This window comes from Lynx rufus, unplaced genomic scaffold (genome assembly GCF_022079265.1).
Source record: "Lynx rufus isolate CCGP_SWC_20201006 ecotype Redwood Valley unplaced genomic scaffold, mLynRuf1.p SCAF_19, whole genome shotgun sequence".
In the NCBI taxonomy this organism is placed as follows: Eukaryota; Metazoa; Chordata; class Mammalia; order Carnivora; family Felidae; genus Lynx; species Lynx rufus.
The window spans coordinates 24453076-24597254 of record NW_025814833.1 but is presented as its reverse complement, the minus strand read 5'-3'; the positions used below and the strand labels follow the sequence as shown (position 1 = coordinate 24597254).

Below are 144179 nucleotides of genomic sequence, written 5' to 3'. Positions count from 1 at the left end.
AAAAAGTATTTTTAACTGGATGATAAAAGTAATACAAACTATAAATATGTAGGATTCAGGTAATCAGTTTCTATAGGAAGGTTATAGATTGAAGTGAATGCACTGAAATGAAAAGGATTGAATGAACATCAGTAATCTAATCTTCCAGCTAAAAATAGCCAGTAAAAATATCAACCTAAAGAATGTAGAAGACAGAAAATGATAACACAAACAGAGGTCATGTACAATAGAAAAAATTTTTTTCAGCAAAAAAATTATCCCTTAACATAGAATTTATAAAACCATACCAAGACACGTCAAGATTTAAAAGAACACTAATCACTGATAACAAGAATAAAAGGTATATATCTATAGGTTTTATATGCATTAAAATAATAGAGATAATTGTGAAAACTTTATTTTAATGCTTATGATAATTTAGATAAAATGGACAAATTCTTTCAAAACACCACTTAGCAACACTGGCATTAAAAGAAATAAAAAATATGGGTAGTCTTATCTACTGAAGAAAGTGAATCTGTTGTTATAACCTTTCCCACAAAGAAAACTCCAGGCCCAGATGGTTTTACAAATTAAGTATATCAGATGTTAAAAGAAAAAAAATGACACCATTATAAACCATATTCTTTCCAAGATAAAGGAGTAAATAACACTTGCCAATTCATTTTATGAGGTCAGCATTATTCTGATACCAAAACCAAAGATAACACTATAAAATAAAACAATAGGCCATTATTCCCTATAAACATGAATGAAAAAATCCTTAACAAATATTAACAAATTGAATCTAGCAATATATAAAAAGCATAACATATATGACAAAGTGGGTTTTATCGTACAAATTCAAATTTGGTTTAACATTTGAAGATCAATGTAAGTTCTCATATTAATGGGATGAAGAAGAATATATAATAGTCTTAACATTTGCATAAAATGCATTTGATAAAATTCTGCACCCATATCTCATAAAGTAAAAATAGAAGAGAACGTCTTCAACCTTATAAAGGACATCCACACAAAACCTAAATACAGCATCATAGCTAACAGAAGACTGAATATCTTCCCCCTAATATCAGGAACAAGGCAACTGTGCACTCTCACCACTTTTCTTCAACATTGTATTGAAAGACCTAGCTAGCACAATAAGGCAAGAAAATGAAATAAAAGGAATTCAGATTAGAAAGGAAGAGGTCAGAACTGATTATTTGCAGACATGGATAATGCTGAGAAAATTTCAGGGAATCTAATGAAAAAAAATAGCTACAAGAACTAATAAGTGAATTTAGCAAGGTTGCTGGATAAAAGGTCAATATACAAATATTGATTGCATTTTTGTATTGTAGCAATGAAAAAAGAGAAAATGATATTAAGAAAATAATTCCATTTTATTTTTTTATTTTTTTATGTTTTTATTTTACTTTTGAGAGAGACATAGAGCATGAGTAGGGGAAGGTCAGAGAGAGAGGGAGACACAGAATCCGAAGCAGCCTCCAGGCTCTGAGCTGTCAGCACAGACCCTGATGTGGGGCTGGAACCCATGAACCGTGAGATCATGACCTGAGCTGAAATTGGACGCTTAACTGACTGAGCCACCCAGGTGCCCCAATAATTCCATTTTCAATAGCATCAAAATATAAAAACACGTAGGGATAGATTTTACAAAATATTTTCAAGAGCTATACAATGAAAGCTATAAAACACTGCACACAGAAACTAAAAAAGAAATAAATGTAATAATGTGCCAGGTTCATGAATGAAAAGACTCAATATCTTTCTTTCTTTCCTTCCTTCCTTTATCTTTTTCTCTCTCTCTGTTTCTTTCTTTTTTTTGAGAGGAGCAAGCAGAAGGGACAGAGAGAGAATCCCAAGCAGCACAGAAGCCAATGCGGGGCTCAGTGTGGGGCTTGATGCAAGGATGGAACTCACGAACTGTGACATCATGATGTGAGCCAAAGTCAGAGGTTTAACTGACTGAGCCACCCAGATGCCCCAAGAAGACACAATACTGAAAGATTTCAATTCTTCCCGATTTTATATATGCACTTAATATAATAGCATTCCAAATTCCAACAGGTTTTTGGAAATTGACAAGCTGATTTTAAAATGAAAGGTGCACCTGGATGGTTCAGTTGCTTAAGCATCCGACTCTTGATTTCTGCTCAAGTCATGATCTCACGGTGTGTGAGATCAAGCCCCATGCTGGGCTCTTCGCTGACAGTGTGGAACCTGCTTCGGATTCTTTCTCCCTCTCTCTCTGCCCCTCCTCTGCTTGCACTCTTTCTCTCTCTCTCTAAAAATAAATAAATAAACATGAAAAATAAAATAAAAATATATATATGAAAAATCAAACACCATAGAATAGCCAAGGTAATAAAGGAGGAGGAGAAAAAGGAGGTAGAGAGAGAAGGGAAGGAGAAAATCACCGTCTTCTACCACCACCAAGCTGGATTACGCATAGTACTAGATACCAACAATTAATATAATGCTACAGTAACTACACAGTGTGTTATTGTGAAACCATAGGTGAACAGATGAGTGGAAGAGAATAGAGGGCCAAGAAACAGTTCTACAAATGCAGTAAGTTACTTTATGACAGAAGTGTTATTACCACTTAGTGGTGAAATGGTAATGCTGGGCCAAGTGAATATCCATATGGAAAAATTAACCTTGATGTCTACCTTACATTATACACAAACACTAATTCTAGAAAAAGCATAGAAAAAATTTTTATGACATTTACGGAGACAGTTTTTCTTAAACAGGGCACAAAACCCAAAAAAGACAGGTGGATAAATTAGACTTTATTATAGCTAAGAAAATCTTTTAATCAAAAGACAAGATAAAAATAGAGTGATGGGGCGCCTGGGTGGCGCAGTCGGTTAAGCGTCCGACTTCAGCCAGGTCACGATCTCGCGGTCCGTGAGTTCGAGCCCCGCGTCAGGCTCTGGGCTGATGGCTCAGAGCCTGGAGCCTGTTTCCGATTCTGTGTCTCCCTCTCTCTCTGCCCCTCCCCCGTTCATGCTCTGTCTCTCTCTGTCCCAAAAATAAATAAACATTGAAAAAAAAAAAGATAAAAAAAAATAGAGTGAAATGGCCAGCCAGACTGGGAGAAGATATTTATACATTTTGACAAATATCCAAAACATATAAAGAACTCCTACATATCAATAAGAAAAAGATTGACAAATCAATGTTTTTTAATAAACCAAAAGGTTTATTAAAAGTGCTCTCAACATCATTATTCATCAGAGAAACATAAAGCAATAGAGAGACCATCTATACTATCCCCTCCCCAATCAGAATGACTGCAATTAAAAGTACTAATAATAGGGGAGGAGCCAAGATGGTGGAACAGCATGGAAGTGTTTTGTGTCTCACGTCCATGAAATACAGCCAGACCAACACTAAATCATCCTACACACCTAAAAAACTTATTGGAGGATTAACACAATAATCTGCACAACCTGAACCATAGAATTCAGAAGGTATGTGGCACAGAGAGGTGAACTTGGGAAGAGAGAAGCTGGTGGTAGGCAGGGAGCCACTTTTGCAGGTGGAGAGAGGACGGAGATGGCAGGCGGGGGTAGAATACGGGAAAAGCACCCCTCCCCAAAAGCAGCTGGAGAAAAAGTGGAAAATTGGAAACAGCTGCAGGGACTAAACTAAAAAGGCAGAAAGGAGAGGGTTTAAATTCCATTAAGACTTTAAACAAAGGTAGCACAAAGTCTGCAACTCTGCAGCTCCATACCTGGTGGTGCTCTGGTGGGAAGGGTGAATCCCCAGGAACAGAGTGGGGCCGAGAGGTTCTCGGGCCACACAGGAAAAAGCAGTTCTCCTGCTGGAAGGAGATTTGGTGGAGATTGTTGAAGCCACCTGGTCCCAGCAGACCCCAGAAAACAGCCACATTCACTGGTGCTGGAACAAGGTCATTAAGGGTGAAGGCTGGTGCCAGATGTGTGTTGTGATTTTCCATAATCCCTGAAAAGCTGCTGCTACACTATCACGTGAACTTTTTCTGGGGTGGGCTGGCACCTGGTCACAGTCTCGGGGAACCAGCAGCAGCAGGGTCCAGTAGGTGTTCTTGGGTACAGCCTGCACCTGGCCATTGCTCAGTGAGACCCTCCTGCAGAGGGGCAGAATGGGTCAAATCCGCAGTCCTTCTGAAGTAAGGGGCCAGGGAAAATAGCCACATGTGAGACAAAACTCAGGAGAGAGGTACTGCCTGGGGCTTGGTCACGGACAGTGAAGAAGCGGGGAGTGGACAAAAGCTGAAGACAGAGGACGGATGCACGATTGCTGATCTGGGAAAACAGACTGGGTAGCTGGGTGGCGCCATTTTCACTGCTCCCGTGCATTTGCATACGCACCTACCAGGGCCGCAACAATCCACCCCAGTAGGCTAGCAGCACCATCTAGTAGAGAACAAAGCCGTTACACTGAGCACCATCCAATTGGGCCAACCTCGCTCTTCAAGAACACAAGTCTTACTGCCTACTTAGTTTATGGACTATAAAGAGCTACATAGTCTGACTTCTAGGGGAAAATGAAGTCATTTTAGTCCTATTTCAATCTGTTAGCAGGTCCATCTATTCAATTTTCTTTCTTTTTTTCTCTTTTACACTACTTTTCTATTTCTTGAATACAGAAAGAGAAAAAACTAATTTTTATTTTCAATTTTTGTTAAAAATATTTTTCTTTATTTTTTTACTATATTTTTTACTTTTGTGTAAATTTTTTCAAATTCTATCTTACCTCCATCATTTTATTTTAGTCTACTTCAGTGTATTCACCTTTTCAAATTTTCAAATGATTTTTTTTCTCTTTTTTCTGTTTTTCATTTCTTTTCTTTTTCTTGAATGCAGAAAGAGAAAAACTTCGTTTTTATTTTTAATATTTATTAAAAATATTTTTCTTTAATTTTTTTCTACTATATTCTTTACTTTTGTGTAACTTTATTCTTTTTTTTTAAATTTTTATTCAACGTTTATTTATTTTTGAGACAGAGAGAGACAGAGCATGAACGGGGAAGGGTCCGAGAGAGAGGGAGACACAGAATCTGAAACAGGCTCCAGGCTCTGAGCTGTCAGCACAGAGGCCAACATGGGGCTCAAACTCACGGACTACGAAGACATGACCTGAGCCAAAGTTGGACACTTAACTGACTGAGCCACCCAAGTGCCCCTTGCATAAATTTTTTCAAATCCTATTTTACTCCCATCATCTCATTTTAGTCTACTTCAGTGTAGTAATCTTTTCTTTTTTTTTTAATTTTTTTTAACGTTTATTTATTTTTGAGACAGAGAGAGACAGAGCATGAACAGCAGAGGGGCAGAGAGAGAGGAAGACACAGAATCTGAAATGGGCTCCAGGCTCTGAGCTGTCAGCACAGAGCCCAATGCGGGGCTCGAACTCATGGACCGTGAGATCATGACCTGAGCCGAAGTCGGACGCTTAACCGACTGAGCCACCCAGGCGCCCCTGTATTAATCTTTTCAAATTCTCAAACGATTTCCTCCCCCCCCCTTTTTTTCCTCCAATCTGTCAAACGACTTTCAACACCCAGACCAAAACACGCCTAGGATCTAGCATCATTTATTAGATTTGTGTGTGTGTGTGTGTTTAATTTTTTAATTTTAATGTTTTTTATTTTAATTTTTTTATTTTAATTTTTCTACCTCATTAATTCCTTTTCTCCCTTCAAAATGACAAAATGAAGGAATTCACCCCAAAAGAAAGAGCACAAAGAAACAACAGCCAGGGATTTAACCAACACAGATTACAAGCAAGATGTCTGAACCAGAACTTAGAATCATGATAATAAGAATACTAGCTGGAGTCGAAAATAGATCAGAATTCATTTCTGCAGAGATAAAAGAAGTAAAATCTAGTCAGGATGAAATAAAAAATGCTATAACTGAGCTGCGAACATGAATGGATGCCACGACGGCAAAGATGGATGAGGCAGAATAGAGAATCAGCGATACAGAGTACAAACTTATGGAAAATAATGAAGCAGAAGAAAAAATAAGGAGATTAAGGCAAAAGGGTACAATTTAAGAATTAGAGAAATCAGTGACTCATTAAAAAGGAACAACATCAGAATCATAGGGGCCCCAGAAGAAGAAGAGAGAGAAATAGGGGTAGTGGGGTTATGTGAGCAAATCATAGTGGAAAACTTTTCTGATCTGGGGAAAGACACAGACATCAAAATCCTGGAAGCACAGAGGACCCCCATTAGACTCAACAAAAACTGACCATCAACAAGGCATATCAGAGTCAAATTCACAAAATACTCAGGCAAGGAGAGAATCATGAAAGCAGCAAGGGAAAAAGTCCCTAACCTATAAGGGAAGACAGATCAGGTTTGCAGCAGACCTATCCCCAGAAACGCGGCAGGCCAGAAAGGAGTGGCAGGATATATACAATGTGCTAAATCAGAAAAATATGCAGCCAAGCATTCTTTATCCCTCAAGGCTGTCATTCAAAATAGGAGAGATAAAAAGTTTCCCAGACAAACAAAAATTAAAGGAGTTTGTGACCACTAAACCAGTCTTGCAAAAAAATTTTAAGGGGGACTCTCTGAGGGGAGAAAAGATGAAAAAATATATATAAATACCAAAAGCAACAAAGATTAGAAAAGACCAGAGAACACCACCAGAAACTCCAACTCCACAAGCATCATAATGGCAATAAATTCTTATCTTTCAGTATCCACTCTAAACGTCACTGGACTCAATTTTCCAATCAAAAGACATAGGGTAACAGAATGGATAAGAAAACAAGATCCATCGGGGCACCTGGGTGGCTTAGTCAGTTGGGCATCTGACTTCAGATCAGGTCATGATCTCACAGTCCATGAGTTTGAGCCCTGCAACAGGCTCTGTGCTGACAGCTCAGAGCCTGGAGCCTGCTTCAGATTCTGTGTCTCCCTCTCTCTCTGCCCCTCCCTTGCTCATGCTCTGTCTCTCTCTGTCTCAAAAATAAATAAAAACATTTAAAAAATTTTTTTAATAAAAAAAAGAAAACAAGATCCATCTTATATACTTTACAAGAGACACACTTTAGACCTAAAGGCACCTTCAGATTGAAAATAAGAGGATGGAGGGGCGCCTGGGTGGCTCAGTCGGTTAAGCATCCAACTTCGGCTCAGGTCATGATCTCGCAGTTTGTGAGTTCGAGCCCTGTATCAGGCTCTGTGCTGACAGCTCAGAGCCTGGAGCCTGCTTCGGATTCTGTGTTTCCCTCTCTCTCTTCCCCTCCCCTGCTCATGCTCTGTCTCTCTCTGTCTCAAAAATAAAACATTAAAAAATTTTTGAAAATAAGGGGATGGAGAACCATCTATCATGCTAACAGTCAACAAAAGGAAGCCATAGTAGCCATACTTATATCAGACAATCTAGACTTTAAAATAAAGACTTTATCAAGAGATGCAGAAGACATTATATCATAATCAAGGGGTCTATCCACCAAGAAGACCTAACAATTGTAAACATTTATGCACCAAATGTGACGGAACTGAAATATATAAATCAGTTAATCACAAACATAAAGAAACTCATCAATAGTAATTCCATAATAGTAGGAGACTTCAACACCCACTCACAACAATGGACAGATCATCTAATCAAAATCAACAAGGAAACAATGGCTTTGAATGACACACTGGACCCGATGGACTTAACAGATGTATTCAGAACATTTCATACTAAAGCAGCAGAATATACATTCTTCTCCAGTGCACATGGAACGTTCTCCAGAATAGACCACATACTGGGACACAAATAAGCCCTAAGTAAGTACAAAAAGATCGAGATCATACTGTGCATATTTTCAGACCATAATGCTATGAAACTCAAAATCAACCACAAGAAGAAATTTGGAAAGGTAACAAATACTTGAAGACTGAAGAACATCCTACTAAAGAATGATGGGCTAACCAACCAGTTAAAGAGGAAATTAAAAAGTATATGGAAGTCAATGAACATGATAACACCACAACCCCAAAACTCTGGGATGCAGCAAAGGCGGTCATAAGAGGAAAGTATATAGAAATTCAGGCCTTCCTAAAGAAGGAAGAAAGATCTCAGATACACAACCTAACCTTATGCCTTAAGGAGCTGGAAAAAGAACAGCAAATAAAACCCCAAACCAGCAGAAGACAGGAAATAATAAAGATTAGAGCAGAAATCAATGCCATCAAAACCAAAAAAAAAAAAAACAGTAGAACAGATCAATGAAACCAGAAGCTGGTTCTTTGAAGGAATTTACAAAATTGATAAACCACTGGCCAGTTTGATCCAGAAGGAAAAAGAAAGGACCCAAATAAATAACATCAAGAATGAAAGAGAGGAGATCACAACCAAGACAACAGCAATAAAAATAATAATAAGAGAATATTATGAGCAATTTTATGCCAATAAAATGGGTAATCTGGAAGAAATGGACAAATTCCTAAAAACATATACACTACCCAAACTGAAACAGGAAGAAATAGAAAATCTGAACAGACCCATAACCAGTAAAGAAATTGAATTAATAATCAAAAATCTCCCAAAAAACAAGAGTCCAGGGCCAGATGGCTTTCCAGGAGAATTCTACCAAACATTTAAGGAAGAGCTAACACCTATTCTCTTGAAGCTGTTCCAAAAAATAGAAATGGAAGGAAAACTTCAAAACTCTTTCTATGAAGCCAGCATTACCTTGATTCCAAAACCAGACAAAGACCCCACTAAAAAGGAGAACTATAGACCAATTTCCCTGATGAACATGGATGCAAGAATTCTTAACAAGATATTAGCCAACCGGATCCAACAATACATTAATAAAAGTATTCACCACGACCAAGTGGGATTTATACCTGGGATGCAGGGCTGGTTCAATATCCACAAAACAATTAATGTGATTCATCACATCAATAAAAGAAAGGACAAGAACTACATGATCCTCTCAATAGATGCAGAGAAAGCATTTGACAAAATACAGCATCCATTCTTGATAAAAACCCTCAAGAAAGTAGGGATAGAAGGAGCATACCTTGAGATCATAAAAGCCATATATGAATGACCCAATGCTAATATCATCCTCAATGGGGAAAAACTGAGAGTCCCTCTAAGGTCAGGAACAAGACAGGGACGTCCACTCTTGCCACTGTTATTCAACATAGTATTGGAAGTCTTAGCCTCTGCAATCAGACAACACAAAGAAATAAAAGGCATCCAAATCAGCCAGGAGGAGGTCAAGCTTTCACTCTGCACAGATGATATGATACTCTATATGGAAAACCCAAAAGATTCCACCAAAAAACTGCTAGAATTGATTCATGAATTCAGCAAAGTTGCAGGATATAAAATCAATGCACAGAAATCGGTTGCATTCCTATACACCAACAATGAAGCCACAGAAAGAGAAATCAAGGACTTGATCCCATTTACAGTTGCACAAAAAAACATAAAATACCTAGGAATAAATCTAACCAAAGAGGTGAAAAATCTATACACTGAAAACTATAGAAATCTTATGAAAGAAATTGAAGAAGGCACAAAAAAATGGAAAAAGGTTCCATGCTCCTGGATAGGAAGAACAAATATTATTAAAATGTCAATACTACCCAAAGCAATCTACATATTCAATGCAATCCCTATCAAAATAACACCAGCATTCTTCACAGAGCTAGAACAAAGAATCCTAAAATTTGTATTTTACCAGAAAAGACCCTGAATAGCCAAAACAATCTTGAAAAAGAAAACCAAAGCAGGAGGCATCACAATCCCAGACTTCAAGCTATATTACAAAGCTGTAACCATCAGGACAGTATGGTACTGGCACAAGAACAGACACTCAGATCAATGGAACAGAATAGAGAACCCAGAAATGGACCCACAAACGTATGGCAACTAATCTTTGACAAAGCAGGAAAGAATATCCAATGGAATAAGGACAGTCTCTTCAGCAAGTGGTGCTGGTAAAACTGGACAACGACATGCAGAAGAATGAACCTGGACCACTTTCTTACACCAGACACAAAAATAAATTCAAAATGGATGAAAGACCTCAATGTAAGACAGGAAGCCATCAAAATCCTCCAGGAGAAAGCAGGCAAAAACCTCTTTGATCTTGGCCACAGCAACTTCTTACTCAACACGCCTCCGGAGGCAAGGGAAACAAAAGCAAAATGAACTACTGGGACCTCATCAAAATAAAAAGCTTCTGCACAGCGAAGGAAACAATCAGCAAAACTAAAAGGCAACCAACAGAATGTGAGAAGATATTTGCAAACGACATATCAGATAAAGGGTTAGTATCCAAAATCTATAAAGAACTTACCAAACTCAACACCCAAAAAACAAATAATCGAGCAAAGAAATGGGCAAAAGACATGAATAGACACTTCTCCAAAGAAGACATCCAGATGGCCAACCAACACATGAAAAAATGCTCAACATCACTCATCATCAGGGAAACACAAATCAAAACCACAATGAGATACCACCTGACACCTGTCAGAATGGCTAACATTCACAACTCAGGCAACAACAGATGTTGGCGAGGATGCAGAGAAAGAGGATCTCTTTTGTATTGTTGGTGGGAATGCAAGCTGGTGCAGCCACTCTGGAAAACAGTATGGAGGTTCCTCAAAAAACTAAAAATAGAACTACCCTACGGCACAGCAACTGTACTACTAGGCATTTATCCACGAGATACAGATGTGCTGTTTCGAAGGGACACATGCACCCCCATGATTATAGCAGCACTATCAACAATAGCCAAAGTCTGGAAAGAGCCCAAATGTCCATCGATGGATGAATGGATAAAGAAGATGTATATATATATGATGGAATATTAGTCAGCAATCAAAAAGAATGAAATCTTGCCATTTGCAACTACGTGGATGGAACTGGAGGGTATTATGCTAAGTGAAATTAGTCAGAGAAAGACAAATATCATATGACTTCACTCATGAGGAATTTAAGAGACAAAAGAAATGAACATAAGGGAAGGGAAACAAAAATAATATAAAAACAGGGAGGGGGACAAAACAGAAGAGACTCATAAATATGGAGAACAAACAGACGGTTACTAGAGGGGTCGTGGGAGGGGGAATGGGCTAAATGGGTAAGGAGCATTAAGGAATCTACTCATGAAATCATTGTTGCACTATATGCTAACTAATTTGGATGTAAATTTTAAAAAATAAGAAATAAAACAAGTTATAAAAGAAAGTACTATTAATACTGTTAATAAGGATATGAACTAACTTGAACTCTCATATATTACTGGCAGAAGTGTAAATTTTATGGAATATTCTTTGGCTATGCAGATGTATATCTATGATAAACTTAACCCAGGAGGTAAAAGACCTATACTTTGAAAACTATAAAACACTTAAAAAGGAAATTGAAGACAATGCAAACAAATGGAAAGATATCCATGCTCACAACTGGAAGAATTAATATTGTTAAAATGTCCATACTTGCCAAAGCAATTTCAAAGGATTTTGAAATCCTTATCAAAATACCAAGAGCAGTTTTTCACAGAAACAGAATAAAATACTAAAATTTGTATGGAACCACAGAAGATCCCAAATAATCAAAGAAATTTTGAGAAAGAAGAACAAATCTGGAGGCATCACAATCCTAGATTTCCAGATATACTACAAAGCTATAGTAATCAAAACAGCATATTGCTAGCACAAAAACAGACACGTTGATCAGTAGAACAGAATAGAGAGCACAGAAATAAACCCAGGCTTAGATGGTCAATTAATCAATGACAAGGAGGTAGAAATATACAATGGAGAAAGACAGTGTCTCCAATAAATGGCACTGGGAAAACTGGACAGCCACATGCAAAAAAATGAAACTGGACCACTTTCTTACATCATACACAAAAATAAACTCAAATTGCATTAGAGACCTAACTGTGAGATCTGAAACCATAATACTCCTAGAAAAAAACACAGGCAGTCATCTCTTTAACATCAGCCTTAGCAACATATTTATGGGTATGTCTCCTAAGGGAAGGGAAACAAAATGAAAATAAATTATTGGAACTACACCAAAATTAAAATCTTTTGCAAAGTGAAGGTAGCCATAAAAAAAATGAAAAGGCAACCTACTGAATGGGAGAAGATATTTGCAAATGATATATCTAGTAAGAAGTTAATATCCAAAATATATAAAGAATTTATATAATTCAACATCAAAAAACAAATAATCTGCTTAAAAATGGAAAGAGGACCTAAATAGACATTTTTCAAATAAGACATGCAGATGTCCAACAGGCACATGAAAAGATGCTCAACAAAACTAATCATCAGGGAAATGCAAATCAGAACCACAATGATATATTACTTAACACCTGTCACAATGGCTAGTATCAAAAAGATAAGAAATAACAAGTGCTGGCAAGGATGTGCAGAGAAGGGAATCCTTGTGCACTATTGGTAGGAACATAAATCGATGCATCCACTGTGGAAAACAGTATGAAGGTTACTCAAAAAATTAAAAATAGTAATACCATATGATCCAGTAATTCCACTATTAAGTATTTAACCAAAGAGAAGGAAAACACTAATTTGAAAAGATAGGTGCACCCTCGTTTACTGCAGCATTGTTTACAATAGTCAAGATATGGAAGCAACCTAAATGTCCATTGATACATGAATTGATAAAGAAAATGTGGTATATATTAATGGAATATTTACTCAGCCATAAAAAAAAAATGAGATCTTGCCATTTGTGACAACATGGATGGACCTGAAAGGATTATGCTAAGTGAAATAGGTCAGACAGAGAAACACAAATACCTTGTGGTTTCACTTACATGTGGAATCTAAAAAACAAAACAAATGAACAAACAAAAACGCAGAAACAGACCCATAAATACAGAGAAGGAACTGGTGGTTGCCAGAGGGGAGGTAGGGAGGGGGATGGGCAAAATGGGTGAAAGGGAGTGAGTGTTACAGGCTTCCAGTTATGGAATGAATAAATCACAGGGATGAAAGGTAGAGCACAGATGGTAGTTACAGTTGTAGTGAGCATAGCATAATGTGCAGAGTTGTCAATCACTCTGTTGCACCTGAAAGTAGTGTAACATTGTATGTTCACTACACTTCAATTAATTTTAAAAAGACACATTGAAAAATCAAATTAAATTAAATTAATAAATTAATAAATAAGACACATTGAAACACTTCTCCATCTGAGGGCTTTAGAAGACCTAGAGTTGGGGGAGGGGGAAGAAGAAGCAACAAGTAATAGGGGTATGCTGGGACTCCTGGGGGTAAAAATGCCCTTATAGCCCACAAAGCCCTGGATAGAGTAGGTGCCTAAAATGTGCTTACTGGCTGAAGGAGAGGGTGGGGGGCAATCAGCCTTTGTTTGGTTTCCCCACTTTTTTTTAGTATAGTTGACACATAATGTTACATTAGTTTCAGGTGTGCAGCATAGTCATTCAATGAGTTTATACATTATGCTATGTTCGCTACAACTGTAGCTATCATCTGTCACCATACACACTATTACAATATCATTGACTGCATTCCTTATGCTGTGCCTTTTATGTCTGTGACTTTTCATTCCATAACTGGAAGTCCATATTTGAAGGTGCAGATGGTAGAGGTGGTAGGGTGTATGATACTACTCGTACCCTTTCCCCCGCTGGCACCAGAGCCTACCTGACCCAAACTCAGAGTACTTAATGCTCATCCTTGTTCTAATTCCACATCATATAATTACCATTGGAAGTTGCTACAATTTATGACATCATGATTAAAAACATGAACACTGTTTCTGCCACTAACTAGCTCCCTGAGTTACTTAACTTTTCTGAGCCTCACTTTACTTGTCTGCTTCAAAAAATGGCTGTAAGATTAAATTTTAAAACACATGTAAAATTCTTAGGTCAGTCCTGGTATGCGGTAAGCACTCAGTAGTACCTTTTGATGGGTCTGTAGGCCAGGGGCTTTACACATATTATCTCTAACGATCTACACTCCTCGACTCCCTTTCCACCAGCCTCACCATGCATCCAGTTACCCTTAAGGTGCCCTGGACCCCCCACATTGTCTGCCCACCGCACCATTATCCAGTAGTCCTATGTGACTCAATTCCCCTATCTTTCCCTCCAAACTCAACAACCCAACCTCCTATATCTTAGTCATTACCTCTTTTGTCCACAAGGTGGCACCAGAGAATGCGAGGAGCCAATGAGCTGAGCAAAACTTCCGAAGAGGCTTTTGAATTCTAAGAAGCTTCCTGGAGAACCAAATAAGACTTTCTTATGGAAGAAGAGGTTTTGTTTCTTGTTTGAAGCCTGCCCCAAACCATGCTGCATGGACCATCTTAGCCCATAGTCATGTTATAGCCTTGCCCATACTTTTCATTCATGCTTCCCTCACCTTACCTTTCCAGCATTTGGGCCAGGAGGGCTTTCAAGATAAAGTGTGTCTCTGAAACCCTTTAAAAAGGTTCTTTAAATCCTCTCAATCCTGTAGCTGGGAGACAGGTGCTCCACCTGCACTTCTAAGCTCTGTTTCCCCCAAAGTCACTCACTGGTACTTCCTGGAAGATGTCGCCTGGAAGATGTTGGGAAGATGTCCCAATGAGGTGGGGAGTAGCAGAAGGGAAGATAGATATGGCTGGTTCGATTTTCAAGTCACTTTGACTCTGGAATCCTCAAAATTTCTAGACTTTGAGCATTTTATCTTATACACTAGAACATTATTGGAATAAAATTTTATCCAAAGATAAGACAGATCATCAGTGGGGTAAAGGGTGGAGTAAGAGAATCAAGAAAATAGCTCTGAGAAAAAGAGGTGGCTAGATAGTGCTTAATATGATTCAGATTCTACAGCTATAAAACAGTAAATAGAATAGTCACTATCACATAAGGCTATTATAATTAATAAGAGAGTTACTCCCTGTAAAGCACATGTAACAGTACCTGGCATGTAGAAAGTGTTATTTTAATTTATAGAATTGTAGTATACACTTATACGATTATTACCAGTCCTTGATCACGCTGAAGCCCTCCAGACAGGCTGCTTTAGGAGCCTGAACTTTCCCTGGTTCACAGTTACTTCAGTGACTTCAGATTTCTACTCACCCTGAACTCTTTCTGATATACCACAGGATCTATGACATCCTCCTGGAAAATGTCCTTGTCGATTAAACCCCATTTGTAACTAAAATCAATGAGCAGCAATGGGGCTGGTGATGAATGAGCAGAGAGATGTCTCAAAAAGCCAACATATGGCCTATCTGTGGGACTAGCCCACTGTAGATGACAGAGTGAGCCATTTTTAGCACCAGCAAGAGATCTAGAACTTTCTCCCTGATCCCATTTTCCGCATTCCTTCCTTGTAGTAACTCTAGCTCCCCACACTGGCCTGAGCAATTATCCTTCACCCCACCACACCATGTCATCATGTACTGCTTTCTGTGACTCAATTGTTTATTTCTAGGAGGACAAGAAATGTGCAAAGTATGAAGTCATATAGTAAAAACCATTATTTTACAAAAAATGCTACAACCAAGAGCTGGGGGGAGACTTGCTTACAGTCACGATGCTAGTATGTTTGTTTCTTCCAAAAGACTCTAGGCTCCTTAAGAGCAGGGACCGTGATTTCTACTTGATTAGTATTTCTCTCTACATAGCACTTTATACTGTAGAAAGCCAATGAGAGCATAGAAATAGAACTTGTCATCAAGTCAGAAAACTTGGGTTGTGAGCAGACATCACTCACTAACTGCATGTGCTAGGTTAAGTCACCATGCTCCTTACACTTAGGTTCTGCGTTTATAATGTGGGGCTAATCATCCTGACTTCTCTTCTTTACAGAACATGGTCAGGGTGAAGTAGAAGGATGGGCACAGGTGTTACCTATGGTCCATGAAGTGTCAGACAAACTGAGTCATTTAATAGATCTGAGCTAGGCATAAAGAAGCTACAAAATAAATGCTCTCTAAATGAATGGAAAAAGGGCCACTGGCAAAGTGGCCAGGATGTCAGAAGCCAAGGGTACAGGCAAAGTGTCCAGAGACTTGGATAACTGTGTTTCCCTTTACTATCTTGGAAAAGGGATACAAGAGCAACACCCCACCTCCAGTTTGCCTGGGACACAGGTCCATCGTCCCAAACCTACCCTTACTGCCTCTCATGCAGTCTGCAACCTCTTCCACCTTTTCCGCTTTCTGGGTTCTTTAAAACCTTCTCGGGGAGTGAGGTTATAGTCTTCAGCCAAAATTCCCAATCATAGTAGCCCCCCACCTCTTCACAACTTACTATTATACACTAAGCGCAATGCAATGCACAATTCTGGGGTAGGGGGCCAGAGGCTCCATTATCATTGTCATTATCATTGTGGGCTATGTGACTAGCGCCCTCTGGTGCACAACTCCAGGAAAACAATGTGACAGATGCAGCCTGCGCGTCCTCTTTATTCCTGTCTCTATGACCACACACAGGCTATCTCCTCTCCTAGCAATGTCCTATTCCCCTTTTCCCCACCCATTCAAACCCTCCCCATCCACGGAGGTCCTATTCAATGTCTAACACCTCCATGAATCTCTCTCTGATTTCTCTAGCCAAAGTTGACCTCTTGCTTCTATGAATATCTGACATGTCAAAAGTGCCATCCTAATTTATATAATTGTGGCACTACACTTATCTTATTATTAGCAGTTTTTGATCACACTGAAGCCCTCTGGACAAGGTGCTAACCCTTTACTGGCACTCAGTCACTTCAATCTGTCAAGATTCCTATTTACTACTCACTCTTAAAGTCAACATCCCACAATTTAACATGTTTAAATGTTCTCTTAGTTTCTTCATGTGCTTTAGTCTTCTCTCTGTAAGTACTAGAGGGCAGAGACCATGTATGATTCCTCCCGGTGTGGTGATTAACAGAAATAACGTACAGGAATAATAAGAGGTGCTATTTATTGAGCACTTATAATGGGTCAGGCACATCAAATGAGACATGCTTTAAATAAATATATGCCATTCAATTGTCATAGGAACCTCATGTGGCAGGTACTGTGAATCATTTTTCACAGATGAGAAAATTGAGGTTGAGAGAGGCCATTTGACTTGCCGCAGCCTAGAACCACATTCACTAGCAGCCTGGCTCCAGTGGTCATGCTAAATGATTATCCCACTGTTTCTCAAAATGTGGTCTGCATCAACCATCTGCATTAGAATTATTTCCAGTGCATGTAACAAGTAGTTACATGCCCCTTCGAGCTGAGCTGAATCAGAATCTCTGAGGATAGGCTCCAGGAATATTGAAGGTTTTGTCCAGGTAATCGACATTAGACTGACGTTGGAGAACCAATGTACGATACTTAACAGCTACATGCTAGATGACACAGAATCGTGCATGTAAATGCATACCCACGCATGCACATAAATAAATATATACCCATCAACACACCCATTCAGTGAGGGAATATTTCTATGAGGTCTGCTTTTCCAGCCAAATCGTCACATCAAGAAATTCTCATAATAAATTCCACATTCCTGCCTCCATAGGAAAAATGGGTATGAAATTATCTTGGCCTTGCTAGTTCCCCGCAGTGGAGGGTAGCTGGCTGGCTGCCCTGACTCACAGCTCATCCAGCCTCCCTGCCACCCTGCACACTGTCTGTGTAGTCTGTCCATTAAGTTATGCCATAAGCCAATTTCTAAAGATGGTGAAGGTACAAAGGAGACAGACACAATGTGTATCAAAATCTTTCCTTGGCTAATTCTTAGCTGTGTGGACTTGATCTTTCTTGCTTCAGTTTCTTTGTCTGTAAAATTGAGGTTATAACAATAATGGTACCCATTTTACAAGATTGTTATGAAGGTTAAATAAGCCAATACATTTAAAGAGCTTGAATTCTAAGTCTTAGAACAAGAACTTACCAAGTTGTACTCAATGTTAGTAGTACAGTAGCAGTGGTAGTTATCAGGTTTTGAGCTTAGCATCCAGACCCTGCTTCTGGCTGGATTACAAGTGGATCCCTAGATAGAGAACCCTAGTGAGCTTGTCAATATGGTGTGGGAGAATATTACCTTAAATATAAACCTAGGACGGGAGAAAAAAATAAAGTTATTATTTTGCTTAGCACTTCCTCCTGTGTCATACTCATTTAACTTAATATTATTTATTTTATGATATGCAGCTTTACCGCAAAAAAATTCAGTGCTCCCATTCCCTGGCCTTGTGAGATGTTTCCAGGTATGAGATAAAATAAGGAAGGTGGCATTAGAATGAGACAGAAAGGAGAAAGGATGTACATGTCCAAAATGCCTCATGTAGAATCCTTAGAGTCAGATATTTTCTGAAATCAGTAATTTGGCGGTATTTTAGACAGGTTATATGGTGAATATATGGTATGTTACACAACACCCTTGATTGGTGTTACAAACACGTTAGTATTTCATAGTAAAATGCAAAGTCACATAAATAGGTTAAGACTATAAATAGCATCACATAAGTTTAGGTCAAGTTTTGCTGCCTAATGAGTTTTGGTGCCAAAACTTATGAAACTTTTGGTTTTTACAAATTACTGAATTTGGGGATTACATAGTCCATGGTTGGGTAGGTCAAGAATGAGAACAAAGAAAAGTCACTGATATTCAATAACAAGGCCATGCTGAAGGCTCCTTAGTTGTGGATTGGAGGTCCATTTTGCACCTTCTCCAGCCAGAGATTACACACTTCCTCCAGCCTCGAGTCCCCAAAGTGTATACGACTTTGATTGTAGGGTTGTGGATCACTTAAGGCAAAGGTATTCCTACTATACACGCAGAGAACATGATCCTGGGATAGCAGCCCTTCATACACCAGGGCCAAGTGTTGACCATGGGTGGCATCAGGAAGCAAGAACTAGAACAAAGAGCTCTGATTTGCTTTTTTAATGTATTGAGTTCATGCACAAAATTTTATCTGGAGGAAGGATACTGCACTGTAGTCAAAGAATATGTGCAAACCATACTGTTGGAAAGTACATTGAGTTGTATAACTGAAATTTTCTAAGAGAGTAGAACTTAAATGTTCTCATCAAAATAATTAATTAATTAATTAATTAATACAAACATGTTAGGTAGTAAATATGTTAATTACCATGATGAGGGGCATCCTTTCACAATGTATATATATATAAAATCATCACATTGTACACTTGAAATATCTTACAATTTTATTTATCAATTATACCTCCATAAAGCTGAAAAAAAAGAAAAGTGGGCCTCTGAGTTTATTCTATTTTGAGTTCTTGGATGCATAGACTCATGTATTTCATCAAATAAGGAAGTTTTTGGCCTTTATTTCCCCAAATGTTCTTTCTGCTCCTTTCTCTCTCTTTTCTCCTTCTAGGATTACCACTACAATTATGTTGGTGTACTTGATGGTATTCTGTATGTCCAGTGGGAGTTTCCCCTGCCATACTGAAGGCAGAAACATAATCAATCCCTCTTGACCTCAGCATATAAACTTCCTAGGGGAAGATATGGATGCCTGATACAATGTCGATAAGCCAAGTCAAGACTGGACTGTGGAAATTATGGAAAGTTGGCTGTTAATTCCCTTAGAAATACTATTTGTAAGGCTGGTCCTTGGGCTAGACAAAAATGTGAAGGCCTATGTCAGTGATCATCTACCTTTTTTCCATCCGCCTTACCCATCATAGGTACAACACACCATCAGTAACTTTTATTTTACACTCAGGGAGGGATTCTCTCGGAGGGGGTGCCCTGCAGCTACATGTACTCCCATGGAGCTTGTTGTATAGCTCTTTGTGGGTGCTCTCAATTCCTCACAGGTTCAAATCACTGTAATAAATGACAGAATGGAAGCCTAACATATTCCTACCACTAAACCCTTCCCTACATCAGCCTTCACCAAGTCCAAAATGTCCATCCTGGAGGCTAAGGTATTTTGAGGCAGCATGATAAACTAGGAAGGAAAAATCTTCCACTGAGGGTCAGAGGTCAGAGAGGTTCTAATCTCAGCTCTGCTACTCACTAGCTGTGTGACTTTAAGAAAATCACCTAACCTCTCTGAACATGTTTCCTCAAGTGTGACAAGGGGATAATAAGAAGAACCACTTTACAGTTATGAGAATTAAATGAGAGATAGTTTATAAAATCAAGGGGTGAAGATGAAATATAAATCCCACAAGCTTATTACAGGCAAAGCAGTAGCATGTAAACAGAATAGGAGATGGAAATAAGATAAAGCTGGATTCAAAACCTGGCTCTGCATTTACTAGCTGTGTGACACTTTTGAGGTTTTTAAAGTAGCATTAACTGGTTTCCTTGTCTGTATAATGGGAATAAGAACACTCATCACAAAGGACTGCCATGAAGCCTCAATAGGAGAATATAAGTAGAAACAAACATGTGCATACATCCCACCAGTATTTATTGAACATACAGGGAATATGATACAATGAGATCAGTATGGTGTGGGGAAAGAAAGGGGGTGGAGGACTTGAGAAAGGGAGCTCAGGAAAGCCCAATGCTAGCACATAGAACATGATGGAAGAGCATCGCAAATTGGAGTTCCCATTCTTTGTGAAGTTTTCCAACTCACACTACTTCCACCCAGAAAACTTGTAAAAGTTTCTCTCCTTTAAGAAGCACATATCCTGGGATGACTCGGTAGCTCAGTTAAGCGTCTGACTTCAGCTCAGGTCATGATCGCACAGCTCATGGGTTCGAGCCCTGTGTTGGGCTCCGTGCTGACAGCTCAGAGCCTGGAGCCTGCTTTGGATTCTGTGTCTCCCTCTCTCTCTCTGCCTCTCTCTCTCTCTCTCTCTCTCTCTCTCTCTCTCTCTCTCTCTCTCTCATTTATTCATTCAGTGGTGCCTGAGTGGCTCAGTCAGGTAAGCGACTAACTTTGGGTGATGTCATGATCTCACGGTTCATGGTTTCAAGTTCCACATTGGGCTTTGCGCTGACAGTGCAGAGCATACTTAGGATCTTCAGGCTCCTTCTCTCTCTGCCTGTCCCCTGCTCACTCACTCTCTCTCAAAAATAAATAGACATTTAAAAAGTTTTTAAAAATTAAAATTAAAAAAGAAGAAGCACATATCTATTTTCCTGAGGTGCCGACTCCTTATTCACCAGTCCTTTCCTTTCCCTCTCAGTCTCATGTGCTCACCCTGCCCCACCAACATAAAATTCTGAAACACCAATGACACTGTTGGTCTTGATTCAGTAGTCAGCCATTTGCCCTGGTTCCTTCCTTGTATCATGGCTGCTATTTCATTTGTAGGAATCTTCTTTCCTTTTAACCTTTTTTTATGACAACTTTATTCAGATATAATTAACAAACTGCTATTACACCACATCCTAAGCAGCTGGTCTCTTTAAGTCTGGTCAGAGACCAAGCTGCCAACACTGAATGCAGTTTCTGTGTTTAACCCTGGGTACCAACCACACACCTAACTAACCCAAGACATAGCCTGAGTGCCTAACTTTGGACTTGAAGTCTTAACCCTAATTTCACACTAAGCCTTTAGCCCTAGCCCCAAATGGAGACCTTAATTCTACCCATAAACTGAGCCTATTTCTGGCCACACTCCAAGGCCAGAACCCTGATTCAATGGAGTCCTTTAGTCCAGTCACATACTCACTACGTCTGGTCCAAGACTCAGTACCTACAATTGGTGTCTGATGGAGTCTCTAGCCTTGATCTCCTATTGAACCATAACTGTGGCCACTGATAAGCCCTTAATTCATGACACAGAGATGCAACCTATTATGAGACATAGCCTGTCACAAGCTGAGTCTCAAGCCTGATCTATACACAATGTGACCTAATTCTGGGATATACTTAATATCCTACACTGACCACAAAATGAGTGCTCAGCATAGATACTGATGGAGCTCTAGCCCTGATCACAGACTGAGGCTCTAACTCGGTCACAGCCTGAGATTTGATCTTGGAAACCAACCCAGCTACAATTTCCACAGACTTAGCACTAATCAGAAAATGACCCCAACACTGGCAACAGAATGACTACTAAACTTGGCCTCATGCAGAGACAAAAACACGTACAGAGACTGAACTCTAAACTTGGCCAAAGACTGTGCCTTAATCCTGGCCAAGAATTGAAACCAAATCATCTACAAAACTTGAGAATATATTCTGACCACATCATATGCCCTAATCCTGCCCACAGAACCCTGAACATAGCCACAGCCTGAGACTTAACTCTTTTCAAAGTCCCAATTATAAGCCTGGCCAGAGAGTTGGTTCATAAATATGACTACACAATAATCCACTGAACCTGGGACAGACTAAGCTTCATCACTGGCCACTGACTTGGCCCCCATATCTTATAGCCTCTAACTGGTTATAAAAGGAATCTCTGGCCACAGACTGAATTCCTGACTCTTACCACAGACTGACTACCTAAGCCTAACCTCCAATGTGAGTTTTCACCCTGAAAGTGGAACTGGAACTGATCTCCCACAAATGGTTAATGACTGAGCCTGGCTTAATTTGAGCCCCAGAATGAATCCCAGCTCCAACTACAGCTTCAACATTAACCCTAGCCGCAGACAGATTTCCAATACCAGAAACTGAACTGTTTGCTAACCCTGGGCAAGGACTGAACCCAAGGCTTGAAAATGAATTAAGGACAAAACAAAGCAAATATTTTTCATATTCTTTGTGTGAAACATAGCAAGAGATTTGACTTTAACCCTGAGCACATGCAACTCACCATGGCCAAAATCTGAGCCTTATTGCTGGCCACATACTGAGCACCACCCTGGGATAAAGAATGTAAATCTTGCCCACAGTCTGAGACCCAAAGACCGAACCCTATGCCTGTCTAAAGAACAATTCCTAACACTGCATGGTTGAACCAGAACCCTCCTCATATTATTAGACCTAATAACTGATACTGAGTACTACCCTTTGTCACAGACTGAGCCTTAAACCCATAAACAAAGTTCACTATGTTAGTGGCTACAGAGTGTGTCCTAGCACTAGCTTGCAGTTGAGCAATCAGCCTGGCCACAAACCTAATCCTAAATTGGGGAGTGATATACCCGTGACACTGGGCACAGTAGAGGCACTAAAAATTAGCACAGACTGAACTCTACTACTGATATCAGAATGCTTGCTACACTAGTAGCCAGAGTCTAAATCCCAAACTGACAACAGGATATGAACACTCTGAACTCAAAGCCTGGCAACAGCCTGAGACTCTAAACCTGAACACAAGCTGTTGTCTATTCTCACACTAACCTTATTTGTAAATTGGCAGGTAACATCAACAGCCTGAGAAACATGTTTACTCTCTTAGCCCTAAAACCTTCTTCACAGTAAGCCTTAGTCTGGCTATTGGTAACCCCTAAACTTTGGTAAAAGCCTAATCAGATACAAACATCAGCTGCATCTCTATACATTCACCATGAAATCTCTGAAAATAAAATTAAGAAAACATCCCGTGTATAATAGCATCAGAATGATAAAATACATACAAATAAACTTAATCTAGGAGGTTTAAGACTTATACACTGAAAACTATAAAAACTTGATGAAAGAAATTAAAGTAGATCAATAGATACAGAAGCATCCCTGCCTCATGTATTGAACAATTAATATTGTCAAAATGTCCATACTACCCAAAGTGATGTACACATCCGATACAATCCCTATAAAAATCCCAATGGCATTTTAAGCAGAAATTTTATTTTTTTATTTTGTAATATATATTTAATGTTTATTTATTTATTTATTTTGAAAGAGAGAGAGAGCACAAGCAGGGGAGGGGCAGAGAGAGAGGGAGAGAGAGAGAATCCTAAGCAGGCTCGGCACTGTCAGTGCAGAGCCTGATGTGGGCCTTGAAGTCACTAAGCATGAGATCATGACCTGAGCCAAAATTAAGAGTCAGATGCTTAACCGGCTGAGCCACCCAGGTGCCTCTTAAGCAGAAATTGTAAAAACAATCATAAAATGCATAGGTAACTGAGCAGACAGTTCTCCAAATGGTCTTATACAAATGGCCAACAGGTATATGAAAAGATGCACATTGTCACTAATCATCAGGGAAATGCAAATTAAAACCACAGTGAAACGTCACCTCACACCTGTTAGGATGGTTATTATCAAAAAGGCAAGGCACAACAAGTGTTGATGAGGAGGGAGAAATTCGAATTCTTTTTTTTTTTTATTATTATTTATTTATTTTTGGGACAGAGAGAGATAGAGCATGAACGGGGGAGGGACAGAGAGAGAGGGAGACACAGAATCGGAAACAGGCTCCAGGCTCTGAGCCATCAGCCCAGAGCCCGACGCGGGGCTCGAACTCCCGGACCGCGAGATCGTGACCTGGCTGAAGTCGGATGCTTAACCGACTGCGCCACCCAGGCGCCCCGAGAAATTCGAATTCTTATACACTGTTGGTGGGAACATGAAATGGTGCAGCTACTTTGGAAAGCAGTGTGGAGGTTCCTCAAAAAATTAAAAATAGAACTACCACATAATTCAGCAATCTCATCTCTGGATATATATCCAAAGGAAATGCAATCAGTATCTAAAAAGTATATTTATACACCAATGGTCATTGCAGCATTATTCACAATAGCTAAGATATAGAAACAACCTAAATGTCCATCAATAGATGAATGGATAAAGAAAATGTGGTATACAAATACAATGGAATATTATTCAGCTTTTACAGAATAAGGAAATTCTACCATTTGTGACAACACAGATGACTATAGAGGACCCTATGCTAAATAAAAAAGCCAGTCACAGAAGGACAAATACTGCATGATTCCACTTATATGAGAACTCTAAAATAGTCAAACTCAAAGAAGCAGAGAGTAGAATGGTGATTGCCAGGGGTTGGGGGCAGTGAGTATGTTTCAGTTTTGCAAGATGAATAAGTTCTAGATATCTCTTCTATAGCATAGTGTCTATAGTTAAAAGTATAGTGTTGTGTACTTTAAAATATGTTACAAGGATAGATCTCATGCTAAACATTTTTACCACAACACACACACACACACACACACACACACACACACACACACACACACAGAGTTTTGGAGGTGATATGTTAGGGCCTTGATTATGGTGATACCATAGGTATACACATAAGTCCAAGCTCATCAAAATGTATACATTAAATATGTGGAATTTTTTGAGTATCAGTTATATCTCAATATCACTTTTAAAAATTGGATGGGGAATTGCCCATGATTTTTGTTTTTAATCAGGAAAATAAACTTTTCCATAAATCAAACCATATTTCTTTCTGTGCCTCATTGATTTAAAAGAAAACGCCTGATAAAATGTAGCATTAGCTTTGAGAGTCTGTCCTTTGAGGAAGATATGGAAAGGAGATATTTTAAAGGTACTGGGCTAAACAATCAACAGTATTGCCACAGCAAACCAATATCCTTATTAAAGGGCCTATCTAAAAATATTTCATAACTTGTTGCCCCAAACCTCAATCCAGCTACTGATCATTATAAGCCTCCTTAAACTATCTAAATAAGCAAAGACTAAGTGTACTGTGTATGGGATAATATTGCAATTATACAGACCAAAATGTTAATAGACAAATAAAAGCTTAATTAGATAGCACTACTAGCAGCACTCAGTGAGCAGGAACTCTATACAAAGTCAAAATGGGACCACTACCTGCATAATAAACTCTGACACAGGCCAAGTTGAAGTGCTAACACAGGTCACTGACCGAGCCATGCTCTGGCCACAGGATAAGGTACAACACTGGCCACTGGCTTAGCTCCACAGAATATTCCTGATAGGGGCTATCGACAAAGACAGAACACTGAGACTGGCTAAAGCCAGAAATTACACTTTGGGCTTACTCTGGCCAGATATGCTCCCAAATCCTGTTCATATGCTCAGTTGAAATCCCAGCCACAATTGATACTCTCATATTGTCCACAGATGAAATGCTAACGTTGCTCTCAGACAAAACTCTGGGGCACATCATAGGTGATGGTGTAAAATGGCAAAAGACTAAATATTAAATTTAGACACTGTGCCTTAACACTGACCACAGCCAAGAATCCACTCTAACCATGAACACTAATTGTAACTTTACCTGATAAAAGACTGAACATAACTCCTGTTCAAATTCTTGTTTAGCCTTTTCCAAGACAACAAAATCAGCATGAACAGCATCTTCTGGCAGAGCCATAACTGGTCTTTGTTGAATTCCAAGCCTAGAGAAAAAAGCGATTCCAATGCTGACCAAAAAGTGAAAGTCAAACCTTGAGCTGAGCCCTATCCTTGGGTGTCTCTCTGAGGCTGGTCCACAGACAGCACTAACAAGAATAAAACCTCTTCTTACATACAGACTAAATAGTAATACTGGCTAAAATTTGAACCCAAATCTTGTACATTGGCTTCACAATGAGATATAATTCAAGCCACACTGGACTAATGACAGCTTCCGAGTGAACTTTCATACCAAAGACTCTGATCCTTGACACAGATTGAACCATAGCTATACCTCTGGGGACTGATGTTGATGTCAGACTAAGCCCTAAATTTGGTACCAGGGTCCTCTAGCAAGGGATCCACACTGACTTATAAAGATAGCAACAGAATGATTAAGCCTTAATCTAAGCAAAAACTGAAGCCAAACACATTCCACATTCATAAACCTGAACCGTGGCCAAGACTTGAGTTTTACACTATCTGTTGACAAAGCCTTAACCTTGGCCTACTGATTTGATCTATAATTCCAATCACACTAACATACCCTGGGACATTATTTCACAAATTTGTCTTCTTATACTCAATTATTTTTTTCCTAAATGTATTTTCAAGCATACTTTTTACCCACAATAGATCAAAAGTCTCACCTTTGTATGTGTAATACACATATACACACATATCCATTCTAATAAGACTTGTAGAAATATTACTTGTCATAGCTATATATTTTCATTATTAGTCTTGTTAATTCATTTTTTCCCTATTAGAATATGAGCTCCAAAGGGAAGGGATGTTATGTGGTTTTTTCCCCTACTTCTCTGTTCCCAACACCTTGAATTATGCCTGGAATGTTGCAGGTACTGAACGAATATTTGTTGAATGGATGAATGAGTAGTTCCATGTTACTCTTCTGTCCTCTTGTTTGACCTCTCTGTGTTATATTCTAGTAGTTACACTTTATTTTCTCTTGGTTCGCCTATCTGGCCTTCTTCTCAGCCTCCTTTGAAGGCAAGGAGCCTTGACTTCCTCTACCTACTACTTGAATATCGTTGTTTTCTAGGGTTCCATTCTTAATCTTTGTCCTTCTAAAAATTACTATTCTAAACACTCTCCAAGTGAAATTTAATCCATATTTATTTATTTACTTGCCAGCTATATACTGTTGTCTCTCAAATGTTTAGTTCCAACCCTGACCTCTCTCCTATGCTTCAGACCTACACCTCCTAGCAGCCTACTGGGTATCTCCACCCCAATGTTCCATAGACTCCTCAAATTTAAAGTGTCCAAAACTTAATCTCTCCTACCCATCACAAAACTTGCTACTCTTTCAGGCTTCCCTAATTAAATGAGTGGTACTACCACATACTCAGTCTTCCAAATCAGAACTTGAGAGTAACAATAGACCCCTTCCCTTTCCATATCCAAGTTATCACCAAGTCCATCTGATCATACCATGTCCTTGCTTAAAATCCTTTAATGGTTCTCCACTGCTTTCAGGTTAAATTTTGAACTCATTGATATGGCCTCCTATTCCTTCCTGTTCTAGCTCCTGCAACGTGGAACATCTTTTTTGGGGAGTAGGTGTGGGGGGAGAGTGTTCTCTGCACTCTCTCACATTCTTACTCCTCAGTATGAAATATGGTTGATCTCCCTACCCCAAATAGCTTACTAATCCTTCAAGTCTCATCATTCAAGATGGCTTCCTCCAGAAGTGGAATGAGTTCTTCCACTTCTATGGTCCTGTTGAACCGCATGTAGACCTTTTTAGAGCACTTTGCACAATGTATACTCTCTCTCCTGTCCTAGATTGTGAACTACTTATGAGCAAGGGCTGTTTTCCAATTCTGTAGCAACAGTGCCTAGTCCGGAGCCTTGAACAAAGCAGTTTGCTGAGTATAAATTATTCAATCTATTAAGTCCATTTATTCCTTCACTTGTCTTTTAAAATTTTAGGCAATTAATTACCTTAGCAAAATGCAATTCCTCTTTCTTTGCATTCATTCCACTTGTGAGTGAAAAGGTTGTTCTAATGAGTAAAATTGTAGTAACCCAACTGTAATGATCCTTTCGGCTATTAAGGATTCACCTCTAGAAAGGAAAAAAAAAGTCAAAATTTAGGAGTAAAATTAGCCTTAATAAGCCACCATTTTCCTCAACCTTTAAATCACTTGAAAGTGCTAGTGGTCTCCATCTATTTATTTATCCGGCTTATTAACACATCTTTACTAAACAATAGTTTCTTAAAGAAATATACATTTATTGCTTATTCAAGTTGTATTCTCTATCTGTTCTAAATTGTTGCATGACATCAGTGATGTGGCCACTGTTCTTCATGGCAACAATGTGGCTTCATTATGGGTTAAATGGGATTCTTCTGGGCTGGCTTTGATCATATTTATATGCCTATTATGCCCTACTTCAAAAGGAAAAATATGATACTCAATTAGAAACACAGTATACATTTTCTCTAGGACCTTCGAAGTGATTCTAATGCAGATGGTTCACACAGAATACACTTTAACAGTTTTAAAGGACCAGTTACAATTCAAAGGGAAAAATGTGATACCCAACTGGAAACATAATATACATTTTCTCCAGAGCCTCTGAAGTCATTCTAATGCAGATGGTTCACATAGAACATACTCTGACAGTTTTAAAGGACCAGTTACAATTGTAAGCTTATCGGAACATAATATTTTTAAAAAGTCATTCAATCAAAAGTCAATGAGAATTTTAAATCATGATATAAAGTGCCCCCCCCCCCAAACGCGAAGAGCTTAACCAAAAGGTAAAATAAATCTAGAACCTTCATCTAACCCCACAAGCACAACCCCATACCCCAAGAAGGTAGATTCTGTAGGACAGTACACTGCAAACTACAACACCCAGAATACCCTCCTCCATCTGAACTCAGGGGACGATCGGACTGGATGAAGAAACTGTGGGTATACCGAAAGAAGTGCCTCGACTTCATCTCCCACAATCCCCTGCCTTCACCTGAGTCTCTCCGCCAATGCCAATATTGGATACCCCAGGAAGACAGCCTCCAGCGACCTGAAACTACATTTCCCATGAGGACAAGGGCTTGGGCCTCCTGCTGCCCTGGTGACCAGTAACCAATAAGAAATGCTGCAGCGGCCGCGATGTGGGTGAGAGTCCAGCCCTGGGCCCGAGTGCCGGGCCCAAGCCGGCTAGCGAGAGGCGGGGAGTTCAGAAGACAGTTGCGTGGTGTGGGGCGCGGCGAGGGCACTACGCTCTCAGAAGCTGTCACGCCGGCCCGATTTTCCGCGGCAGTATAAGGAGTAGCCCCTTCGGTAGCCGGGGAGCTGGAGGTCAGAGAGGCAGAAAGCCCGAGCGGCTGTGGTTGGGGAGTGTGGGACCGAGGGGCCTAGGGAGGAGGGTGCTTCCGGGCCGTTGTCTTCGGCGCCTGACTCCGCCCAGCTCCGCCTCTGCCGGGGAGGGGGTGTCGGGCCTGGGAGTCGGGGGTGGGCTGCTGAGCCCTCCGCGCCCGTTTCCTGGAGCTTGGAACCTCGGGAGCGCGCGCTCTCTATTTCTCCACCTAGTCTGCAGTCTTTAATCCCCCAAAATGCCATCGTGTATCCTCGCTCCCGTCCTGTGCCTCCTCCGAGATCTGAAGTTAGGGTTCTTGACCAGGGTCTTCCCTAGGCGGCGTCTGGACTCCCCTTACTACTTGGAGGAGTTGGATGATCTCTTTCCTCGCTTCCCTCAATTTACATTTCAGATTTGGGCACACACCCTTTCTAACGTACACACTCCCCAATTTTCTCTGGGGTGTGGGAATTCCTCGCACGCTCAGGGCGTGACTTTTTGTCCAAATTTCACTTTTTGCTTCCTTGCTGGTGATATAAAGATCGTCGCCATCTCTTTATTGGCCCTTCCAACCACCCGCCCCTGCCCTGACCAGATCTTTGGAGTGGAAAGGGTTTCTCCTTACAGTTCAGTGCAGTGTTCTGGTGAGAGTCAAAGGCAAGTTAGACCGATTTTAAAAACCAAGCGCTATCGAGGTTTCTAACACGACTCATAACAGCACTAAGGTTGAAAAAGATTTAGGGGGCACACAGACTGTGGAATAAAGTAGACTGTGCGAAACAGACTGTATTAATTATTTTATTATTACAAACGCGTGCAAAAAGTTTCTAATACTGATGGGCTTGGGGGTTGATATACGTAAGGAAGGTCAAGCTTAACCCTGGAAATGCTGTAGTTTTGAAATTGTCATCTTCCAGACCAATCCGGGTATGCTTTCTGGAGGACTTGAATTTTAATTTTGGCTCTAAAGGAGTAAATGGGATTTGAAATGGGCAAAGAGGAGGGAGAATGTGCTTTCTGGAACTGGCGTTGGAATCTGAGAAGGGTATATAGAAGAGGGAGCATTTTTATGAAGGGTGGGTTTGCCTGACTGCAATAAAAAGGTGTCATGAAAGAGATTGGGGTCATAATAACAGGACACTTTAAAGCATCCACATAATTTGGATATTATTCTGTATCAAATAAAACTAAACACAAAAAATTAAGATTGGGTGATTTTTGTTTTTTTCATCCTAGGGGAACCTGATTTGAGATCATTTCTTGGAGAACACAAAGAAGTGTGGTGGTATGTTCCAGGTGTGAGTTTAATTTAAACCCAAGAAGAACTTTACCTTATAGACCGTTCTGTTTGTGGCTATTCTTAGCTACACTTCTATAGTTGTCATTTTAAAGCCTGGTGACAAATTTATTAAGAAATGTATTTGCTCTCCTTATGCATCGTATTATCTGAATTGTAGTCATTTCATTGGGTAACAATGACTCCTATTTATTGAGCCCATATAATGTTCCAGGTGCTATCATAAGCACTTTGTTGCATTATCTTAAGAGTCTTATGAACTAGGTACTATTTTCCCCATTTTTCTAGAAGAGAAAACTACAACTCAGAGAAGGTTGTTTAACCTACCCAAAGTCACATAGATTGTAAGGAGTTGAGTTGGGATTTTGGTATATAGATTTCTGGCTCCAGAGCCCATGCTCTATCCACCATGGTTTGTTAGTCCCACTGTTCAATTTTCTTCTTGACTTTCTGTTTGTGGTAAGGAAAGATTATTGTCAGGTGTAATTGATCATCCTGGCAGAAACCCAAATGATTCACTTTTAGTCTCTATGTCAGTATGTGTATGCTGTAAAGTGGCTGCCAAAACTGAATTAGCTTCACTGTTATTGCAGCCGTAGCTAATTGTGTCTGCCAAAACTATATGGCTATTTCTGAATCAGGTGATTCTCTTTAAAAAAACGTGCCTTACATGTAAGCTTTTTGGGCCTAGATAGTCCTTTAGGTTTTATTTTATTATAGCTTTTATTTTAAGTGACTTCCTAGATCACTAGGTCTCCTCCATGACCTTTGCTCACAGGGATTATTCAGGATGCAACAGAGTATGAGAGCTTTTCCTGGGTGTAGCTGGGGAGATATATGCCCATAATTCTGAGATAATGTAGCGTGTAATATAACACTAAGAAGTACAAAGTGCTATCAGAAGAATAAAGGAAGCAGTGACTAACTGTAAGGGAGAATCAGGGAGAAGCCTTCTGTGAGGAGGTGACATGACAGGTCTTGAAGGATAATGAGTTCACCAGGCAGAGAACAGTAGAGGGGAGGCATTCCAGATTAGAGAGACAAGTCTGTGAAAGACATTGGGCTGTATAAAAGCAAACCATGTCCCTTCAATATTTTGGAATTCAGCATGACTAGGGTATAGATTGTTTGGGGAAATGAAGGTATAATGGTAAAAGAGTCTGGAAAGATAGATTGGGTCTGATTTGTGAAGTTCCTTGAATGCAATGTTAAGAAATTTGGATGTGCTTCCATAGGCTATTGTTTTTCAAACTGTAGAGCATCTACCACTGGTGGTTATGTTGTACTCCCACAAATATTTTAAATTTCAGTAATTATATATTCTAATGTGTCTCATAAAAGGTAAAGCTGAACTACGTCTTTAAATGTAAGGTTGCATAGGAAATGGCTTAGGAAAAATATAAAGTGAACAAGTTTAAAGTTGATTTAAAGACAAATGTTAAGTAAATAGTAGTACCCATGATGTGTGACTATGATGATACTCAGATGACTCAAATTTGGGAAGTACTGATAGTAGACAATAAAAAACATTAATATATTTTAGAAGACGAGCACCATGATGAGGTTTTTACTTTAGAATGTACTGGAGTGGGCCATGACCAGTTAGGAAGCTAGAGATGATGAGGACCCAAGGTAGCCACATATGAGAAGAGGCAACAGATATGAGAGCCATTTAGGAAGTAGAATTAGTAGGACTTGGCTGACGGGAATATTATTATTCTATCAATGTCATCAGAGTTATTTTTTAAAAGTCTATATGTCACTTGCCTGTTATCCTTTAATTCTAAAATGAGCATATTATTGCTCAAATTGGGCCATGTACATACATGCATTAAGGTAACAGTGGAGGCTGTTTTCACAAATGGGTTTGGATTACACACAAGCATCCTCACTGCCTTACTGAGTGTCCTTAACACCAGTGGCACAAATTTCCAAAGCACTGGTAAGGAATATGAGTATGATCTGTGACCCTTACTCATCTGAGGAACTCCTCCTTCAAGACTCAGCTCAAATATCCACACCTCTTTGAAGCCTTTCCTGCAGCTCTCCCTGCCCTCCCCCACCACACACAAACATATACAAGCATACACAAAACAGTGTTAGGCTCATGGCTTACATAGAACCCTGCAGTTACCTCTGTCCTAGGCTGTACCACACTAGTGTATCAGTCTGTGGATGTGTCTGTCTCTCCCCAAGACTATGAGCTCCTTGAGGGCAGTGGCCAGGTCTCATTCATATCCACACCCATAGCATCCAGAACAGCACTTGGCATGTGGTAGACACCTAACAAATGGTTATTGGATGAAAAACATGCATAAACATGAATATAACTCAGAACTTTGGTACCAAAATGCCGAATGTTACAAAAAGATTAGCTGTTTGCTACATTAGCTACTTTGGCTAAACAAAGCAGTAAACTAAAGTCACCTGAATGCAGAACTTCTCTAGAGGCTTCTTTTCTTTTCATTTAAACTCCCCCCCACCCCGAGTCTCCTATGGTCACCTTACCTTTTTCTTTCTCATCATTTATCCACCCAGCCACCTGTTCCGTAGGCCTGCTCATTGCTTTGCTCCTCTTGACACAGTTCACATTGCTGCCTTCCCAATACTCTGCCAAGGATCTGTCCCTCATTTCCACCTACAATCCAGTTGACTCCATCCTTGAAATCACTCTCAAATGGGTCTCCTACTTACAGATACTGCTAGTGGGACTGTAATTTGATACAGCCCTTCTGGAGAGAAATTATCAATGTGGATTAAAAATATTAAAATTGGACATAGCTTTCAACCTACCACTTCAACTTCTAAGGCTCTATGCTAAGGAAATAAATGTGGTGTTTCCAAAATTTTATTTCTCGGAATGTCTATCCCAGGGTAAAGAAAGAAAATAGCATTTTAAATGTCCGTAATACCAGAGATTTTGATTAAATTAATTATCGTGTATCTGTAACATAGATTACTATACTAAGTAGCCATGTAAGTGGATGTTACTAAAAAATATTTAATGATGTTGAAAGTTGTTTATGATATATTAAGAGAAAATTCACATTATAAAGCTGACAAATCCCAGTTTAAACGCATACACATGTACATGGGCACACACACACACACACACACCCTATGTGTGCATACATAGGAAATCATTATCCTATAATGTTAAACACAGAAAAAAATTCAACAGAGGTTTGCTATAAGTGGTAAGATAACATGAGTCCTATTTTTAACCTTTTGCATATTTTTTAATCATCTGTAATAGTATATTTGTTACTTAAAAACATGTTTTCCACATGTGTTCTATTATTGCCTTAGTTTGGGGTACACCTCTCCCCAGCACACCCTGCAACACACCCACAGCCCCCCCCCACACACACACACCCCTTCTAGACTGGATTACTACTGTCTCCAGCCTGCTTTCCTTCCAATCCATTCTCCACCAGTGCTGACAGAATGTTTTTTCTAAATCACAAATCTGAAGCTATCCAGCTCTGCCCATTGTCCTCAAGATAAAATCCAAACTTCTTAGACTAGCTTATAAAACTTTTGAAAATCAGCTCCCTGCTTTTCTCTCCAGTGTCACTTTTTCCTCCTATGGTTTACTTTTTCTGGTGTCTTAGGCCAGTACCTGGCGTATAATAGGTGTTTACTTAATGCTAGCCAGATGTTGATGCATATTGTATGGGTTAACTATTCTGTGCCAGGATTTCATTTCATTCTCATAGTAAAAATATTAAATACATACAGTAGTTATCCCTATTTTACAGATGAGGAAAATTAGTTAAATACATAAAAGTGGGAAGAAAAATCATTATGATAAATAACATTTTTCAAAGGAAAAATTAAATCCCCCCCTGCTGTATAACACAGCTGTATTTGTTTTTCTGCAGCCCCTGCCAATCTTAGCATGCACACAGACTTTGTTCATTCCCTTGGGCAAGTTATATGTGACCACGGCATAACAAGAACAGTCCAGACTGACATGATCTCACCATGTCACAGTTCACATTGTGCTAATGTACAGAGCTCTTTTCTTTGTGTACATAACACTTCATGGAGGACAGACAGAAGAGCTCCGATTGCTCTGTTTTTCTTTCTGTTTTGAAATTCTATGTCTTTAGGGATGGGGATGTCAGTAGAGAGCTACAGAAAACTGTGATAGAATTGAATGTACAAGAAACAATGTGTCTCATGGGAGCCAATGTCATTGGTTAATTTATTTTTTTAAATGTCATGTAGATGTATTTTCCAGCAATCTCTCCCCAGGGAAGACCTTGGTTGAATCCAACTGTTAATCCTATTTACAGAATGCAGCCCATGCATGCACTATATTCCTGCATTGTTAAGTGATTTTAGACATATGTGGTGGATTACCATAACGACATACAATCAGGTGAATATGGGATATCTGATTTTCTCTACAAAATATATTAGTGTTCATATTGTCATTCAGGATCCTGCAGCGTGGACTTTCCTTCATTTGCCTTACAAATAATTCCCATTGTGCAAAAATGGATGCTTTTAAAGGACAGAAGTCCTAAGCACAAATCATTTGAATAAAATGACTTTACTTTGTAAGGAATTGTCACTGTTAAATACTTCAAGAAAAAGAATCTATACTTCTCTTGTTCCATGAACAAATAAGTTGAACATAGAAATTACAGATAGAGTTTCAATTCATTTGCCGAATTATTGTGGGCTTATTATGTGCAAAGCACTCTGTTAGACACTGCCCTGGATACATATAAATACCTTCTTGTAATGCCTTCCAGACAGAGAGACAGAGACAGAGATTGATCTCGTGTACATACAAGAATGAGTGTGCAAGAGGAAATGAAAGAGAAGATTTTAACAAGCAGGCTTGTCATATAAGTGAAAATCTATGCGGCTGAAAGTTGGGATATGTACCAGTAGGGACTTACTCTTTTTTTTTTTTCTCTTTCCTCTGTGGGACATATGGGCAAAAATAAGCTACCAGATAGCTGATAAGCAAATGATCTACTTCTCTGTTTACAAACAGTTTGAGAGAAGGAACAGTGACTTTCTGTACGTCTAGCCCTGCACAAGCCTGCTAGTGATGTTTTGAGAGTTATGACTATGTCAGCTTCTCCAGGGTTTCTCTCTGCTGCAGAGATTTGGCAGACACCTCAGACAAATTTTATGTCTCTTAAATCTTCCTCAAGCTAGGCTTGGCTCATAGATTTATATGTACAACAAAAAAAGCGAAATGTTTACCAGTTTGACATTTTTGAAGATCGAAACAGACTAAGTTTTTTTTTAATTCCGCATACACCTCAGTTTAGTCTACAGAAGGGGCTAATTGCTTTTGCTATTTGTTTAAAAACAGCTGAAATGTTTACTTTGCAGAAGTGGCAGTGGATCATATGTCTAAAGATTTATACTCCAAGCCTCAGTGTTGCTTCCTCTTTCTTGTGCCTACAGGCGTCAAGTTTTGCCAAAGTCTTCATTTTTTTTTTTTTTGCCTTTACTGATACATAATATAAACCAGTGCAGGATGGGAGGTGCTAGGAAATATATTAGCAATCTAGGAGAAAAATAAAAGATCATTTTTATTAGCTCTGCTCGGCCCCCTTTTTGGCTCTCAGTTTTTCAGTGGTTCCTTACCCACAAAATATTGTTCCTTGGCATAATAATGACAGGTGAGAATGTGAACTGGGGAACTTTCAGTGACTATCCATTAACAAGTCTGGTCCAAATGTATCTGTAGGCAGAGCACAAATGAAAGTTTGGCTGTAATTCAGAAGAATCAAAACACTGTGTGGAGAACGTTATATAAACAACTTTCCTTCAGTGCTGAATTATGAAAGGTAACGATTGGGAAATCCCCACTAAGGGCCCTTCCTGTCCGCTCCAGCTGCCCTTCTTTTTAGTCAGCAACAGCTGCCAGTAAGAGCTTCCTGGGGTAGAAAGGTCCCACAGGAAGACCCCATAACCTGTCCTCCTACCACTTCTGCAGTCAAGTTCTCAGACATACTTCACTGGGATTACTTTGGTCACACAATATTCTAATTTTTACCTTTCAAGAGATGCTGAGTTTGAATTCAAGGAGCACTTGATATTCAAGCTCATTTATTCAATAGACATTTGAGCACATACACAGGACCAAACCCTATGGTAAGTGCTAGGAGTACAGTGATGAACTAGAAGTAGTCCCTGCCTACCCTTAAGGAACTCACAGTTAAGTGGGGGGAGATACACACCTAAATCAATAATTATATTACAGCGGGAATAGTATATTACTCTAGATAAGAAATACCCTGGAAACATGATGGAGGGAAGAATTATTGCTGGAGGTGGAGAAGTCACAGACCAGAGTCTACCTGTTCTGAATCACCAAGGATGAGTGGGCATTGCCTAGAAACGAGGTGAAAAAAGATGTGGTGGGCAAGGGTTCCAAGCAAAGGGACCACCGACACATGTGAAGCAGTCACATGTGTGAGAATGGATACTTTAGGAAAAGGTAAGATACTGTGTGTGAACCACTGGGAGTTGGGTGAGGGGGACAGGATAAGAATCTGGAGACAGGTCTGTGTCCAGTTGGTGAGGGAAGTCTGCCTGCTAAGGAGCTTGGCCTTTATAGGCAGGGGGGAGCCAGCTCAGAGTTTTAAATGTGGGAATCGCATGATTGGATTGGAAGATGGGCTTTATAGGGGGAAAAAAACTAGAGACAAAGTCCACCTTATAGTTTGGCAGTCTTTGAGAGGTCTTACCCTAATCACTTGCTGCTATTCAGCAATACCGTCTCCATTAGGTTTTCTTTCAGTATCCAAAAATCACTTTGAACAACAGTTTCCTTCTACACATATGACATACCTTCCTGTACTCCTTCACATGTTGCTTAGCTGAATATTCATTTTTCCAACTCAAATCAATGATCTCAGTAGTGATTGGGGCTTGATTACCATGAAGGAAAGCAGAGATTCAAAGCTTAGCAACTTAGTTTAAAAAACTATATGAGGCTTATTTATTGCTTACTGAGTCAGCACAGCTAAGCTGAGAGCTGGGCAGTTCCCCTCGGGAGCTGAGGGAGGGAAAGGAACAGAGGCTGAAAAGATGACAAAGTGGCTGTTAAAAAAAAATGGGTAGCATCCAGAATGTTGAAAATCCCTAAAGGCCACATCCAGATGTGGGAAATAGAAGGGTCAGAAGTATATGAATAGAAAACAAATATGTGTTGAAGGTACCTGTGCTCAAACAGATTATTACTGTGTAGCCAATGTGTTTTAGAACATGTTCTTTCCCTGACTCAGATACTGTAAATGGTTTCCCATTATCCATAGGATGAAGTCCAAACTCCTTAGCATGGCCTTCACTACTTTCCGTAGTCTGGCCCCAATCTACCTTTCCAGTCTTCATACTTCTCTTAACAGAATTTCTCTGCTCTAGCCAGCTACCCTTTCAGACGCTGCTTTGGCATTCCCTCACCTGCACTGTGAGTCTCAGGACAGGGATTATGTTTTTTGTCTCTGAATCCCCCAGAATGCCTAGCATAGTGCGTCTTGCGTATAGTAGGCACCCAAGGTAGATCTGTCGGTTGATTATTGCCCCCCACCTTCATTCTTTCCAATTTCTCTACTATTATTGACCCAATATCCACTCTACTAAAAATGGCAAATGAGACATTAGGTAAAAGGGGCCAGTGTTAACAAACTATCTTTTAACTTTCTATTTTAAAATCATTTTAACTATAGAAAAATTTCACAAATCATATAGGACTGTCATCTGCCATCCACTCAGATTCACCAATTTTTTAACATTTTTCCTGATTTCATTATGCTTCTTTATATAAATATGATATTTTGTTCTGAAATATTTGAAGTTGAAAAAGCTATACCCTTTACCCCTCTCCTTTATCCTCAACCTTTTATGATGAAAAAATTTAAATATACAGAAAATGTGAAAGAATTGTACAGTAAATACCCCCTATGCACACCATTTAGATTCTGTAATTAACACTTTGTTCTATTTCTTTTATCACCCATCTCTCCATTTATACAACTTTTTATGCATTTCAAGTAAAGTTGCAAACAACTGTACATTTTTTTCTAAATTCTTCAGTATGTGTGTCATTGACTGGATGAACAAACTACTTTGTGCTCTGAAATCAACCGAATCATCTTGTTTTAGCTGCATTTACTGTATTGCCAAAACTCCAGTCTACCTGTGTATCTTAGATCTATTTGGCCATGGAACACATGTCTCTTCAATTAACTTTTAGATGTCCCTCTACTTTACCTAGTGCAGTGCCAGACACACATTCCATAAATACCACTGGTTGCTCATGAACAGAGACAGAGCTAGAGCCATGAAAAGAATCACAGTAAAACTAGAATAAACCAAGGGCGGACGGGAGTATATGAGAAGTGGGCCACAAGGGAATGGGAGAGAGAGAAGCTAGGGCTTGAAGAATTAGGGGAAGAAAAGGGCCTTAGCCCACTTGGTACTTCCAGCAGTACTTCTATCTGCTACTTTCCAACCCTCTATTTAGAAGGATAGGTTCTAGGGAACTGGAGACAATTGCTGCTCAGCAGACCACATGACAAGTCTTCTTACTACTACTTAGGCACTGCCAATTAGTATATTCATGGAGCCTCATGAATATGCTAATCTACAAGATGCAGCTTAGAGGGTATGGGTGGGCCACTGAAAACTTGATTCACACTAAATCTGTTCTACAGGCCAAGGAGCACTTGAGTTCAATGAATCCTGTTTTTCTTTTTCTTTATAACCTTTCCTTTCTTTCTCTGTTGCTTATGAGTCCGAGGATAGATCTAATATAAGTTTATTGAACAATTTTATGTCAAACACTGTGCTAGCTGCTATCACATCATTAATGCTTTACAACCACTCAGCCAGGCAGGTACTACTTCTTTTCCCATTTGCCAGATGAGAAAACTTGAGACTTATAAGCCAGAATTTTAGCAACTGAGGTTTTTCTTACTCCAGAGCCCAGTGGTCTTAACCACATGTCTGATGAAATTTTTTAAAATTGTCAAGTCAGTATAAAGGCAAGGATTTTTTTTTTTTTGCTGTATTGACTCAGCTGGTAATTTATTCACTGAGCAAGCCCAGTTGAATCACTGAATTAAGAAGGAATTCAGTCATTCAGAATTTAATCATTAGAGTGTTAGTATAGTAATGGATTCAGATTGCTTGAGTTCAGATCCCAGTTTTATCACTTACCAGTTGAGTGAGAGTAAGAAAGTCACTTAACATCAGTAAACCTCAGTTTCCTTACATATAAAATGCAAGATAGTAATATTGAGCACATAGCTATGTTTTGAGAGCTAATTTAAAAAAATAATGTAAAGTATCATGCCACGTCTGGCATACAATAGGTGCTCAGCATATTCTAGATGACTTTCTTTCCTTCCTTTTTCCCTGTTGGGGTCAGACCACTCACCTGTAGCTGTCCTTTGAAGAAAACAAACTGCTCCTGGAATGCTTTTTGAAGAGAAATATTCTGAAGAGGAATATTAGGCTGACTATTCCCAAGGCTAAGCAAGCACAGTTGACTAACTCCTATGTGAGCATGTTTCAAAATAAGCTAGAAACAGAAACCATTAGGAGAGTTGCAGAGGCCCACCTCCATGATTCCTAGAAATTAGGGCCAGATTGTGACAAATGTTTTCTATTTTGTCACGAGAGTAAATGTCACAATTGTCATAGACCATTAGACCTGGGATATTGATAATCACAGCCCAGCTGTTCCAAAGCAAGCAAGCTGAGATTGAATGAGTATAAGTGACTTGACCAAGGTCAAACAGTAGAAAAATCAGGAGAACCCAGTTCTCCCAACTTCTTATCCAGTGTTAATTTTATGGTTCCTTTGTGGGTTCTTAGGCAGGTGAAACCAAGTCTTGATGTGTGTGCTTTGCAGGAATGTGAACTGATTGGACTCTAAGGGTTTGGTACAAGTTTGATCGATTCCCAAAAGTTGAGTTTTTTTTGTCTGCTTGAAGTCAACTCACTAGTTGTTGCTTTCAAACTGTTAGCACTTCTTTTGTTTGGGGTTTAGCAACTTAGTGTTGTTTCTCCCTGTTTTAGGTTCATGGTTTGATTCACATTCTTGGTTCTTTGCAATCTTCCACAGGGGCATTTGTTTTGACAAAAATACTTAGAATCTAACTAAGGTGGTTAGCAATGGGAATTCATTTGAAAAGGGCAGTGAGGCTTGGTGACGGCTGCTGAGAAGGAGCTTGGGTGGATTAGGGAACCATTAGTGCTTACGTTCTGGAGCTTGAAATCAGGATAATGGAAACATTGCAGCGGTTCTTGGTGTATATGTTTATGTGTTTGTTTTTATCAGGATGCTCTGATGCTTTCAATTCCATTCTTGCTAATCTGGGTTGAAACTGCTGCCTCCTACTTTATTACCTTTTGATGTATGCTCTCAGTCATGTTCTTGATGCGATCCTCATCTTTGGACTGTGGGAAGGAAGCTAACAAAAAATTATCTTCCCTGTACTTTTCCCTTTACTTTGAGTGGCCCTTCTGAGGAACTTGTGGAATATGAATTTCAAGCTTATATATATATGTGGAGGAGTTCAGTTGCAATGCCCAAAGACAGAGCTCCTGATTCTGAAATACAACCTTTGTTCCTTTCTTACCAATGTGGTTTTAAAAATCTCAGGCAAGTCTCCTTTGCTGAACCTGAAATGGGGCAACACCTTTGTTAGTGGCCAGCCATACCACAGTCAAGGCTGTGTGTGTGTGTGGGGGGGGGAAGTTTGCAGTGAGGAGGCCTTTCGAGAACTGTACCCCGCCTGCCTGACTTTCCACATGCCAAATGAAAGTGAGTTTTGGTGCTAGGGCTGTCAGTGCTTTTTCAAGCGGTTGACTATTTACTCACGCATTTAGAAGGCTAGGATAGCAGCTGTGGTGGTAAAAAGGCTATTCTCAATACCTCAAAAAGCAAGAATTTTCTAAGAGGTGAGGTTTTGGGTGAGTCCAGCTAGTATTTTTCTGCTTAAAAAAAAAAAAAACTTCTCACTTTAGATTCATTTGCTCTTCTTACCTCCTTTCTCTTCCTGCTTCCTCTCGCCTCCCCCGCAACCCTCCCCTCCTGTTCCCCTTTTAATGCTTCCTCCCTTTTAGCTACCAGTCACCCAACTCTTTGTGAATTATATTATCCATTTGCCCCCTTGATTTAACATAGATTTTGGATACATATTTTACTGGCATTTTCAATATTGGCAATGACATTCAAAGGGGCAATTAGAAAGTTTTCTTTCTTCTCACAGGAAGTGGGCTCAACACTTGTTTGCGAACACAGATGGTATTAGAGGGGGCCAAGGGGAGCTGACATCTGATATTTCTGCTATAGCGCCCACTTTTTTTTTGGCTGCTTCAGATTCAGCCCATGTGGACAGACACACACTTGGGTAACCACCATACAGATGGAAATCAGGACATGTGGGATTTGGCTGAACCAAAGGTCCCCAAACATTGCCTGGATCATTTAGTGCCCCAGGTGTGGCCACCCCAGGACTTCATGTGCTAAAATTGTGTCCCAGCTTAAACCAGCTGGTCACTGTATATATAGTATCAAGGCAGCTTGGAGCCTCATAAAACATGACTTTGGATTTTTACCTTGTGGATTTAGATTTAGCTAATCAACCTGAATCCTTCCACACACCCTGGGCAATGAGGATATACCAAGTTAAAAGAAAGATTTAACAGAAGGTGATGCTCATTGTCCTGTAACTTGCATTCTAGATGGCACATAATATTAGACCATACAAAAACAACTGAATTGACTTTCCAGAAAGGAAAGAAGAAATTAGAGGCTTCAGTTTCTTTAATAAACTTTTGATGTATTATGTATCAGATTTAAATTTTTTTCTTTTAAGACAATTTCCCTTCTGTGGCATTTTAAGAGCAAACAATATTTCCTTCCAACTTTAAAATTGGAAGAATTGAGAATTATTTTCATGAAATTATATTGGGTCTTTCTTTTTACTTATGTGATAGAGGCGCTTGACTTCAGCCATTTAGGCAAGATTTGTTTCAGAGTATAATAATAATAATAATAATAATAATAATAATAATAATCCCATACAATTTTATAACCCTCTATGATTTACAAAAGGGTTTTCATATCTATTATCTCATTAGCTCTTCATAGCAATCCTGTGAAGTAGTCAGGATAGGTACTTAGATATAAGTTATGTCAAACTTATAAATAAGGGAACATAAGCTCAGAGAAGTTAACTGACTTGTCCAAGGTAACACAGCTAGAAAGTTGTAGAACTGAAACCTGAACCTAGGTTTCCTGATACCCAGCCGCAGTATTCCTTCAGTTGTGTCATGTTTCCTTCCTAAGTGACTATCTCCTTTTTGTTTCTACTCATCATTAATCTTGAAGTTGGTCTAAAATATGTGCTTCAGTTTAGGAGATGAGTAAAACTGAAGCGTTTACAGGCAAAGTGCCTTATTAAGGCTGTCTATGGAGAGAGTTGTGCATATAGCTCTTAGCTTTTCATCTTGACTTTAACTATTTTTAGGTATACATAGGTTGTTTTCCAGTGTTTAATATATGTCCCAAAGTTGTGTGATCCAGTGATTATAGGTGTGAAAGCTGCACCTGGGGAATGGGGTTAAGGATGAAAAGTTGGCTTAAAATAATTAGCTTCCTGCCTTTTTGTTAAAAGATGTCATGTTCAATATAATTTAATTTCCTCATACTTCCTTTGCTTCCAGGCTTTTAAGTACAATTCTTTAGGGGAAATTAGCAAATATTCATTTTGAATGTTGATTTCTCGGGAACAAGAGTAGCTAGAGGAAAGAGAAAGCAGAGGGGTGACTTTTCATGCTCTGTAAGTGTGGGGAAGCAGTATTTCGTTTGGAGCTGTGAGCTAAGATTTCTTCTAAGGCATGCAAATCGTAAAGTTCTGATTTGTCAACTGCATGCTGTTTCTTTAGGCACTGATGTATGAAATCCCGAACGAATTCTCCGATGAACATACTGCTAATTGCTTCTCCACCTGCTCTCCAACCTCCTCCTCCCCACCCCCTCCACTCTCAATTCAGCCTATAAGTGTCCGTCATTGGAGATGGATGGTGACACATGCAGTAATAGCAATTCATAAAAGCCAGTTCCAGCCCTTGTCTTCAAGGCTCCTGGATTTTCCACTGCCTGCTTTTGTGTAAGTGAAGTGGATGGAAGTGCTACTGGCATCAGAATCTACCTCCCTATGCTCCGTTGCTAGAGCTCAGTTGCTCGGCTGGAGCTGAGCTAAACAGAAGCATCGGATCTAAGCTGAATTGTAACTAGGTTTTTTTTTCCTCATTGGGGGTGTGGGTTAGGGGTAGTGTGTAGTGGGGTTTGGGGTGCTTTGGCTTTTCTTTTTGTGGAGAGAAGAGGGTAAGGGGAGAATAACTCACGGTAGGATACAACGTGAAACAGTTCCCTGAAGAGTGTCACGATGTTCCTGGTACAATATACAGGTATGGTATGTTTTATTTTATCTGAAATTTCCCTTTTGTTTAAAGTGCACTCCTCTCTTATTTTGCCTCCAATTCAACTGTACTGAAGGACAAATAAGGTTCTAATGAGCTAAGCAAAATAGCTGCATGAAACATGCCTTCCCCTTGGTATAATGTTTATAGCAGATTGCTATGTAAAATCTGGGTTTTCTGTTAAATTGTTAGTCCTGATCCCTTAATTGTGCATGCTTCTCTGCTATATTTTTGTGTTGAATTTCTCAAGTCTCCTGTCTGCAACTGGTAGTATGCGATATAGACTAGAGTGTTTGCACAGAAGACACAGTGCTTTGGAAGCAAAAGGCAATTTTTAAACACTTAGTATGTTGTGTTTCTCTTGAGTGTATTAACTCTTGGGTTTGTTAATTGGTTGTCTAGATTTGGGGTATAGTTAAGAGAAGGGAAACTTCAAACAAGAAGCATTCCAGAACACATTTGTTTTGGTAAACTTATTTTTATTTCATTATTTAACTCAGATTGATGAATATTATATATTATTGTTGTTTGGTCTCTTGGTAGAAAAAAAGTGCTGGAAACAACAAGGCTAAAAATTCCAGCACCAAATCATTTTGTATTGTAAAATATCATTGGACCAAAAGTGTTCCTTAAGTATTCTCTTAAGCTTTCAGAAACATGTTGGTCCATAATAAAGAACTTGAAGACTGATAAGGTATTGGTGAATGTTTGTTTTAAAGGCTTCTTACGCAGCAGTTAGACAGAAAGGATCCTTCCAAATGAAAAAATCTTAAGAAAGTTTCAGTTTCCTGCTGAACAGAACAGAAGCTTAGTTCCTACAACTATGTGTTTTGAGAAGTTTAAATATCATTTATTGTCAAGGATTCTCACCCCCATTCATGCTTTATTGTCCTTAAAATATTGTGCTCCTTTGCTTAAGAGCTAAAAGATCATGTTCTGTTTTGATGCGTGGTTTGACAGTTGATTTCGCTCCTCATTAATTGGACAGCATGCAGATGATGTGGAGAAGTGAGTGAGTGACAGTATTTCAAGGTTACGCTGAAGAGCATACAGTGAACCTTAGTGCCTGGACCAACAGCTGCTGAATTGAATTGTCTGCAATTAAAGCAACAGCAGGTTTGTGTAGTCTCCCTGCAGCCTGTTTATTTGAATTTATAGCTTCAGTTTCTTCTTTGGGTAGCGGTTGGTTTGTTTCACTAAGTGTTGGAGAGTTGTGCTTGTTGGATGTTTTCTCTACCCTGATGCATGCTTGACTCCAGAAGAGCCGTTTCTGTACATTTTTAATGTGAGAAGTTCGTGTGGTTTTTCTCTTTGGATTAAAAACACAGACTATCTTGTTTTCTCTACTACAAAAGCAAATAGATACATTTCATGGAAAATATTGCTTGGTTCAATAAATACAAGTTTCTCATGGACCTGTATTACTGGTTTAAATTTCTGGCAGTGAAAAACGTTGGACTTTGCTATGCTACTGGATTACTATATCTGGGAAGAACTTCTCCATGCTAATAAAAGTGTTTATGTTAAAAAGAAAATGATATTATCTCCTTGCCATCTCTCAATTCCAGGGTGACCTAATGAATGATGTCAAACCCAACTAGATGCCTTTTATGACTGAATTTTATTTGCATGCTAATAATGAATACATGTTTAATTCCCTCATGGTTTTACTCTATTAAAAAATAACTTACAGTATAGTTGTTGGTTATTGACTGATCCTGGATGTGGTGTAAAATATTTACACAGTAATTTCACATATACTGGATCAGTTTATCCTCATAACAACCTGGTGTGAGGGCAGTGGCATTATGATATCCACTTCAGAGGTAGGGAAACTGAGGCTTCAACGATAAGTAACTGGCCTGAGGTCTTACCTCTAACAAGTGGCAGAGGCTGAACTCATAGGTTAGATGATGTGATTCAAGAATCTGCTTTTTCTGCCTCTCAGCTGATGGATCCAGGGTAAATTTGACTTAAGCTACTAGTCAAGAAAACCAAATGTACTCATTTACTAAAAACAAAGAAACAAACAAAAAACAATGTCTTATTTGAGAGCACTCTAGAGATTTTTTTTCCCAAACTATGTTAACAATTTTATTTTAATACGTGGGTGCTTTCCAGATTAATTTTGCAGATGCATGAAAATATTAGTGATTTTTGTTTTTTTAATGTTTTTTATTTTTGAGAGAGAGAGAGGGAGAGAGAAAGGAGGCAGAGAGGGGGACAGAAGGGGACAGAGGATCTGAAGCAGGCTCTGTGCTGACAGCAGCAAGCCCGATGTAGGGCTCAAACTCGTGAACCATGAGATCATGACCTGAGCCAAAGTCAGAGCTCAACCAACTGAGCAACCCAGGCGTGCCAAAAAACATTAGTGTTTTGATTAATTTATACATCAATATGAATGAAAGTAGAACCTTGTAAAATTGGGGAGAGGATTAAAATGTCCAATCAAAAAGGTTAATGTGGAATATTTTCCTTCTAAAGCAAGCTAGTTTGTCTTTAATATTCTGTTCAATAAACATATACAGTTTTCGTAAAAATATGTGTATTTTAAAATATACTGGCCATGAATGTGAGGTGCTATATGTTTTAAAATTTGCATATTTTATCCAGATAAACAGAAAAAATATACAGCTAACTCCATTTCACACTTTTGTTTCTGTGTATCTTATCTATCTACCTATCTAAATAAAATAGACCAGATTTCTCATCTTTCCAAATTTCCAAATAGTTTTTTAATTTTAATTTCATTAGTTTAAAGGGGAAAAACATATTTTCTGTCCCACTGAAGAAGGGAATACTGTTTAAAACTGTGTTATCACTTCATTTGCTGAACCCACATACTTGAGTATCTCATAGTCGTTCTCTGGTAAAAACAATTTTAAAAGCCTCTTCAGGAAACATTCTTGAAGCAGTCGTTCTTAGCTCTGAATTTAATAGAGACTATGCCATATACTGGGGAAATGACTGGATGCTCACACCATAGACAACTCTTCTTTAGTATTTGACAAAGAATATTTGAGAACGTTGCCAAGAACCTGAACCAGAGATTGGGCCAATATTGTTATGACCTATTTATGAGACTTTTGGAAAGATGGCAATGGATATATTGTCTCAGATGCCATGTAATTAGAATTTATCCTTATCTAAGATAGTATCTTTACACTTTAACATATCTTAACTTAAAGCTATTCTTATATTAATCCTTTCTAGCAAAAAAGAAAAAAGGATGATATAAAGCCCTCCTTATCATTCTTTAAACTTAAATGGAATTTGACACTTAAAAAAAATACTGGAGGGAACTTGGGGGAATGGGTCAGGGTTAGAGGGCAGGGAAATGGAAAACTAGGCAGGTGATTGGAAGCTCCAATTTGGTTTCAGGTGGCAAATTTCCTATGCAGTTGAAAGCTCTGGCCAACACCCCCTCACCCCATTCCTCTTTCTGGGAACAAGCACTCTAAATATAAATGAAAAGGAACTTATTAGGACTTTTTAAAAATGTTGACATTTTCTGGTTGGAGAAAGAAAAAGTCTTTCATCTACAAAATAATCATTTTTTCCCCTGTGCTCTTTGAGGCCAAGAGAAATTAGAGAGGGAGTAGATTTGTAGGTTCGGGCTGTTAAGGGAGCTGAAGATGGTTGTCTGATGGATTTTTCCCTTCAGTACATGTCTGAGAATGTTGTAGGGGTGTGAAGCCAGGTCTTATGGATGGGGGTATGAGGGCTATATGCATCAGCCAGTGGTATGCTGGAGCCAGCTTACACTAGCTTACGTAAGGGGATCACTAAGAATGTCTATAAATTTAAAAACTTACTCATATCTGTCCCTTTCCAAAAAAAATTAAGATACTCATTATGTATAATAATTAAGGCATGCTGTCCGTGCAGGACAGTATACTGCAGATGCCCTTTGGTATGCTGAACCATACTGATTGCCATCGCTTAGATATAGCACTAATGCCTTCAAGGGATGTTGAACATAGAACAAGTAAGCGTGTCCCCCACATATACACATAATAATAGCTAACATTTATTGAGTGCCTACTATGGATCAGACCATGTTACAAATGCCTTGTATGTATATAAACTCATCAACTTTCACAGCACTCCTATGAGGTAGGTAGTATATTTCCAATTTTACGGGTAGGAAAAGCGAGACACAGAGTTTAGGTAATCTGTCTACCAGGCCACACAATTACTAAGTAGCAGAATCAGGATTTGAACACAGGAAGTCTGTCTCCAGAACCTATGCCCCCTAGCTACTATGCAGTATGTTGTATATCTTTAAGGGCACTTCACTGAAGAAGCTGTTTGCCACTCATGTGACACCCATGTCCACATATCCCATTGTCCATGCCTTTGGAAGACATAGAAAGTGTAGAGCTGTCTGCTCACTAGACTGTGGGAAATCTTTCTTTTTTCTGACCCTCATTGCTGGTATTCTATTGCCAGAGTCATGGTGGATCATTGCATCTCCAGAATCTTCTAAATACTGCCACTAGAAATGTTCTTTCTTCAAATTTTCAGCTAAAACAAAGTCTCATATTCTGTTGCTTCTCTCTCGATTCCCAGCTTTTTGCAAGAACAAGCATTGCCAACCAGAGGTGCAGTTTTTCTTCCAAATGACCAAATCATAGGACATCCTCCCTGCATCTTCTTTCACTCCATTTTATGCCTAGCTGTTAGAGTGTTCTTCCTAAATGCAGATCTTATCATATGACCTTTTCTCCTCAAACATCTAAAGGATTTGGTGGTGGTGTTTTTTTGTTTTTGTTTCTGTTTTTTCCAAACAGGCATTTAGGACCATTCGTGGTCTGGTCCCTGGCACCCAGAATGCATCTGTCACTTCACAACTTTCCTTAAACCCTGTTCACTAACCACTCTAGATCACTTCTAGATCATGAGGTACACCCCAAATTTTCAAGCTCCTGAGCTTTTCCTCATGCTGTTCTCCAGATTTTAATTGCCTTTCTTCCACATCCCTGATGATCCTAGAGCAGCTCAACATTTAAAGTTCAGCTCAAATGATACCTGCTCCTATATTATAATACTTATTTGTGGTCTGTTTTCCCCCACTAGACTGAACTGTTTGAAGTTAAAAAAACTTATTTTAGTAGTCTCTTAGCACCTAGCCTTTTGCCTTGTATATACTTAACACTTACATGCAGTATTTAGGTCTTCAGAAACTGCACCACCAAAGTTTTTCTCCTCTCCTGCCAGCTCAATATTCAAAGCTGTTCCCAGAGCTTCAGAGTTCCCGAAGCTGAATGGCTAGATAGCTTCTGCCCCATAGATATTATGGAATATTCTGTTCAGAAGATTTTTTCTGTGTCTAATGTGACTATATTCTTGATTTTTTTTCTTCATATTCACCTTTGCTCAAATCTACTATGCCTTGAAAACTCCTTCTTTTGCCTTTGTGGAATATTTTTGCAGTTTTGTAGAGAGACAAGGACTTGCCTGGTACACATATAATCCATACAAGAAAATGAATCAGAATTTGTAAATTGATCGTTGAAAATTGTGTTTAGTGACTACTTGTGTCAGCATTGCCTAGTATATATGTTTAAAATGCAGATTCCTGAATACCCATCCCAGGTCTACTGAATCGTTCTTTGAGTTGTCTGCTTTTAGCAAACACTCCAGATGATTCTTCTGTACAACTAACCTTTGAGAACCACTGTCCATGTCAAAAATAAAGTGTTAAGTCCTAATCTGTATTCTCTGTGGATATGAATATTAATTACATTGTAGAAAAACTATCATTAGAATTGTTTGAACTTTTTGGTCTGACATTTGAATTTTTTGGTCTCTTGGTGTCTAACCCAGAGCCATCCAATAGAACTTTTTGTGATGATGAAATTTCCTGTATCTTCATTGTCCAACACATATGGCTCTTGAGTACTGAAATGTGGCTACTGCAAGTGAGGGACTGAATTTTTAAATTTAATTAAACTGAGATTTAAACAATTACATGTGGCTATTAGATGCACTACTGGAAGTACAAATCCAGAAAGCTTGGCTATCTAGAATGAATAATTTCCTTAGGGGTCTAGTGGCTACAGTGATCATTGTATATAAATAAGAAATCAAACAGGAACATCATTTTCTTTGACATAGAGGACACTGCATTTCTTTTTTTTTTTTTTGAATAGTCTAAAATTTTTAAATGGCCTAAAGTGAATTATCCTCAGTGATTTAACCAATTATGATCTCAATTAAATTTAAATGAGATCTACACTCTGCATTTCTCATCAGTACTATTTTTCTAATCTTATTGGCTTGCTATTGAGAGCTCGCTGATAAGCCCTGATTTCTGAGCTAGGGATAAGAAAGTTGAATTAATCAGAGGAAAGAGCTCTTGGTTCCAATGTTTGGGATGTAGACACTTCCAGACATTTTAGCTCTCATAGACCCTTTAACCATTCTCTTTTGGATTGATCAGCCCCCAAGCCACTCATTACTCATTACTTTTCCACTTCCATTTCTTTCTCTGACAAATTTTCCTTAAACCAGTAGTATATCCCTTTTAGCATGATTTCATTATTTAAATAGCATTAATACTTTGGAAGAATTTGAATCAGAAATGGATTGTAATCTCTACATAAAGACGCATAAATCTTGGCACCTTGCTTTATTGTGTGGAGTTCATCGTGTGTATTAGTAGTACTTGGTGGCTTTCTAAAACTATCTGAGGGTCAGAATCTATGGTTTTGGAAAAAACACGTAGGTAGAATAGTGGACTTGACTATTGCTATCTGTGGAAACTATATGATAAATAATTATGCCTGTCTGACCTGCCTGCTTTTGCCTAGATTCCAGTTCTTTGTAACTCTTTTCAGTTGCTAGAAATTTTAGCACATCCTGAAATTTCTTTTTCTGCCTTCACATTCTTCACTTTCTTTGGTTCTGCTTTCTGTTTTCAGTGGACAGCAGACTCCCCCTACCCCCACTTTTTTTGTACCATTCAGGCTCACTCTCAGAATCTATTGTTGTATCCAGCCTCACTGGACCGCCTAGAGGAGTTCAAACCCGGTGTTTGAAAGTGCCAGTCAGGGCCACCCTTGAGAACTCTGCAAATAGGTTCTTTTGTTTTGAGAACTAAAGAGATAGTACCACGGCTACAGTTTTGAGAAATGCATAAAGACAAAACCCATTTGGAACTAAAGAAATTTTTTAACCCCTTGGCTCTCCCTTCCCCCAGCAACAAATGACATTTATAATTTTCAGTGACATTTCCATTTAGGAAGCCAGATATTTCTGCTTTCAATAAAAAAGTATACTCTGATCAGGACTCTTCATAATTCAAACCAGGGTGGAGAAGGAAGCAAATATATTTTAAAGGTAGATTATAGAACTACACTAGGATCTTTAGATAAGTTATTTCATTTAATCCTCATTAACCCTCTAAATAAATGTTGTCTACCTTACTCAAGACTGTATATACCACTAACTTGTCTACAGCTCTATCCCTAGACTCCAAAGCCTGGATCCCCATTGCTTTTTTACTTATATATGAACTGAGGAATGGTTGTCTTTTCTGTGTGTGCGAGCATGTGTGTGTGTGTGTGTGTGTGTGTGTGTGTGTCAGAGTCAGAGAGAGAGAGAGAGAGAGAGAGAGCACGCGCATGTGAGAGAGAAGGTTCTCAGCACTAGGGTGTTTCCTCACAAAATTCCCAGATCAGTGTAAAGTGAGAGAATGTAAAGAAAACATTCCCTGTGTTAACTTTTTACAAAACAAGAATTGGGATGAATCCAGTTAATGCTTCTGATGAAGAGGTAGTAAAGAAAGCCTTCTTTAAATCCTTTGTACACTCTACCCATTGCCACGCCCATCTGCTATGCTAGACTGCTAACTCTTGCTGCTAAATATGGTTGGCATTTTCCCAAACACTGCCCTTTGGTTTGGAGGTGGGGCTGGAACTACAAAGAACTACAACTCTAGTATGCTTTTCTGAGTCATGGAAATTTGCCCAACTTATTCAGTGGAAGTTGTGCAATCTGAATTCACCTAAACTTTTGATAAGGACTGTGAAGAGTATAAAATAATTGTGACAATCCATATTTAATAAAAATTACATTAATCTGCAAGAACATCAGACTATTTTGAAAAAGCTTTTTGGGTGGCATATTATATTTTTTTCTTGGTTGTGAATATCATACAAAGAGATCATCATCAAAAGTCAATTTGATTCATGATTTTGAAAGTCTACAGGTGATAGGAGATAGTAAACTATATTAAGAGTGTGCAGTATAATCTGGCATTTAAAAAGCCAATGTAATTTTGAGTAACTGACATGGATATGGACTAATAGCTTCTTAGAGCAAAGTAGTGAGAATCCCTTTTTAATTGGTAATAAGACTATGCCCAAGTTTCCATTCTCTGGAATTGAGTTGCTTGAAATGGAAAAGAGCAATGAGTTGCTTGAAATGCTTCAGGGATCCAGGGAGAGTGGTTTACAATGGTGGGATACAAAGTAAATACAATAAAGATAGCTTGAGTAGTTAGTGAATATTGGTACTCATGACTATTTTGAGTGGTGTGAGCAGTAAAGAGCACGAACTGGCAGAAAAAGGGATAAACACAGGCAGAAATATGACCATTGGAGAAATGACCCTGGGATTCCACTAGTATCTTTCCCCCTCCCAAATAGCATTCCCTGAGTGCCCTACCCTTGGGCTGTATGAGGCTTTTAACAGAAGGGAAAGAAATGGTCTGGAGAGAAAAGGTCTCAAGGACTTGAAGTGACAAGGGAATAATTATTTTGTTAAATATTTACAGTTTAAAATGAAAAGAACTTCCACCTAGCAGCAAACTATCCAGAACATTTTCTTTGCTGGCTTCACATCAAGACCAGATGAAGCACAAGCTGGAGAGAAGAACTCACTCTAACATGGAATATGATCTAAGGCAGTGCCCTTCTTGGAACTTATCCATGGAGATTTATTACTGGAAGTAACAGAAGGGCTAAGTAGAACATAGAACACAGTTCCAAGGCATGAACGCCGAGGTTGGGATTTATAGTACGGCTCTGATGTATTAGCTGGACAGTGAGTACAATTTCATTGCAGATGTTTTCCATTTGAGATTTTTGATATAGGGATTTTGTGTATGCCTAAGCTATCAATGAGCCAAGACAAGTCAGTTAGGATTACTTAGATAGTTCTATTTGTGTTGCCTGTACTTCACCAGTCCAATAAGGAGGGTACTTGACTTGAAGCTGTTTAGCCGTTTCTGATCCTCCCGTCACTATTGGTAAGCTGCCCCTCACAGGATGTTAAACTGCCCCTTGCTGTTGTGAAATGGATGGATGGATGGATGGATGGATGGATGGATGGATAAGCAGCCTTTCTCATTGTGTCTGAGCTTTTCTTCTTCAGTATAGCATCATTCTGACTAGTTCTAAAATGTAAAGTGGAGCAGAGGACTGCTACCACATGAGGTTTTAAATCTAGATCATAATGGACCACCCAACAAATGGTTCCACTTTATGATCCCCAGTTAAAGTTATTGACAGAGAGAAAAGCATTGCAGAATGGAGTGCCAGTTTCTTATGGCATTTGTGGATTTAGGCCAAAATATTTGAATCCTTGCATATTCTATACCTGATGAAAGGACAAAAGAGGGTAAAAAGAAAGAAAAGACAGAGTCCAGAATGATTTGTATTCATTAACTTAACTATTATCAGTATTAAGTGCAGTGTAGGATCCTATTCTTATTAATATTTATGAAATGCTACCATTAAAGCTATAGACTACAGAAAGAGTAATCTAGTAGATAGGCCAGTGCTAAATGATTGAGCCAGAGACTGCATATAAATATTAGAAATGGCCTAGACCCCACCATCAAGTTTTATTGTTTCATAAGAAATCACTATTGGGACTTATGAATCTAGTGGGGATATGTAAGTACTCATTTATTCCTAGCTAATAAGGAAATGATTAAGAATGAGAAAAAGATTTACAGATGAAAGTTTGTAATATAGGCATTTTAATAGAATCTTAGGGTTATAGGAAACCTTAAAGGCTATTAAGTCACATCTCCCTCTTCTACCACATATATATATACAATCTGTTACATGAACCCATCTCACTGCATCTTTAAATGGTTACCCAGTTTATGCTTGGATGCTGGCAATAATTTGGCACTTTTCACTATGACGTAGCACATTTGATCTTTGAATAGCACCAGTTATTAAGTGTTTGCATAAGTGAGCCAAAATCTCTCTCCCTTCAACGTCCACCCAAATGCTACTACTCAGGCATAGCACCTTTGACACAAGCTGCAACATGAATTGAACCCTCTGGAATTATATTGTGTGGTGACCCTCATTCTGCTTACCCCTTGGAGCTTACACCAAGCAACCTCACCCTGTTTCCATATGGTAACTCCTCAAATGTTGGAAAACAATTATCATGTGCTTCTCAAGTGACTGATTTTTTTATTAATAGCTTTAGTGGGGTATGATTTACATACCATTCAATTCACTCATTTTAAGTATATAATTTAATGACCTCTAATACATTCAGTGCTATGCAACCATCATCAAAAATTCAATTTTATAACATTTCATTACGCCCCAAATAAATAAACCTTGATCCCCTGAGACATTATCTCTCTAACTTCCCATTTTCCCTAGTGCTAGACAGCTACTACTCGATCTCTCTATGGATTTGCCTATTCTGGACATTCTGTATGAATGGGATCATGTGAAATATGTGTCCCTTTGCATTTGGCTTCTTTCACTTAGCATAATATTTTCAAGGTTCATACATGTTGTAGTACATACCAGCACTTCATTCTTTCTCATACCTATACACTATTTTGTTGTAATGCTATACTACATTTTGTTTATCTACTCATGAGTTAATGTTCATTTGGGTCATTTCCACTCTTCAGCTATTGTAAATAATGCTGCTCTGAGTATTCATGTATGAGTTTTGTGTAGACATAGATGCACATTTATTTTGGGTATATACCCAGCAATACATACTTGAGTCATATGGTACTCTATGTCTAACTTGTTTAGGAGCCATCAAAATTGTTTTTCAAAGTGGTCACATAATTTTATAATTCACCCAAGCAATGAATAAGAGTTCCAGTTTGTCCACAATCTTGTCAACAATTATTATTATCTAATAATACTAAGGAGCCACTCTATTGGTGTGAAGTGGTATCTCATGGTTTTGCAAATATTTTCTACCACTCTTAGACTGTCTTTTCACCTTCAAGATGGTATTATAAACACTTGCAGCACAAAATTTCTTATTCTGATGAAGGCAATTTTATTTTTTCTTTTGTTGCTTATGTTTTGGTGTCATACATAAGAAACCACTACCTAACTCAAGGTTGCAAAGATTTACTCCTATGTTTTCTTTTTTTTTAAGTTTTTTTTTTTGAGAGAGAGAGAGAGAGAGTGGGAGAGAGGCAGAGAGAGAGGGAGAGAATCCCAAGCAGGCCCCATGCTGATAGCACGGCTCAATGTGGGATTCGATCTCATAAACTGTGAGATCATGACCTGAGCCAAAATCCAGAGTCAGGTGCTTAACCAACTGAGCCACACAGGCACCTTCCTATGTTTTCTTCTAAGAGTTTTACATTTTCAGCCCTTATATATAGGTTTCTGATCCAGTTTTAGTTAATTTTTGTGTACGATGTGAGATCAAGATCCAGTTTTATTATTTTGCATGTGGATATCCAATTGTCCCAGCACCACTTGTTGAAAAGAGTATTTCTCCATTGTATGATCTAAGCACTCTTGTCTAAAATCAATTGGTGGCAAATACGAGGGTATATTTTTGGATACTCAATTCTGTTCCATTGTTCTATATTCCTGCCCTTATGACAGTACCACACTGTCTTGATTATTATAGTTTTATGTCATTTTTGAAGTTGGGAAGTGGGACTCTTCCAATTTTGTTCTTTTTTCAAGGTTGTCTTGATTATTCTGGATCTCTTATATTTCCACATGCATTTTGGAATCAGTGTGTCAATTTCTTTATTTTTTTTATTTATTTATTTTTTTGTTTTACATAATAATTTTATTTAAATGATTATAATGGAGACAAACAATTCAACTTAATTATACGGTGACAGTATATAGATTTGCACTCTGAAGAATGTAAAAAAGACTGATGGTGAATTAGTTTGCTAGGGCTGCTATAACAAATAGCACAAATTGAGTGGCTGAAACAATAGCTATTTATTTTCTCATAATTATAAAGACTAGATCCAAGATTAAGGTGTCCATAGGGTTGTTTGTTACAAAGGCCTCTCTTGGCTTGTAGACGGTTATCTTTTTCCAGTGTCTTCACCTGGCCTTTGCGTTTGCTCTCAGTCCTTCTTTTCTCTTATAAGCAGACCAGGCATATTGAATTAGGGCTCATCCATATGACCTCATTTACCTTAATTACCTCTTTATTTTTTTTTTATTTTTTTTTATATATGAAATTTATTGACAAATTGGTTTCCATACAACACCCAGTGCTCATCCCAAAAGGTGCCCTCCTCAATACCCATCACCCACCCTCCCCTCCCTCCCACCCCCCATCAACCCTCAGTTTGTTCTTAGTTTTATAACAGTCTCTTATGCTTTGGCTCTCTCCCACTCTAACCTCTTTTTTTTTTTTTCCCTCCCCTCCCCCATGGGTTCCTGTTAAGTTTCTCAGGATCCACATAAGAGTGAAACCATATGGTATCTGTCTTTCTCTGTATGGCTTATTTCACTTAGCATCACACTCTCCAGTTCCATCCACGTTGCTACAAAAGGCCATATTTCATTTTTTCTCATTGCCACAGTGTATTCCATTGTGTATATATAGCACAATTTCTTTATCCATTCATCAGTTGATGGACATTTAGGCTCTTTCCATAATTTGGCTATTGTTGAGAGTGCTGCTATGAACATTGGGGTACAAGTGCTCCTATGCATCAGTACTCCTGTATCCCTTGGATAAATTCCTAGCAGTGCTATTGCTGGGTCATAGGGTAGGTCTATTTTTAATTTTCTGAGGAACCTCCACACTGCTTTCCAGAGCGGCTGCACCAATTTGCATTCCCACCAACAGTGCAAGAGGGTTCCCGTTTCTCCACATCCTCGCCAGCATCTATAGTCTCCTGATTTGTTCATTTTGGCCACTCTGACTGGCGTGAGGTGATACCTGAGTGTGGTTTTGATTTGTATTTCCCTGATAAGGAGCGACGCTGAACATCTTTTCATGTGCCTGTTGGCCATCTGGATGTCTTCTTTGGAGAAGTGTCTATTCATGTTTTCTGCCCATTTCTTCACTGGGTTATTTGTTTTTCGGGTGTGGAGTTTGGTGAGCTCTTTATAGATTTTAGATACTAGCCCTTTGTCCGATAGGTCATTTGCAAATATCTTTTCCCATTCCGTTGGTTGCCTTTTAGTTTTGTTGGTTGTTTCCTTTGCTGTGCAGAAGCTTTTTATCTTCATAAGGTCCCAGTAATTCACTTTTGCTTTTAATTCCCTTGCCTTTGGGGATGTGTCGAGTAAGAGATTGCTACGGCTGAGGTCAGAGAGGTCTTTTCCTGCTTTCTCCTCTAAGGTTCTGATGGTTTCCTGTCTCACATTTAGGTCCTTTATCCATTTTGAGTTTATTTTTGTAAATGGTGTGAGAAAGTGGTCTAGTTTCAACCTTCTGCATGTTGCTGTCCAGTTCTCCCAGCACCATTTGTTAAAGAGGCTGTCTTTTTTCCATTGGATGTTCTTTCCTGCTTTGTCAAAGATGAGTTGGCCATACGTTTGTGGGTCTAGTTCTGGGGTTTCTATTGTATTCCATTGGTCTGTGTGTCTGTTTTTGTGCCAATACCATGCTGTCTTGATGATTACAGCTTTGTAGTAGAGGCTAAAGTCTGGGATTGTGATGCCTCCTGCTTTGGTCTTCTTCTTCAAAATGACTTTGGCTATTCGGGGCCTTTTGTGGTTCCATATGAATTTTAGGATTGCTTGTTCTAATTTCGAGAAGAATGCTGGTGCAATTTTGATTGGGATTGCATTGAATGTGTAGATAGCTTTGGGTAGTATTGACATTTTGACAATATTTATTTTTCCAATCCATGAGCAGGGGATGTCTTTCCATTTCTTTAAATCTTCTTCAATTACCTTCATAAGCTTTCTATAGTTTTCAGCATACAGATCCTTTACATCTTTGGTTAGATTTATTCCTAGGTATTGTATGCTTCTTGGTGCAATTGTGAATGGGATCAGTTTCTTTATTTGTCTTTCTGTTGCTTCATTGTTAGTGTATAAGAATGCAACTGATTTCTGTACATTGATTTTGTATCCTGCAACTTTGCTGAATTCATGTATCAGTTCTAGCAGACTTTTGGTGGAGTCTATCGGATTTTCCATGTATAATATCATGTCATCTGCAAAAAGCGAAAGCTTGACTTCATCTTTGCCAATTTGGATGCCTTTGATTTCCTTTTGTTGTGTGATTGCTGATGCTAGAACTTCCAGCACTATGTTAAACAACAACGGTGAGAGTGGGCATCCCTGTCGTGTTCCTGATCTCAGGGAAAAAGCTCTCAGTTTTTCCCCGTTGAGGATGATGTTAGCTGTGGGCTTTTCATAAATGGCTTTTATGATCTTTAAGTATGTTCCTTCTATCCCGACTTTCTCAAGGGTTTTTATTAAGAAAGGGTGCTGGATTTTGTCAAAGGCCTTTTCTGCATCGATTGACAGGATCATATGGTTCTTCTCTTTTTTTTTGTTAATGTGATGTATCACGTTGATTGATTTGCGAATGTTGAACCAGCCCTGCATCCCAGGAATGAATCCCACTTGATCATGGTGAATCATTCTTTTTATATGCTGTTGAATTCGATTTGCTAGTATCTTATTGAGAATTTTGGCATCCATATTCATCAGGGATATTGGCCTGTAGTTCTCTTTTTTTACTGGGTCTCTGTCTGGTTTAGGAATCAAAGTAATACTGGCTTCATAGAATGAGTCTGGAAGTTTTCCTTCCCTTTCTATTTCTTGGAATAGCTTGAGAAGGATAGGTATTATCTCTGCTTTAAATGTCTGGTAGAACTCCCCTGGGAAGCCATCTGGTCCTGGACTCTTATTTGTTGGGAGATTTTTGATAACCGATTCAATTTCTTCGCTGGTTATGGGTCTGTTCAAGCTTTCTATTTCCTCCTGATTGAGTTTTGGAAGAGTGTGGGTGTTCAGGAATTTGTCCATTTCTTCCAGGTTGTCCAATTTGTTGGCATATAATTTTTCATAGTATTCCCTGATAATTGTTTGTATCTCTGAGGGATTGGTTGTAATAATTCCATTTTCATTCATGATTTTATCTATTTGGGTCATCTCCCTTTTCTTTTTGAGAAGCCTGGCTAGAGGTTTGTCAATTTTGTTTATTTTTTCAAAAAACCAACTCTTGGTTTCGTTGATCTGCTCTACAGTTTTTTTAGATTCTATATTGTTTATTTCTGCTCTGATCTTTATTATTTCTCTTCTTCTGCTGGGTTTAGGCTGCCTTTGCTGTTCTGCTTCTATTTCCTTTAGGTGTGCTGTTAGATTTTGTATTTGGGATTTTTCTTGTTTCTTGAGATAGGCCTGGATTGCAATATATTTTCCTCTCAGGACTGCCTTCGCTGCGTCCCAAAGCGTTTGGATTGTTGTATTTTCATTTTCGTTTGTTTCCATATATTTTTTGATTTCTTCTCTAATTGCCTGGTTGACCCACTCATTCGTTAGTAGGGTGTTCTTTAACCTCCATGCTTTTGGAGGTTTTCCAGACTTTTTCCTGTGGTTGATTTCAAGCTTCATAGCATTGTGGTCTGAAAGTATGCATGGTATAATTTCAATTCTTGTAAACTTATGAAGGGCTGTTTTGTGACCCAGTATATGATCTATCCTGGAGAATGTTCCATGTGCACTCGAGAAGAAAGTATATTCTGTTGCTTTGGGATGCAGAGTTCTAAATATATCTGTCAAGTCCATCTGATCCAATGTCTCATTCAGGGCCCTTGTTTCTTTATTGACCGTGTGTCTAGATGATCTATCCATTTCTGTAAGTGGGGTGTTAAAGTCCCCAGCAATTATCACATTCTTATCAATAAGGTTGCTTCTGTTTATGAGTAATTGTTTTATATATTTGGGGGCTCCGGTATTCGGCGCATAGACATTTATAATTGTTAGCTCTTCCTGATGGATAGACCCTGTAACTATTATATAATGTCCTTCTTCATCTCTTGTTACAGCCTTTAATTTAAAGTCTAGTTTGTCTGATATAAGTATGGCTACTCCAGCTCTCTTTTGGCTTCCAGTAGCATGATAAATAGTTCTCCATCCCCTCACTCTCAATCTAAAGGTGTCCTCAGGTCTAAAATGAGTCTCTTGTAGACAGCAAATAGATGGGTCTTGTTTTTTTATCCATTCTGATACCCTATGTCTTTTGGTTGGCGCATTTAATCCATTTACATTCAGTGTTATTATAGAAAGATACGGGTTTAGAGTCATTGTGATGTCTGTATGTTTTATGCTTGTAGTGATGTCTCTGGTACTTTGTCTCACAGGGTCCCCCTTAGAATCTCTTGTAGGGCTGGTTTAGTGGTGACAAATTCCTTCAGTTTTTGTTTGTTTGGGAAGACCTTTATCTCTCCTTCTATTCTAAATGACAGACTTGCTGGATAAAGGATTCTCGCCTGCATATTTTTGCTGTCTAGCACCCTGAAAATCTCGTGCCAATTCTTTCTGGCCTGCCAAGTTTCAAAAGAGAGATCAGTCACGAGTCTTATAGGTCTCCCTTTATATGTGAGGGCACGTTTACCCCTTGCTGCTTTCAGAATTTTCTCTTTATGCTTGTATTTTGCCAGTTTCACTATGATATGTCGTGCAGAAGATCGATTCAAGTTACGTCTGAAGGGAGTTCTCTGTGCCTCTTGGATTTCAATGCCTTTTTCCTTCCCCAGTTCAGGGAAGTTCTCAGCTATTATTTCTTCAAGTACCCCTTCAGCACCTTTCCCTCTCTCTTCCTCCTCTGGGATACCAATTATGCGTATATTATTTCTTTTTAGTGTATCACTTAGTTCTCTAATTTTCCCCTCATACTCCTGGATTTTTTTATCTCTCTTTTTCTCAGCTTCCTCTTTTTCCATAACTTTATCTTCTAGTTCACCTATTCTCTCCTCTGCCTCTTCCATCCGAGCCGTGGTGGTTTGCATTTTGTTTTGCATTTCCTTTAAAGCGTTTTTCAGCTCCTCGTGACTGTTCCTTAGTCCCTTGATCTCTGTAGCAAGAGATTCTCTGCTGTCCTGTATACTGTTTTCCAGCCTAGTGATTAATTTTATGACTATTATTCTAAATTCACTTTCTGTTATATTATTTAAATCCTTTTGATCAGCTCATTAGCTGTTGTTATTTCCTGGAGATTCTTCTGAGGGGAATTCTTCCCCTTGGTCATTTTGGATAGTCCCTGGTGTGGTGAGGACCTGCAGGGCACTTCCCCTGTGCTGTGGTGTATAACTGGAGTTGGTGGGCGGGGCCGCAGTCAGTCCTGATGTCTGCCCCCAGCCCCCCGCTGGGGCCACAGTCAGACTGGTGTGTGCCTTCTCTTCCCCTCTCCTAGGGGCGGGATTCACTGTGGGGTGGCGTGGCCCGTCTGGGCTACTTGCACACTGCCAGGCTTGTGATGCTGGGGATCTGGCGTATTAGCTGGGGTGGGAAGGCAAGGTGCACGGCGGCAGGGGGGGCAGGCTTAGCTCGCTTCTCCTTAGGTGATCCACTTCAGGAGGGGCCCTGTGGCAGCTGGAGGGAGTCATATCCGCTGCTGGAGGTTTGGCTCCGCAGAAGCACAGAGTTGGGTGTTTGTGTGGAGCGAGCAATTTCCCTGGCCGGAACCAGTTCCCTTTGGGATTTTGGCTGGGGGATGGGCGGGGGAGATGGCGCTGGGAGCGCCTTTGTTCCCCGCCAAACTGAGCTCTGTCGTCCGGGGGCTCCGCAGCTCACCCTCCCTTTGTCCTCCAGCCTTCCCGCTTTCCGAGCAGAGCTGTTAACTTATGACCTCCCAGACGCTAAGTCGCGCTTGCTGTCGGAACACAGTCCGTCAGGCCCCTCCGCTTTTGCAAGTGGGCTCGGGGACTTTGCTTGGCTGGCGAGCCGCCCCTCCGCCCCGGCTCCCTCCCGCCAGTCCGTGGGGCGCGCACTGCCTCGCCGCCCTTCCTACCCTCTTCCGTGGGCCTCTCGTCTGCACTTGGGTCCGGTGACTCCGTTCTGCTAATCCTCTGGCGGTTTTCTGGTTTATTTAGGCAGGTGTAGGTGGAATCTAAGTGATCAGCAGGACGCGCGGTGAGCCCAGCGTCCTCCTACGCCGCCATCTTCCTGTCGACTCGTGTGTCAATTTCTTTAAAAAGAAGCCAAGTTGGATTGTGAAAGGGATTGTATTGACTCTCTCTATAGAGTGATGTTTTAAAAGGCACAAACATCATTTAGAATGAGACCCCATGAGGAGTGGCTCCATACATAATTTCCATATGCCCTTTCTCACTAGCAGCACCACTTCAGAACTAAAACTTACACCTTTTACAACTAATCTATTATTTGTGAAGTAGCCAGAATCCCCATGGTGTATGTAATATAAGACAACCAAAGTGAAGTGCCCTTTTCAGTGACCAACACATCTCTTGCATTTGACTGGGATTATTCCCAGATAAGTGAAGAATCCAAGAAACAAATCTGGAGAAGAAAATTGATTAATCTGAGATGATTTCTTTTCATTCAGCCCATTCTGGAATGCAGGTGTTGCGTGTGTGTGTGTGTGTGTGTGTGTGTGTGTGTGTTGTTTTTGTGTCTTCTGTTTTGTTTTTGATTGTTAACCCTAGCAATAATGCCTTTGGATAATAAAATAGAGTGTTCCAAATAAGCTTTGTGGCATTTCATCCTTTTAGCTCAGCTGATTGATATTTCAGAGTTACATGTGAATCTGGCTGTGCCACCTGAAAAGGGGGCTTATAATCTGTCTTTTATTTCTCTGTTTTTCTTCCTATACTTTATTTATTACCTTTGCTTTACAGTAATTTCTGCATTTACTTCTTGGTTATTAAGCCATAAGATCTCCATAGTTTTTTTTTAATGTTTATTTATTTTTGAGAGAGAGAGAGAGACAGAGCACAGGCAGGGGAGGGGCAGAGAGAGGGGGAGACACAGAATCGGAAGCAAGCTCCAGGCTCTGAGCTGTCAGCATACAGCCCCATGAGGGGCTTGAACCCACGAACTGTGAGATCATGACCTGAGCCGAAGCTGGGCTCTCAACCGACTGAGCCACCCGGGCGCCCCAAGATCTCCATAGTTTGATCTACCTCCCTGTGCTGTTGTGATCACCTGTGCTGCCAACCTTGTGATACTGGTTTATTGACCTTTATCCTTTCTTCCCACCTCTTACTACCAAGGAGTCAGTCTATAGAGCCTTTCTAATTCCCTCACACTCCATACCTCAGATGGTGCCGAAAGTGCTTCCCAATTACAGATTGAGCGTGTTTCTAGGCCATGACAACAACACTTCTTAGAGTATGGAGTATAGAAGCCAGTCCTTAAGAATGAAAAGAATTCAATTTTTCCAGGGGAAAAATAAACTGTAACTACTGTTATAATTAAGAGAATTCAATTCAATTTGTTTAAAACTCAGTCAACTAGAAAGCTGGTGTTGTATATTTCCTATAGCTTAAAAAAAAAATTCTCCCTGCCTTTCTTCTTTTCTTCTTTTCCTTTCTTTCCTTTTTTTCATTTCTCTTTTTAGCAATGATGATCATGCAAAGTTAAATTGGGAATGAAGGTGGGTAATAGTTGGTAAGTATTATTAAGTCTAGAGCAAGGCTGAAATCAAGTGGAGAGAGAATATGCCATCTTGGGGAAATATCAAAATATCCAAGGCTGGGAGGCATAGTTTGAAAAGATTTGTTGGAGGTTCTGATATGATCTTCAGTGGGTATTACACCAGCCTGGTTGGGGATCACTGAGATAAATAAAAATGACTCCTCTATCATCCATGAGCATTTTACTTTTTATCAGTCTGAAATGACTCTCTGTATCTTCATAAATGCTTTTGCCTTACAAAATAAAACAAACAAAAGAACGCATGCTGAAGACAATAGAAACTTAGAACAACCCCACAGATTGTTCACAGTGTTTGCAATTTGCTCTATCAAGGAACCCAATGAGGTAAAGAAGTTCTTATAAATAAGGGGAAAAGGCATGTCCTACCTGTAGTGATTCTGCATATCTTAAGTTCTAGCGGATTATGTGTGGACGGGAACACCACTGTCTGAAATAGACAAAGAGAAGAAAAATGCTCTGGGGGCCTCTCCTAGCTTCAAAATACCTTTTCCATGTAATTGTACTAATTAGAGATTGTGTATTGGCTGATGATTTTTTTCTTTTAAGATACTTGTGTCTCATGGGAAAGTTAAGCCTCAATCATATTTTAGCATCAATTACTTTAATTAGATATACAGATCAATTCTTATCTGAGGTGTCTGTCTGAGTGGCTTAGAAAGGAAAGTGTAAGAGAGGTAGGTGTATTTCCTTATCTCCTTCTTTACCTATTTGATGGTATTATGGGGAGGGACTTTCAAAACATTTCTGTGGTAAAGAACTCAAGTGCTGGGATAGGATGAAATTACATGATATAGATTAATTTCATATTTAGTTTGTCCTCCTCCTTTACCTTTCCAAATCCTATCTAACTTAGCAAACTCAAATTCTACACATCACGGAAAGCCTCTTCTTTTTCTGCCAGGCTACATTGATTTCCCCATTTTCCAAACTGCAACATTATTTACTATCTGTACCACCCAGTCCAATGTTCAGTTTGGTATTATATCTCCTCCTATTCTTCAGTGAGTTTATATGTGCTAAAATTGTTCTCCTTATACAGGATTAGTGATGTATGCATACTATATGTGACTGTTGGAAGGAAATGGTTATTAAGTTCTTGAAGACAAGGACTGTGTCTTTCTCATTTCCTACTTTATTATTCTTCATGGCATATAGGACAGTATATTTGGATCCAGGGGAAAAAATAAACTGTAACTACTGTTATAATTAAGATTTTGTTTTATGCTGTTATCTAACTTAAAACATACATTTGCAAGTGGATGCTATGATTGATATGCTTCCAGAAATGGCATCATTCACTCTGCCTAAACTGGCCGCGTTCTTTCCCTGCTTTGCACTAGCCTTTGCTCATGGCCCTGGTCATTCCTGATGGCTAAGGTCTTGATACTGGCTCCTTCTCATAACGAATTAGTGAGCAATTAGAAATGCCTATTTCGCTTCATGAAATAGGATAGGACCACTGAAGAAAATATAGTAGTTCTCTCTTATTTCCAAGATTTTCAAAGTGTTAACTAATCTTACTGTGGTAATCATTTCACAATATATACATAAATCATCACATTGTATACATTAAACTTACACAGTGTTCTATGTCAATTATATCTCAGCCTGGGGAAAAAAAGATCTATACCTGATAATCTCAATAGTTGTTTCTTTGTTAAAGTTCTCTCTGTAGAAATAGAGGAAAAAAAGTTTATTTAGACAAACCCATTTTTTTTTACATAGACTCAAGGGGGCAAAAAAAGAATACCCTTCTTTTTTTGAAAGAAAGATAGAGTGGCTTTTAATTCTCCTTAGAAGTTGCTGGAACAGTAAAACACAGTAGCCATTGGCAGAATGTGTGTTAAAGGGATTTATATATTTAATCATTTCCCCTCTGCACGTCCTCACCCTTGTACTTCTTCCTTGTAACTTCAGGTAGAATACAGTGCTGACGATTGCTTCTCTTTCCCCCCAGTTGAAGTTTAAAATTATGAACGCTGTATAATGAAATGGTGATTTTTATTCTGTTCTGGTGGTAAAAAGGGATTTGCTGATGTGTAAAATGAGACAAAGATAAATAACAAACAGATGTTCTCACAAAATGTTCATTAAATCCCTGCCTAGTGAAAGATGCTAGATTACATGTGTTCAAACTCTAAATGTGTTAGAGAATAAGGAGCTTTTATACCTTAATGCTCAATTTACAAAAGACTATATAGCTTTCTCTGTAAAAATCATAGTAATCAGTGACTTATAGTCTCTTCCTCATTTCAGAGTGGCTTGTCATGACTGTTTTAAAACTTTTCTTATTGATTTTGACAGTTCCAATTATGCAAACAGACATCACCTTATTGAGAGATTATGAAGTGAGTTTAAGTCTTCTGGCTTGTAAATCCCCACATAGGCGTTATCCAACGTGTAGAAGTTAAGACTTTTCCTTGGATCATCTCTAAAAAACTGTCTGCTGTGGGGAATATGATAGAGATTGGGGGGTGAGGGGTGAGGTTGGGAAGGAAAAAGCAGGAAAAATACCACCTTTGTCTTGTTCCTCTCATTCTTTCATAAAAAGTAGAAATAATGTTGACATAATGCATTGCTTACAGCAAGGGCTACCTGCTACTGATAAGCCACTGTTCTGTGCTAAGTGCTAAGCAGGTGTTTATTTCTGGTAAGTTATAATATGTAGTTTGTGTTCCAAAGGTGGGAAGGAGTACTCAGCTTTACATGGGGAAGGTGGTAACTAGAGAAGGTAAGTTCAAAGAGATGATATTTGATCTGAATATTGAAATACAGTAGAAGTTCATTAGAAAATAAAACAAAAAACATTTCACTCAGAGAAAATAGCATATTGCAAAGACACAAGATCCTGAAATGACGTGGAAAGCTTTAGATGAACTCCCAATGATTCAGTTTGGCTTTGCACTTCAGTTTCTTCATCTGTAAGTTGGGCTAAATAATGATACCTGTTTTATATGGTTGTGAGGACTAATAAGTTAATATACGTAATTTGGAGCAGTGCCTGTTGCATAAGTAGTGATTAATAAGTCTTAGCTCTTATAATATTAATAGATGGAGTTAGGCATTTGGATAGGAAAGTGGATTTGTACCCACTTTAGCTTTTGCTAAATTGAAGTACTAAGTAGAAGGGGGTAGATTATAGATTAAGACTGTGCTAAGGTATGTATATTTTTTCTTATAGATGATTAGAAACTATTATGGAGTTTTAAGCTGGGGTTTCACATAAGTGACCAAATTTGCATTTTAGATCACTTTGCCTTTTGAAAGATCTGTATGGGGCAGGGAAGGAAAAGTGTTTATGGAAATTGGATCCTTATAGTCAGTTATAAGACTATTGTAATAGTCTATGTAAAAGATGATGGAGGATCTAAATTAGAAAAATGGCAATGGAAGAAGTGGAAAGACAGGTGCAATTTCAGGAGATAATTTCAGAGTTGTCAGGTATCACAGACTTGTGACTAACAAGTATGTTTTTTTTAGCCCATGAAATGTGTTTTGTTTTGTTTTGTTTTTTAATATGAAATTTATTGTCAAATTGGTTTCCATACAACACCCAGTGCTCATCCCAACAGGTGCCCTCTTCAATGCCCATCACCTACCCTACCCTCCCTCCCACCCCCATCAACCCTCAGTTTGTTCTCAGTTTTTAAGAGTCTCTTATGCTTTGGCTCTCTTCCACTCTAACCTCTTTTTTTTTCCTTCCCCTCCCCCATGGTCTTCTGTTAAGTTTCTCAGGATCCACATAAGAGTGAAGACATATGGTATCTGTCTTTCTCTGTATGGCTTATTTCACTTAGCATCACACTCTCCAGTTCCATCCACGTTGCTACAAAAGGCCAGATTTCATTCTTTCTCATTGCCATGTAGTATTCCATTGTGTATATAAACCATAATTTCTTTATCCATTCCTCAGTTGATGGACATTTAGGCTCTTTCCATAATTTGGCTATTGTTGAGAGTGCTGCTATAAACATTGGGGTACAAGTGCCCCTATGCATCAGCCTTCCTATATCCCTTGGGTAAATTCCTAGCAGTGCTACTGCTGGGTCATAGGGTAGATCTATTTTTAATTTTTTGAGGAACCTCCACACTGTTTTCCAGAGCGGCTGCACCAGTTTGCATTCCCACCAATAGTGCAAGAGGGTTCCTGTTTCTCCACATCCTCTCCAGCATCTATAGTCTCCTGATTTGTTCATTTTAGCCACTCTGACTGGTGTGAGGTGTTTGAATTTGAATGCCTTTAGATGAAACATGCATTCTCTAGTTTGACTTAGGCTCTGTTACTCCTTATTGTATCACAAATTGATATTAACTGGCCCTTTATGGGTGAGGGAGAGGTGGGAGTTAAGGATGACTCCTAGATTTCTAGATTGGATGACTCAATGAACAAAGGTACCTTCAGCCTCGATTGGGAATTCAGGGCTTTGAAGAATTTGAGAGAAAACATAAATTATGTTTTGAGTATATTATGTTGGAGGTATTTACAGGATACTAATCAGAAATATATATCTGTGGGTCAGGAGATGTCTGCATTAGAGATATAGATTTGGGGAAATCATTAGTTTATAGGTGGTAGCTGAAACCATTTAGGTGGATGATATCACTCATTGCCTGTATTTAGAATGCTAAAAGAAGAGGACTGTACTCAACAAGAAACCTTTGAAGTGACCAGAGGTAATGCTACAGGAGGAAAGAGCTCCGGGCATAGTGTAGACCTCAAAGTGTACACTCATAGTGTAGATTCAAGTGTAGATTCATAGTATGGAACCACTTTGAGTGGTTCTCAACATGCGGTCCATGGACCCATGGGCTCCCCAAGACTCAGGGTGCCTGAGAGGTCAAAACTGTCTTCACAATAATTCTAAGATGTTATTTGCCTTTTTTTAAATTGACATTTTCACTGCTAGTGCAAGAGTAATGGTGGATAAAACTGCTGGTGTCTTAGCAGAAATCAAGGCAGTGGCACCAAATTATGCTAGTTGGTAATTGTATTCTTTACCACCATATACTCACAGTTAAAAAACAAAGTCATTTTCGCTTATAATTTCCTTGATAAACCAGTAAATATTACTAACTTTATTAAATCTTGACCCTGTGTACATCTATGTATTTATTTAGTGTGTGTTTATTTAAATTTAAGTTAGTTATATACAGTGAAAACACTTTTATTGAGGTATAATTGATATACAGAGAACTACATGTATTTAATGTGCACAGTTTGATGAGTACATATCTTTTTAATCTGTGTGTCAAAATGGAAAGTATGCATAAAGCACTTCTGATATATATTTAAGTATGATAGTGTCTCCAGGTAAAGCACTTGCATGATTGAATTACAAACTGAACTAGCAGCTTTTTACATAGAACTCCAATTTTACTTGAAAGAACAACTAACAAACTATGGTTTTCAGACTTGGGTATTTGGCAGCCATTTTATCAAAAATAAAGCCCATCACTTTAATGGAAATAGCTGACAGCATTTGTTGTCAACAATAAAATTTGACCTTTAAAGTGAAAATTAAAATTTTGGGACAGTTGTATCTGCCACCATAAGCTTGAGAGCTTCCCAATATCATAACTTTCTCTGATGAGATCAGCAGTGACATTACTAATGTGATTTTTAAAAATATTATACAATGAAATGTGTCACCATTTGGAAGATCTGCATAACTCAGTGAAACAACATTTGTCAAATGATCAGTGCATGATGTAAAATCATGCCTGGCTAAAAGATTCATAAAGTATAAGACTGGAATTTAAATAGTGGATTTTAATACAACAAATTCTAAAAAGTTTATTAATATGGATTCAGATTCCTCATTGCATTTATCTTAAGGAAACTACCACTGTCAAATTTTGGTGTAGTACTAGAGAAGGTATCCACATTACCTGAAAAAACTATTCAACTACTCCTCCATTTTCCAATTAAATCTGTACATAAGGCCAGATTTTCTTCATATACTTTAACCAAAAAACATATCACAACAGATTGAATACAGAAGCAGACATAAGAATTTAGCTGTCTTCTACTAAACTCTCTTCTATAAAAAAGATTTGCAAATTTATAAAACAATGCCACTATTCTCATTGTTTATATTTTGTTTTTAGAAATATTATTTTTCACATGTCATTTATGTTAACAAGTATTAGGTTTATTTTTATATTTAAATAATAAAGAATACTTTTTAATACAGTTAATACAGTTACACTTTTTAATACTTTAATACAGTTATAACTTCTAATACAGTAGGTATTAATAGATAAAGCCTATAAAAATCAAAGACTCTTTGAGATTTTCAATGTTTTTAAAAAGTATAAAGGAGTCTCAATACCAAAAATTTTTAGAGCTGCTTTTGTGGACTACTGAAAAAAGTGGTGGGGGCTACAAATGATGACATTTGTCTTACTGTTTAGTAGCCTAGACTCCTACAGGGGACCTGAGATAATGAAAAACATAATATGGAAAAATATGACTAAGTGTCAAATCAAGTGGCATAGACAGTAGGCACTAACCAAGAAAAAGAAGTGTGAACTAAAGTGGTAAGGGATTTGTTGGAAAGGGAAACTGGGGAATAGGTAGGATTTTGTAAAACAAGAGTGGGGACAACTCTTCAGTCTTGACGATCACCATGACAAAGTCCTGGAGACCAAAATAAACATAATATGCTCTAGGAACAGTAAGGAGACCGGATTGCCTGGGGTAAACAATTTGAATTGGTGAATAGCAAGAAGTTAGTTGAATATAATAGACTAGAGCAGATTATGGAGGGCTTTAAATGTCAGGGTGAGGAATTTTGATTTTATGGACAATGGGAAGCTATTAAAGGGTTGTGATTTGGGATGATGACATGATGAAAGTTATATTTCATGAAAATTAATCTAGACATAGAGTAAAAGAGAGACTGGAAATAGACTACAAATCAATTGGGACAATATTATAATCATTCATGCATGAAGTGATGAGGACCTAGTTGTGGGAATAGAGAGTAAATAACGAATACAAGAGATATTGTGAAAGCAAAATGAATGGGACTTGATTGATTAGAAAGAGGAGACTGATTTTGAGACTGGATGATTGAGAGGATAGCGCTGTCATTAATGGAATATACAAAAGCATAGAGAGACCCATTTTAAGTATTTGGTGATGAATAGATTATTAACTTGTTTGTTGAAAGTGTGGGATTATCCTAATGGAAATATGTATGTATAGGGAGTCACAATATAGGAAGTTGGATGAGAAGTATAGAATTGAGAGACTACACTAGAGAGATGATTATTGGGTTTGAGGAAATGAATGAGTTTCCTGAGGAAAAAAAAATTATATAAATCAGAAGCCCAGGAACTAAGATTTCTGATCTAAAGTTATTAGGTTTTGATAGGAGAACCAATGAAGAAGACTGGCAAAACAAATTGAAAACTATTAGGAGAATAGAATAATATCAGATTGTAGAAGCCAAGGGAGGACAGAGTTTCAAGAACAAGATGGAAATCCACCATTTCAGATTCCACAGAGATGGGATGGTTTAATATATAATTTAACCTCTGGGAAAGCAGAGATCTTTGTATCGTATGCTTTACTCAATGATGTTTCCTACATGCCTAGAACTGTGTTTGGCACATAGTATGTGATGAAAAATTAAATGACTACACTTGTGATGACAAAATTAAATGAAAAAGCAATGACTACTGCTGCTAAAAGTTTTGCAAACCTTATAAATAATAAGCACATTGAAGAAAAAAATCAATGAGAAATATCTTTAGATACAAATCTCTGTAGATATATTGATTCTATTTGCTCATCAGGTAGTATTATGGGAAGCTAGCAGAGTGTTGTTAAATGCACAGTGAAAATGGAAGTGGATTGTTTAGCTACTGACTTGCACGTGAGTCAGCCCGAGAGAAGTAGATGATGTATGTCTATTTGCATAACTCCACAAGCCAAAACACATCTGGTAGCCTTATCTTCTATCCTGTTAGGCTGTCCTATTCATCTGTATAGGATATATTCCTTTGCTGGTAATGTCTAATGCGGTAATCCTTCATTGAAATGAATAACCATTTTGGGATTTAAACAGCGAGAATCATACCCATTAAGAAATTTGATTTGATTTTACACTTATTTTGGTATTTGTTTATAAATTTTAGTTGCAAGTCTTTCCAAAGCTTAGTGCTTTGGTTGGATTGAAAAGACTATGTCCAATTTTGGTGGTTAAAGTATTTTCTTTTGTTTCAGTTTTTGCATAAGTTGCCATAATGGATACTGGAGAAATATAGGTGAATTTACTGGAGGAAACAAGTTATTTGATGTTTGTGGATTTCCTCACAAATGAATTATATAGCAATGACTGTGTTTTGAGTTTTGGTTTGGATTTGTGTATTAGTTATCAACTGCTGTGTAACAAAGCATCCCCAAAGTTCGCATATTAAACAGCAAACATTATCTCACAGTTTCTCTGGGTCAGGAATCTAGACATAGTTTCACTACATGCCTCTGGCTCAAGATTTCTCATGAGGCTGCAGTCAAGCTATTGGCTGAGGCTGTGATCTCATCTGAAGGCTTGAATGGATGGAGGGGTCTGCTTTCAAGCTTACTTATATGGTTGTTGGTAGACCTCAGTTTCTTGTCACATGGGCTGCTCCACAGGGCTGCCCCATTACCCAGCAACTGGCTACCCCAGAGAGAGTGATTCAAGAGAGTGAGGAGGAATGCCCAAGACAGAAGCCAGTATCATTTTATAACCGAAAATCAGATATGACATTCCATCACTTCATCCATATTATAATTGTTAGAAGTAAGTCTACATCCAGACCACATTCAAGGGGAGGAAATGACACAAGGGTTTGTGAATACCAGGAGGCTGAGATCATTGATCTCAGGTTAGAGCTGATCATTGATCATAGGTTAGAGCTTCCTAACCACAGGTTTGATGACACCCATTTTACCTTCAAAACACACAGCTGAAATTGTAGAAAGAGAAAAGATACAGAGCTAAAGTCAAGTGTTTAGTGATGAAACCAGGAACACATCCTGTCTCTTGAAGTATGAAAATTTGTATCTTCTATAAAGGATAAAGAATTTCAGAAAAATGCCTAAAGCTTAAATACACATGTATTAAATTATATATAGGGGCACCTGGGTGGCTCAGTTGGTTAAGCATCCATCTCTTGATTTCAGCTCAGGTCATGATCTCACAGTTCATGGGTTCGAGCTCCACATTGAGCTCCATGCTGATGGAGCCTGCTTGGGATTCCCTCTCCCTCTCTCTCTGCCCCTCCACTGCTCAGGCCCTCTCTAAATAAATAAATAAATAAATAAATAAATAAATAAATAAACAAATATTTAAAAATAATAAATTAGGGGTACCTGGGTGGCTCAGTCAGTTGGGCGTTTGACTTCGACTTCGGCTCAGGTCATGATCTCATGGTTCATGAGTTCAAGCCCTGCATTGGGCTCTGGGCTGACAGCTCAGAGCCTGGAGCCTGCTTCAGATTCTGTGTCTCCCTTGCTCTTTGCCCCTCCCCCACTTGTACTCTCTTTCTCTCTGTCTCTCTCAAAAATAAATAAGCAATATTTTAAGATTTAAAATAATAATAATAAATTATATATAATTTTATAAACACATACAATTTTTACAGATATAATGTGTTTACTGAAGCACTGTGAGAAGTAACTGAAAAGTGAGAAAAAAAAGTTAACACAGATAAAACTTATCTTCAAGTGATTCCTACAATTACAAAACCACCCAGAAAGACAGCAGAAAATGTTTGACATTAACAGTAACTCCATTTTAATTTCAATTCTGTTATTCAATTAATGTAAGTTAGTATGAAATAAGATACAGACTACAATTAACTGTAGCCCCCATACTTTTAGTGCCTATTTGAAGGCAGAGGTAGAGAAAGTAGACTAAACCAGTGAGAAATTGAATTATAAAAAGATATTACACATTATCTCATAGTTTATGTCAGAACTATCTCTTCCTCTTACCTTTTCTTTACCTCTATTAGTTTAGTTTAATAACTAAAATTGTAGAAATACATATTTTTATGATAAAATGGTAATTTAGCAGGAAACAGAACAATACTGTCTTGCAGCAGATCTTTAAATTCAATTTTTAACTAAATTAATTTCATGAGGTCTAGGTTCTATCTAAATCCAGAAATTATAGTATTCATTTACATTCATAAACCATATCCCATTTACTCCAAATAAAAGATATAACCCTGTCCTTGTCTGTAGAGACAAAAAAAAGAATAAAGAGAAAAAAGTGCATTATTAATCATAACAAAATCAGATGCCTATTTGAAACTGAGGAAGGAGAAAATATGTATAATATTTAAAAGAAGTGTGTTTATATATGTGTATTTCAAAAGGATTACATTTACAAAGTAGTCATTTGGAAAGACAGACATCTTTGCTTTCAAAAGGGAAAATAAGTAAAAGAGGAAGAGTTTGTATTAGATGGTCTCTAAGGTCTCTCCTAGCTTAACATTCTCTGAGTCCATGTTCAGAGTATACTTTTGAGGTATAAGTCTTGATTATTTGTCTTAAGGAAAATGACAGAACATACATAATCAATATCTGTAGATATCTGTAAACTTCATTTTAGCCTGAACTTTATTAAAGTCAATACCAAATGTGTATGTGTGTGTGTGTGTGTGTGTGTGTGTGTGTGTGTATTTTTCTGTGCATACATGTGCACGCATGTGGTCAGGGCACCTGGGCATGGAGGTTATGGGAGGGAGGCAGTGCTGTGAACCTTGCAATAGGATACTCAGCCTTTCTGTGTCCTACTAAGGAATGTGGATAATTGCTTTACAGACATAAACCACCTTTGTATTTTCTGTAACTCAGGATAAGAAGGAAGCTGTGATTAGCCTTCCTTATGCCCCTTGGAAATTCTCTTCAAATAGGCTTTTCTTCTCAAATTCCCCTATTCTCAAGTTTAACTAAGGTTGTTTCTCCATACTTTCTCATCCCCCATAGGTTCTGTTTCATACTCATTTACTTATTCATTAAAATTTTTGAGTGCTTGGGGCGCCTGGGTGGCTCAGTCAGTTGAGCATCCAACTTCGGCTCAGGTCATGATCTCACAGCTCGTTGAGTTCGAGCCCCACGTCGGGCTCTGTGCTGACAGCTCAGAGCCTGGATCCTGCTTTGGATTCTGTGTCTCCCTCTCTCTCTCTGCCCCTATCCCATTCGCATTCTATCTCTGTGTCTCTCAAAAATAAATAAACATTAAAAAAATTAAAAAAAAATTTTGAGTGCTTGCTATGTGCCAGGCATAGTTCTAGGTGCTGGTAAAACATCTGGTACAAAAAAATCTCTGTCCTATGGTTTAGGTTCTAGGAGGAAGACAGGCAAATGTTACACACACACACACACACACACACACACACACACACATACACACACACAGAGCCTTTAGTGATATATGCATATATATATAAGGTGATAAGTGATTATGTGAATATGTGTGTATTTACATATGTATGTATATACAACACACACACATATATATATAGTCAATGATTATATATATATACACATATGTGTATATATATAGTCAGTCAGTGGTATGGAAAGAAATAGAGCAGAATTAAGGGGATTGAGAGCATTGGTAGGATGCAAATGGCAGTTTTAAATGGGCTATTCAGGGTAAGCTCATTGACAAGGGATATTTAAACAGTTATTTGAAGGAGAGTGACTGTCTGAGGGAAGAACATTCAAGCAGAGGAAATGACCAGCACAAAGACCTTCAGTCAAGATAGTGTCTGGATTATTCAAGGAACTAGCATTCAGGAATCTAGTATGGCTAAGAGCAGAGTGAGCAAGGGGAATGATAAGAGATTAATTTAGAAGAATATAATTGGGGGAGAGGGCAGCTCTTTCAGAGCCTTGTAGCAATTATTAGGCTTTGGCTTTTACTCTGAGTAAAGTAAGAAAACTTTGGAGGGTTTTGAGCCCAGGAGTCTTGTACTCTGACTTTCAAAAGGATCATGTTGGCTGCTAACTTGAGAAGAGATTATAGGGGTGTGGGCAGGGTAGAAGCAGGGAAACCAGCTAGGAAGCTGCTGCAATAATCTAAGCAAGAGATGATGGTGGCTGGGAGCAGTATAGAAAGACTGTTAGCTAGTGACAGTGGATAGATTCAGGGTATTTTATGAGCATGTAATAAACAGGATGTGCTGATATATTCTATATGGGACGTGCAAGGGAAAAGTCAAAGATGAATTGAAAGTTTTTTGGCCTGAGAAAGAAGGGGACGTTTATTGAGTTGGGAATGATTAGGTGGGTTTGACACGCAGGAGTTCAGCTTTGCACATATTAGTTTGTGATGTTTATTAGACATCAAGTCTAATGTCAAGTAGGTAGGTGGGTATGTGAGTCTGTAGTGCAGTGGAAAAGTCTGGGCAAGAACTATACGTTTGGGAGGGAGTCTTGCACATACATCGTATTTATTTTTTAATGTTTACTTTTTAATTTTTTAATAGGAAATTTATTGTCAAATTGGTTTCCATACAACACCCGTGCTCATCCCAACAGGTACCTTCCTCAATGCCCATCACCCACTTTCCCCTCCCTCCCACCCCCCATCAACCCTCAGTTTATCCTATTTAAAGTGAAGGGAGTAAAGACAGAGCAGAGATCCAAGGACTGAGCCCTGAGTCAATCCATTGTTAAAAAGTTGGGGAAAAGAGGAGGAACCAGCAAAGAAAACTGAGAAGGAATGGCCAATGAGAGGTAGAAGGAAAATCAAGAGTATGGCATCTTGAAAGCCAAATTGAGTAAACTGACCATTGATTATAATCTATTTTGTCCTCTCTATTGCTATTGCCCTCCCTAGTTCAACATCACATCATTACTTGTCTAAACTACAACAGTCTCTTAATTGGTCTTCTTTCCTCCCTTCTTATCTCCTGTGATGCATCCCCTACACTACCAGAGTTTCTATTTAAAACACAAATTGGATCCTGTCACTTCTTCGCTTAAAATGCTTAATCTATTTGTAGTTTATTCACACTCTGCTGCTTCTTTTCTCCATGCCTCTGCCTCTGCTCATGTAGTCCATTGTGCCTGAGATCCCCTCTCTACATTTCTCATCATCTAGCTAACTCCTACTCATCTTTCAAGATGCAGTTCAGGTACTATCTCATTTAGAAAGCCTCCCCTGGTCTTTCCTCAGTACTTTAGTTATGCCTATATTTCTATTGTTGCCCTGACCATACTATTTTTTAATCATCTATTTTTTTCCCATTTAGGCTGTTATTTCTTGGGGTGCAAAGATGATATTTTACCCATCTTTAAATGTTTGGCACCAAGCACAGGGTCTTACACATAGTAGGTACTTAAAAATGTTTAATGAATGAATGAATAAATGAGTGGTCAGTTTTTCTTCTTGCTCTGGATATGTCAGTTTCAATTTGGAGGGTTATAAATTTTTCTCTATAACTTTGAATTGTTTCCAATTCCTTGATTTAAAATTCTAATATAATAGTTATGGGACAGAATAACTGATTTGCATCTCAGATGCAGGAGCAGCATCCTGAATAACAATATGCTATGGGTTTGATAGCACTGGAATATTATCTCCTCCAATGTAATCAATATACATCTGAGTTATTGTAATATAGCCAATTCTCATGAGATGGATTTGTTAGGTTACTGCATTTATCTCTCTGGGATATCTTTACATGTAAAATAAGTTCTTATGGGAATACTCAAATTTGTTTGTACCTCTGTAGAGAAAGAACTTATTGCCATCCTGGGCCTTTATCTTTTTATTTGATTTTTTAAAAGTTTATTTATTTATTTTGGGGGAGGGTGCGTGGAGGGAGAGGGAGACAGAGAATCCCAAGCAGACTCCATGCTGTCAGCACAGAGCCCAATGTGGCACTCCATCTCATGAATCATGAGATCATGACCTGAGCCAAAATCAAGACTCAGACACTTAAGCGACCAAGCCACAAAGGCACCCCCATCCTAGACTTTAAAAGGGTACTTAATACTCATTTCTCATAAGCTAAAAGTATAAATCTAGTTTTTTTTCACTGGTTGCCTTTATTTCATAGATAGAAATGCAAAAAATATCCATGATGAGGCATACCTGTCATCCACCTGATCCAGTATTGTTTCCGAGACGGGTTTATTAGAAAATCATCATGTCTGCCTAATACCAATCTCAAAATAGGTAGAAGTGTCCCTGGGAGGAAAAAAAATATTATTTATTTCAATAGTCCATTATAAATCTATTGTCTGTGATTTTACCTAAAATTATTTGAATTTGTTCATTTGTAAAATTTTAAAATTTCACTGTATTTGAGACAAAAGAATTTTCTAGTTACATTTTACTATTTAAGGAAATGCTTTTTAAACATTGAGATAAATTTTACATGAGATGCACAGATATTAATGTACAGTTGGATGATTTTAATGGGGGCATATACCCTGTAATCAACACAAAAATGAATATATAAAACATTTTCATCACACCAGAAAGTTGCCCTATGATCCCTTCCAGCTGATCTCCAACCTAAGCAGGCAACCACTATTATAACTCCTATCATCACAAATTATGTTACTAAACTTCATAGAAATGAGATCCTATACTATGTACTTTCTTGGGTCTGGCTTCTTCCCCTCAGCACTCTTATTTTTTAGATTAATCTATATTGATGGGTGTTATCGGTAGTATGTTACTTTTTATTATTAGGTAATGTTCCATTATATGAATTAACTATGATTGATTTATTCATTCGCCAGTTGATGCATATTTGGGTTGCTTCCAATTTTTGTCGATTTTGACTGTCAGCTATGGACATATAAGCACTTAATGCTGTATATTCCACTCTAAGTACTGCTTTACTTTGTACCACAAATTTTGATTTGGTCAGTTTTTATGTTCATTCAGTTCAAATACTTTTTTCATATCCTATATGCTTTCTTCTTTAATACATGGATTATTTATGTTTTTCAGATATCTGTTACTGATTTCTAACTCAATTCCATTGTGTCAAAAACAAGCTTTATATGACTGAAATAGTTTCAAATTTATCTGAGACTTGCTTTATGGGCTTAAATACAGTCTATCTTGGCAAATGTTCTAGGAACTGTAACCTTAGTTACCTTTGGAACTAGGACCTCTGGACCAGCAGAGCCTAAGGTCATGGAAACAGAAAGCAAAAAATTTGCTACTGGATTACTAGGATTACAGGGATAATAGTGACTTAAACCACTCCCATTTTCACCTCTAATAATTATTCCTGGATCCATAAATCCTGACTATTAGGAAAATAACACCATATATTGGACACTGATTTAGAGCATATACTATATCCTGGAAGGCATTACCACCTAGCTGGTGGTTAATCTTCAAAAGGCCATTTCACAATGTAGCAAACCTGCTGTTTCAGCATGATGAGGAACATGGTAACTAGTGAATCCCATGAGCATGAGCTCATTGCCATTCTTCATCTGCTGTAAATGAGTTTCTTGATCAAAAAGTATTCTATGTGGAATTCGTGATGGTGGATTATACATTCCATATGTTTTTACGAAATTGACAAACTACGTTTTAGAATCGCTGCCATTTTACATCCCCACCAGCAATATGAGTGATCCAGTTTCTCTGCATTCTTGGCACAATTTGGTGGTGTCACTGTTTTTTATTTTAGCTATTTGTATAAATATGAGTGATATCTCATTGTGATCTTAATTTGCATTTCCCTAAAGGCTAGTGATGTTGAATGTCTTTTCATCTGCTTATTTGCCATCTGTGTATCCTCTTTGGTGAAATGTCTCTTCATGTCCTTTGACCTTTTTCTAATTGGATGGTTTGTGTTTTTACTGCTGAGCTTTGAATGTTTTTTATATATTTGTGTACATGAGTACTTTGTCAGATATGTGCTTTGCAAATATTTGTTTTGTTTTATCAATCTGTAGCTTGTTTTTTCATCTGCTTAATAGTCTTTCACCAAGGAAAAGTTTTAATTTTTGATGAAGTATGATTTATCTTTTTTTTCTCCTATGGATTGTGCTTTTGTTTTTATGTCTAAGAAATCTTCACCAAGCCCTAGAACCCAAAGACTTTTCCATAAGTTTTCTTCTAAAAGTTTCACAGTTTCACATTTTCAGAGACTGTGATACAAAATGAATTAACTTTTGCTTAACATGTGAAGTTTACATGAAGGTTCATTTTTTTTGCCTATGCACATCTAATTGCTCTAGCACCATTTGTTGATTACTATATAAACTATATATAAACTATATAAAGTTTACTATATAAACTTTGAAATAGGATAGACTGATTCCTCTCATGTTAATCTTCTTTTTCAAAATTGTTTTTTTTTTTCTATTCTAGTTCCCTCTTCTCTCCATATAAATTTTAGGATGTTTGTCTATATCTAGAAAAAATCTTGCTGAGATTTTGACAAATGCTGCATTTAACCTATATGTCACTTTGAAGGAGAATTGACATCTTTACTATGTTGAGTCTCCCAATCCATGAGCACAGTAGGTGTCTCCATTTATTGATATTTTCTTTTATTTCTTCATCATTTATTGTCATTTTCAGCACATAAGTCAGGTACCCATTTTGTTAGATTTATACCTAAGCATTTCTCTTGTTTTTGAACAGTTATAAATGGTGTTTTATTTTTAATTTTGGGGTTCACATGTGAATTGCTAGTATATACAATTGATTTTTGTATACTGGTATTGTCTCATCTGACTTTGCTGAATTCCAAATTAGTTCAAATTAGGAGAGTTTCTACATAGACCATCATGTCATCTGCAAATAGGGATAGCTTTATTTCTTTGTTTCTTGTTTTTAGGTTTCTTATTTATTTTTCTTGCCTTATTGCACTGGCTGGAACTTCCAGTGTGATATTAAATAAGGGTGGTGATATAATTTATCTTTGCCTTGTTCCTAATAATTGAAGGAAATTATTCAATCTTTCACCTTTAAGTAAGATGTTAAATGTAGGTTTTTTTTGTAAATATTCTATACTAAGTTGAGGAAGTTCCCCCTCCTATTTTCTTAGACTTTTTATCATGAATATGTGTTGCATTTTTCAAATGCTTTTTCTGCATCAATTGGTATAAGTATGTGATTTTTTTCTCTTTAGCATATTTATATGGTGGATTCCATTGACTAATTTTTTAAATACTGAACCAGCCTTGCATCCCTGGAATAAACTCCACTTTGACATGATATATAATTTTGCTTATATACCTGCTATCATTCTAATTGTCTTTCCTTTATTGGTAAAGATGTTCTTTTTCTCTTGCTGATTTCAATATTTTTTCTTTGTCTTAGTTTTCAGTACTTTGATTATGATGTATGTTGATGTGGATTTTTTGTTTGTCCTATTTGGGGTTAGTTCAACTTTTTGATTCTGTAGGTTTATGTCTTTGGCAAAATTTCTGAAAATTTCACCTATTATTTCTTTGAATAGCCACTCTCTCCCTTTTATTCTAGAAATTCAATCATACAAATGTTAGATCTTTTGTTATAATCCTACAGCTCCCTAAGGATCTGTGCAGTTGGTCCAGCCTATTTCTCTTTATTGCTCATATTAAGTATTTCTATTATTCTGACTTCAAGTCCACTGAATGTTTCCTCTGTCATCTCCATTCTACTGTTGAGCCTATTTAGTGAGTTTTTTATTTGGTTATTGTATTTTTCAGTCCTAAAATTTCTGTTTGGTTTTTCTTTACATCTTCTGTTTCTTCACTCTGACACTCTATTTTTTTCATTTGTTTAAAGCATGTTCATAATTGCTTGTTCTAGCATTTTCATGATGGTTGATTTTAAATGTTTGTCAGATAATTCCAACATCTATGTCATCTTGGCATTGGTGTCTGTTCTCCTTTAAGTTGAAATTTTCTGGGTTCTTGTTATGACAAGTGATTTTTTTAATCCTTGGCATTTCAAATATTATGTTATGAGACTCCGGATCTTATTTAAATCTTCCATTTTGGTAGGTCTACTCTTATGTCATGCTGGTAGGTAAGTAGTCACCCCTTCATTACTCCCATATGGAAGTAGAAGTTTAGGTTCTCTATTCAGCCTCCACTGATACTATGAAAAAGTGGATGGGGACCCCATTACTGCTCATTGGTATAAAATTTGAAGCTCCCCTCTAGATTGTTGCTGCCCTCTAGACCTCTGTCACCCTGGCTGATAGAGGGAGTGGCACCTAATTCCTGTTCACCTTGTGGTCTCCACTGACATTGCTGGTTGAGAATGAAAGATCCATTTCGCTTTCTCTGATATACCACCCCAGTAGGCAGATTGGGTCACCTCATTAGAGTCTGGAGAAGGTGGAAGTATAGGTTCCCTACTTAGCCCTTGCCTAAAGGGTGAGGGTAAGGTCCACATTTTCCCTATATTGTTTGTCTGTAGTAGGGTAATTATTATCTAAAAGTTTTCTGGATTGCTGTTTTCCCCTTTCTTGGTCTTTTGTCTAGAGAGCACAGGTTTTCTTGAAATTAGTTTTGTCTATTCCCATTGGCATCTCTGGGTTGGTGGCTTCTCCAGTATCCAGTCTGGGATATATGAAGTAAAAGAATACCCACAGAACTTACTACTTTGTCATTCCTTGGGTTTTGAGGTCTCTAGCCAGCCTTCCTCCTTTTCTCAACATTTTACAGTCTTTGTATAATTGTTTTATATGCAATGGCCAGGTTTTTAGCTGTACTTAGTGGGAAAAATAGGGAAAAGTTTATCACTTTAACTTGTTCTGGAACCAGAAACTCAGATATGCTTTTTATTATTCTAATTTACAATCTGTAAAGTGTTTTCCTAGAATTGCAGGTATCAGCCTACAAAACCCCATTTGTAATGTTCAAAATGGTCATTGAAATTATTTATTTCAACCATGTCTTCTCTCAGCCTTCTTTCATCCCTTGAATCATTTAGTTGACCTTCAGTAGATGATATTTTCAGCTTTATTATGACTTTCTTGAATATCCTGATGATATTTCCCCCAGATTTCTCAACTCTATGTCAGTTCTTACTTCCAACTCCAAACATAGTAATTTTAGTGACCTCCTGGATTTTTTTTTTGATTGAAGAGAAAAGCCAAGACAAGTCTTCACTTGATTCATAGCTATACTCAAATGTCACTTCTTCAAAGTGGCCTTTCATGACCATTCTCTGTACACTTACTCTGCACTTACACCTACTCTGTACACTTATTTTTTCACATTTCTTAACACTATATGATATTTTGTATCTATGTGTTTTCTCATTGTCTCTCCTCCCCAAATATAAACCTTTAAAAGGGCAGGGGCTGCTGTATCCCCAGTGCTTAGAAAAGTCCCTGGCATATACTAGGCTCTAAATAAATATTTTAACTGGTTGAATGAATACATACTTCACAAAGGATTTGGGTAGAAGACTGAAAAGAGAATAGAAAGTCCTTGGCACTTAGTCTAAAGGGAATTCCAACTAGCTTGTATGATACCAAATAGTAACCTCCAGATAGATATATACAGACCAAACTTAGATCAAAATGTGTGAAGGCAAGAAAATAACTTTTTCCTCATGTTATTTTTTTCTCTCATAGATGCCACATTTCTTGTTCTATGAAATACTTTAGCATAGGAACAAAATCTTTCTAGAGATGGCAGTTGTAGTCCTCTGATGGGAAATTACAAATTCAAAAATTTAAGACTCTTGACCAGAGATTTCCACATTTTACTTAGATGATGGAAGTAAGTGACAGTTTGGCCAGCTGCCCCAGGTGCATTAAAACTCATGTGGTCTCTGGAGTAACTGGATTTATTCCAAATGCAAGTCTTCCAAATGAAGCTCAAGACCTTGAATTGAATCCAGTTTTTACAGAAGAGCAGTTAAAATGAATACCATAAGGCAGTGATGTCATCTATTCTCTGCATTCAGGACCTTGCCCTATTTCTCCACTCAGTGTGACTTTTGTTGCAGCTACCTATGAAGCCCCACATAGACTGGGATCTCTTCACTTGTTACAGCAGAGGAAGGGATGCAGCCTTTTCTCTTAAGATGTCACTGCACCTTGGAAGAAGAGGAGAAAGTAATGAGATATTTCTCACTTTATGTTTTAGCTTGATATCTCTCTAAGCAACTCAGATATAAGGCACCATAGATTGGGGGAAAAAAACTGTTTTACACCCCCCCAGGATGTTTATAAAAATATGTCCATTCATAAGACATATTATGAATATGAATAGTGTATAGTATACCATAATAAAATATTAGGGCTATGCTAAAACAGAAATGGAATTTAAATTCACCTTAATGTCCTTTTAAATGTAATAGCCTTCTAGGGAAACACAATTCAGGTTTCGGAACATTCGTTATACACAACACTTGTCCTGGATAACTGATAACACCCGAGCTATAAAAATACAGAGCCACCTGGCCCTTTCCAGGATTTCCCCCAGAAATTATATTGTTCCTTAAATAGGCAAAGCTTTTACTCAAATGAGCTATCTCCAGCAAGCTTTCCATCAAATTCTCTGCCATCGGTGCAGTTGTCTTAATTTTACTTAAGTGCCTGCTGGCTGACTTTGACTCCAAAAAGACAAAGCATATCTTACAGGACAGAATGTAAGCTTGAAAGGAAAAAGAAAAACAACTGCCTTCTTGACCTCTCTGCCTTCTTTCCACTGCTAATGAAGATGAGAAGGAGGAGAACAAGAAAATGGCCCTCATTTCTAACTTGATTTCCCCACTTTAAAGACTTTCTTACTTGCACCACACAAATACCTCCATATTAACAGGCTTGTTGAAAGGCTTCCTACCAAAGCAAAATTTATTCTAATTATGTGCTTCCACAAAATTATGTTTCAAGTAGTTGGGCAGAATTTTGCCTTTATTTGTTCTGCTGACTCAAGCTGGGGGAGTGTGTACTCAATGGTATGTACTTCTTTGCTTTGTTTTTATTCTAATAAAATAATCACTGTAAGTAATTGTAGATAGTAAATAGTAGAAAGAATAATGAAGAAATTTGGTTTCTTTCTTGTAACACTATGTTTGAAAGAAAAAAATTCTCTAAAATATAGAAAGTGCTTTTAACTCAACATATTTTTGGCTGAACTGCAGTGAACATGAGTAGGAGAATAGCCTTATCCATCCATTCAGTATTTATTGAGTACCCACTACTATAGGCATTGATGACACAGCTACAAAAAAAGAAAAGTGGATCTTCTGTTCCATTTAGTGGGCCCTGATGGTATCCTGCTCCTTAAAACCCTCTCTCTTCTGAAGTGCATCCTCATTTTATTTATTTTGCTTTCCACAACAAAAGGGCGAGTTTCTCCAAGGCAGAAATCGTATATTCTTTTTTCTATGATGTTACACATTCAACAAATACTTGTTGGATTAGATTGAACAAAGATTTTTGAAGATGTAGGTGAGGAAAGTTTCAAAGTTAGCCATAGGATGTTAGATCTAGAAGGGCCCTTAAGGTCTTTTAGCCCATAGGTTTTTAAAAGGTATCTATATAGGTACCTTTAGGGAATGGGGGAGGTCCAGGGAATGGGGGAGGTCCAGCAGAGGGATTATAGGACTGTTATAACTTTCACTGTGCTTCAAGCATAACATTTACACTTTCAAGCCTTTTATATGTAGGGCATTCCTATAAGATTTTATTTGAAGAAAGGGTTCGCTGCTTAAAACAACAGAAAACCACTGATTGGTCCAAGACCTCTCTCTTATGGATCTTTTAGATAGGCCTAAGAAAGTTAGGTAATTTTTTCAAGATCACATATTTAATTATTCATATTCTTAAAACTAAAACCTGACTCTTGTAATTTCCAATCTAAGGTTCTTTCTATGATATTCTGTTGTTTATTAGTTTACAACTGTTCCTATTACACCCTTCTTGCTGCATCTCTACAGATGCAAGTTTTTTTTGTCTGAATTCGTAGTTTCAGCTCTTGCTCTGGCACCTTCCCTAGTTTTGTGGGTTTGGCTGGTTCCCCTTTCCTTTGCCTCCCCTGTTGCCTATTTACTCTGTTTTTCAGTTGAATGTCTTCTCCAGTCCAGATTACCAACATTGCTGACAAGGATTTTGAGCTTTCCTCAAGGGGAGGTTACTTAGGATTGCAGTTTTTCACATTTTGAAGACAGAGCCTCTAGGACCAGTTTGGCCTTAATGTTCTCTCTCTGACACAGACAATTAAGACTGTTTTAGGGAGGGTCTGCTGCCACCAGCCACTGCTGCTACTGCTGTTTCCAGTGCAATGGGAAAGAGTGGGTTGGTTTGGTGGCCAATTGGGTTTTCTTTGTTTTTCTAGTTTATTCTTTGTTTTTGAATGCTGTTACCTCTTTCTTACTAGCACCCATAGAGAAAAGCACTGTAACAAAAGTTTAGAATTCAAAGGTAGAACTGCAGTCTCCATTTGGTAAACATAAAATAAAAAATAAATAGGACCTCCACTTTAAAGTTCATGCTAAGTTTTCAGTATTTAATTTAAGGCTATTCTCACAGTTTTCTTTGTTCTCCACTTTTCTTTTTTCTCCTTAGGCATGACTTTGTTATAGTGAATGAGAAGTATATCCTATCCTTGCCCATCATTTTAAAATGGATGGATTCTCATACAGCAGTGTATCTACTGTGGTGTAGAGTTTGATATTATGTATTGAGAGCTTAGAATTCAATCTTTTCAGGGGTTCATTTTTATTTGTTGACATTGATAAATAGAACTATGGCTTTTCTATTCATAAGAACTATAGCAATATAGTTCTTAATTGCAATTATTGTTCAGTGCATTTATCATTTTTAAAGCCTAGAGGTTCAAGAAACCTGGACCATCATCAGTTACAGATAGAGGGTACCAAACTATTTTTAGAAGAGATTTGAAACTGGGATTATTAGATGATTTGAAGGTATGAGTCTATGACTAGGTAAGTTAGAAACTTGGCTGGTTTATCAGACTGAAAGCTGATTTTCTATCCTAGAATCACACTGGAACTAGGATTTACTTAGAGTGAACTTTATCTTAAACACAATAGAATCCTTGAACATTATAAAATGCAAGACATTAGTTTGTATTTATCATAGTCAACAAATATTTATTATCTATGACCCTTTATCTTAGGAGTTAAGGTATTAGTTTCACAATAGTTGGTTAAATGTATTCTATTGCTAATTCATATTTTTATACAGTTAATGTAAAGAGATTATTCTTTATGTATATGAGTTAAACAGAAGAATAGGCAGCTGTCTGGGTTTTAGTCCTGATTTTTCTATGGATCCTCTGTCTTCTGACCTTTTTCTCTTAGAGGCCACCTAATAGATACCACTTTGCTAATGCATCAACTTGACTATTTCTTATAATTGGACTCAAGGAAATATCTATCACAAATGGAATTAATATCTAAGTGATCTATCCATGCAGTACAATAATATGTTTTTACAAACTTGGGGCATTTTTTAAAACACTGTCTTCTGAGAGATGCCACCAGATGCACATACAACCAGAAATTATGCCTATATATTAATATATAGCGACAGTGAAGAACAGATTTAGGATTTCCCCAGAATAATCCTATTTACATTTATTTATTCATAGATCTTAAGTGTATCAGACTAATACTTAGAAATAGTGTAAAAAAAACACCTTTTCCTCCATTACACTAGACCTTAGTGCTACCTCACTCCGGGCTCTTCAGAGATTCATGTTAAAGCCAATGTGAAAACACACTTCTTTCCAAGTATAGACAGTACACTTCCCTTTTCAGGACACTTTTAAGGACCTTCTTACTTCTCATTTATAACATTCTTCTGAATTTAGCCCCAAGCCTTTTAAAATGTTTCAAAAAAGTTTTCTCATCCCCTTTTGTCATGAAACTCTACTTCCTCAATGGGGACAGTAATTGGTTAGACATTATCTCAGTCTCCTGATTTTGCAGTATGGATTTCTTTCCTCTGCCTGCCCACCACAGAATAGATATTCTAAGCTTTATGGAGACCCAATATGCCCATGTTCAAATTTATAAAAAAAAAATCAAAAGCAAGTCCACATGAAGCTTGGTGGTACAGGGATACCTCACTTTATTTTAAAAATGTATTTCTAAGAAACTGAATATATAAATTCCATATCTGTAAAAACAACTCCTACTTAAATGTACATTATTAGTTTTGCATTTTAAAATATTCCTATGTGGACTACTCCCAGCAGTTTCAAATATTACTGTGTGGGAATGTATCCCCACATAGAATTTTTCAAGGAATGGCTCCTTTCTTAGACTCTGATTTCTCAACCTGATCTCCCATGGTTTCTTGTGGTTTCTTCCTACTTTATTATCCCGGTGACTCAGGTGTGCTTTCCCACCCTCTGATGTCTGCTTGGCTATCACATATTAATATATCAAAATGTAATTATATATTTGTATATTTATATGTGAGATATAGTTAGAATTGATATAGGAGCCCTATAAACTATGTATTTACCTATTTACCTAAGTTCCATGGTATCCAAGATCACCAGGCACAGTGGGCATTGCTAGGGTTTGCTCACTTTTTTTCTGTATGTTGCTATTTATTCTAAATATTCTAATTTTTTCCTCTTAGCCTTTACATGACAAACTAACTCTATCCACTTCTGAACTGAAATGGTGTCAACCTAACAGTGTTGAAAATGCTATTGGCTTTCTTTAGAAAGTGGACACTCTTCTTTTTTCTTTGCACTGAAAGAGTTTAACCCATCTCCAGCACTGGCAAGGATAATGTTCTTTTGATTTGTTTTTAAAAGGGTGTGCACTAGTAATCTCATTTTAGCCTTTCATTTTCCTCCTTACTATTCTGCCCCTTGGCTTCATTTGCCTCTTTATGGGGAAGAATGCATCTGAGGCTTTCTGTGCTTCTACTCTTGCCATGATATGTAGACTAGTTTATGGAGAAATACATCAGCTGCCTGCTGTGCATTTAAATTCCCCACTTCCCTGCTATATTTGTGTGCAGCAACTGAAAGACAAATAGATGAATGCAAGGCCATTTTTGTCAGCATAAGTTTTCGGATACATACATTACCAAGCACACATATCATTAAATACGAGTTTAATATCTAGAAGCAAAAGTGGTAGTACATCAACATTGTCCACAGAGGAGAAGAGGGGTCACTGTTTATGAGAACTAAATGGAAGCGTATCCTTCCTTATCAATCAAAGAAATTAAGAGATGAGAATTGGTCTTTTAGGCCATCTGGTTCTTGCCCCAGGGACCAGTAGAGGATTGGTCCTTGCATTATTATATTCTTAGTGCTGGTTATTTTTGTTACATATTCCCATAGCTTTGCAGTAACTTCAAATGCTTCTGTAACCATAGTTCTTCAACTTCTCTTGATCATAGTTCAGGTTGTATCTCATTTCAAAAGAGTTGTCTCCTTTCCTTTTAAACTTTCAGTAAGCCTTATTTACCAAACTGTATCAAGTTACTGGGATTCAACCTTTTAAAAATAACTTATGTCTACTTGGCCTTAACTTTTTCCTTACCTGTTTTTTCTTTGTTTGTTTGTTTCTTTGTTTGTTTTTACTATTCTGAGTGTTATTAAACAATTTTAAGAATTTTGTCACCGTATAGTAAATTAACATTGTCAACATCTTAAAATTAGACCTTTGAGACCAGCTATCATTTCTTACAAAGCATAGAAATGGGAAGGGAGGGATGTCCAAAAACTGCTTCACTATCTTTCATTTCCCTTCCTCTCTACCCTTCACTCCCTCACTTCCATTCTTCCTCTTCTCCTCTTTCATACACACACACACACACACACACACACACACACACACACACACATACTGGCCTTATGTCAAACCAGATTGTCATGGTGCCGTTTGGATGGGGGTGGAGCATGTAGGAAAGAGAATGGAGAGCCTGAAATGGAGTTTCGGCAGAGAATCAGATATGTTAAGGAAGCAGTGAATTAGAGAATTTCCAAGCCCTAAGGGACCATGGAGAATGTTTCCTTAGTTATACAAATGAGGAAAGTGCGGCCTAAGGAGTTAATGCCTAAATTGGCTGACTTCTCTGGAGTTCACTGTTTTATTTCCTACACTAAACTGAAGGCAAAAATTATGAGAATTAACAGTATGGTGTCAACATCCTGGATTTGCCATCTGTCCGTTGATTCATTTAGTAATCATCATATATTTATTGATCAATTATCTTGTGCCAGACACTATGCTAGGTGCTAAGGATGCCATATGATCCCTGACCTCAAGGAGGTTTTAGTTTATTTACAAAACCTTAGTTGGACTTAGAGAAGCTGAGAAATAGGCAATCACATGGAGGATGCTAGCAGAGAATAGAAAAAGCATCACCTAACCCAGCTTTAGGTGGCTGGGGATAGCTTCCTGGCAGAGGTTACCCAGGCCAAAGTGGGGCAGAGTGTTCCAGACTGATGGTGAAGTATATACATTCCCCGAGGCAAGAACTGAAAATAGTTCAGTATGGCTGGGGAATATAGCGTAGTTAAGGGTTGAGAGCATAGGTGGTTAAAGGATTTGGTTAAGGAGGCTATAGTGTATGGATGAGACTCTAGAGATAAGCAGGAGCCAGGTCATAAAGGACCTTATTTGCCACATCAGGGAGTTTGAAGTTCTGCAGTCTAGGAGTGATAAAGTAGTCGCTGAAAAGTTTTTAAGCCAGGAAGTGACATGATCATATTTGTCTTTTGGAAGGATCACTCTGTCTGCAGCTGGAGAGTTGATGGGAGTCAGAAAGAGATGTGAGGAGGTCTTTGCAGTAATCCACCTGAACTGAGATAATGATAATTGGGATGAAAAGAAGGGCTCACGTTTAAGATAGGAGGTAGAGTCCATAGGACTTGGTTACTAGATATGGAGAACAAGGGAAACAAAGAATATGCATAACTTCCAGGTTTCTGTATTGAACAGCTAGGTGGGTTGTATGCTGTTTACTGACATGGAGAACATGGGAGAAAAAGCAGAATTATTGAGTAAAAGTAATGGGTTAAGTTTAAAGTCCCCATGAGATGCCCATACTAAGAACAAACCGGACTGGAGATATAGATACCAGAGTTATCAGCCTATATAGAGATATGATTTGAAATCATGGGATCCCCAGAGCCAGTCTGAGGGTCATTTGCCCTTAGACTCCTTTAGGTATCTGATAACTATAGACCCTCTCCCCATAAAATTTACATATATAATTCTGCATGCAATTTTAGAAGGTTCATAGACCTCTTGAAGCACATCCATGCACCCCTATAATGTCTAGATTAAGAACCTCTGGTTGTGGAATAAGAAGAAAAGAAGCATAAAGTGGAACACTGACATCTCAGAAATGAGTAGAGGGAGAAAAGTCCATGAAGGATGCTGAGAAAGAGAAACTAGAGAGTTAGGAGGTGTCACAGAAAGGCAAGGGAAGAGTTTCAAGAAAGCAGGAATGGCCAGTAGAGTTAAGTGCTGCAGTGAGAAAGAATAAGATGAGGACTAAAAAGTGGTCACTGGCTTTAGCAAGAAAGAGTGTCACTGACATTTGCAAGGGTTGTTTCAGTAAAATGCAGTGATTAAGGAGTGAATAAGAGGAGACGAATTGGGAACAGCAAGTGCAAGCCACATGTTTCCAAGGGGAGGGGGGATGGAGGGGAAGCTTCTCTTTTGTTCGTTTAAGACAGAATTGAGAGTGCAGAGTGTCTTTTAGAATTTTCTTTAAATGTGTCATGCCATTTTCTGATTTCTTTTTTTACCATCAAAAAAGAAAACAAATAAACCAAAGAAATTAGGTCTATGAGAAATGGAGTTTCACAGTTTTCCAGTGCTTCTGTCTGATATTAATAAATGATGAATTGTGGTTTTAAATCCCTCTAGTTCTATATCTCTTCTTTGGTTTTGCTTAAGGTGTCTATCTACCCAGGATCCACAATGCCTCGGGCAATACTAAATTAGCACTATAGGTGTATTCAGGCCTGCCTGGCTGGGAATGAGAGAGGCAATAAGGCTGGTTTCAGACCCTTGATTGAGGAGCCAGCTTCGTAACACCCAGCTTAGTAATTATGGGGGCTTTGTGTTTGCATGCGTGAACCTTAGTTAAGCTTTGTCATAGGTTTTCCAAAACAGCTGGGGCTTTTGGTCTATGAAGACATTAATTTGCGTCTCCAGGGGCTATGCATAAATCAAACTGGGAAAGAGGGAGGAGGAGCGAATTTCTTTGTGTGAATCCCAGCTCCCTGTTAACTGTTTAATTGAGGAGAAGGAAAGAGTCCTATGACAATTACTGAATTAGGGATGCACTATTATCTTCTGCTTGATGTGTTCTTGCTTGGTGTATTTATGCTAAGAAAGGCAGTAAACCCTGTCTCTCCTAAGAAGGCAATGCTTTGTTGACCTTCAATAGAAATGTAGACTCAGATTTCACAGTTTCCCTTGTTTCAAAGGGATGCTTAATGTTGGTAGTGATGGTTGTTAATTTAAACTTTGGTCCTCTTTTCTTACCATCTGCTGTGTCGTGGTGTCTCCGCCATAGTTCAGGGATAACAGCAAGAGTCCCACCTGGGGAAAGCAGAGTAATGACATAGACCTTTGGAAATTCTTCTGTGTCTTCCCCTCTAGCCACAGAGAAGATAACTGGGAGACCACGTCATCATGGAAGGATTTGTCATGTTGGAGTGAATTAACGATGGGAAATGAGCCTGGACCTAAATTCTTCTGACCTTTAGAAATATCAGTATAAATGATGCTGTGGTGAGCCAAGGTTCCCCCTTCCCCGACTATTTTGGATTTATCTTTCAGCCACTGCATGAATCCAACAAGAATGCCAAAATGTTGAAAAATAGAGGTTTTTCATGGTTTTCTTATTTTCATATGTGCTGCCTGATAGAGAAATACGTCCTAGAAAATAGAATATCCTCTGTAAAATACTATAAGAATTCTGCCCCTACCAGCGTGTGTGTTTGTGTGTGTGTATGTTGTGTTGTGTATGTGTGTGTGTGTTTTACTAAACATTCTTAACATTCAAGAGTATGATCATAGAGGGAAGGGATCATGTTCTCCTTTATAACAGCCTTGTGATGCCATTGTCAGAGTTCAAATACCAGAATTCATAGTCCATGACTCAATATGGTATTTCTTGAGTTAGAAGCAAAAAACCATAAATTTTATCAATGTTTTATGGGATGTTTTTTATTAATGAGTATACCAGCAATGTTGATACTTAAGACTTCTATTGGGTAATGTATCTATAGATTTAATAGATTATTTTCTTAGATTGTAAAAAAGAGTATAGCCTATCCAAAAGATTAGCCTACACATTTGAAATCTCTCATAAACCAATTACTTTATATGGACTAGAAGTAAAAAGGCATTGTTCTACAGTAATTTTGGCTACTACCTTAAGATTTAAATTAATAACAAAAATTTTAAACATACTTATAGTATGATCTCTGACACAGCATAATGGGTGATTTATGTACTCAGACATTCTCACAGCATAATACTAAATTGAACTCTGAAGAGTAGAATGTCTACCCAAGGTCAGGTTCCAAGCCATTTCCTATGGTTAATATATTATAAACAGACTTGCTCAATGCAGCTCTCTCTGTTGTACCTCACTTGTAGGTGTTGAATTCTCTACTTCAGCTTGGCTATATAATGATAATCTTTGTAAAACACAGTTTCGTTAACTGCTTTAAAATTACATAAGCAAGAGATTGGGAAAAGAAATGGTCACCTGTTTCAGCTCTCTATTTAAATTACATAAGTTGTTTAAAAACCCCATTTTGTCTGGGATATTCTTCAGTGATAACTGATTAAAAAGGTAAGTATGGTGTGGGAAAATACAAGTTTTTAATTGGCCATAAGGCACAGAATAGAACTATATATTTTTAGATCCAGAAGAGACATTACAGTTTGCTTGATCCAACCCTCTCATTTTACAGATAAGGAAACTATGATCCATATAAGTTTAATGACTTACCCAGGATTGTATACTAAGTTAGTGGCATAGATGGGGCACTGTATCAAGTTCTGTGACTCTTGCTTAGTGGTCTTCTCAGTATTCTATACTGCCTCCAGGAAATTGGAAAGGTGGAAACTGAACTCCACCCTTGTACTTTCAAAGCATACACTCTACCTCTCTCTATGCCTGGAAGTGCTTAATCAGTACTAACCAGTAAGATTAAAATTATTATCTTTTTAATTCAATAAGTTACTTAGGAAAACAACCACATAAAATGGATTGGAAGAGACACTCTGGCAGTAATGCCCGTCAGTATATGTGGCAGGAATTAGATTGGCTGTATTATTATGCATCACAACCTGCTACGAAAGCAGAGTCCCAGGAAAGAGCTACTGGATCTGGCCAATACAACTGCTCTGATTCAATAAGTAACTTGAAGTTTTGATGGAATCGATCACTCATTTGCCTGTGGGCCAGGAAAAAGGAAATCAATGAGCAAAAAGAATCATGATGATAAGAGAATACACCTCAACCCTGCCTTGCCCACATATGCCTGTAGCTGAGCTGTATCTTCCCAAGATTAAAGAAACTTTAAGATTGAAGTCCCACTCTACTCCGCGTGGCACACATGTGTCACACTTCTGGAATAATGCTTTCTATCCCAGGCAGTACATCTTAGAAAAACACTTGACAAACTAGAATAAAACAAAGATGGTCAGGGGCTGGAAAACCTGTCATATTAAGAAAGGTTAGAAACTGGGACATTGTGCCTGGAAAAGAGAAAACTTAGACATGGAGAATAGGAAGGAAATTGACGTATTTTTAAGTACCTACTGTGTGCCAGGCACTTTGTGTACTTCTCCTTTTACTCTTTTTTTTATTTTTTTAAAAAAAATTTTTTTAACATTTATTTATTTTTGAGACAGAGAGAGACAGAGCATGAACGGGGGAGGGGCAGAGAGAGAGGGAGACACAGAATCGGAAGCAGGCTCCAGGCTCTGAGCCATTAGCCCAGAGCCCGACGCGGGGCTCGAACTCACGGACCGCGCGATCGTGACCTGAGCCGAAGTCGGACGCTCAACCGACTGAGCCACCCAGGTGCCCTTCTCCTTTTACTCTTATACAACCCTATGACCATACCTCCTAACACAAAGTTAAGTGTAATAATACATGTTAAGAATGAGATAAACTCAAAGACCCATTTCAACTCTAAAATTATATGAATCTAAGTTGGTACATCTACTGGTTAGGGAGCAACCATGCCCTTTCTGGGCCTTTTGTGGACTTAGCTGGGTACTTAGAGCTCACAGTTGGACAGGCTTTACTTCTGTTACTATGTATATGAGCTATGGGCACAGGTGAAGTATAAATTAATGCCCTGGCCTGTCAAATGGAGAGAAGCTGTTTCAAGGGTTTGTTTCAAGAACAAATTGAGAAATCACTGGGCAAGGTCAAAAGAAATCCATTAATGAAAATTGATTAGCCTCCAGGGTTTCTTTTCTAATTGCAACAGTTTATAATCCAAATGAATTTAGTACCCACTTTCAAATTCCAACTCTTTCACTTTATCTTAATAATTCCTTGCATTAACTTGCCATATGGTTCTTCCCTTTCCAATCTTATGATAATGTCATTTATCTATTCATTCAGACACCTTTGTATTTCTAATATTGGCCAATTACAAAAGCCATCTGTGATTTATATAGCATTCTCACCTAGAGCACAAAGGGTTTCATTTAATTTAAAAATACAAATGTACCATGCCATGAGGAAAATAACCCACAGATAGAGCTAAATAGCTAACCGTTCCTCCCTCTCCCTCAGCCTTCCTTTACCTTTCTTTGGCTACCTTTCTAAAATAAAGCATTTCACAAAAAAAAAAACGAGCTCTTTAGGAATTCCATTACTGTGAGTAGTAGAAGTGAGAAGACACTATCATTAACCTCCTTTGCTCAGTGGCTCTTGCGAGAATTGGAAAGGCAGCTAGGAGTATGGCTTATCACATCCTATGGCAAAGATGACAGTGGGTTGTCACCTGGGAAGGCAATGGGGCAGAGAGAAGCTAGTCAAGAGCTGCTCTAGAGAAATACAAACATAAAAACTTAAGGCTTTTCAATCAGTTGCTCCTCAAACTGGCTGGAATCCCTGTAGAAGGCCAACTGAGTTTTTGAATGTGTCCATTCTTTCTGGAGACTCACTAATCAATTTGGCATTGTGCATTGTAGAAAGGATCAAAAATCAGAATCCATCTATACTGATGGTGATCCAGTGTGTGTTGCCAAAGTTAGGTGAAGTTTTTATAAAATTCCCAAATGCTCAATCCCCTAGAGAAGGGAATTCGCTGACTGTGGTGTAGTTATGTTTCACAGCTAGCCTTCCTCTCAATTTAACTTTACTAAAAGCACCAATGATGTTTCAGAAACAATGTGTGAGGTTTATATTAGAACCATTTTTATTGACCTAACTGAGGCCTTTGATTTAGTCACCCATAAACACTTTCTTCAGAAATTCCATGATTCTGGGCTTAGCGGTGACCCTGTAAAATGGTTTTCTCTCCGTTTAGTTCTTGCCAACTTAGCCTCGACCTGGAGGTCCAAAATACTTGCAGACTGTCATCTTTAGTGAAGATTAACTGAAGCTTCTCTTTGGCTGATGGTGAAGGAGAGTTCAAAGACTATGCAGGCAGCTCCCTTTATGATCACAAAAAAGGTTCTCCTTTTAAAATCATCTCCCTCTTTCTAGCAGATCTGCTTGTGTCAAGGGTACACTTTTTAGCAGAATCTCTTTCTCAAGTTGCTTTCAGTGTATATTATCCCCAAAGGCAAAACATTCATTGTAATACATACAATATAACTTATTGTCAGCAGAATAATAGAATGGCAGAACTAAATGGGATGTTATAGAATCTTTATCTTGATATTCTTGTTTTATAGATGGGGAAACTGAGGCCCAGAGATGTTGAATAACTCATCTGAAGCCATACAGCTACTTAGTGTCAGAGCCTAGAGCAGAACTTAGGTCTCAGGACTCCTGATCAAGTGCTTTTTCTGCTATGTCATGCTGCTTCATGCCTAACTAATTCATTTAGGAGTTACCTGTTATAAATGCTCATATATATTATATATAAGTATATATTATATGGGTATGTCTGTTATATACTCTATGAATGGCAACATAGCCTAACAGTTAAGAGTAGACCTGGGTCTGAATTTTATCTCTTGTATGAATTTACACATCTAACTTAATCTCTGAGCTTTGGCTGACTCATCTGTAAAACTGAAATAATAACACCCACCTGTTAAAATTATGGTGAGAAGGAAATGAGAAACCATATATAAAGGACTTTGGAAAGTGCCCTGCACATAGTAAACTCTCAGTGAAATGCTTACTATTTTTACTTATATATAGCTTTTTTTATGTATAACTCATTCCGCTCCCCCTCCCTACTCCCTAAGATTTCTCTTGGAAATCTTTATTTTATTAAACTAGTATGCAAATGTGTTAAAATGCAGCAACATTTTTTTAAGCTAACCTGAGTCTAGTGTATCAGGTTTTTTTCTAAGCTAATTGCAACCTAATTTGGTTCTGTTCAGTATCACATCTATTTCCACAAACAGGAAATTGTTTTTTCTAGATTTTGATTGGCAGGAATGGTTTTATAAACTTTATTGAATTACATTAGTGTTGCTCTGTGGTGGAGGAGATTCTTTCATTACAAGCCTGTTTCTAGGTGCTTATCTTTTTCATAAAATTACCCTTTGGACTGAAATATTTTCAACTTGTTTTGTATTTCAGATGGGAAGGAAAAAATTGGAGGGCAGGAAAAAAATGGAGAAATTTCGTATAACATTTTATTTGACTACTGAGTAATCACATTTAAAATTTTTCTGTTTGCTCCTGTGGTTTCAAAATGTTAAAACCCCATAAGAACCCAGAAACACACAGCACAATTATTTTAAAGAACAGCTTGCAGAAATTCCACAGGAAGCAACTGTGTATATATGAGATCAGAGTCTTATGAAGACATGGTACCTGGCCCCAGAGGCTTTCTTTTTCAAATTATCTTTGACAATCCAGATTTTTTAAAACAGATTTATTTAAATTGGACTGTGGTGTTTCATATTCCCAACTATCTTTCTTTCTCAACTTGGGTGAGAAATATTTGTCAGGAAAAAATAGAGGTACAAAGTAAATAAAAAGAAGAGATTAGAGAGGAATAAAGGAAAGCAAGGATTTGTAAATGGAGCTGGAAGCTCAACTGAGAGGCTAAGGAATGGCTAATCAGAGATTCCCAAGATGAGAAGCCAGAGCCCAGTGAATGCCCTGGTAATTTTGGTCAAATTGCTGTCACCATGGTGTAAGAAAGATGAGGAACCATTGCAAGAAGAGTTCTGTTCATTAGAGATAATCTCAACTACAGAGGGTGTGACTGAGGACCTGAGAGGGGAGTGGAGGCAGCTGAGCCTTTAGGCTAGACCTCAGAGTGGAAGTGGAGTATAGAAACATCAAAAAGCAGCAAGAACACATAGGTGCAAAGGTTGGGCTCTAGAGTAGAAGCTAAAGAAAGGAGGAACAAGAAGGGACTGTGTAATCACTTGAACCAGTATGAAACTATGTGGTTATTGTAAAATTGACTGTAACTTACCTTAACAACCCCCATTTAAATTGTGAACTCCATCAGAGTAGCACTGATCATCTGTTTACTGCTGTATCCCCAGCACCAAGAGCCATCCTTGGCTCATAGTAGGTGCTCACTAAATATTGGTTGAATGAATGATCTGCATGGAAATTTACTTTAAGCTTTCCTCCCACCAGAGTAAAGATAATTGTATATGTGAACTGCCTGGCTGTGCTGCATTGGAGTAATGGGGAGAAAAAGGTGAAGGAGGATCTTAAACCCAAGATGTGAAGCAGAGACACCTGGGCTTGTGGCAGGGATGGTTTGGATGGCTGCCTTTAGAGTGTTCCATTTACCTTAGTTACTCGGAAAAAAATTGCCTTAATTTTTTTTGACTCTCCTTTCCCTAGTCCTGAGTTATTCTATGCTAGAATTAGGAAGGAAGCAAGGTAGTCCTGAGGAAGAGGCTCCCCATTTGACATCTTACCTGCTATGTACAACCTATGGTTGCTGTTCCATTGCCTGACTACAAACAAAAAAGGAGCAACCTTAGAAATCAGAAACCCTTCTCTCTTGTTACTGTCTTATGCTCATTTGAACCTGTGCAACCCCTCTGTGAGCTTGTTATGCCAGCCTCTAGAACAGTGCCTAGCACCTAACACTCAATAAATACTTATTGAGTATTTATGACCCTGCCTGGTTATGCAGTTTTGAAATACCATCCAGTGTGTTAAGCCCCTTTCCTTCATCCCTTAAAGAATATAGGGCTATATCAGGGTGAGCAATTATGAGGAAATTGGAGAAAAAGAATGGAAAGTAATTATAATTTTATATATTCCCAAATTCTGGTGCACTTTTGGGAATCCCCTAAGTGTCTTAGATGAGTTGCAACTCCAAATCAATGTATAAGGTAGTTATTTTAAATGTACAGTGCTAAGACTCAAGAACATTTAACACCTGTTTTCCTTCTAGGGTGAAAAGGAAATTTTGTGCTCTTCTATATGTGTCATTACACGTGAATACTTACACTTGGAGGTGAAACTGTTAAAACAGTTGTGTCTTTCTTGTGCTTTTCTGGCCCATCAGCTAATGGGTTATACTTAGATATGTAATTCAAGACTTTCTCACTCCTAATCCCAAAGCATTTGAGCATAACCAACGTTTCTCTAGAAGGGGGTGGTATGTGTGGCAGATATGCTTTCTACAGGATGAAAGTTGGAATTTGAATCCCAAAAGGTTTATAGGCAGATTTTGGAGGCTCCCACTCCAGAAGCCAGGAAGCAAAATATCATGGACAACATTTTTAATACTAGGCTAGATGTGTAGGATGTGAAACTAGTACAGGAAATGTAGAACATTTGGCAAGCTTATGCTTCCTGTCTAAAATAACTGTTATGGAACATTAGTGGGAGGTAATGTACTATAGTGAATTCTACTGTTTTCCTTATTAGACTCATTATACTACTGAATTTTCTATATGTTATAGATTTCTTTTATTTTTTCTTGTAAGAAAGGTCACATCCCAACTGTGTATGTATAAGGGGATATCTATATTTAGTTTCTACCTTTAGGTGCATTTGTTTTCCTGAGTTACATCTTCAACAACTGACATGGTGTTGTTCGGGCAAGACATTTATTTTGAGCACTATAAGGTTTCTGATGGGAGTGCTGTAAACTCCAGCTCTAAATTGATGTTGAAGAATCGATAAACTACTTAGCAGAGGAATAAATGACTTGAGGTTAAAATAACTAAGTAAAATGTAACTCTCGCTTTCTGTTCAAGTATGTATAGTGAGAAGGAGCATATTTGACAAAGAAAGCCTTGTATAGTTAACAACCTCAAGATCCTGTTCCTCATCTGGGTAATGTATGCAGATTATTTTTTTAATTTCATTCAGAAAGAGATCATCACGAAGATCAGAATCTGATGACTACAGTTTAGTAAAGGATTTGGAATCATGAAACCAGTTAGATTCTTTTCCTAGAGAAGTCAGAGTTATTTTCCCCTGTTCAGAGTATCTTTATTTGATAGTAATGTGTTAGTGACTATAGAGGACCTAAAGAAGAACTCTTGACTTCTTGACTTCTTCCTTTTTTGGTTTATTCTAAGGACTCTGTCTCTCCCCATTTGATCATTGTTTCAGGTATTTTTCAATAGGATCCAGGGATTAATTAATTCATTCCATAATTCAGCAAAAATTTATTGAGCACCTGCTTGGTGCCAGATACTCCATTAGATATTATAAATACAACAGTAAATGAAAGATATACAAAGGTCCTGCTATCATTGAACTTCAAGGCAGATGAGTGAACAGAAATATATGAATACATACATAGAATTCTTTTTTTAATGTTTATTTTTGAGAGAGAGAGAGGGAGAGAGAGAGAGAGAGAGAGAGAGAGAATGTGAGCAGGGGAGGGGCAGAGAGAGGGAGACACAGAATCCAAAGCAGGCTCCAGGCTCTGAGCTGTCAGCACAAAGCCTGACATGGGGCTTGAACTCAGGAACCATGAGATCATGACCTGAACTGAAGTTGGATGCTTAACTAACTGAGCCACCCAGTTGCCCCTACGTACATAAAATTCTTACTGATGGTGGTTAAGTATGAGGACAGCTATGGAGGAGAAAAAAAATGTCAGGGCCTACTTAGATATCACAGAAGGAAGGTTTCTCTAAAAAAATGCATTTCGGGCTGAGGTGTGATGGAGGAGAAGGCGTCTGATGCACAAATAGCCTAGGAAACAGCAGGCACAGGTTAAAGCAAGAAAGGTTTGGTGTGTTGCAGGAACAGAGGGAAACCCAGCATAGTTGAGGAGAGGGAACATGGCATATATAAATATAAATAAAGTCGGAAGAGGTAAATGGTGCCACATCATACAGAGTTTATAGGCCTCAAGAATTGGGGTTTTAAAATTTGGATTTTATTCTAAAAACAGTGGGAATCCATAGAAAGGTTTTAAGCACAGGAGTAATGTGAACTCTTATATATTTTTTTGTAAAGACTACTTTGGCTGTTTGTGGACAGTGAGTTAAAAGGTGGACAAGAATGGAAGCACAATGGCCAATTAGGTTATTCATTTATTGCAGGAGACTAGGTAAGAGAAAATGCTGACATCGATAAAAGTGATGGTAGCAAAGATGAAGAGAAATGGAGAAATTCAACATGGATTTTGAAGTTATAATCAAAAGGCAGGATCTACTACTGGTTGGGAAGTATGGGATGTTGAAAGAGTAGAAGTCAAGGCTGACTTCCAGTAGAAAGGGAGAAGTGATGATGAAGAAGTAAAGGAATCTAGACAGGAGCAAAGTCTTTGAGCAGGCAAGGGAAGATGGGATTGGGGGATACTCTTTCCATCTCAACAAAGCAGAAGAGAAAGAATAAAGATGTAGGTCACTGTGTAGATTTGGTGGTGGGAAGAGGAGAGAGCTCTTTCTGATGGCTTTTGTTTTCTCCACAAAGTATGAGGCAAGATCATCAGCTAAAGGCAGGAAGTGGGAGAGGAGTGGGAAAGATATAGAAGGATTGCGGAGAGAAGTGAAGATATATCATAGTCAATTTGAAGAATGGGAAATAAGCTTAATGCAGAAGGAACGTTGCGGGGCAAAGATGAGTGCTCAGTTGAGGCTTGTGATTGGAAATACTTTAAATGAAAGTAAAGCCCATCAACTCAGCTATGTGAATTTTCTCCAGCCATGTTCAATAGCTCAGGTCCAGGTCCAGAAAAGGCAGTTTAGCAGAAGTCTACTCCTGTTTTGCCATATGAGTATATCTGGAAGAGCATAGCATGGTAGAATGGGATGGACACTTGACTGGGGTTGAGAAGACCCAGGCTGTAGTGCAGGCTCAAGCTACTTGCAAACCATGTGACTTTAAGTAAGTCGGTTCAACTTGCTCTGCCTCCCTTTTCTCATTGGTAAGATAAGAAGGTTGGACTAAATAATCTTTAAGGTTCTTTCTGGCTCTGAAACTGTGTGATTATTATTTTTTTCCTTGGGAAAATTCCTAATCTCAACCAATTTCTCATTAATATAGTGTTGTGATTAAGCATGTATACTCTGGAGCCAGACTGCTTGGATTTGGATTCTAGCTCCACCCCTTCACAGCTGTGTGACCTTGAGTAAGTCATTTTACCGTTCAGTGCCAGCTTTTTCATCTTTGCAATGGGCATTAAAATGCCACATATATACTTAGTAGGGTATTGTAGTGATTAAATGAGTCAATGCATGTGACACTCTTAGAACAGCACCTATACTATGCCCTCAACAAATGTTAGCCATTACCCCAAATAAGTTCTAGTTCTACATCATCCATTCAGCCGTAAAATGCCTGAAAGCTTGGAATTTCTTCTGCTTGCAAGCACACATACCACCTGACACCATATTTAGAGTACATCATTTTGTTTCAGGTTGGCAGTGTGGCATAGCAAACTGATTTTGGGACCAGATGGGCCTTGTGTCAGATGGGCCTTGGTTTAAATCCTGAGCCTGCCATTTACTTAGCTCTGGGATCTTGGGTAAATAAATTAATGAGCCGGTATTCATGTTCCTCTTCCACAAAATGAGGACAATAGTAATATTTATCTGATAGTCTGTGGGAGAAAATCAAATGAGGTAGTGCGTGTGAAGTACGTGATAGTACAGGGCTCGGCACACAGTCAGGATTTAATGAAAGCAATTATTATGATTATGTTACCATGCCCTAATATTTACTTTGTTACGTCAGTTCTTGAGGTATAGGTAACCTTTGTCCCTGTTACTTGTTATTTTCCTGAAGCACAGAGGAGCAACAAGTAGCCCATTGGAGAGAAAAACCTGAAAGAAAAAGCAGTATCAACCAGTGCATTAGAGACAAGGTGAAGCTAGAAGGACTAGAGTAAAGGAGTGCACACTGTGATTTGTTACAATCAGTATTGTAAACACAGATTTATTTTAACATTGAAATCTTCCTTTAGAATTTGAATATTGTCTTTCAGTGAGAACAGGTTAGTAGAGCCCAAAACAATAGTATGCCTGGTCTCCTCTGCTCTAAGAAGGTCACCATTGCCTTTCATTTCTGGACAAAGGCACCTTCCATGGACCCCTGCTGATCAAGCTCCAGGGAAGTGGCCATTCTTTTGAGGCCCTTGAGCTCCTTGATGGAAAGGCATCATGTGAGGCTGAAAATGTAATAAAATCTCATTCATATCTGACACTCAAAAAACTGCTTTGGAAGCAGCACCTACTTTGCTTCCTACGTTTGAAAACACCCTACTGAGTTATATTGATTTTTTTAAGGAAAAGAGATATGGGGGAGAGCAGCTCATTCCAATGCTTTCGTGTACCGGTTATCAAACTAGATCATTTATAAGGCTCATAAAGGAGCTCAATTAATATCGATGTTTTAATCTCAATGTTGTTTTCCACATGGTATTAATTACAAACATAAATTAGATGCAACTTTTTTCTTATCAATTATAGTTCAGAAAAATATCATATTTAATTCTTCAAGCTGAAATTTTGGTCATTCTTGTTAAATGCATTTCATCTTATCATCTACTAAACTGAATGTTTATGACCAATATCAATGCAAGACTTTATGAACTTAGACAAAAAGTAAACTTCGATCCCTGTCCTAATATCCCCTTGTATGTGCTAGTTAAATGCAGAAGCTAAATTTCTTTTACAAGGCGCCTGCCAAGCAGATTAGTCACTATGAATTATGGGCTTTCTTTCTGTCTCAGATATTTGCTCATATCTCTTTCTCTAGCTCTAAAAAGATTGTGATAGCAATTGTGATCTTACTAGGATACACTATTGTAGTGGCTGGAGCATCAGCTTAGATATTGTGATATCATTTGCAGTTGGACAAATTCACTTTACTTCTTAATCCATTTCCTCTTCAGAAAAATGACAATGATAATATCTGTCCTTATCTATTTTGCTTGGAGGTTGTAAGAATAAATGAAACATGGATGGAAGCAGTTTGAGCATAAATACATAAATCTGAAAAATTATGACTCCTCAGGAATTATTTAGGCATACTCGTTTTTGTGTTTTTACAAAGTCCTTCCCTCTCCAGAAATACATGTGTAACATACTCCATCACCATCAGATTTAAAGAAACATATAGACACAGACCCTCATGTAAACTAATATACTTTTAAAAAATGGTTACCTTGCTCTGTATAGAATTTGATCAACACGTTAATATACTTACATCTGGCTGTCTATGCATCCATCTATGCACTCATTAATATATTCAACAAATATTTGTCAAGTTCCTACTATGTGCCAGGTACTGTGCTTTCTTTGCTGGATGAAAATTATAAGAATCAAGACAGGACTGATTCCTGGCTCATGAGCTTGTGATCTAGTAAGGGAGATGACAGACAGTTAAAATAAAGTTTAAGTGCTGTATGTAATAGGTGATTGTCAGAGTGTAATAGAATACCAAGCAGGAGTACAGAACCTGAGATGTGGAGGGTAGAGAAGGTGGAAAGACTTCCCATGGAAGTGACAGGTAAGACTTGAAGAATGAGTAATTGTAGCCTTGCAAAGATGAGTAGGAAAGAATATTCCAGAGGAATATCACCGCAGAGGGGTATCACTGCACTTAGTATTTTGGAGTGTTTATCCCATTTAGAAATCAGCCAATTTATAGGTGCCTCTACCTAAATTTGGAGGAACTTCATGGCTTTTCAAACCTTGTGGATTATTGGCTCTCTTCCTGGATACACTGTATAAATGAAACCCTGCCTTAGTATGAACTGATTTTGCTCTTTGATTTCTTTTCTTTTTTTTTTTTAAATTTTTTTTCAACATTTTTATTTATTTTTTGGGACAGAGAGAGACAGAGCATGAACGGGGGAGGGGCAGAGAGACAGGGAGACACAGAATCGGAAACAGGCTCCAGGCTCCGAGCCATCCGCCCAGAGCCTGATGCGGGGCTCGAACTCCCGGACCGCGAGATCGTGAACTGGCTGAAGTCGGACGCTTAACCGACTGCGCCACCCAGGCGCCCCTGATTTCTTTTCTAACTCCTACAAGTCAAGTTCTCAATTTCAAATGTTTTATTAGGGCCTTCTTATGGTTCTGAGTGTTGTTTATTTTGGTTATCACAATTGCAGATAATTGCACATTTGCATTTAACATGAATTTAAATGCTTTTAATGAGTTTCTGCATTTTGGCTGGGTTAATTAGTTTATTAGTAGGGAATTGTGTCCAACGCAAGTCTGTTTTATCTATATAAGCCCCAGCAAGCATGTATAATTTTCTGATATTAGCATAGATTTGGAAATCACTCATCTATGTGATTTAGATAGTGACCATTTATTTATAAACATTTTTTAAGACCATGTAAGTCACTTTCTAAACTTAGTTGAAATCATTTCCCTCCCAAATTTTCTAGGATTTCATTCTTCTCTGAGCTCTGGATACTAAATAGTTTTCAGCCCTGTATGTTTGAACTATTTCTTGTTGACTTTTAAGTATTTTTCTATCATATTTTCAAAGCATCAGGCTGCTGCCTTGTGTTTTCCTCAAACTAAAAACAGTTTACCCTCCCAGGCAATACCTGGACCTAATGCAAGCACATCAAAGTTCACGTGAAAGTAAAGAACATTGTATGTAATTAGCAATAGGGCGTAATGAACCATCTCACTGGCCTGAATACAGAGCTAATGTCTGCAGGTGCTATCACTTTTTGAGGAACACAAATGAATGATTTAAAATGTGATCCTGGGGCGCCTGGGTGGCGCAGTCGGTTAAGCGTCCGACTTCAGCCAGGTCACGATCTCGCGGTCCGTGAGTTCGAGCCCCGCGTCGGGCTCTGGGCTGATGGCTCAGAGCCTGGAGCCTGTTTCCGATTCTGTGTCTCCCTCTCTCTCTGCCCCTCCCCCGTTCATGCTCTGTCTCTCTCTGTCCCAAAAATAAATAAATGTTGAAAAAAAAAATTTAAAAAAAAATAAAAAAAAATAAAATGTGATCCTGGTATGCACTTGACAGTATATATAGTGAAACTTTATAATATGTAATTACATATGCTTATCTCTTTATGGGACTTTATCTAAAATGAAAAGGGCACCTAAGCCCAACTCTCAATTTGGACTGCATAAGCTGACGGGTGACAAAACAGGGCTCAGAGTTGACATAATTTCTACCATATAGCTAACTTTAGCTTTTGATCAAAGTGAATATTTATAGTTGTAAAGGAAATGTACTTCTTCATTCTTTTATAAAAGTAATATATTGTGAAAAGCTTCAAATACAGAGAAGAACATGGTATACAGCTATGCCCACCATACAGATTTACCAAACATTAATATTTTCCATATTTGTTTCCAATCCTGTAAAAATACAAATATGGTTGAGCAGTTGAAATTTACTTTGTGCCCTTCCCTGATCACATTATCCTCCCTTCCTCCCCTGCAGAACTACCATCCTGAAGTTGATATAAGTCCTTCCCATTCATGTATTTGTACAAATGCATGCACCTAGAAATAGTATTTAGCAGAATTTTAATATTTACAAAATTTATATCACACTATCCATGTCATTAATCAACTTGCGTTTTCCACTCTATTTCTGAGACTTATCTGTATTGATATACATACCTATTCATTTTAGTAGCTATAGAGTATTTCATTTTATTTCTCCATGTCCTTGTTGATAAATTTTGTAGGTTTCTTCTCACTTAACGTTATTACAAAAAGTACTCCAATATACATCATTGTATATGTCGTCTTCTGGGTGTGTATAAGGTTCCCACCTTGAAGTGACAGTACTGGATTGCAGAGCATATGCATCTTTCAACTTTATAAGACACACCCAAGTTGTTCTTCAAAGTTGTCATTCCACTGTCTTAGAGTTGGGGCTGCTATAACAAGTACCATAGACTGGGTGTCTTATAAACAACAGAAACTTATTTCTCACAGTTCTGGAGATTGGAACTCTGAGATCAGGGTGCCAGCATGGTCAGGTTCTGGTGAGGGCTCTCTTCCAAGTTTCAGACTGCCAACTTATGTATCCATATATAGTAGAAAAGAAGGCTAGAGGGGTTCCTGGCTGGCACAGACAGTTGAGTGTCCAACTCCTGATTTTGGCTCAGTTCATGATCCTAGGATCATGGGATTGAGCCCTGCATTGGGCTCAGCACTGAGAGTGACACCTACTGAAGATTCTGCCTCTCCCTCTGCCCCTCTCAGCCACTCATTCACTCTCTCTCTTTCTTTCTCTCTATCTAATAATATATATATACATATATATATATATATATATATATATATATATATATACACACATACATACATACACATGGGCTAGAGAGATCAGAGGGACCTCTTTTATAAGGACACTAATCTCATTCATGATGGCTCCACCCAATCACCTCCCAAAGGCCTCATCTCCAAATACTAACCCATTGAGGAGTAGGGATTTCAACATATAAATTTGAGGGAACACAAAGCATTCAGTCCATAACAACTACTTTATACTTTCTACAAGTGGTATATGAAGGTTCCTATTTCTCCATATCTTCCAGCACTCAGTAGTGTCACTTAAAACATTTTTCCAATTTTGTGGGTATGAAATTATGTCTCACTGTGTTTTAATATGCATTTTCTTGTTTACTACTGAGGTTTAATATGTTTTCTTGTATGTATTGGTCATATAGGTTTCCTCTTCTATGAATTGCCTGTTCTTATCATCTTCTCATTATTCTATTTGGTTGTTAGTCTTTTTCTTACTGATTTGAAGGAGATTATCTATTCTGCATACTAATCCCTTATGCTTTGTAAATATCATCTCCAAGCCTGTGACTTGTCTTTTAACTTTGCTTATGATGCCTCTGTTGAACAGATGTTTATTATTTTAATTGAATACAGTGTGTCAGGGTCCCTATTCTTTAAATATAAAACTGTGTGGAATAAAGTAATCATTCCCCTAGAAACTGGAGTCGTTAGTAAATTAAAATGAAGCAACTTTATTTTATTTTATTTTATTTTATTTTATTTTATTTTATTTTATTTTTTTAATATATGAAATTTATTGTCAAATTGGTTTCCATACAACACCCAGTGCTCATCCCAAAAGGTGCCCTCCTCAATACCCATCACCCACCCTCCCCTCCCTCCCACCCCCCATCAACCCTCAGTTTGTTCTCCGTTTTTAACAGTCTCTTATGCTTTGGCTCTCTCCCACTCTAACCTCTTTTTTTTTTCCTTCCCCTCCCCCATGGGTTTCTGTTAAGTTTCTCAGGATCCACATAAGAGTGAAACCATATGGTATCTGTCTTTCTCTGTATGGCTTATTTCACTTAGCATCACACTCTCCAGTTCCATCCATGTTGCTACAAAAGGCCATATTTCATTCTTTCTCATTGCCACGTAGTACTCCATTGTGTATATAAACCACAATTTCTTTATCCATTCATCAGTTGATGGACATTTAGGCTCTTTCCATAATTTGGCTATTGTTGAGAGTGCTGCTATAAACATTGGGGTACAAGTGCCCCTAGGCATCAGTACTCCTGTATCCCTTGGATAAATTCCTAGCAGTGCTATTGCTGGGTCATAGGATAGGTCTATTTTTAATTTTCTGAGGAACCTCCACACTGCTTTCCAGAGCGGCTGCACCAATTTGCATTCCCACCAACAGTGCAAGAGGGTTCCCGTTTCTCCACATCCTCTCCAGCATCTATAGTCTCCTGATTTGTTCATTTTGGCCACTCTGACGGGCGTGAGGTGATATCTGAGTGTGGTTTTGATTTGTATTTCCCTGATGAGGAGCGACGCTGAACATCTTTTCATGTGCCTGTTGGCCATCCGGATGTCTTCTTTAGAGAAGTGTCTATTCATGTTTTCTGCCCATTTCTTCACTGGGTTATTTGTTTTTCGGGTGTGGAGTTTGGTGAGCTCTTTATAGATTTTGGATACTAGCCCTTTGTCCGATATGTCATTTGCAAATATCTTTTCCCATTCCGTTGGTTGCCTTTTAGTTTTGTTGGTTGTTTCCTTTGCTGTGCAGAAGCTTTTTATCTTCATAAGGTCCCAGTAATTCACTTTTGCTTTTAATTCCCTTGCCTTTGGGGATGTGTCGAGTAAGAGATTGCTACGGCTGAGGTCAGAGAGGTCTTTTCCTGCTTTCTCCTCTAAGGTTTTGATGGTTTCCTGTCTCACATTCAGGTCCTTTATCCATTTTGAGTTTATTTTTGTGAATGGTGTGAGAAAGTGGCCTAGTTACAACCTTCTGCATGTAAAATGAAGCAACTTTAAGTAAGACACCAGATTGTATGAATATGACTTCATATAAAATAAAGTTGGGAGGTTATCTAGAAATGTACAGGAGTTGTAGTCACTAAAAATGTAACTTCAACAGACCATTAAAGAAATTACATAAAGTTATACAAGATGAAAAAGCTCTAGAGATTTGCTGCACAAGAATGTGCATATTGTACAGTAAGTAACAATACTGTATTGTACATTGAAAAATTTGTTAACAGGGTGGATTTCATGTTAGTTACATTTTTTTTGGTCATAATAAAAAAAGAAAATCACTCAGTACATGTCCTTTCAGCCTTAAAAAAAAAAAGTAATTTCATTGGAAATCTAAGTGTTGGCTCCATTATTTATCCATAACTGTATTCCTTAGACAAGTCATTTTACCTCTCTTCTAATTTTTTTCATATGTAAAGTGAGGAAATTATGTCTGCTCTACATCCTATTCCAGGTCTAAAAGTTCTATGGTATATGGAAATAAAGAATGGTTTGGATGTATTCTAATGATTTCAGACATTCATTAAGAATTTTCCCAATTTCAGACCATGCAGATTTTCAAGAATTCCACTAGTATTTCTTGGAAGCCTTTTAGTATACATCTGTACTCCCTTTTGAACCTTAGGGCCATATATAGTACTAAAAACAATTCCCATGAATACTCTTGGAAGACCTAAGCTAAGAGAAGTGAAAAAGAATGAAGAACAAGAAGTCATAGATCAGAAAGGGAGGGAGGGAAGAGAGTGAGGTGTTTTGAGGCGAAACCTCTGTACTGTTCTGTAACACCAAAGGCATGGGTTGGTGTCCTGTGTTCGAAAAGTCAGAAAAATGCCTTTACTTTGATTAAGCAAAAACAAAAACAAAAAACAGAACTGATCAAACATGTGGATCTTGGTCAAATGTGTCCATCAGCAGTTTCTGACTTAGAAAGCACTTTTCTTGCCGTTTAAAGATGACCCTTATCATGACTTCTCATCTCTGTTGGCAAGTGACTGACTGCCTTTTCTATGCTGCTTCCACATGAAAACTATCCCTTGATTTGCAGTCAAAGTCATTACTAGGTGGTTTTTTTTTTGTTTTCTTTTGTTTTTGTTTTTGTTTTTTTGTTTTTAATCTGACTATGCTTTGGATACTCTGGGCTGAACTTCTGGCTCAGAAACAGTCATCTTACTTTTAAGGTCTGCTGCCTTACCCCAACACTATTTCCAGTGCATCTTTAAATCATATCTCTACTTTCCATTGTCCAATTTCTTTTTTCTGATTATCTTGTCATCTCACATTTTTTCCCACCCCTTTGTCTATATGTTGGTATCCTGGTTTCATTAGAGAATCTTAGGTGGGTAATATTCTTCTGTAAGACTTCTTGGTAATACTACAGAAACTGTGCAAGAAGTCAGATAGCATCCAAGTCTCATCACAAAATAAAAAGGCATGGCTGTTCTTCTCAGTACCCTTTTATGTTGTACTCACGCCCAGCAAGACCACTAAGTTTTCCTTGAATTTACTTTTGTACTGTGCATTCCATGCCTCTGCGCCAGCCATCTCTTTTGCCTGAAATACTCTCCTCTCTTGGTCCTCCCTCCTGTCTGCTTTACATATTCTTTAAGAACCAGCTCACATATGACTTACTGAAGAGGTCTTGGAAGAATTAGGCTATTTTTTAGCACTTTGTTTAGACTCATCACATTCTATTATGTCTACTTGTTTGTGTCTGTTCTGCAGGTTCCCCAAACACATACACACACACTACACACATTCTGTATACTTCTTGTGTGGGTGGAAACATAATTTTCATTTGTAATAAAAAATGCCCCTTTCCTCATGAGAGACATAATCTTCCTTGTAAAGTGTTCTACCCACAATTTTAATATATAAAGAATGAGAAGAAGGGGACAAATATGAGGAGTGACTTGGTTGTGGAAATCAAAACAAACTTCGTGTTAGTCCAGTCCAAGTAGTATAAAGCTTGTACCATAAGGAGAAAATAAAAAACAGCATTCTAGGACATATGCTTGGCCTTATTTAAAGGACCATGAAAGAATGAATTTTCATTGCCACTCCGGTAGAACCCAGTTCTATAGCAGTGACGCCAGTCTTGGCAAGTGTGGAACTAGAATCATTACTTTAGGTAGTGTACTGTCAACTTTCTTCATGACAGTGTTATAGATGCTATCTGAAGTGGGCATTCCAGCATCAACACTTGTTAAAATTGTGGTGACTGGTTCATTGTGTTTTCAACAGCTGCACATAAATCAACTCCTTCCCTGTAATGGAATAGCCAGTGCAGCTACCAACAAAGATGAAACAAATTGTAATTTTCTGACATCTTTAGGTAACTAAAGCAGTATGTCTCTGTTAATAAACTTTATAAACTCTCATAAATATTGTCACTTGCTCCTTGCATCACCTTTATCACCATTTCTTATTGGTCAATAGGGACATAACAGGAATTTACTTCTAGGCCAAAGGATTTTCAAGAAAATATTGACTAACCTTAGTGAATTAAAAACAATTAAAAACCTACTGATCTTTATATCACATACCAGGGCAATTAGGAGCCTACCATAAATGTTCACTCTGTGGTGTATTGAGAGATATAAAATTGGTAGTGTAGTCTCTAGTTCTGTGAAGTGGGTGACAGTATACAAAATGAAGACCTATACATTCCACAGCTCAATAAGGTGATAGAATCTCTAAGTGCTTGGAGAATACAAATCAAGGAGAGGTCTTTGTGATATAGGTTATTCCCAGAAGTCTTTTTGTGTCTTGTTAGGTGATTTACTGTCCTGCCCAAATCATATTTGCCAGTTTGGGGTCTACCCTTCCTGCTACAATGAGTTGCAGATATCTGAGAACTTCGCAGATCCTAAAATTTTGAAATTTCTTTCCAAGTTGCATATGCCCTTCTTTATACCTAATTGGTGGTGATTTTATGTATGTTATATTTGTTTGTTTGTTCCACCTTTCTGGCTGAATATTGGAACATGATTTCTATTAATTCAGTAGACCGGAACCATTTTCTAAACTGTGTACCTATACAACTCATCTACTCATATTCTATCTATTCTACCTTATACCTCAAGATTAGAAAGGGCTTTGTCAAGAATCCTTAGCCTTTTGTTGTCTGTTCTAGCTCTTAAAGAAAAAAAATAGAGGACAAGAGACAACAAATGCTTCCTAGAACCTGAGTAGGTCAAAGCTTTTGTTAATAGGCCTAATCTAATCTGCTTCCTGATCTGGACAAAGAGATTTATCACTATTTGACATACAATATATTTTACTTATTTTGTCTATTTTCTGTATCTGCTACTAGAATGTGAGCTCCACGACGGCAGGGATTTTTTACCTGTTTGTTCAGTGTTGTATTTCCAGAGACTAGCATGTAATAACTGCTCAGTAAATATTTGTTAATTGAATAAAAGTGAAGTTACCCATGTCTTACTGAGGCCAGTATTAATTAGCTCAGGTACCAAGGGTAACTACAAGGAAGGAAGTGTGAGTAAAATGTAACTCATTTTACTAATACTTTGCTCAGTATAAGATCTGTTGACTATGTTTTACTTGGATTATCTCAAAAGCTGTGTAAAGTAAATAATATTCCCACTTACAGATAAAGAAATTAATGTCCTGGGAGTTAATTGTCTTGTCACAAGTCAGTAAGTAGCAGGTAGGAGGATTGTTATTCTAGAGTTTCACTCCAGAGCCTTTGTTCTTCTACCACACTATTCTGATCTTCTGGGAAGTCTGGGGAGCATTTTGCTATCATACAACCCACTGCCACTTAAGTTGTAATCTAAGGGAACCGTATGTTCCCAAGTAGGGCTACATGATGGTCACCTTTGTTAAGGGAAGGAATTTAGATGATAGGAAATTCCTTTGGATGACACCTATAGAGAGGATATGAATCCCAACTGCTCCCATGAGGAGTACTGTTTATAAAGAGACTGGAATCTAGTTCTGGATCTCCCTCCCATTAATGAGCCATCACTTCCCCTCTCAATAACCCTCAAGTTCTCAGCAAAATGGCGGTGGGAGGGTGGTTAGATCTGGTGACTTCAGGGCCCCTCCCAAGTCTAAGATTTCTTTTCTCTGACTATGAATGACTGGAAGACATTGCAATTAAGAGACATTGTTTATTTTCACAGTGGGAGCTCAAATGGCTTTCCAAAATTTACCTTTCCCATTAAGTCTTACTGAAAAGTTCTTCTCCCACAAAGTAATGATAATTGGCCCATCATTTTTTAAACACCCTATAAAATTTTCATCAACTCTTCCAAACTTCATAGTGACTGGAGACTGAATATCTTATGCTTTCAGCTCATGGGCTATATGCTACCAAAGTACATGCCTTAATATTCACAATGGCTTTTTACTTCCTTATTGGAAAGTAAATGACCTTATCGACTACTCTGGAATGTACCTATAGGACTCTTTGCATATGAGTAAATGTAGTTAGGGGAGGTAGTATAATATGTTCATTCATTCAGTGAACAAAATTAGTTAGTTAATATTGAATACACATATGTGTCAGGCACTGTGTTAGGTGCTAGAATACTAAATTTGCACTGTAGTGTTTAGACCAGTTCAATGCCTTATAAGCTATATTGGGCAAATTAATATCTTTAAACCCCAGTTTTCTCATTTTTAGAAGAAAGTAATGATAATACCTGCCCTATGTACTCCAACACTGAGAGTTATAAAAATAAATATGAAATGGTATAAAATACCTTTTTAATCTATAAAGCACTATTTAGTGTTGGTAGTTTTTTATCCTGGACTCCATGTGTAGAATTTTAATTAATGAGGTTCTTTTAGTCCTTGGAACCCATTAGGATATTTCAGAATAAAAATCATGATTTTTGTTCTAGTTCATTGATTCACCCAAAATCTCTGCGTGAGTCATTGGTAATTCTAGAAGCAGAACTGGAGCTCTACTAATGATAAGAGTTAAATCCCTTGCTGATTTGGAAAGACTTCTGTAAAAAAAAATCCTTATGATGCTTCTTAATATTTTAACAGTCTATAGACCACTCATTGCTCTTCTTTTCCACAGGAATTTATAGAAATATTTATGCAATTATATACTCCTTACTCATTTGTTTTAAAATAGCTTATATGGGTGTTAAATTTATTTGGATCTGTGAAGTGGAAGATGCTTTTTCAGTATGGTAGAGATAGCAATTCCCTACTCAGTCACACAAGGGCAGTATTAACAGTGGCAATGTGGGGCGCCTGGGTGGCGCAGTCGGTTAAGCGTCCGACTTCAGCCAGGTCACGATCTCGCGGTCCGGGAGTTCGAGCCCCGCGTCGGGCTCTGGGCTGATGGCTCAGAGCCTGGAGCCTGTTTCCGATTCTGTGTCTCCCTCTCTCTCTGCCCCTCCCCCGTTCATGCTCTGTCTCTCTCTGTCTCAAAATAAATAAACGTTGGAAAAAAAAATTAAAAAAAAAAAAAACAACAGTGGCAATGTTCTGTAACAGTAGAAATGTTTGAATGAAGCGAAGTGTGCTATAGGCTGCTGGCGTGATGACTTGTAAACTTTTCCTCTTCCCCTAACAAAGGTTAAATATCAGCCAGATTTTGTATACGGGAGCAACAGCTTTGCCAGTTCTATCTGCTGTAATCCATAGCATCCTTTATTTAGATGATGATGCACTCAAAGACCACACCCTGCCCAGTCTGGTAAAGGGAATCACCAGCAAACAGACACCACTGTGTCCATGTGAACTCTGTCAGTTAAGCATATTATTGCAGCTGATTTATGGCAAATTATGATTCGCTTGTTTCTTTACAGTAAAGCCTTGGAGACAAACATTTCCAATTTGGTTTTCCTCTCTTCCCCTTCAACTGCAAGCAGGATCAATAATTGTCATCACAAAATAGAGCTCTGTTTTGAGTTTTAACATTGACCCTGCTCCCTAAATGAAGCCAACAAAAACTCCATTCACTGTCTTCCTCAGTTCTATGTCTCTAAGGAAGTGAAAATAGGAGTGGTAGAAAGAGAATGAGTTGTTATCAGGGAAAGATGTCCAAAGGATCATTATAAAATATGTCATCAGGTATGTATTGAGTGTCTGTGAAGTACACAGTGTGTTATGATGTACTGCAATGTGTAAGTGTGTGTGTGTGCATGCCTGTGCTGGAGTTGGAGGCACAGTCTGCCAACAAGGTGTCATCTGCTTTGGAGAAAGAAACCACTTCCACAACAGGACTTGCAAACAATTCTAAACTAAGAGGAATGCAAGTAGAGTATGGAATGAGCAGCCAGAGTAGGAGAAAGGTGCTAATAGTGTTGGAATGGTCACAAGGAATATTTAGTTACTGATGCCATTTCAGACATCTTCCCTAGGAAGCTACCTTACTATAAGTTAAGGAATTCTGGACTATTATTCCTTACCCTTCCACCACATTCAGCTTCAATTTCTCCCAGAAGTGCTAAGTGTTTTCCCTTTATTGATGACATTATTTGTACAAAGAACATTTCCAAAAATATGGAAAAGTAGTTTTAAAGTCCAAAAAGCTGCCTTGAAACCATCACTGTACTTGAACAGGCAGTTTTACTAGGAATTGTGAGATCTCTGGGAATTGAAATATTAATAGTTTACATAGCAGGGAAGATAGCAGGTTTAAGAACATGGAGTTGAGAAATGAATCTGGATCTGAGTTGAGTAGCTGTAACAGGAAGCCTGTCATAGACTGACATGAATTCTAAAGATGGTATCAACTACTTAGTGGCAGAGGGTAGGTAGTATTTTTGTGCAGAGATCCCACTACATTAAGGAATGAGAAGTAAGAGGAGTAAAAAAAAAAACTTTAAAGCAAATTCAAAGAGGAGCATGGTAGGTGAATGCAAAGGAACAGACTCCCCACAGCTCTAGTCTGGTACATGCATTGAGAGGGAAATCTGATGCTTAACTCCTAAAACGCAACTAGCCAATATACTGATGTTACTGGAATGTTGACTCGTAATGAATCAACACATCCTGCTTAAGGGAACAAGAAGTACTACTTAATTTGTCAACCATCTCTCCTAGCGTTCCAGGCTCCTATAAAGGTTAGCACACCTTTGGATGCCAGAGACTAGGGAAATAATAGAGGGAGTGTCAAGAGAGGCTACTAACAATAGTCCCCATACCAAAGTTTGGCCATCACTCCCCACTCCCATTCCTCCAAACAAGGGCTTAGAAATCAACTGCAATTCTGTGTTTAAGATGCTAAAGAAAAGTATAGAATGATGGGTCTAAGTTAGAAATAATTGAGGTTTAAGTCAAATCTTGATTATTTAAGAGCTCATTATCTGGTTTGTGGGTTTTCTGTACCCTTGGTATTCTTTATTCTCCATTCTGCTGTCTGCTTTTTTGGCAATTTTACTGCTCATTAGTTATTTTACAAGAAGGTGGGCAGGGAAGGAATAGGACAATGATGCTTTAATCGGCAAATTTTGCTATCTATTAGTGCTCTGGTGAAGATTCTGATGGGGAAGGAAGCAGAATCCATGGGCCAAAATGCATGGTTTGAGGTCTATATGAATTTCATTTTTCTTCACAGCCTCTATCACCTGTGAAACATTGAACAAATTGTATGCCTTTGAGGAGAAAATGCCCAACTTCCTGATAAAGAGAGGGAAAATCAGCCCCTTAAGAAAGTGCTGAAAGTTCTTTTTTTCAGACCCTTTTATCACTATATTAAGCCAGAAAATACACTATACTAGGCAAACATCCTCTGATCCCTTGTGAGGGGTAGATTAAACATTTTAACATGACATTTATAATAACAACTTGTGGATTTTTTTAGTGGTGGTGGTCAGAATTTTTCATTTTTCTGGATTACCTCTGGCAAGTTTGTTATTCATTAACACTATCATACATATTTGACCTCTCTCATAGTTACCCCAGCTCCTATTTGTAATCCTTGCTCGGATGACTGGGCTGTGTCCCATTTAATTCTTTTCCTTACTCCCAAACTAATTATTTGGGGCTGATAATTACACCTCATATGTCATTTTCTGGTTTATGTATAAAGTACAGATCTAACCATGTTATAATACATATTTTTGAAAAGTTAAGGGTTTTTTATCATGGGTAAATAGATCTGGATCACAAAGGGCTAGCCTTTGTGGTGGTCCAGGAAGCAATAAAAGTGACATTTATTTTAATAAAATATATGCATAGAATATAGCTTGTGGTTTACTTGCAGTGAGGAAGAAAGAAGTCAAAGGCTTAGAAAAATCAGTTAATAAAATCCTAGGTAATCTTCAAGAAGAAAAGAATTAGAAAGATGAAGAAATATAATTATGTTTAATAAAATATTTTAAAAACAAAATGTTGGGCAGATCTATTTTGTGGAATTAAATAACATCGTATAAAAAGAAGATCCTCAATTTTTGTATAAATTCCTCATTTTAAAAAATATTGCATATGTTCCAACAAGAAAACTTGTGTCAAATATACATGAAACTAATATTCTTATATTTTAGAGGGAGTATAAAAACAACAGAGATGCCTCAAAAGTAGTATCAGCTATACCTTTGGTATTTGTGAGTAAAGGATGCATCATGGCATAACTAGCTCCATCCTTGCAGAACTAAAAAGAGTTCTAATACAGAGAAAATACTGGTACCGTTGTTTTTGTCCCTTTAAATCCTACCTTTGGGGGGCTTAATAAATGTTCGATTTGCAAGGATTGCAATTAAGGCTCAATGTGCTTGAAAGAAATTTCTTGTTCAGAATTGCCTGCTTACCATGATGGCTTCCTCACTTCTTGTTTCTAGGAAATCATTTCTAAATAATTAACTAGGCAATGGTACAAATTGACATAACTGCTTAGCTTTTCATGACTCCTAGTAATTCTTTTTTTTAATATAATTTATTGTCAAATTGGCTTACATACAACACCTAGTGCTCATCGCAACAAGTGTGTTTTCACTCATATGTGGATCATGACTCCTACTAATTCTTTAAAATACAACTCTCCTGGGGCGCCTGGGTGGCGCAGTCGGTTAAGCGTCCGACTTCAGCCAGGTCACGATCTCGCGGTCCGTGAGTTCGAGCCCCGCGTCGGGCTCTGGGCTGATGGCTCAGAGCCTGGAGCCTGTTTCCGATTCTGTGTCTCCCTCTCTCTCTGCCCCTCCCCCGTTCATGCTCTGTCTCTCTCTGTCCCAAAAATAAATAAACGTTGAAAAAAAAAATAAAATACAACTCTCCTGATGACTAGGAGCCCTAATAGCCTGATCCTTAGAGTGGCAGTTGGGAGATCCAGCTCTGCCACTGGCTTGCTGTGGGACTTCAAACAAGTCACTTAACCTCTCTGAGCTTTAGAGTTTCGTATGTTAACTGTATAATCATACTCTGGTCACCTCACTAGTAAGCTGTGAGATGGATATGAAGGAGAGTTGAAAAGGTAATAGCTTCATTCTTTTGCATGTAGCTCTCTAGTTTTTTCCAACACCATCTGTTGAAGAGACTGTCTTTCCCATTGCATATTCTTTCCTGATATCAAAGATTAATTGCTGTATAATTGTGGGTTTATTTCTGGATTTTCTCTTCTGTTCTAATGATGTATGTGTCATTTTTCTGCCAGTATCATACTGTTTTGATTATGACAGATTTGTAATATAACTTGAAGTCTGGAATTCTGATGCCTTCAGCTTTGTTTTTCTTTTTCAAGATTGCTTTGGTGATTCAGGGTATTTGTGGTTTCATACAAATTTTAGGATTGTTCTAATTGTGAAAAACACTCTTGGTATTTTGATAGGGATTGCATTAAATGTGTAGATTGTTTGGGAGTATAGACATTTTAACAATATTTGTTCTTCTAATCCATGAGCATGGAGCATCTTTCCATTTCTTTGTGTCATTTTCAATTTTTTTCATCAGTGTTACATAGTTTTCAGAGTATAAGTCTCTCACCTCTTTGGTTAGGTTTATTCCTAGGCATCTTATTATTTGGGGTATAGTTTTAATTGGGATTGTTCTCTTAATTACTTTTTCTTCTGCTTCATTATTGGTGTATAAAAATGAAATAGATTTCTGTATTGATATTTTATCCTGTGACTTTACTGAATTTGTGTATCAATTCTAGCAGCTTTTTGGTGGAATATTTTGGGTTTTTTATATATGGTATGATGTCATCTGCAAAAAGTGAAAGTTTGACTTCTTCCTTACCTATTTGGATGCCTTTCATTTCTTTTTGTTGTCTGCTTGCTGTGGCCAGGACTTCCAGTACTATATTGAATAGAAGTGGTGACAGCAGGCACCCTTGTCTTGTTCCTGACCTCAGGGGAAAAGCTCTCAGTTTTTCCCCATTAAGGATGATGTTAGTTATGGGTTTTTCATAGACAGCCTTTATTATATTGAGGTATGTTCCCTCTAAACCTAGTTTGTTGATGGTTTTTATCATGAACGGATGTTGTACTTTGTCAAATGCTTTCTCTCCCATTTAATGAAATGATCATATGGTTCTTATCCTTTCTCTTATTAATGTGGTGTGTCACATTGATTTGCGAATATTAAATCACCCTTAAAACCCAGGAATAAACCCTACTTAATCGTGGTGAATGATTTTTTTAATGTATTGTTGAATTCGGCTTTCTGGTATTTTATTGAGAATTTTTGAATCTATGTTCATCAGGGATATTGGCCTGTAGTTCTCTTTTTTTTTAGTGGTGTCTTTGTCTGATTTTGGTATCAGGGTAATGCTGGCCTCATAGAATGAATTTGGAAGTTTTCCTTCCTTTTCTATGTTTTGGATTAGTGTAAGAAGAATAGGTATTACTTCTTAATTAAATGTTTGGTAGAATTCATCTATCAAGCCATGTGGTCCTGAATTTTTGTTTATTGGGAGTTTTTTGATTACTAATTCAATTTCTTTACTGGTTATTGGTCTGTTCAAATTTTTTATTACTTCCTGTTTCAGTTTTGGTAGTTTGTATGTTTCTAGGAATTTATATATTTCTTCTAGGTTGTCCAAATCATTGGCATATAGTTTTTCATAATATTCTCTTATGATTATACTTCTGTGATGTTGGTTGTTATTTATCCTCTCTCATTTCTGACTTTATTTATTTGAGTCCTTTCTCTTTTTTTTTTCTTGATTAAGTCTGACTAGAGACCACTTTCTTACACCATACACAAAAATATACTCAAAATGGATTGAAGACCTAAATGTGAGACCTGAAACCATACAAATCCTAGAAAAGAACACAGGCAGTAACTTCTTTGACATCGGCCATAGCAACTTCTTTCTAGGTATGTGTCCTGAGGCAAAGGAAACAAAAGCAAAAATAAACTATTGTGACTGCATCAAGATAAAAAGCTTCTGCACAGTGAAGGAAACAATCAACAAAACTAAAGGCAACCTTCAGAATGGGAGAAGATACTTGCAAGTGACATATTCAGTAAAAGGTTAGTATCCAAAATATATAAAGAACTTAGAAAACTCAACACCCAAAAACAAATAATCTAATTAAAAATAGGCAGAAGACATGAACAGACATTTCTCCAAAGAAGACATATAGATGGCCAGACACATGAAAAGATGTTCATCATCACCATCAAGGAAGTACAAATCAAAACTACAATGAGATGTCACCTCATACCTGTCAAAATGGCTAAAATCAGCAACACAAGAAACAACAGGTGTTGGTGAGGATGTGGAGAAAAAGGAACCCTCTTGCACTGTTGGTGGGAATGCAAACTGGTGCAGCCACTGTGGTAAACAGTATGGAGGTTCCTCAAAAAGTTAAAAATAGGGGCTCCCTGGATGGCTCACTTCCGACTTCAGCTCAGGTCATGATCTTGGAGTTCATGGGTTTGTGCCCTGCATCAGGCTCTGCACTGAGAGCTCAGAGCCTGGAGCCTGTTTCAGATTCTGTGTCTCCCTCTCTCTATGCCCCTCCCCTGTTCGCGCTCTGTCTCTGTCTCAAAAATAAACAAACATTAAAAAATGTTTTTAAAAAGTTAAAAATAGAACTACCCTATGATCCAGCAATCTAACTGCTAGGTATTTCCCAAAGAATACAAGAACACTAACTCAAAGGCATACATGCATCCCAATGTTTATAGGCAGCATTATTTACAATAGCCAAATTATGAAAGCAGCCCCAGTGTCCATCAATCGATGAATGGATAAAGAAGAGGTATTGTATCTATATGTGTATACACATAAACGCGCTCACACACATACGCACGCTGAAATATTATTCAGCCATAAAAAAGAATGAAATCTTGCTATTTGTAACAACATGGATGGAGCTAGAGAGTATAATTCTAAGTGATAGAAGTTAGAGACAGGCAAACACCATATGATTTCACTCATGTGGAATTTAAGAAACAAAACAAGGGAAAAGATATATATATATATATATATATATATATATATATATATATATAGAGAGAGAGAGAGAGAGAGAGAGAGAGAGAGAGAGAGAGAGAAACCCAGAAACAGACTCTTAATTATAGAGAACAAACTGACGGTTACTAGAGAGGAGGGGGTGGAGGACAGGTCAAATAGAGGAAGGGGATTAAGAAGGGTACTTATCATGATGCGCATAGGGTGATGGATGGAAATGTTCAATCACTATATTGCCCACTTGAAACTAATAGAACACTGTGTTAACTGACTGGAATTAAAGTAAGAAATTTTAAAAAAGAAAAGAGAAGGTAATAGCAATTTCTGAATATAACTTATTATTGTTAAAATAAGAAAATCAAGTTTTTATTTAATGGTAACAGTAAGGAAATGTTCCTGCTTTTGAGGATTTTTCAAAGTTATCCACATCTTGTCAATAAGCTTCAACTTTTCAATGAATCAGACAAGACAGTACATTTGGTGATACAGTTCACCACTTTGCTGAAGGGCAGAAGCAACCATTTTTTAATGTAGCTTTCCAGAAGATATCTGGGAAGCAGCAACAGATATATTGCCATTTTTAGCCTAATCATTTTGTTGACCACAAGGCAGAACGGCAGCAAGCTCAGATGGGAGAGCTGAAGTCATTATCCAAAGGTCAGACTTGATAAGCAGACTGCTATTTCTTCCCCTAACTCCCATATGTCTGGAGGGGCATGTGGGCAACAGGAGAAGCCAGAAAGCTCACTGTCAAAAAAGTAAAAAAGTATTTAAGTGATTTTATGCAAATAGAACTGGCTATATTCTGTGCAGAATGACAGGATTCCTGTCTTCAAGGAGTTCTTAGTCTCAACAAATGAGGAAACAGCAGGAATTTCAGGTAGATTCCATATCTGTCTTGTGGCTTGGCTCAAAGTAGGCATTCCACAAATGTCATCTGGATGATTGGGTGAATGAATGGGTGGACAGACCAGTAATGAATGAACAATGAACTCTGAAAGGTAATACTTTGGAGTTACTATTTGGAAAAGCAGACGACAACTTGAAAACCTTTAGCAGTATAACTTAGAAGTCAAGCATCAAATTCCACTAGACATTAAAGTAATTGAAATTTATACCAAGGGTGGAAATTACATTTATTATTTTTATTTATATGTTACATGAAAATAAAACTTAAAATTAAGAAGTCTAGCTCTTCTACCCTCCATTGAATTGCTATATTATGAAGATATAAGTTATGTTGAATAGTTTATCATAATTATTTTTATTTTAGAGAGAGAGTGCAAGTGGGGGATAGGGGCAGAGAGAGAGAGAGAACCTTAAGCAAGCTCCACTCTTAGCGCAGAGCCCAAAGATGGGCTCGATCCCATGACCCTGGGATCATTACCTGAGCTGAAATCAAGAGTCAGACACTCAACCAACTGAGCCACCCAAGTGCCCCTATCATAATTATTTTTAATCAATTTGATTTATTTTCTACCTAATCATCTGGAGATAACATTTGCACTTTTTCTTTCATTGATGGTAAGCTAGCCATCAGTAAAAACTTTAATCCTAGGGGCACCTAGCATGTGATTCTTGATCTCAGGATTGTGAGTTTGAGCCACACGTTGGGTATGGAGATTCCTTAAAAATAAAAACATGAAACAAAACTTAGAAAAATTAAAAAAAAAAAAACCTTTAATCCCAGTACAAACCCTACAGGGAAGATAACATACTACAAGGGAAAGATATGTAGCTGGAAGATGGGAGTTCCAGGCCCTCCTCACACTCATGTTATAACCTTGGGAAATCACTGAAGCTCCCCTGAGCTGCAGTTTTCTCATCTACCAAGCAAGGACATTAATATTTTTCTCCATCATAGGGATGTTGTGGAAGTACTTGGTAAGATGTGAAATTCTACGATAATGTCATTTATTGTTAGGGAAGGAGTTAGAAATAATATTCTGGTGTTCCAAGGTTTTGGTTTCTGGCATTTTAGTGTAGAAGGTGGAGTGCTGTCCCTGAATGTTGGCTATCACCCTGATATGGCTATATAAACAATTCCTGAACGTTACCATTAAATAAAATGTATTTAACGTGGCAGTTGAACAGATTGTAAGGTATAAGTTTAGATGCCATTTAGATGGTACTGTTCTTTTGAAGATTTCTCTTTATTTATCTCAGCTTTATTTATATTTGCCAGTCTACATGGCATATACCATGCATTTCTCTGGTTTGCAGTGACCAGAATAAAATTGTTTCTTTGATAGGCCCTCACAGCATTTGACAAGTAACAAAGTTGCTAGAAGCTTTTACTTTAATTGTGACTCCCACTAAACTGTAAAATAACCATTTCAATTTGGAGGATCATTATCTTACTAAACATAAATCATTTCACTATCCTCTAAAATGTGACTATGTTTAAGAGCAATAGACAAGCCACAGCCCCTCTCTGTGTGTTGGATGAGGTTGTAAGTGTGTCACCAAATGCTCAAAACCGGTTGTTACTGAAGAACAATCCTATCTCCAAGAGGGAAGACAATTATTAAGAATGAACTTAGAAAAAAAGACATTTTGTAGATGTATTAAAATAGAAAACATAAGCTGATTAGGCAAAGTTCCAAAGATTCATTAGTTTATTAAAGTAGATTGAAATGAATGTTTGAGAGATTTAAATAAATTAACCTTTAATGAGTACCCAGGGGCCAAGGAAAAAGAATGACAGGGGATTAGGAGTATTTTGTCTGATTGATGCATAATGCACAGTGATTAGGTTTTTTTCTGAATGCTCATTGCTGTATTACAATACTAATAAATAAAAAAAAGATTAAATTTAAAATATCTCTAGATTGTAATTGTTGCCTGCTCTTATGTGTACACAAATACCATGCTTGGATTTAATAGCAATCACTATAACTTTGCAGAAAGAGACAGGAATTTTTGTCATTACATCACTATATTTTGAAATGTCTCATATGTGAGCAAAGCTTTGGTCAATTAGGATAATTTATTCCTAACATGCTGGACATGCTTTTATCATTTCAGCATTAGATTCTTACTGAGTTTTGTAATACACGTGCTCTAAATAATATTAATTGATAGCAAGTTACTTAGAAGATGTATTGGTATTCAAACATATTATTTTTTTTAACTTTTATGTATTTATTTTTTTTGGGGGGGGGGAGGGACAGAAAGAAAGGGAGAGAGAGAATCCCAAGCAGGCTCCACACTGTCAGTGCAGAGCCTGACACAGGGCTCCATCTCAGGAACCGTGAAATCATAACCTGAGCCGAAATCAAGAGTCAGCCACTTAACCAACTGAGCCACCCAGGTGCCCTGAAACATCTTATTTAAAAAAAAAAACAAAAAACAAAAAACAAAAAACCTTTCTGTACTTCCTTACAACTTCTGGTTTATAATTAGAAAAATTCTTAAGATTTTTTTGGAGCAGTGTTGGAAATGCTTTGTGTTTTTTTTTTTTTTTCAGGGTGCCTTAACTGTATTACTATTAAATCATTTATTGACTTCAAAGTAAGTTTTGAGTTGGTGGTACTAGGAAGGCATTCTTCTAGGCATTCTTCTGTCTCATTTGCTACCCATTACTGAGTTTTATATCAAATTTTTATTAATGTGTTCTAGCTACACTTTTCTTGTTGTTTTACCTTAAACTCAGAGCTTGCAGATCACACGGTTCTATTCTCATTTTTCAGATGAGGAAACATTGACCAAGAAATACTTGCCCATTTCCCAACTGAGTTGTTGGAAGAACAGACACCATATAGTCTGTGCCTTTGTGTCCAGTTCTTCCACTATACTTAACTGCCTCCATAGCACTTTTTACATTTTACCAGATCCTTCTTTTTTTAAGTTTTGTTTTTGTTTTTGTTTTTAATTTTTATTTATTTTTGAGAGAGAGAGGGAGAGAGAGCAAGCACAAGTGGGGGAGGTGCAGAGAGAGAGAGAGAGACAGATAATCTGAAGCAGGCTCCAGGCTCTGAGCTGTCAGCACAGAGCCCGACACGGAGCTCGAACTCGCGAACCATAAGATCATGACCTGAACCGAAGTTGGATGTTTAACCTACTGAACCACCCATGCGCCCCTTTACCAGATCCTTCTTAAAGTTCAGTGGAATCACTGAAGAATCACTGAGGTTACAGATGGCATAAGCAAACCACACTGTAGCCTGATTTTATTAAAAATAGTTGTAGTTTAGACACAGTGTTTCCCAACATTCTTCATGACATTGTACACGTAGTGGAGTAAATGAATGATCTACTTGAGGGCAGGGGTGACTGGCCTATAGTCCCAAAGGTTGTAAGGTTTGAAGCCTATCCCCAAGGCAGTTTGGAATCTTTCTTGGGAGACAGGAAAAGAGACACAATAATTCTGAAGTATTCTAGCTGGTATCTCCTGGAGCAAGGAAATGAACATAATCCCGTAAATATACTTTGCCCCAAATTCCTCCAAGACTTCAGTTTCTTTTTGTTTTTTCCAGCAACCCTTCTAATCTTTCTTTCCACCTTTTCCATGGAAGCATTATAAATTGGACAAATTTAGATCTAACCTATTTATAGCACACAACCAATACAGTTCCCTGAATATTATAGATAATGAGTAAATGAACTTACCCTCTAAGTGTTACCTGATTTTAACTTAAAAAAACACTTTGGTCAGTGTATTCATTTGCTCCATTTAGAGCAATGGCTCTCAGTCCTGGCTGCACATTATAATCACCTGGCATCTTTTAAAAACTAGATCCCAAGGCCCCACCCAAACCAATTAAATCAGATTTATAGGGGGTGGGGCTCATGCACTGGTATTTTTTAAAAGTTCCCCCAGGTAATTTTAATATGTAGCCAGAAATGAGATGCACTCCTAACAAATCTGTGAGTTTGGGGACTTGATGGAAGCAGAAAGTAGTTAGTGAAAAACAAAAGAAGATGGCACTTCTTTTGGCACTGTTCACTTTGTGGCAAACCAGATTTGGGTCACATGTGTATCAGAGAAAACAATTGTCTTTTAGGAGCACAAAGTGAGGACTCTTAAATATAATTGGTTTACTATACTCTGACTATATGGTCATACTTGGCATCTGCCCAGTAGGCTAGACTGCCTGGTCAGGTATTCATGGCCTTAGCTCATTGCTATTCCAGTTCTTCCTTCCACCATCATCCTAGGCAAGTGCCCAACTTCCAGGAAAATCTGAGCCTATAATTTTACCAAGGCTGTAAATTTACCAGTCCAAATCTGTCTTCAAAGAATGCATTTCCCAAACCTGTGGGGAAGGGGCTCAAAAATATCAACAACAAAAAGAACATAATGGAAGATGGAAATTGATTCAGTTAGGGAGGAAATAAAAGTTGGAATGATCTTCTAAATCAAAGTAACTGTGGCTTTTGAAACCCATTCCAAGATCCCATGGATGTCAGTTGGATCTAGACGATGTTTAGGTGTGTTCCAGTCCTGGATTCTTCCTAGCAGCAGTTTTAGAAAGTTACAATGCTTTCACACTTTGACTTCACCTGGTACAACTGACTCCTCTATTGTTTAATCAGAATGGGTTGTCCACTTGCTGCCTCTGGGGTGCGTAGAACTTTAGGTGTTAAGAATCTGTGCAGTGTTTAAGATCTATTATCTCATGATGTAACAGGACTTTTAACTTCCATGCAGTGCTATTTTGTTGCAGAGAAACTCTTAAGTTGAAACCGATCATGGAATTGAATTCGGCTGTAGCCCTCTCTTCAAGGCAATCCATCACTTCCCAATCTCCTAGGAGCCCTGATTTGCTCTGTCAGTTGTTTGTCTCAAAGCATCTTTCTGAAATGAATTTACTTTAAAGTTAAAGATGATTAGAGTGCTTCTTCTCCAGCAGACAATTACATTGCTATATTCTTTGGCAGAAAGAAAAACTACGAAGCATTAATTTTTCCAAGCTTTCTTTGAGTATTGTTAAAGGAGAAACATCAGCTTAATCCAACATACTATAATAACCAAAAGACAACTGCTATTAAAATGCAAGATTTTCTAATAAGACCATTTTGAGGAGTTATTTGGGAGGAGGAGAAAAGAAAGAAATATGAAGGGAGGAATGGAAGGAATTTATGAAGTGTTCCTGACCTGCAAACACACGTTGTCTGTGAATACTGTAGACAAAATAAACCAAGTCTGAGAGCTATTATTAAAATGTTTTTCTCTCTTCTTAGCCCAGTAGTATGTTATCCTGCCTCTTACACTATTCTGCTTTATATTTCTCTGGATGAATTGATATCTTTTGACAGGCTTTATTAAGAATACATAGTAAAGGTCAAGTATAAGCCATTTGCTGATGTTTCCTGGCAGCCTTTATGTCATGGTAAACAGAGATTGGAAGTGGTTTTATATTCAGCATAGCATAGGCTTGGATTGTGCTTTTTCTCATACTGAAGCCCACAAACCTTGCATGATTTTCAAGACTGTGACTTAAGAGCTATAAAATGGAGTCATCTCAGACTCTTCTCATCCCCTCAACTCCCAGATCTAATTAGACACCAAATCCAGAGGATTCCACTTCATGAATATCTCTGAAATCCATTCATTTTTACCATGCATTGCCACTGTGTGAAGTAATAGTTACCATCATCTCTCCACCGTATCACCCTGGTGTTCTAACTGGTCTCTCTGTCTCTGGTGAGTTCTCACCAGTGCATCCTGCATTCTGCCATAACTGTAAGCTTAGGCACAGATCAGATGTTGACAGCCTTCCACCCAGAATACATACAACACCACAAATATCCAGAATGAACCCCAAGGTCCTGCAATAAGTGCTCTGATAAAAAGGCTCTGTGTATTCCTGTGGAGCGAGCTTTTGGGGATTAAGAAACTTTTCACTAAAGATTTGATCAACGTTTTGAAGGATGAATAAGAGCTCTCCAGGTAGAGATAAAGGGAAAATTGTAATTTAAGCAGAGGGAATGGTATGTACAGAGCACCAAACAGGGAGCCCAGAAACAAATCCAGCATATACTATCAATTGATCATCAGCAAGGATGCAAAGAATGTGCAATGGGGAAAACATAGTCTCTTCAGTAAATGGTGTCAAGAAAACTGATATCCACATGCAAAAGAATGAATTTAGACCCATATTTTACACATACAAAAAAATCAACTCGAAATGGATTAAACATTTAAATATAAAATTTTAAACTAAAATTCGTAGAAGAGGGGTGCCTGAGTGGCTCAGTTGGTTAAGCGTCCAACCCTGGATATCAGTTCAGGTCATGATCTCACAGTTGTGAGATCAGTCTGTACACTGGGCATGGAGTGTACTTAAGATTCTTTCTCTCCCTCTCCCTGTGCCCCCCCCAAAATAAATAAAAAGAAAAAATAAAATTCCTAGAATAAAACATAGGGAAAAGCTTTATGATATTGGTCTTGGCTGTGATTTCATGAAATGACACCAAAATCACAGGCAATGAAAGCAAAAATAGACAGGTGGTACCACATCATACTAAAAAGAAAACACACAGCAAAGGAAACAATCAACAGAGTGAAAGGCAACCTACTGAACGAGAGAAAACATAAGGACTTAATTTCCAGAATACACGAAGAACTCCTACAACTCAATAGAAAAAAAAAAAAAACCTTAATAACCCAATTAAAAAACAGGCTAAACCAAAGGAATTTTGAAGAAGAAGACCAAAGCAGGAGGCATCACAATCCCAGACTTCAGCCTCTACTACAAAGCTGTCATCATCAAGACAGCATGGTATTGGCACAAAAACAGACACACAGACCAATGGAATAGAATAGAAACCCCAGAACTAGACCCACAAACATATGGCCAACTCATCTTTGACAAAGCAGGAAAGAACATCCAATGGAAAAAAGACAGCCTCTTTAACAAATGGTGCTGGGAGAACTGGACAGCAACATGCAGAAGGTTGAAACTAGACCACTTTCTCACACCATTTACAAAAATAAACTCAAAATGGATAAAGGACCTAAATGTGAGACAGGAAACCATCAAAACCTTAGAGGAGAAAGCAGGAAAAGACCTCTCTGACCTCAGCCGTAGCAATCTCTTACTCGACACATCCCCAAAGGCAAGGGAATTAAAAGCAAAAGTGAATTACTGGGACCTTATGAAGATAAAAAGCTTCTGCACAGCAAAGGAAACAACCAACAAAACTAAAAGGCAACCAACGGAATGGGAAAAGATATTTGCAAATGACATATCGGACAAAGGGCTAGTATCTAAAATCTATAAAGAGCTCACCAAACTCCACACACGAAAAACAAATAACCCAGTGAAGAAATGGGCAGAAAACATGAATAGACACTTCTCTAAAGAAGACCTCCAGATGGCCAACAGGCACATGAAAAGATGTTCAGCGTCGCTCCTTATCAGGGAAATACAAATCAAAACCACACTCAGGTATCACCTCACGCCAGTCAGAGTGGCCAAAATGAACAAATCAGGAGACTATAGATGCTGGAGAGGATGTGGAGAAACGGGAACCCTCTTGCACTGTTGGTGGGAATGCAAATTGGTGCAGCCGCTCTGGAAAGCAGTGTGGAGGTTCCTCAGAAAATTAAAAATAGACCTACCCTATGACCCAGCAATAGCACTGCTAGGAATCTACCCAAGGGATACAGGAGTACTGATGCATAGGGGCACTTGTACCCCAATGTTCATAGCAGCACTCTCAACAATAGCCAAATTATGGAAAGAGCCTAAATGTCCATCAACTGATGAATGGATAAAGAAATTGTGGTTTATATACACAATGGAATACTACGTGGCAATGAGAAAAAATGAAATATGGCCTTTTGTAGCAACGTGGATGGAACTGGAGAGTGTGATGCTAAGTGAAATAAGCCATACAGAGAAAGACAGATACCATATGGTTTCACTCTTATGTGGATCCTGAGAAACTTAACAGGAACCCATGGGGGAGGGGAAGGAAAAAAAAAAAAAAAAAAAAAGGACGTTAGAGTGGGAGAGAGCCAAAGCATAAGAGACTGTTAAAAACTGAGAACAAACTGAGGGTTGATGGGGGGTGGGAGGGAGGGGAGGGTGGGTGATGGGTATTGAGGAGGGCACCTTTTGGGATGAGCACTGGGTGTTGTATGGAAACCAATTTGTCAATAAACTTCATATAAAAAAAAATAAAAAAAAATAAAAAAAAAACAGGCTAAAGACTTGAATAGACATTTCTGCAGAGATGCACAAATGGCCAACATATGAAAAGATGCTTCATGTCACTAATCATGAGAGAAATGCAAATCAAAACTACAATGGATATCACCTCACACCTGTGAAGATGGCTATTAATAAAAAATAATAAGTGTTGGTGAGGATGTGGACTAATTGAAACTCTTGTACATTGTTGCTACGAATGCAAAATGGTAGAGCTGCTATGGAAACATATGGATGTTCCTGAAAAAATTGAAACTAGAACTATATGATCCAGCAAGCTCACTTCTGGTTATTTATCCCAAGGAATTGAAATCAGAATGTTAAAAAAATATTAGCACCACTATTCATTGTAGCACTATCCACAATAGCAAAAGTGTGGAAATAACCTAAATGTCTGACAGATGAATGGATTAAAAAAAAAAAACAAGTAGTATGTATGTACAATGGGATATTATTCAGCCTTAAAAAAGGAAATCCTGTAGTATGTAAGAACATAGATGAACCTTAAAGACATTATGCTAAGTGAAATAAGCCAGTCACAGAAGGACAAATCTTGCATGATTCCACTTTATATGGGGTATCTAAAATAGTCAAACTCATAGAATCAGAGAGTAGAATGGTGGTGGTTACCAGTGGCTGAGGGGAGGAGAAATGGAAAATTGCTAGTCAATGGGCATAAAGTTTGAATTATGCAAGATTAATACACTCTAGAGATCTGCCATACAACATCATGCCTGTAGTGAACAATACAGTACTGTACACTTAAAAGTTTAACAATGTAGATTTTATGCTGTGTTATTACCACAATAAAATAATTCTTTTTTAAGAAAAAAGAAGCACAGACATGAAAAGGCCTAGCATATTTGAGGAATTTGAAAAGTTTGGTATGAATGAAGCAAAGGGTACTTGTGGGAAGTGAAATAGCAAGAAATGAAGTTGATGCAGTACTTTGGGCCAGATTTTCTGTGTACTTATCTGCCTTCCTTTCTAGTTGTGATCTTTTTGAGGAAAGAGACTGTCTTATCAAGTCCTGAAATGCTGGGGCCTAGCATATTGCCAGCCCCACAGAAATGTTTCAATGAATTAGATGAATAAGAAGAGAGACTATCTGTCAATATTATTTTATAGATTCAGCCATTCCAATACATACTGAACACCTCAGACTCCAGGCTGGAGCAAAATGAAGATCCTAGTTATTATTTTTTTTAATGTTTATTTATTTATGTTTGAGAGAGAGAGAGAGAGAGAGAGAGCAGAGGAGGGATAGAGAGAGAGAGAATCACAAGCAGGCTCCACACTGTAACCGACTGAGCCACCGAAGAGCCCCAAGATCCTACTTATTCTTTTATACAACAACAGTAAGACTTGTTTCAAACACAAATTAGTTCTTTTTTTTTTTTTTGAAGGCTTTTTTCCTTTATAGTCATGTCATCTTCTCAAAGACTAGATTCTAGCTTTCTTCCAAGTAGTAGGTTTGACTTCAGCCCAGGGACATCTCTAAAGGAGTTTATCTCTTGGTGACACCCTGTATTGATACTCCTCAGGTGGAATTTTTATAGTGGAGGTATGGATCTACAAAGGATGTATTAATATATTACAGAAACCTGTTTTCTCCTGTGTGTTTAATTTCATAGCTAATGCAGGGTTGTTTATCATACATTCTTGAAAAACTAGTCCAAATGGGGATCAAATATTGGGAATGCAGAAAGCATAACTCCAAAACATTAGTGATACAGTATAGCAAAATTAATGGGGTGGAGGGAAGGAAAAAGGATAAATCTTTCAAACATGTAAATGAGGATTTACTGTATTTATGTAGTTCTATCTTTAGGGACTTCTAAATCACAAACTCATCATTGGTTAATTATAAGGCAATTAAAATTGTAGTGCAGCGATTGGGTAAATAGTTAATGAAGACTGAATGAAATGAAGAAAGGAAATCTAGTGAAATTAGTGTGTACAATTTGGGGAAAACAAAGATACAAATGTTATTCGTGCAGGGCATCAGTCTGAAAGGATACCAATATCCTTCTAGCACTAATTGATAAAATTAACTCTGCAAAGACCAAAGGAGTTCCAGCTCTCACTCTCTCCTTCAAAGCATCCTACACTGGCACGCAGATTTATCTGACTGCTACTTCAATTTTCACTCACTTACAGCATGTGAAATTATTTTGTTGAACCTTGTTTACAATGTATTTACTGGCATCTTAAGAATCTATTAGAGGGGCGCCTGGGTGGCGCAGTCGGTTAAGCGTCCGACTTCAGCCAGGTCACGATCTCGCGGTCCGTGAGTTCGAGCCCCGCGTCAGGCTCTGGGCTGATTGATGGCTCAGAGCCTGGAGCCTGTTTCCGATTCTGTGTCTCCCTCTCTCTCTGCCCCTCCCCTGTTCATGCTCTGTCTCTCTCTGTCCCAAAAATAAATAAACATTGAAAAAAAAATTTTTTTAAAAGAATCTATTAGAACAAACTGGCGTACTCTGTGTGCAGTAACTGTTACTACGCAAAGGGCTGGCTCAGCCAAGGCTCCTGACCAGATCCAGTTGACTAGCTAGTTTTCAAAACCAGCAGAGTGGTTTCTGCAGGGAGAACTGTGCTTGCTTTTGATAATTACCTCAGCTTTATGAAATCAATCTGCCTGAAGGGAAGACCTCATTACAGATCTGACAAGATAGACTCCAGTTTCAATACCAGAACAACTCTCTGTCCTCAGGCTCTGAAATCTGCAATTATTTATTTTATTTAGACAGAGACACCCATAATACAGTGCCTCTGGGCACATTCTCAGGCAAGTATTAAACAGATAACCTAATGGTCAGTGTGTTAGGAACCTACCCTTTTCTGTCACTCAAGTGGAAAATTGGTCAACAGGAATCGCAGCATGGCCTAGAGCCAGCTCAAAGTAGGCACTGATCAATCACCATCTTTCTAATCCCCCGCCCTTAAAGATGTGGAGAGAAGGGTAGTTGCTGTAACTGTTCTCAGGGATAAACTGCAGGAAAATAAGACTTTTTCTTCTCCGTTCCTCTGAAGACTGCCAGACTTTATCCTAAGGAAAATGATAAATCACCTATCTACCATCTGTCACTTTGAACTGTTCTATCAAATCAACATTTTTTTTGAACTTTGTTTTCATTGAGGAATGTGATTTTGCTGTGTTTCCCAAGCCTTAAATTGTATGGGAGAAAAGAATCCTGAAGCATTCTTCTTCTTGAAGTTGGAAATATATATTTTGCCTTCCTGCTCACAGAACTCAAGCACCTTAACAGATTTAGTTCAGACTTTTCTGAAATAATTCACCTTTACTAGGCCTGTGAGATGTCAGCCCCACAGGAAAAACACAGGTAACATTCTGAGCATAGGAAAATACGGGTTTGGAGAGAAATAGTCCTTTTCCATTCCAGCTCTAGTGTCACTGTTAGTAGTTTTCTAACAATAAAGCAGCCAGCTGAAACTGAGCAGTGATTAAAGCTTTGAGAGGAAGCATTTCAGTTGTAAGGGTAAAGTGTGGTTCTTTCATGTTGGAAAGTTCAAGGTGACAAATATGGTCTCCTCTCCTAAAAATAGCACAAGCAAAGAGCCATCACTGACTATTCCCAGCATTATTTATTAATGTTTTACCCTGATGGTTGTGTATTATCTGAAAGAAAAAGAGGGTTATAACATGAATGCAAAGCTAACATCCTCTAAGCCGTAAATAGGATGTAGCCTCAGGGCCTAAAGAGCCACACCACTTGAATTTTCTTATTCTGCTTTTGAGGCAAATTCATAGGAACCCTCGATTAGACTAGAAAGGAACTATACACTTATTTAGTGTGTAATATGTGGTAGATCCTAAATATACATTCTCTCATCGAACTTTACTCACTTCCCTATAAGAAGGGGCATTATCATTCCCACTTTACAGTGCAGAAACAATCCCAGAGAAATCAAGTGGCTTATTTATACCTCTTGTAAATGGTACACCTAGTAAGTAGCAGATGTGGGTTTGAATCCAGGTCTTATTGTAGAGCAGCACTGTCCAATAAAATTTGGGGGTGATGGAAAGAGTCTGTACTGTGCTTACTGATACAGTAGCCACTAGGCGCATATGGCTGTTGAGCACCTGAAATGTGGCTTAGTGATGCTGAAGAACTGAGCTTTTCCTTTCATTTCATTTCATCTAGTTTATTTAAACTTAGATTTTTAACAGCTATACGGCTACTGTGGCTGATGGCTACTGTGTTGGATAGTACATCTCTAGGGATTGCCTCTTCTTGACTGCAGTTTGTAAAGCAGGGATCTATAACCCAGTATCCATAGAACTATTAAGAAAAGATCCATATATGGAGTTTCTTTTATAGTATTTTCTCATATAAGATCTTAGTCCGGGGAAGGACAGTGCTGCCTTTTTCATTGGAGAATGAAGTTATGCATAATCAAGGTTGGGGGTAGAGTGTATGACCATCTACCAGCACTCCCCAAAGAGTCTCCAGGGATCCTGGATTAGAGGGGATACCAAGAATGCTGAAGGAACCCAAATCACACTTCCCTTCATGACAGCCCCAGCAGCAGGTTGGTTAGCATCTGGGGTGGGAAACACAACTATTGTACCTAAGTTGTAGCAGAGTTCAGATCGATACACTTGTCTGGAGTGTTTGTAACATTGTACAAGGCATCATGCCAGGCATCTTGGAGGAAGAGATTTTTAAAATGACTGGGATGGGACACCTGGGTGGCTCAGTCAGTGGAACATCTGACTTCAGCTCAGGTCATGATCTCACAGTTTGTGAGTTCAAGCCCTGCATCGGGCTCTGTGCTGACAGCTCAGAGCCTGGAGCCTGCTTCGGATTCTGCATCTCCTTCTCTTTCTCTGCCCCTCCCCCGTTTGCAGTCTGTATCTCTGTCTCTCAAAAATAAATAAACATAAAAAAAATTAAATAAAGTTACTGGGAGGTAAAGTGTGTAGTAAAGGAGTTTACAACTTAGTGTCAGTGAGTAAGGCATGAGATAAGGGAGGATAAGAGAAATACTCAGAGAACTATAGCACAAGGCATGCTCTAAAAGGCATATGAAAAATGCAGATGAGAATCTGAGGGGAACCAGAACAGTGTTTTAGAATTTTAAAAAAGCCCAAGTTCCTTGCTGTATTGTTTATTAGCTGCATGACTAATAAAATTGGGAAATTTACCTAAATTCTGTAAGATTCCCTTTCTTTGTTGTAAAATGGGAATAATTAGAAAAGAAAATGAAAAGATAATGTTTGTAAAAACAGAACACATTCTTAACAGCCAATGAATGGTTGATCCCCTGGTAGCCCTGTTCCATTGCTGTGTATGTCATCAGTTGGGTGGAAGTGGATAAGGAAAGGCATCATGAAGGAAATAACATCGGAGATAAACCCTAAGAGAAGGATAGTATAGTATTTTGAAAGTTGGAATTCAAGAAGTTGGTGATGGAGCAATGTGAGCTAAAGGTGTGGAGACAAGGAAATTACTGGAGTGATTCATTGAACACCATGTAGTCCCATTTTCCTAGAGTGTCAGTCTTTTCTACTCAAAGTGTGATTCCCCACACCAGCAGCGTCAGCATCATCTGGGACTTGTTAGCAAAGCAGATCACAACCCAGACTTATTAAATCAGAATCTGCATTTTAACAAGATCCCCTGGGAACATGTGTGCACATGAAAGTTCAAAAAGTGTTGGGGTAGAGTACAAGCTGAAGCATAGTGAAAGACAGTGCTCAGAATGGGTGGGGCCTTATTTTGAAGGCCTTGAATGCCTGACCAGTAGTTTAGGGAATCACTAAAAAGTTGCTGAAGGATCACTATCAATAAAAATCTGCCTGTCACCTGTATCACACCTTGAAAGAGTGACATGAATGTAAATTTTTCCCTGGAAGCTTTTATGTTCACCACCATTCAAGCAAGCTCCTTAGTAGAAAAGGCTTTTGGCCTTTTTCTTTGTCATCACTTTCCCTGTTACCTTCGCTCCCCTATTAATCGTTTACAATTACTGTTGTTTCAGCTAAACCAGTTATACAGAATATTGAACTCATGAAATTAACAAAGTAGGTTTCATTTGTTTGACATGAGCTAAGACCTGGCACTAAGAAATGTTCATTTGTTTTGGCTGCTAGCCACTGTGGCCACAAAGTGATACTGCAGGCCAGGTCTGTTAGACATTGCAAATATTCCCCCAGAAGTAGCAAGTGGAGCAACTCCGTAGTGACAGCTGAAAATATGGAGTCAGAGGTTTTCAGGCCTATGCTGAGGAAGGACGGGAAGCTTCCAGGGATAGATAAATCCTACAAAAGCACCTACCAGCACACTAAGGTCCTAACCATTATCCTAATAACCCCTTGTTTCTCCAAAAGTTTTGAAGTAAAAACTAATTTGGAGACCCTCTACTTCCCCTGATTTCAGACTGAAGTCAGCTGGAAAATAGGATTCAGGTTACAGAAATTTGTTTCATACACAAATTAGCTATAATGTTACTTTTGCCAAAAACGGATACTCTATTTTTTCAATCTAAATGTCTGTCTGGACATTGCTGCCTTGAATTGAATTTACCAGATTTCTCAGTAGCTAACCATTTTCTTTCAAAGGGAATTAATCCAGAGTATAATTGTGTTTCCTGTTTGCTAAGATTGTGCCACCTTAAGTCTATGGCCCGCAGCTGCAAATAAGAAGTGGCAGGGACCCACATGGTCATATTTCCGTACCATAACCTGGAGCAATCATTAAAAGTGTTAGATTGCATCATGAAGGTTAGTCCTAATTTGACCTGATGGTGGAAAGCTCTGTAAAGTGAATTGTGACAGTAACTCTAACAGCAGCTGGGCACAAAGAGATCATTGATCTTCTTTCACAAGAGTCAGGAAAATTCTTCAGTGCTCCCCTCAAAGCCCAGGAATCATTTGCATCTGTATGGCAGACATCATTGCCTGTGAACTCACTGAGAAACACACTTCATTCTGAGATGTTTAATTTGCTGGCTCCATTGGGTGAGAAATGTCATTCTCCAAGGACCCCACCCCCACCCTTCCCCCAATATGCATACTTTCGAAAGTGTGTGTTATGAAGTCAGATAATCTGTATTTTGACGTGACATGAAGTAACAGCTGGTCAGCTCTCTAAACCAGTCAACCTGGTTTTAGATGAGGTTACGTTACCACATGGACTTAATTGTGATCATAAACTACAGCAATAGCAAAAATCTGTAACACTCATGTTTATTATGTTTTCCTTTATTTTTTATCAATTTTTGCTTCCCTTTAGACAAACTGTATATTTTGTGGGGTTAGGCAGTGAGGGGACAAGATGGGAGGAGACATGAATGAGCAAAGTTTAAAGTTTTATTACGTTTATCCTCAGGAATAAAAGGGCAAGGACAATGAGAACTATCTAAGACTTTAGAAAATGTCTAACATTGCTCTGTTAAACTGTTCATGGCTCGCTCGTCTATTTTTCTTGCAGTGACTATCAATAGGACGCTTACAAAGTTAGACGTGCCATGAACTCATTTTAGGGACAATAAGCAAGTTAATAGTTGAATAAAATGCATCCTACTTCGTAGGCAGATTGGGGGAGATGAAAAAGGAACCCTCAAAATAGAGGAGGCAGGAGTTTTTAAAAAGGCCAGCAAAGCAAGGTGAATCTCTGGGAGCACAGCAAGGAATGGTCCCCTGGCCAAGAAGTACCCCCTGGATTTAGGCTCTATAGATAAGATTCCTGTGTTGCATAAAAGAATGAACTAAATAACCGCAAAAGTTTCCCCCTAGTCTAACATTTTCCTAATATCTTTTTAATCTAATGATTTCATCATGTATAGTGGGAAATTAGTAGAACTAGCTTCCATAAGAGATTTAAAGATAAATTCTATAGTTTTGGTGAGAATTACAATATGGTAATTGCTTATATTTTACATTTAAGTCATAATTTCTGCAGGAAGAATCCTTGAAATTAAAGTGGTAGTGTTCTTTTTAGAATTTAAATAATTGTAATGGGGCTATTTTACTTACAATAGCATTCAGCATGGATCACATATACATGACACAGAAAAGATCTTCTAAGTACCTATTGATTTACTGATTTATTGGCTTTATTTTGTGTCGTCTTAGGGGATGAATAAAAAAAATACAATAAAAGTGGCTAGAAAGCACTGGTGTCATAGGATTTTGCTATCTATATAGCCCTTGTTCTCAACACTACAAATCTTTGGAGACTGTATGGGGTCCCAGAGAATATAAAATGTGGATGCATATTCAATCAGTCAACTTACTGAGTGGCATGTCTTTCTCACCTTGATATGAGGTCCTTTTCTATAAGAAACAGGCCTGTGATGTTGTGCTTAAATTATCAGGATTGCCACATAATCTGGATCATATATGAGGTGGACACAGAGAAAGTACTTGAAATCTCAGTTTTATTTAGTGCCAAACAAAAATCTGTATGCTAGGAAGAGTAACAAAATACCTAAATCCCTAAAATTATCATCTGGGACTAAATAAACAGTAAAACAATTATAGTCAAATATCTATGACTGAATACTTTTAATTTAGCAGATTCTTTTCCTGGACTCCAACTTCTAGAAAAAGGAAAAGCCAATAATGAAAAGATTCAATGAGGAAAAAAGGTCTATCCTTGAATCAGAGCAAATTCAGACCAGTCTCTGCACATTGCACATCAACAACCTAGGAATTGAAATGGAATAGAAATAGAAATTCAAAATTATGGTAGTGGCAGTTAATATTTATTGAGTATCTGCTATATGCCAGATGTAATGCAGAATCTTCTACATACATAATTTCATTTTAATCCTTTTAACAATCCTATGAGTTAGGCACTGTTATTAGCTTCCTTTTATAGATTATGGCTCTGAAGTTCTGTAAGATCTTCAGTCATCTACTTAATAAGGCAGGGAAATGGACTAATATATTATTCTGTGAAATTATCAAATGCAAAACAAAATAAGGAAAAAAATTTCTGATTAACCATCATTAATCAGAACCTCCTAATCCCTGAGCATTCCTTTTGATCAAGCTTTCACCTTCTTGCAGTATAGTTCTCCAATGATGGAGATGCATTTGAATTCTAATTATTTTAAGTAATGTTGATATAATCAGCATCATAACTTCTAAGTTGTGGCATTAATTCTTGATTATCAGCTATCACGTCTTTACATAGGTTAATGGAATGAGTCACCTACCCCGCCCTGTGGAGTATTAATTCATTAATACTATATGCCATTCACTATATGCCAGGCATGGTGATAGGCACCAGGGATACAGTTGTGGGTTGGGAAGAATTTTGGGGGGAAGATCCTCGTTAGAAGAGTTTACAAGCTGAAAAATTTTGTTTTTTTTTAAATTCATTTAGAATAAGATAATCATAACTTTAAATATATATTTTTTGTCTTGTTAATCTTTGCAACAACCCTGTACAAATGTTATCACTCCATTTTTACACATTATGAAACTAAGAGTAAGGGAGATTACATGAATTGCCAGCTAGTAAAAGACACAGCTTTGGGTTTTAGCCCTGATCGAAACACATGCTGTATTCACTATGCCATTCCATCCCCCATAGAGCTTGTTTTGGTCAGTATAATATTGCAGAAGGAAATACCAAGAAAAGTTTTTCTAACAGTACACTACTCACATTTGACCCTGGGACCACTCAGGTGCAAGAAACCTCTTCATTTGTAAATTGTATAAAAATCTAGTCTTCTTTGAAAATAGTCTTGGCCTTATCTGAATGTTTTTTAATACATTGTTATGTATTTAATACATTGCTATGTATTGATGTTTGTTTCCTTAGTTCTTTCTAATCATGATAGGGATTTAGTAGAACATGGATATGATGCAGTGAACAGTTGACTTAAGATACAGAAGTGAGTTTTCATTCCTTCACTTAGTTACTCAGGTGATGTAAAGGAAAAATGTTTGACAAATCCCAGAAGACCTTTAATGGAGGTGTGCCAAGTGGAGTCTGATTGCTGAAGAAATGGTATTTATTATGTGGGCTGAAAACATTAGCCTAGGGATACTTTAACTAAAACCAATAATGTACAGACATTTTGTTAGGATCTTAGCAGTCATTTTACTGAAACTTGATTGACTTTTAGCTGACTGGACTCCAAGCTTTTATTGACCGTTTACAACATCGCCTCAAGAATTGTATAGCTGCTGCCCATTGAAACATTGAGGGTTAAAGAATGAGCCTGGCAGGCCAACCTGATTCCTCTTTTGATAGGATTAGGGAACCAGTGGCTAAAAGGCTTAAGAGAGATCACCTAACTTTGGTCTTTAACAAAGCTTTGATTCCACATTTCATGAAGTTTTAATTGAAACACTTGAAATTCCAGGTGCTGCTGCCAGATGAGTAAGAAACCCTCTGCTCCTCCCTGGCTGAAGCATGTAAGACCTAGAGAGTAGACAGTGCCTTCTGCCGTTTTAGATGATGCAGCAGCAACTAGTAAAGTAACCATGCTCTGGCATCATTTGCAATGGATAGAAGTAGCACTAGCCAAACCCGGGTCATTACTCCCCAGCACTCCAACTACTAACTAATCTCATTGCAAGTTCTGTATCTTTGTTTCCTTCTCTCATTTGCCATAGAATTGTGGTTTTCTTTTCTAGAAACCTCTGTTATTGTTGGCAGTGACTTTGATGCCAGAATGCTCTAATGATATCTGCATCACCTTGCAGTGAAAGAATGGAAAAATGTCAAGGGACAGTCTGAGGAATACATAACCAAGCTTTTTCAAAGGAACCGTGGGTTTAACCATAGCCACATTTAAAGAAGACCTTATCTCTTTTAAGGAAGGAGGTAGAAGATAATTTGATAGCTTGTGGCCAAAAATGCTAATTTCCCAGAAACGTCAGGGATCTTCTTATAAGACTGAGTGACAGTCTTACAAGACCCTATGTTTTAAATCTGTACTTGTCAACAAAATCTGGAAAAATTACAGAAGGCAACTGGTTTTAAGGAATTCACCTATTATTCCTAGTTTTTTAAGATTTAGAGTTTTCCTCTAGTGGCTCATATAATACAATCTAGAGACATCCCAGTCCTTAATGGAGTCTGGATTTTGGCTTTCTTTTTCTTCTTTAGGATTGAACCAGCTGCCCTTTGACCCTGCCAACAACAACGAACCCCTGCAGTTTGGTAGTGCCAGTGGCCCTCTGGTCACAGAAGGCCTCATTGAGAATGGAGGGGAGTCAAGCAAGAAAAGAAAGAGAACAAATGCTCCTTCAGGTAAGCTAGGCAATAATGCACTGTCTTAAGCCAGTGCTATTGAGTCAGCATTTTCCCAGAGCCTAGTATGTGATTGACACTTCGCTGGGATTTGTAGAACCACAGAAATGAGAAAGAGTCCCCTGCCCTCAGTGAACTCACAGTGGGGTAGAGTGGGGGGAAAACACATACAAGAATAACTAATAATGAGATAGAGTATTATTGGTGATGTGGCTAACTGTGGAAAACAGGAGGAAAAACCCTATGGGAGCACAAATGGGGAAGAGTATAATTCAGCCTTGGGCATTGTGGAACACTTCACAGCAGAAGTGACCTTTGTAGCTGACCCTTGAATGGGTAGGCTTGACACACACACACAAAAAAAAGATGAGTAAAAAACATTGATTTAAGTAGAAGGATTTCATGAGTGAATGCTTTCACTGTATGTTTTTCTTTGTGTGTCCATGTGGTGGGCTACCCTCACTTTTACCCGTAATGCAGATAACTGCATATATTTGCATCTCCCCACCCCAGCCTTGTTTCCCCCAGTGCACAATATGTCCACATGTGTTTTATGCCCTCATAGTTCTCTTAGAACAGGTGACGAGCTGATTGCCCTAAACCGTTTATAATAGTCAACTGAGTTTTTATCCTCCCCTACAATCCTCCTTTACCTTCATGTTCCATTAGCCTATTCTCAGGTTAAATTTCTCCAAAACGAGTGGGGAAGCAACAGGAGAACCAATTCTTAACTGATCATTTGATACTTTAAAATTGTATCTCTTTGTTGCTTGGCTATTCATTTGAAAACAGTATCCACAGTATGTAGAAACTGATCTGAGATTGGGGATTAGCCTAATAGACACGTCACGGTGTTTTGTTTTGTTCTGTTTTTGTTTTTTGTTGTTTTTTTTTTTTTTACTATTTTATATTCACCTTGTAACATGGAGCATGTTTACAAACATATAAGATCATATCTGATTCTAAGATTATAAGTCTTTTCGCTTATAAATCAAGGTATTTGTCAAATACAAATTTGGAAAACAAAAACAGTAAAACACAGGTCTCTGGAGCTCTCAAGAAGACTGATTTTTAGACAGCTGTATTTTCTGGAACATTGGAAAAGCATAGTTTATAGCTAAAGAACTGGTGTGAGTTCTAATCCCAGCTCTATTTCTGTTTGTGGCCTGGGGGGGTGGTTCCTTAACCTCTCTGAGTTTCACTTCAATTGTAAAGTAGAAATGGAACTAAAACCCACCTATTAGGATTTAAACACAATTGTATAAGGTAAAGTGCTTAGCATGATGTGTGCACACAGTAATCACTTAATAAATGTTGCTATTTTGTTATCATTATTATTATATGATAATATTATGAACTTTACCTGTTTGAGTATCAACACATGTCACATTTTTAGGTTAACCATTATGGATACAAATTTGTGTGTGTGTGTGTGTGTGTGTGTGTGTGTGTGTGTGTGTGTGTGTAAATGTATCTGCCTTT

The 144179-nt window shown here is 38.1% G+C and overlaps 1 long non-coding RNA gene across 2 annotated transcripts; it reads left to right on the top strand.

Annotated features, from left to right (window-relative positions):
• The first annotated feature begins 29346 nt into the window (after positions 1 to 29346).
• On the top strand, positions 29347 to 142691 carry LOC124513942 (uncharacterized). Of its 2 annotated transcripts, none has more exons than XR_006962553.1 (3): positions 29347 to 29538; positions 30773 to 30832; positions 142554 to 142691. It is a non-coding gene; the product is annotated as an uncharacterized LOC124513942 (long non-coding RNA). The 2 variants fall into 2 exon arrangements; XR_006962554.1 differs by lacking the exon at positions 142554 to 142691 and adding an exon at positions 92737 to 92994.
• Positions 142692 to 144179: the final 1488 nt, after the last annotated feature.